Source organism: Pelmatolapia mariae, linkage group LG1 (genome assembly GCF_036321145.2).
Source record: "Pelmatolapia mariae isolate MD_Pm_ZW linkage group LG1, Pm_UMD_F_2, whole genome shotgun sequence".
NCBI lineage: Eukaryota > Metazoa > Chordata > Actinopteri > Cichliformes > Cichlidae > Pelmatolapia > Pelmatolapia mariae.
In genome coordinates this window covers 32,501,220-32,623,115 of record NC_086227.1, presented here as the reverse complement: position 1 = coordinate 32,623,115, position 121,896 = coordinate 32,501,220, and the positions used below count along the sequence as shown (strand labels likewise).

Genomic DNA, 121,896 nt, shown 5'->3' with positions numbered 1-121,896 from the left:
CCAATACTTATTTTCTGCGTTTTGTACATTTTATGCTGCTGTAACAAAGCTAGTTAGGACCAAAACAAGCCTAGGAGTGTTGCTTTAAGTCTTCCAATATTTTGGATAATCTATATATAAACTCCAAATGTTCCCATTAACATGTACACAACCCGTGGTTTTAATAGTAAATGTGTTTTTTTGGGGGTGTTTCATAATTTCAAATGCAGGGAATTTGTTATCTTTTATTTTTCTTTTCAGTGCTTATTTCCATGCTGTGCTTAAAATGCTCTTAAAGAAACTTGTTTTACTACATGGTGCAGTGTTGCAGTGTGTAGCTTCATGTGATTTAACACACTTTTACTCTACTTGCCTCAAAGACCAACTGACACCAAAGAGTCTAGAAATATTCAGAATCCAGGTTATTTCCATTACTTCCACCATGCAGAAAGGCGAACACATGCCAGGCTGTCGTTCCCCCCCTGCAGACCCTTTGCCTGACACATCACACGCTGAGCCACTACAATGGGCTGAGTCACCACCACTGCAGGAATCAACACTGTACTTCAGTCTCGATTGTCTTCTGCCCTTTACAACATCCACGCCCTTTTGTTCCTCAAGATAAAGGCAACAGTCACATGTTTGAGCTTTAAGCGGCCAGCAGCTGCTCTTCTCTCCCTCTATATGCTTCACATCCCCCTCTTCACCACCAGGCAGCATTCCCTCCAGTGTGCTCTCCAGGCATCAGGCCCCTAACATTGTTACAAGGACATAAACACAGACAAACCATTAGATGCCCCTGAATTTAGCTACCTCAATACCCCCCTTTATGCTTGTTTCCTTGGAGAATGCCCAGTTTTATGATGGAATGAGCCAGAGCTGACCACCAAGGTAGGTGCTCCCCTAGGCAAATAAATACTTACATCAATCAGACAGGTGTCTAGAGAATTTAGCTTTGTTCTTATGAAGCATTTTTGCCATAATGGAAAAACGGAACAATAATCAAGAGACTGATTTCAACTCCATTTGACAAATGCCTCAATAGAAGCGAAATATTTACTCCATTTATTCTCTGATTAGATTGTGTGTCAGGCAAAAATAAACTGTACCCCTGATAATGGGGATTGATTGGAGGTTTGGGGTTCACGTTCGGGAGATGGCTCTAAACCCCCCCTCCACCTCCTCCTCTCTCACAGGCATCAAAGGGAAAGCTAGGAAATAGGGCCTGCAAAGCCATCTCTCCGTTGGCCTCTTCAAAGGACAGGAAGTGTGTCAGAGGGACAGGCCTTCTTTTCCACCAAATTCAGACGAGCTGCTATAATAACACGTTCATCTGTGTCTGTGGCAGACTAGTTCAAAGGGGAGTCTGATTCCTCTTAGTACAACACGTGATGATGGAGTCATGATGCGGAAAACATTGTGCATGTGGACCAGCCTAAGGACATGTGTCCACTGTACAGCCACATCCCAAAGGATGTGTCCTTCCTCAAAAAAATCGGGTCTGAGGCAGGATTAGAGTTTTGATATTAACAACTCTCCTCCAGGCAGAGGTGGTTATTACCTGCTTAACTACACAAGTTATAACTTCTTCTGTAGTATTAAACTCCCATGCTGGTTAGACTTCAGTGAAAGTTAAACCTGTGAATGTAGAATATGTGGCTCATATTCGTCTCCGGAATATTTAAACCATACAAAACATCTAGTCTGGTCACGTCTGTATGTTTCAGTGGGAGTGGAGATTGCCACAAAAGTATCAAAACTTTTGTGAAATTTGTGACAGATGGAATTGCAGGTGGCTTTCTAAAACTAAAATCGGCAATGCTGAGCATTTGAAGGTTTCATTACATTTTGCATTTTACATGCAAGTTTTTTGAGGCCCTTTCTCAAAAATGTAACACTATCAACAACTGTGCTTTTTAAATGGGAATAGTCCTCAGGTGAATACAGTGGGATAAAGATCACATAAAATATGCACAAAAAATGAAAATCAGCTTTAAACAAATAAACAACAGTTTGTAGGCTGCCAGCATGTGTGTTTCACATACTGGCAGCCTGTGTGCTGGAGGCACACGGGTAAAGGAAATATGTAAACATAAAAACACAGTGTTGACTTCTTGACAGCAGGACCCAGTGATAGTATAGGAGTGATTAGCAGCACTGTAACAACATGGATTTGCATCCAAGGACATCAAATATTAAAATGATGTCCTAAAATTGAACAAAGACTTCTGTTTTAAGATTTAAAGGGAGAGGAAAAAATTTCCATGACACAGAAACGACAAAAGACGACTAAATTTAGACATCCAGCTCTAGAAAAACCATGCCAGCATTTTGCTGTTTGATTGAAAACGCACATGAAACATTACCTTTTATGCAGTTCTCACGACTTGCGTTCAGGTGACAGTCCTCAGAAAACTTTTATGATTCAAATCCTCCTGTTATTTATAATATGTGTTTAAATGTGATGTGAAGTGTCAGGTGAAACATTTGTTCATAAAACCTAGCTACACCAAATAAAGGACACATGACTGATCGGATTAATTCAGATCAAAAAGCACATAATGGTTTGATTGAATTGAGAAAACTTTGCATTTAGCAATAATAATTAAACTTAATACTTTAATTAGTTTTCTGTACAGTGTGAGTTCTTTTAGATTAAATCATAAAAGAATCTGAGGAAGAAAATGTACAAGTGATAGGAAAAGATTTCTTTTATCTATTTCTTGAACCAAACACTCTAAAAAAATTCCACTTCACATAATGGATCAGGTTGGATTTGATGTGTTTCAGACAAAAAGAACACTGTGATTGAGCACTAATTGTAATGCTGCTAAAATTGGTGCCAAAAAATAAATAAATAAATCTAATATTCAATTCCTGTTCAAGCTCAGTCTTTCACTGGTGATGATTAGAGTATCGACTTTGCAGTGTTTTCTCAAAAGATGATGCCCACTGTGCGTTATATTACTTTCACACTGAGCTACTGGCAGCCTGGCATGAAATGGCACAGTGGCTTCTGTCTTATATCTGAAGACATCAAAAGAATCTTAGCCCGCTTTCATCTGCTGCCTCAGTCCACTAAGACCCTTATTTTCATATTAGAGACCCCAAAAAGACAGGCGGGCACTGACCACGGAGCCCCGTATGAAATGACTTTTACCCCTGGGAAGCCCATCTGAGAGGATAATGTTGATAAAAAGTGAAAAAGTAGTCAGAGGTCAAAAGAGAATACAAAGAGAATTTGTATTTAATGATTGCACGCTTCGTCAAAGGTAATTCAATCAAAATAATGGGGGAAAAAAAAATTGCATGATTTGCGATGTGAGAAATTAATCTGCCCAAGTAAGCAACCCAAACCCCAAACCGATTGAAATGTTCCACAGCTTTCCAGTAAATTTATTTTATGTTTTGCTTATTTGTATTTCATTTTAATATAAAAGCAAGCAAGCAAACAAACAAACAAAAAACCCCACAACAAACAGAAGTTTCATACACGCTTGGATTTGAAATAACAGCTGAGGTCGCTGGCTTGGGATCATTTAGGATGCCACCAGACCCCAACTGGCAAAAATGAAACAGAGAAATGAGTGTTTTGGCGTCACCTCTTGCGCGCTTGAAAGTCAGAGCCGAACGGGATGCGTAAAGGCAGACAGAAAAAGGCACGACGCTCCGGAAAACCTGAGATGTAATTTTCATAATAAAAGCATTGTAAAGCACGAACATGAGTCACTGAGGGGTTCTGTTGTGTGTGTGTGTGTGTGTGTTTTAACCCGTGGTGCACCTGTAACCAGACTAGGTTTGGTTTCTGGCTCTACGTGTTTAAGACTCTAAATATGTGCCGCATTGTAAATATTTGCTATTTTCAAAGTCACAATGACATGCCCTTCTCTCGGTCCATTATTACTTGCGCTATCGCCAGTCGCTTGTGCTTTAATCTGAAATCGGTGTAAGGAAGTCGCACAGCCTATTGTCTATGGTGCGTCTCGTCAGTGGCGGCGCTCTGGATCAAAGCCTCGTTTGGCTCCCTGGTCTTGTGGTCCCGTTCTGAGCGCAGTCTGCTGTCGGTCTCCACGGACGCTCCTCTGTCTGGATATCGTATCGTAAATAGTCTCTATTTTTTTGTTATTCCTTCTTTGGATTATATTCATCTGATGGTTTTCAACTCCAACTCGATGCATAGAAATGGGTAAACTGCACTCGAAACATGGTAAGACGTCTTATTCCCGAGAGAAAAATCACAGCTGTAGTTGCTGGGTGTTGCGATACTTTCGAGTAACACATTCATTGTCTCTTGTCTTTCTTTTTCTTTTTCTATCTCCTTCTCAAAAGCTGCTATTTGTAAACCGCGGGAGAGTCCAGAAGGTAAGCGCACTTATTCCCCCCCTCTCTCCTACATGATGCACTCAAACATTTTCTGAGCATTTCGGTCAGTTTGTGAACAGCGGAGCAGTTTCCAGAGTCCGTATCAGCCTCAGCTTATTGCAGCGCGAAGGCTCCGAGAGTCTTTGAAGGTTAACGCGCTTGTAGTGTGAACACACTAGAGAGAGAGGAAGAAAACGGTTTGTACTCACTGCTAATACTGCTGCTTTTGTGTTTCAGGCGACAGTTTTGTAGTGAATGCCTGTTTGGCGAGGAAGGGAATCGATGACTGGCTCGTGAAGCAGAAATACTACTGCACGAGCTCGCGCCTCGAGCAACAGGACTGTCACCACAAGAATAACTGCGGGTTAACTGCACGGGTGAGTGTGACTGTATACATACACTCGGGTATTCATAATGAAGTTTTGCTCCACGACTTCCTTTATTTGTAAAGTTTGTCTTGTAACTTAAGTATTGCGTGTCTCTTCGTACATGTTTGACACCTTAAGCAGTTTTTAAAAAAAACATTTTATTTCATATTTTTTTAATGTCACTTCTACGATAGCGCGCGAAGCTACATTTACAGTCAAGTGTTGTCAGTCTTTTTTGACTTTTTGGTGGATAAACTTTTAATAGTGGCTGTTCACGGTGAGTTAAATGTCGCTCATGACGGGGGAAAAGGTAATTAAAGCAAACCAATCACAATCGCAATCTTACTTTTGTTTTCCCTGTGACAAAATAAGACCGTTGAGCTCACTGTTGTAGGGAACGAATGCGCAGCCGTATGCACTTGATTGAGGGATTATTTTTCAGGTAACAATAGATCAAGCCTTGAAAGCAGTTCAGTGTGACAGTCCGGTGACAAGTGTGGATCGTAAGGGCTGGAGAGAGAAATGTTGGAGGTCATGCTTGTTTTGTATTTTGGCATTGCCGTAAACACGGTGCTGTTATTGTCAAGCCGGGAAATCCTTTGGAATTGCTTCAGAGGAGCGTTAAGCCTCTTTGGTTAGCCATGCCTTCCTCAAAGGCAGCATGTTTGAGGAATTGGAGCCCATCAAGAATTAAAAAAACAACAACAACCAAAAAAAAGAAAAAAAGAAAAGAAAAGGAAAATCAGTCCCTCCACTCACAATCCAGACAGTTTGAGAAGAAATACATCAATTTATTAAATGCATCCCACAATCCAGGATATATCACACCTAATGTAATGTTCTGTTGTGTTATTGCATGGCATGATTTTCCTTTTTAAAATACTCGACAGATCCTTTAGTGTTCACTGTTCTTAAAGACTAGAATCCTATCATCAGCAACATGCAGTTCCGTGGCATCATTTTCATGCAGCAAGCTGAAACCATGTTATGCCCATGCTTTTAAACTGTAAATAACACAAGTGAGACAGAAATACACATGCAGATTAGAATTCCTTAATGAACCACTAGTATGAGAAGTCATTGGCATACAATCCGAGAAAGTGTAAGGCAACAAAATGGTCTGCTGATTCCCACCGAAGCCAAAGATAAAATCCGCTGTTGTTTTGTCTTCTGCTGCAAGAGGTGTTTGGTAGATTTGGTTAGCGGAGCTGTAGAATAAAGTGTAGGGAGCTTGGCATCTACAGGAAAAATTGTTCATCCTGACATGTGCCCAGAGCTTCTTCATATGGTAACAGGATCACACTCACAGCAGGCACTGGGGTGTATTTTGAAGAGGGGTTTTATGGAGGAAAAACAATCTGAATCCCATGTTTCTTTTTCAGAGCATGTAGCTGCTGCTGCAGCAAAAATCCATTCCATTTATTTAGCTGTTTATATGTTCAGCAGGGTTCATATGCTTTGGGCAATTTAAGCATTTAAAACCACATTATTATCATGCAATTACCATAAATTATTTCTGCAAAAACAAACATTCGTTACTTTTTTCCTCGACATATTCACATGCTGCTTTTCCCAGCAACAGTCATGTGTGAAGTTTTGGCTCAGGATGGATGAGGCCCCCGCCAAAAGGGTTGGATGTTTTTGAACAATTTAGAGTTCAGCTTGTATAAATAATTCAAGTCTCGGTGTCTAATAGCTTATTTTATAACTCAGAAGGAAAATGAATAAAAGAAGAAAAGTTGTTTCCACATCAATATTTATTTGAGCACTTTTCTCTTTTGTTTTGTGATTATAAAGTGGATTCTAAATCTGTAATGATTATTAAAGTTTAAAGCATTTATGTTTTTTTCCCCATTCTGTGCCAGGGCATGAAGCATATTTTACATTTTTATAAAGACAAGACTTTGCAATCCCTCATGCTCTGTAGTGTACTGAGTTACACATTTGCCTAATAAGCAAAAGATACTCAGTTTGATCCCGGGAGGAAACACAAATCCCGCGGGAGTTGCGTCAGGAAGGGCATTTGGCGTAAAAATATGCCAAGCTACCCGCATGCGGAAACCCCTTGTGAATAAGGGAGCGGTCGAATGTAGCCTTTGAATAAACATTCACATTAACCTAATCATTAATCAGAAGCAACGTGGTTTACAAGCTGTGTCGTGATGTGAAATAGCTTTCGGTAATTTCCCTACAGTCTTATATAACTGCATAGTCATACGTTTTATGTTTGGGTTGTGTGGCATAAGCACACAACTTTTCTTCACAGTAGTTGTTAAGAAGAGTTACACAAACCATACCAAGTCTCAACCTTTCCAGTGGATTTACGGAATAATTCCATAAGTGGAGGTCATTCCAAACCTGTTTCATTGACTCCATAAATAATGCTTTATCTCAGTGATCATGAATTTTTGTTAAAATGAAGTAGGTTTGCCTCTATTAAAGAAAATGCTTACCATATCATTAGTTTTAACTAAATTGAAAAACTTAATGATGTGTGAGAAGAAGTTTAAGAGCCTGGCCCTGCGGTGCTTTAAGCTTAAAATACAATAAAACAAAAATGGGAGCTAATCTTTTATGCGAGAATACAAGTCTACTCTCTTTGCTTTAAAAGTTGTCCATATTGCGTAGAATACCTGGTGAGATAGTTATTTATACCCATTATTCTTTAAGCCCCCTCTCCATGCTGAAACAGGGTCCGGCAGAATGTGGGTCGGGTGTCAACAGTGGGGAGTCCACGCTTGGAATTCTTTTGAAACACTTTTTTATTTTTTCAAACCATATTCCACATCAGAACACTGCGGATTTTAAAGTGGTCATTGTTGAGTAGAGTGCCTCACATTAGCAGTTTTTCTTCATTTAATGGTTTTAGATTGAAATTGTGTTCGAGCACACACGGACAGACTAAGGCTTGTACTTGAAAGCACTTGAAGACTTAATGATGATTTCATGCAGGCTCTACACCCATTCATGATTTGTGTTGTCAGATGTAAGGTTGCGGGAGCTTGGCAGACAGTGAGTGAGTGGTGTGGGCAGGTGGACCTGTTGGTCCTCAACACACGAGATCCAGGTCATGTGAGCCTTGGCACACTTTAGCCCGAGTGCACAGCATGGTGTCTGCACCCACCAATAAATCTGATGTGTTATGTGCAGCCTGTAAAATTCTTTTGCTGACAGAGACATTGATAGGGACTGAAGATTTTCACGACTTTTGGACTTGGAAGTTCAAGTTTTTGGTGACTACTTTATGAGCTTACCTCATTTGGAACTGAGTGCCACTTGTCACTTGCCTTCTTCATAAGTTCTCCCTTTCGATTCTGAAATCCCCTTCCCCCTCTTTTGCTTCTCCCTTCTCCTCCTTTCTCCCCTCCTATCCTCCATCTGTTTGTTGCGCTCAACCTGTGGCCTTGTGTCAGTTGCGGCTGATGAAATGAGGCTGCATTTGAAGTGGGCCACGCTGGGGGGTGTTTTTAGTGACACTGATGGCCACTCCGCCCTAAAGCCCTACCCTCTGTATAGAAAAAAACCCCTCCATGTCCAGTCTTGCCAAGCTACCACTCTCCAAAGCCTGGATTAGTTTTTTTCTTCAGCTGAACTTCCATCAGTTTGTGAGGAGCGTAGACAAAAAGCAAAGGTACATCAGTCGACAAATGCAACTCAGAAGTGAATCACAGTGGAACTTCTGCCCCCAACTCCTCCTGTCTCACAGTTGGTTGCTAGGTCTTTGATTTGTTTTTGTTTTGTTTTTTTGAAAGTAGAAAGGTTTTTTTGGAAATAGGCCTAAAGCTTTTAAACGCATTCCCTCAGCCTCCAAGACTGATAAAAGACATGGCAGGTTTTGCGCCCCCTTCATTTTTCGTTTTTCGCTTCTGCTGTTGTGCTTTTTCTTTCCTTGTCGTTTTCACAAAGCAAGGGCCCTTGTCTAGAAGCTGAAAGCACCTTTCAAATGCAGACTCCTCTTCCTCTTTCTCTCCTTCTTTCTGTTTTCTCCCTGTGCGTTTTCTTTTCCCACCGGCTGCCCTCTTGTGCGTGCTGTGTGACGTATGCCCCTCTCCCACTGGGCTCTACCCCCTCTGTGCTCCCAAGGGACCAAGGGCCTGTTGTTGCTCTTTGAAGAGGCTGGGAGAAAAGTTTGGAGCCACACTCTAAAGAGAAGAAAAGCCCTGGCCTTTGGGAGGAGGGGTACCACCTGGCCATGGAGGGGCTCGGCGATTTTCTTCTTATTTTCCCATGAGAAGATGCTGTGGAAGTCTTGGGCTGACATCAGCGTAGCTGGGGGACTGGGAGGTTCAAGGAAGTGGACGTGGCTTTAATGTCACATCAGGCATCACATGTCAAAAAGATTCCTGAAAGCTGGAAGAGTTTCTCCTGTGTGACAAAGCAGAGTGGATAACTCTCAGCTGTTGTGAATGGTGTCTTCTGTAAAGGGTTTATGTCAAAGAATGTTGTGGTTTTGTGTAAGATTGAGCTCTAGTAGCATTTAGACACTTGATCAGGGTTACTTGTGTTTCTTTTTTGTTAAATCTAATGAATCAATTTCCGTATATTTCACCATATTATACCTACGACTGAATTTATTAAGACGTAGACGTCTTTAACATATTCTTTGTGAAGGAACTGTCACTATAGGTTTCAGGAGACATAAAATTCTTAACATGTTTTTAGCCAGAGTGAAATGCTCATGTATGTGCATATCTGTTCAAGCGTGTGCATGTAAGTGTGCAGCGTGTCTGGAGTCAGCTGTCCGGATGCACTTCAGAGATCAAAGGCTTCCACGGGAATGTGCTCTGAATCTCAGGGGATTAGCAGCTGAGATTGTGCTTTGTTTTCCCAAATATATGCTCAGTATGGAGCAACGGATAGCTGTTGATCAAAGTGTCTTTCTGGCTGGAGAGTTTTGTTCCGCACTTGAGGGTGGCATTTATTTCATGACTCGAAAGAATGGATAGAGGATGTTCTCCTCTTTAGTCTCCCTGTGGATTGAAATGGCTGATAAGTAGTAAACAGTATGGATGGTGCGACTCTAATTACAGAGTTTCTTTAACTGACGTCATTATCTTTTTTGATGTGTTTATGCATGGGACATGCTAAACTTATAAGCGTTTTGCTTTTTACATTTTTGACAAGAAACATGAAGTTATAAATAAGAGTAATAAAATGTAAAACATGTAGATAATAGATAACTAGAAGTTTCTCGGAGCGAATTGCAAAATTTTGAAGATTGAGAGGATGAGAAAGCTGTGGTCTGATATGTTGTAGTTATTTTTCATTGTTTTTCTTGCGTAAAGCGAATGTAAAAATAGTCTCTCATACTTCCGGGATAGGCGGCGTTGTGTGCATGGGTCTGGGAGAAAACTCTAGGTGACTGGGGACCCTGCGGTGGTCCTGGGGTTTCTGTGGGAGCTCAGTGCTCAATTTAATCACCCACTTAAAAGGCTCAGCTGAAGTGGGTGTTTAAGTGTTTAAACCCTGAATAATTCTCTGTTGTTTGTTTATCGGGTTCCCCTGCGGGTTGCGCTGTGGCCCATGCAGTAAGTGCTGAATAATTTGACTGAGCACTCAAAGTGACTCTCATATAAGACAAGATCAACATCTGCATAAAACTGCGATCAAGCTCTCATGAGTGTGTAGTGAACATGCACACTTGTGGGCCATGAAATGCAGAAGCACTCACTGATATACATACACACACTATCCATGTGTTTATCCTACTTTGTGAATCTCACAGCTAATAGTCTCAGTGTGATTCTCTTCCGCATCTTTGTCTTACAAACTGGACCTAGGGAAATGCCACTGATGGAGTTCACAGCTTCCATGAACCCTGCTGGTGTATTTATCCTCCTTGTGTTTGTGCTCTTTGGTGACCAGGGCTCTAAGGCCACCTGAGGTGGAGGGAATGGAGGAAGTCGGTTTAGGTAAACAGAGGTGGGAGAGCATTGTGCCTCTTACTGACAGAGGTTCCAGGGCTCTTCAGCTTTTCCTGTGGCGCCAGGGATGGAGGAGGCCTGGATTGTCTGTTAGGGGATGTTTTTAGTGGAAGGAAAGTTAAACAGAAGATCAACCCTGCTGAAAGGAAAGCTGTCCACCCCCGGTGTGTTTATTCTCCACAGGTGCCACAATCCAAGGAGGACCTCACCCTGTAGGCACTGAATGGAGAAGATCAGCCCTCTGCTCCCCAAAAAGCCATTTACGCTGTCTTTCAAACTCACAACTTCTTTGCTTAACTTTTTCATAGCAACAGAAATGTCCTACTCACATGTAAAAAAATTCTTAAATGTAGGATTTTTATGTCTTTAGGGACTGTAGTCTAATTTTAAAGCTCTTTAGACTTACAACATGGTCTGAAATGTAAATATAGGTTTGGCTGTGGGTTTATGAGAGATGATGTGCAAGTCTTATTACCATAGGCGTGTATTTAGAGTGTTAAAGTGTCCTATTTTTTTACCATCAAATATTTCCTCTTCATTTAGACAACTTTATATTTGGAACCCAATTCAAACAACATTAAATTAAATCCCCTTCTATCTAAATTGAAACCTACATTTGTGTATATTACTCTGATCTTCTCATTGCCATTATTCATAAAGGATGTTAATGCTTCCTGTATGCTATTTATGGCAGTTACGATTCTGACACAATGCAGCTGGTCTATTAAACCATTAGGAATTTTATTTTTAATTTTATCTATGTGTTAATATGAACAATGTTAGTAGAATTTGGAAGCAGTTTGCAATTGTGTAACTACTCCGCTGCAAGTTGATTATGGTGAGCAGTGACACAAGCCACTAATTCCAGTCAGCTATGAATAGAAACGTGCCTCTGGCACCAGCGCGCTTTTATATAGTAGTTGAAGTGTCTATTTCTGCTGCTATGTTTACTTGCTAAGTTGAAACACTCTCTGTAATTACAGAGATTATAAGTCCACAGTTAAAAGGTCAGATGTGAGGGATGTTTTGAGGTGGTGGCTTGTGGCTGGCAAGATGGCTGCTCCAAACATGTGTGTTCATGTGTGTGTGAGTGCATGGGCATGAGTGTGCACAGGCAGAAAGGAAGAATTTGGCCACCTTGGTGTTGAGGTCAGTCCCATCTGGTCAGCATGCACACGTTAGAGGTTTTCATAACTGCCACCTACCACGTGGAGTCCCACTGTTTATTACAGTGACAAGGTTTAGTATTTGGCTTTGAATAAATGCACCAGCAACTGTCATTTGGAGGGATTTGATTACAAAGATCAGATTTTATGGCATTTAATCTACAGGTTGTTTTCTTGTGTATGGTGGCTGGAATGAGCCCAGAATGCAGACCTAAAAGAGATCTTACAAAACTAGCTTAGTAGATGAGATATTTGGTGTGTGCCAGCTTTTAATCTGACACGTAGTATATCCAATAATGAAAGATTGCTCAAAAAGAGTCCTTTCTTAAAACATTACAAACTTACATACAAATTATGATTTTATTCAGAAAATGTAAGATTTTAAAACATCGTGGAAACATCATCATCATGCATTTTATGCTATTTCGGAGCAAAAACTGTAGCCACTAGCATGTGAAGTTACTGGGGTGGATCTTCTCATTTGTCTTTGGTAAAAGGCTGAAGTGCCTGTCACTGTCTTGCTGCCCTCGAGGTAGACTTCTTGACTAAAACCCTTTTCCTCCCACACTTTGCAGTACTTGAGACTGGCGTCTGAAGCCACCCAGACGACTGAAGGACTGTCTCTCCTCAAAGAGAGCTTTGACTAATTACTAAGACCCTCTAGACACAATGTAACAAATTGAGTCTTGCACTCAGACACGGAAGCAAGAGTGTTTAAAAGCATTTGTCTTAAATATATAATCCATCCTATTTTGCAGTAATGACTGACACATGGCTGTTCATTTGGCAAATACCATATTCTGTTAAAATGCACAACCTGGTTCTCCTGGAGAGCTACTAAAAGTAAACTAGCTAACCTAGAATGGTCTCTGAAATAACGTGTTAGTTAAAAATTTGATGGACACAGAAAGACCTTCACATTGGTGCTTTCCTCCACCGTACTTAACCTCGATCATACAGATCTTTACATCTAGATTTGCCAGTCTTACATGATGAGAATCTCTGTCAGTGTACAACTCTTAGCTCTAGTGCAACACAATAACTATTGAGATATTTACACGTCAGTAGGTAAGCTCTTAAGTCAGATCAGTAAATAAAACAAAATAAAATAAAACAAGAAAAACCTCTACCTCCACCAGATGATGACCTATGCCAATGCCCATATACTCAGAAGCTGCTTCAGCCTAGCAATGAAGTGTTCTTTATACAAATGCTGCTGAAGTTTTGACCTCTTCTTTACACCTTGGAAGTAGTTGTGCCAATATATTTGGCAAATTACCCAACCATAGTGCATGCATGCACTCTGTAACCCCAGAAGAACTGCTCTGCCCTTTTTGCCAAGAAAGGTTCAAAATGGAACAGATTTCATGAGATATCTAACCACATAAGCTTTTGGAGATGAGGTGTGTCATTTTGTGTAAGACACCCTCTCTTCTCTTTTAATCTGCTCCTATTCTCTTTTCCCTATTCTTCGGAACTGGGCTTGGCTCTGAATTCAGAGGGCCATAATGTTGTGATTTGTTACTTTTGGCAGACGGGAACCACCTGTAAATCAAGGCCAAGCGACAGGCCGTCTCCATTCTCTTCCAAACTGTAGCTTTCACTTGAGAATTGAAGTTCCTAAAATGCAGTTCACTGGCTGGTTGAGAACATGTTATAAGGATTAACCTCTTGCTCAGATTCCCATTTAACTCTCTTGACTCCCAAAGAAAAAGTTAAAATAAAAACCTTGCTTTCTGTTCACATGTAATCTTTATGTCTGTCTGTGACTGTTTTCTATGAACTCTGTTAACTAGAAGTTCAACTGTAGACAGCTCAGTAAAAGAAGACGCAGAATGACTACGGTTAACATGTTGGAGTGGTAACTGCTGTAAAGCATGCGTGGTAATAGTTTTGTTTACAGCTTTGGCAAAGTATATCTAATCCTGGCAGAGCTGGCTCTGTTATTTTTTTTAATACTATTTTGTCTTCAATATCTCAAATAGAGTTTGAACAAAGTAAGAAAAGTTTCCTAGATGAAGCCCAATAATTCTCCCGTTGTAGGAAACGAAACAAACGTGATGAGTTGTCTAAATTGCTGTAGGGGCGATCATGCCGTTAGACTCTTGATCTTGACACCATGCTTCCCCCCTCTCCTCCTCTCTGGCAAGAGGTGGCTTTGATAAACACTGTGATAAATGTTAATCGCAGTGGTTACATATTTTTCAAAAGCTAATAAAGGTTGTTACCTCAAGTAACACGCAGGGTTTACTGCCCGAGGGGCTGGCTGAGTTGTAAAAGCTTATCTTTGCAGGTGTAAAAGTTTTGTAAATGGGTCATTAAAGTGTTGGCCAACTTCACACATAGAACACAAAAAAAGCGAGAAGGGGAGGGAGATTACTTTGGATCAGCATGTTTCTGAAGCATAGAGATGAGGGCTGTAAATCTCTGCTAATATTCCACTGAGCCTTTCAGGAGGCAGCCTTTGATGTGGGTGAGGTAATGTGACCAGCAGTGTTTGCAATGTTAATCTGACGTGGAGAAATGACTGGTGGCTGTGCGCTATCGCTCCACAAAGGAAAGGCATCCAATCGCTGCCCTTGATGGTGGTGTAAAGAAACAAAAACAAAAAAGCAATAACAACAAATGAATTTGAAGAGAAAGCCAACACGTGTGCAAAATTTGCACTTTCACCACACGGACACGTGTCGTTTAATTTAACATACAACACACAGGGCAAGGTCTGCTGAGCCACACCATATGCAAGGATTTTTTTTTTTAGCCTGGTGTGTGTGGGTGTATGTTTGTGTGTGGAGAATCTCTCCATGACCAGTGTTGTGAACTGGAGTTAACACGGTAAGCCCTCTGGCATGTGCAGCCTCCTCAAACCCTTCCAGCTTTGTGTATTGCTGACCATGCACACTTTAATCATAGAGCTGCTTCCTCCAACCTGCCTGGTGATGGATCCAAACTCTGTGGCTATAATTTCCTTCCTGGGGTGCAGGAAGAGAGGTGGGTGTGCCGTGACTGAGGGGGTGTCAGGCATGGGGCCGCCGAGTCTGCAGAGAGTGTGTATGTCTTTGAAGCTCCCTCTGAGACGTCAAATTACACGTTTAGCCCTCTTTAGTCGACAAAGTTTAAGGAGTTGCAATTGCTCAATTATTCTTTAGGTTTGTTATCCACTCAACTTAAGTGTTGCACTTTCTGTAGAGGGGGTGAAAAATCAACGCAGACAAAGTGGTTGAGATGAAGAAGAGGAAACACTTTTTCACATTTCCTAATCTGATTATAAGCCTTCTGTTGTGTTTTTGTTTCTCATTAAACCGGTAACAGTGTTGGTCAGCTGTGTAGTATGTTTACTATACAGTACGTCTAGCATACGCTAGATGTACCGTAAGGTGCTTCAGATTAAAAGCATCCACCAGATAGCAGTAATTTTGTGAAAGGGTGCATGTGAAAGGCTCAGCATCAAAAGATTTTCTTACTGTGACCCCTTGGAAAGGCATTGAGTTTCTTATCAAAGGCATAAAATTGCATTGTAAAACAGAGCAGATATGACTTCCTTTTGGCATTGCAGACTACTCATGAAATGTGTTTTACGCATTTGTTCAGAATGCTGCAGTGCTCTGAAATTTTAGACAGCCTAAGCATCTGTTCTACTGGAGTGATTTCAGTAAACTACTTCATCATATCACGATAAGCCTGGTAGTCTCTTTGTAAAAACAAAAAAACAGATTTATCATGTTTGGCTGGAGAGAAATGCAGAGACATTAATTTGCCATGGCTCTCAGGCTGTAGGTGGTTTAAAAATTGGCCCCATCTTCCTACCCTCCATAAATGGGACCGTCTCACGTCAGCTTTGCTATGCTATATGATTATCTGAGATCTTTATTTCATGTGTGAAAACTGATCCCCTTTGAAGCCTCACTCAGAGGCAGTGCATTGCTTCACTACCTCACATCAACACCCTGTATCTTGGCTCCATCTCAGAGCGTCATGTTTTACTGCTATGTGGTGTTTTGAATGAGGCTGTTTAATGTTGCTGGAAGGTGAGGAGCACTCCAGCATAAAGAGCTGAAAAAGAAGCTTGAATCCAGGTCTTAACTGTTTTTTGATGATGATTGGTGGTCCATTTTTTTCCCTTCAGCGGCACCACCGTGACGCTTAGCATACATTGCAGGATAGGTACTGCTCCAGATTCCAAGAGGTGTTCAGCTCAGTCCTTTGAAATTGCCTCACTTTACTTTTTAGGATGTGAGGGGGGTGGGATGGGTATTTCCTCTCTTGAGGTAACACTACACCTATAAGCTAATTTGCAGCTCTAAAACTAATAAGATTTTTTGTGGTTGTTTTACTCTTGGTTTTCAGCACTGGGGCTGTGTGTGTGTGCTTTGGAGCTTTGGAAAAATCCCCATGCTATACAGCTGTTTTCTCCATTAGTAATTCATGAACTTTCCTAATGGCTTCAGTCCAGGTTAGTCGGAATCAGTCAAAATCATTCCGGTTGCCAAGTGGACTAGAGTTATGGAAATATGTATAAATATATGGTGACAACTTCAGTGTGTCTTCACATACCTGGTATGAGGACGCGCAAGTCATATGTTTGTATTCTGTGATATGGCCTGTGAATTAACATATATAAATGCAAATATTGAACATGTTGTGATTATAACGAATCTTTTACAAGTGAGAGTAATCACTTCTCACTTTCTGCAGTACTCTTTTTCACCCCCTCCAGTGCCTGGTGGCTTTTATGTAAGTGTCAGTGACCTCAGCCCTCCCGTGTTTGAAAGACTCAGGGAAGCAGCCATACTTGGAGAAGCATCGCTGCTATTTCCACTTTCTGCCTGTCTTGCCTGTTTGGCTAAATGGCTGTCTGTGTGCATTGCTCGCCACTTCAAGTCCGCACCGCTGCTCAGAACTGTGCAGCTCTGAAGGTGTTTTCTTGCAACGGAGGGAGGGCCGCAGTTCTAATGAGATTTTTCCTGGGTTTTGATGGAGTGCCAGTAGTGCTGCCATTGCTCTCGAGGCCTGACTCCACTGAGCCCTGGCGCGCGATCAGGGAGAGCTGTCGTCAGCCGCATAAATTGTCAGCCTGTGTGGTGGGTCATGAAGGCAGACAGCATAGAGACCAAGAAGCCTTGTGGGACTTTCCCCACAATCACATACAAGTACATATTACTTGCACTTTAATGTACCCCTTTCCTTCAAACACAGACTTGCAGAAAAAGTGGCCCAGTGGGGTCCATGTCTGCAGTGCCTGTGTAAGAATGACACTAGAGGCAACTTTCTAACTTAACTCTGCACGTTGGTTCTGTGCTGACATGTGCTCACTTTTTCACTTTTGCTGTCTCCTTGCTCTATCCAGGGAGGCAAGACCAAAACCATTCAGTTACTGCAAAAACAGTATATGAGGCAAAAACAGAGTTTGTATGATTGTAACAAGCTAGAATGTCAATATTTGATATGACCACCGTTGTTATTATTTTGAACTCCCTTAGACAAGCTTTCTTCTAAATTCTTTAAGTTGTCTTCTGGAATATGTTTACAGGCTTCTTGAAAGACATTCAAAGCTCTTCTCTGGATGTGGCTGCCTTTTGCTTCATTTTCTGTCAAGATGATTGCGCACTACATCAATAATGTTGAGGCCCAGGCTCTGGGGAGGCCAATCCATGAGTGATAGTGTTCCACTGTGTGTTTCTCTATCCAGGTATGCTTTTACTGCCAGTGCAGTAAAAGCATATCTGGATATGCCTTTACTGCCTTGATATATGTTTGGGATTAGTGTCATGCTGAAAAATAAAACTGTTGCCAGTCAGACTTCCAGATGATTTTGCATGGTGGATATGAATCTGGTGGTACAGAGCCTCCAGTAGGTATTTTAGTAAGACCTTTTATCCAGGTTAGGCTGGATAAAAGGTCTGACCAGACATCACGCGTGCATCAGGGACTTATCTGATTATTTCAGGATTCAAATAAGGGATCCTTTGAGTCATTTATTTTTTTAAATTTTCAGGTAGTAGTCAGGTGACCATGGGGATGGCTTCAAAAGGAAGATCCCTCACCTGCTTTCTACTCAGATATCGTTCCTTTCACGTTAGGAGCTCGGATACTTTCTGGTCGTCAGCCTTCGTTTGCCTCCATTGGTTCCATCAGTGCTGTCTCTCGTTTCACTCTGACATCCTGGTCTGTTCGTAACACCGATTCCTTTCCAAATCCGCCTTTAGCGCTCCGGGTGTTACTAAAGTAAACTGTCTGCCCCTTCCTACCCATTGTCAGGTCTTTGCCACATTTGGATCTAGCCAAAACACAATCCATGTGTCTCACCCCGCACTGACATTAATCTCAGAAAATATTATTTTAACTGCCAACAAGGCCAACGTTTTAGTACCGTGAGGTTGTCTACCCGAAGCAAGATGAAAATAATTTGTAAAATGTGTTAATAGGACTGTGGCATTTTAATTTAATTTCCTTCAGAATGTGCTACAACAAATTATTTAGAATTAAATTGGCTTCGTATCAGGTTGGGCTATGACAAATATATCCATATTAGCTTTGATTCTGTCTCATGCACACTGCTATAAAAACTTTAAACAGTCTTTAGCCTGCCAGCTCCATTGTACAAAGATGTCTGATTGCATCTGTGTGGGAACTGTCTAGTGAACTCACAGGGAGCTAGTGGTTTCATGTGTGTTGCCTCCTGCGAAGGCTACCCAGGCAGCTTTGTTTAGACGTAAGCACTGTTTGCAGTATATGAAGCCGAGTACACATCCCAGCTGAACAGAAGGTGCTGCTGAATCAAGTGCTGTCTTCATGGTAAGTTGAAAGGTAGTTGAAGTACATTGCTATGAAGTTAATAAACAGTGACCTCATCATTTTCCCTTTAGTTAACAAATAAATATTGGAAATTTGTATCAGTCATCCTTTTTTTGTAGCTTGCTACCTTTGGACTTGGACTTTGCTATCTTACATATATTGCCAATTTAAATAAAATAGTGTGACGTTAACCTGTTTTTACCATTGACCCACCCATTTTACGAGCACTCTCTTATTTTGTAATTTAACAGCCAAAATCACAAAATAAGTAGTAAAATATAAAACATCTTTGATAAAGAGTTAAACATGAACAAAGAGGTGTGTAAACCTGCCATCTATGTCTAGACTATCCAAACACACATTTTCTGACTAATGGGTTTTGGAAGGATGAAATCTTTTCAACACAGTTTTAGCACCAGATAGTATTTTATTTTTTAGTTTGCTTTATACTAATGTAACCTTAATCAATGAAACAGCTGATGTTAATTTGGCATTCTTTATTATAACATCTAACAGCTGACAGTTTTGTTAATGAATAAAACATATAAAAGACATTTAAAGTAGTAACACTGTATATGATGTTAGCACAGTAAATATTATTAAACATTTCATCCGTCTTTGGCACTTCCAAATCCATATTTATAAAGTGTACCGTTGATGAGGTTTCCAAAACAGTTCCAATGGCCAAACTAAACAGGCCTTCAGACCAGCGAGCAATGTAGATGGGATGTTGTAATGGGACCAGCACACTGTGTTCTGTGTTACAGTCCAGTAATAAATCACTTTCTGGTGAAGGGGATTGAACAACTTTAAAGCACACAGGATTCACACGTGTACGCTTATACTAAAACGCTCGAAGAAGCTCTGAAAGAACGGGCTGCTATTGAAAGCGAAATGCTTTATGCTCTGGTTTCCACAGAACATTTAACATCATGTCAGGAAATTGTTTTAGCTGGTCCCAAGTCGAGAAGAAAAATGCTTGTTTGTGCCCTGGAGGCTGCAGTTTGGGCTGAATCCCGCAGAGACACTGGGAAGTAACTCCATGATTGAGTTTTCATAAAACCGTCTCAATGAGAAACAGGAGTGCAAACACCTAACGCTGTAACACCTATTGTATAAAAGAGTCAGATCAACAGTGCGTCAGTGTGGATTTTATGTCACTATGGAGGTTTAAATTTTGTCTAAGCTGAGGTTGTGCTACTGTAGATGAGAGGGGTGAAAGGGCGTCTTCTCTTTGAAGCGCTCTGTCATAGTGACCTCTGCCCTCTGAATTTACAAGAGTCCCATAGAAGCCCATTACTGCCTCATTTCTTGTCCAAATAAGATTGATGGCTCTGTTGTGGCTACTGTTTTACACGCATTTTCAAGATTATTGCGGACACGCACTGTGTGTGAATTTAATGAGACACGGTCTTCTCGTTTGATAGCCCTGAGCATTCAGACTCATTACGTGTTTGTAAATGTTGCATCAGTCGAGCCTCGTCTCCACTCATTAGTTCAGAAATACATTTCAAGAGGATGACCAGCATCGCAGTTTAGGGCAAATCCATGTTGAGCTTTTTCATTTCAAATCCAACCAGCACGAATGAGTTCAAACTTTTATTTTTGTGGTTTTGAAAAATGTGACTTTTATATTTAAGATCAACTATAGCTGCTAGTATGTGATTTTAATTGTATTTTTTTATGTATTCATTATGTGCAAATGAGTATTTGTTGTTTCTATTTCAGGTGTTTTTTGGTGGAGTTTTTGACTCGTATTGCATCTAGAACTGGGTGACAAAGTAACAAAAAAGGACATTTGTCTAGCTGAAAAGAAAAGATAACTAGAAACAATCATCTTTTATTTGGAATGACATAACAGTTGTGTTGAGGACGTTAAACAGAGACCTGTAATTCTTATTTCCAGCTCCACCTTTTTTTCTTCAATTATTCAGAATAATCTTGGCTATCTCATATTGGCCGTTTGTGGATTCCCTCAGCTCACTCTCTCCCTTTTAAGGCCATCCTCTCATAAAGCCAACTTTCTTCTAATTGGCCGCCTGTTGCAAACAGAAGGTTTAAACAGCAGGTGGGTGGGGCTTTGGTTGTTACATCCATAGCAGTATGTTTGAGATGACCTTATAAAGACTGAAGAGCAGAGTCTACTGAGGTTTTGGCTTGTGAGAATTACTTGTACATATGCTGACCTCATTATTTGGAAACTTTGACTGCATATTATATAAATAGTCCACATAAAACGCACAGATAATCCAAGAATCTTAGTTTTGCAGTGAAAATCTTCCCGTTTCTGTTGCTAAACAAAAAAAATTGCTTTATTGTTCTTGTGACCAATTGAGTGGTGGGAAACCTTGAAGCAAACAATGCTTATTTTTAGAACTAAATGGCATTTTGGTGATTTGATCCATCATTGCCAAAGACAGAAGTTATGCTTCAAGGCAAAGTACTTTTGTAAGTCAGATTTAACCTTTATATCTTTATACTTGACAGCTTTACAACATGAAGTTTTTAATTAGGCTGTCAAAAATAATCATTGACATGCTACATGGAAAAGGGAAATGCACTTTAGAGGAGAAATAAGGTTGTTCTGTTCCAGTTTTAGAATTATTTCTGTTTGGTCTTTTCACATCTATTTGTGGTTAGAGAGTTTTGATCAGAGGAGAAGGCGAATGTGTTTGGATCTGCTTGTGTGTGGGTGTGTGTATGTGAAATTACAAAAAAAAGAAAAAAAATCCTGGGATATTTTCTTCTTAACACTGACCAGAGCAAATCCCAGAGAGTAACCCCAGCATGCTAATAATATAGCTCCCATCCATCACCACAGACAACAACCAATTAGTACATTCCTCTTCCCCCTTTTTCTCATGTTCTTGGCTAACCCCTCAATAATTCTGGATCATTCATCAAAAAACTGAAACACATTCAAGATGCTGTTTGTGTGCGTGCGTGAGGGTCTGTTTTTTGGTGCGTAAGGAATTAAAGGAATGTTTGTTGTGGACTGATTTTGTTTTTCTGGGGTTAAGTGACTGTGACAGTGTCTGTAAACCATCTGAATAGGTTCGCACACATCAACAGGCTCACTCCTTTGTGGCTTTTTCACTATCTGAGTTTAAAAATGAGGTGGAATTATGTATACTGATATAAAAAGAGAAGTCAATACTTTATCTAGTAATCATGCAGTGTTATTCTGTATTATTTTAGCACTTTAGTAGTGAGATATGTGTACTGTGGAAGGGAGTCTCTGTGACGGGGGCAAGTAGTGATTAACCTAACTCAGGCTGAATAATTTTCTTTAAAACAAGAGACTTTGTATAAGAAATTAAAACTTCCACTAGTAAACACTAGTATTATCAGACCTATAATGATACTTTATTTAAGATAAATGCAGCTTACTAGAACATTTACTGGAAATCCCAGGGATAAGTAACCTCAAAATCAAATTCGTATAATTTTCCTCTGGCTGATTCTCCTGTGAATCAGCCAGGTGTGAGTTGCCCAGATTTGCAGACATCTTCTGTAGAGCAGGGTCGTGAAGCCAAGTTGGAATCTGTGTTGACCTACTCATACCAATAACAAACAGATTTTTCCCAGGTCTCTGCTTTGGGGTATTAGTCTATCAGCCCTAGTCCTGTGGTTAGTTGTATTCTCTTCCTCAGGCCACCCACAGTGTTGTAACCTAGCCAGTAGTAGACTGAGGAGAGTAGGATCAGCCAATTTGACCCTTTACCACACTGGAGTACTCAGAAATCTGCTCTCACACTGTAACACACCTGTCTTTCTCACATTTATGATCACAGAAGGCACAATAAACATGCACGTTGTTTTATAAAGTTCGTTAACAGTTGTCTGGGTTAATCATCGCCAGTGATAAGTCTGCTTTTTAACACATTTTGTGCAGTTTTAACAATGGAGCAGCTTTTCTTTTGCAGGGGTTTATGTGCAATGAAAAACATTCATGCATTTATATGCATTTGTCAGCCTGTGAGTAATGGTTTTCAGCTGAATGAATGTGTTGCCACATGGATACCTGAGCCAGACTTTTCCATAGTAAAATCTAAGGATCACATGTCCCTCCAGCCTCTGTGGTATGCACTAACAGTCTGAGCTTCCAGAAGAGGGGTCCCAGGTGAAAATGTCCCAGGATAAAAAGAAATCCCCAAGCCTACTGCTGTAGTGAGAGTCTGACACTGAAATAGTCAACCCTCTTTCTCAGAACCCGCTGCAGGGCCAGTGGTAGTAATTTAAAAATTTCTTTCATAGTCTCAAATCTGACTGCCAGTCTTTTGCTTAGTTTGTTTCTGTCCTGCAATTACCAACCTCTTAAACTTTCCGCTGCTGTTTAAGCTCAGCGCGCACTTGTCAAACTTTGTTCATATATAGATATATAAAAGCTGTAATTTCGATTCGGCCATGTCACTCTGCGTTGAAAAGCAGTGGTGTGGATTTGCATCGTTAAAGATGTTTGTTTTTATGTGACAAAAATATGACGACTTTTGCTTTATGTGACTTAAAACAATGATATATGCGTCTTTTTCTTTCTCTGCTCAGGACTCCATGGGTGAAGCATGTGCTGAGGGGATTGGTAATGAACACTATCGTTTAGAAGGTAGGTCTCTCCCAATCTTTTTCCTCTCTGTGGTGAAATTAGTTGGAGTACTGTTTCAGTTGAATGGAAAAAAAAAACCCTATCCCAAAAACACTATTTGGAATTGAACTTCAGGTATTTGTGTGGCTCTTTGATCCAGTGCTTCATCCCTTCCTCCTCTGCTCCACACCCATTCTCTAAGCCCCAGCAATGCGCTGATGAAGTCCCTTTTACTTTCCCTCCTGCCTTTTCACCTCCTCCATCTCTCATCCGCCCCTCCCCAGCGGTGCACTGCAAAGTGCCTCCATTCCCCCATGTTTTTTCCCTGATGTGATGTGATCCTGGATTAAGAGCTCTGGGAGGAGAAAGTCTCTCCCTCCCATTTAAAGACACGATTGGACGTGAGGTGCAGGCAAAAATGTAGGGTCGAATGAGACCAAGCCAGAATCTGGAGGCATGTCAGAAAATTCCGTTTTACTTCAGTTTCACTTCAGTGGATAATAGCAGAGAGACAAGAGATAATGTGACTGATAAATGGAGTTTGAAATGATTTTTAGCGACTGGGCTAAACTGTGTATGGGCCAAGCCTGTCCTCCCTTCAAGACAGATGTTGCTAATTAGAGTATGCTGCTCTCTTCATTCACTTTGATTAATAGCCACAGTTCAAGACAGCTTAATAAAAGATTTCATAGTTTATGTGTGAATATCTAAATAGTACTGACCTCTAAAAAATGTTGTTTTTGTTTGAGAAACAGAGTAGTTACAGATCTTACTTAGATCTCAGGTTGGGCAAAGCTGATTATAGCTTGAATTGTTAAAATATTTCTATAGGCATTTGTTGTTCATGTTGTCTGTTTTCAGTCTGGAATAAATTGACCTTTTGTACACATAAAAAGGGACTACTAGGTCCCTAATACAAGTAGCTGTGGAGGTTTTATAGCATTAACTCCATTTAGTTTGATCAGATCCAGTATCTATAGATTTCATAGAGATGAGTACAGATAAAATGGGAAGAGAGAGAGAAGAAATGACAGCACGAACAACAAAGAGAAAGGGCTTCTTTTGCCTTAAGGAAGTAAGTTAAAGAAAACATGCAGCAAAAATTGAGAAGAGGAAAAAAAGCTCAGTGATGAAATTAGCTTAAAGTTTATTTACATCTGTACTGCTAGGATTCAAGAAAACCTACCGTTGCAAACTTTTTAATATACTCTTTAACTTTTTGTTGAAAAAGAGAAACAATCCTTTCCATCATCACCTCCTTTCACATCTGGCTCACGTGTTGGATACACAGCGATTACAGCTGGTCACAAAACTGCTGGATTATTACACGCCTTTTTTTATCAGTAGGTGAGTGTTTGAGTCAAAGCAGGAGAAAAAGTTACCTTTCAATACAAGAAGCAGCCCATCCAGGCCTTCCTGAAATCATGCTGGTTCTGCCTGTACATATAGGGGAGGGAGTGGGGGGCTGCTATGTGCAATATAGTATTTTAGCTAAGCTGACTGAATGTGATTGCTCACAGTGTGTGGCAGCTTTCCCAACCTGCCTGTGATGCTCTCTGCGCGTGTGTGTGTTTGCGTAACGCGTATGCATGCACAAGTGTAGTGCAGTCACTGGAACGGCCTTGGCATGGAGGGTGCCAGACTTGACTGCCCTCATCTTGCCCCTCAGATCTGATGTGCAGCCAATCCCGTAGCGGCAGCTTCACTCATAAAGAGTGGGCTTATGTCTGTGATTGGGAGGGGGTCAGAGGGGGGAGGAGGGTGATAGCAGATTACTGTTACTCCTCCCGGCATTTCATTAGCCGTGAGATAAGCATCTCACCACCATATTGAGCCTGCTTCGGAACAGATTTGCCTTCGCACACAATGTTCCCTTTGAGCACCTCAGATGATCAAACAGCAGGACCCCAAATGCTGCTTCTCTCCAAAAAGTTGGTAAAAGCTCCCTGGGATGATGCCTTTCATTTCTGGCATTTTCCCCTACCCAGGGATGAGACAGGTCTGCTTTGATCTGCTTTGGATCAGGAGGAAAGAAATTGGGCTGTTGTGTCTGCTCTGTTGGCGAGCAAACAAACAGTGTTTCAGATTTGACTTGGCTTAATTAATTAGTGATTCTGTTTTACAGCCGGTCTGATCCTCTTCCAGAAGGTTTGAGAATGGAACTTCAAAGTGTTGTGGGAGGGGTTTGGGGAGGGTGGTGGTGAGGGGTGTGGCTTTATGGGTGGATACAGCCTTCGTGGCTGTGATTGGGTGATGGGGATGGTGGGGGACGAAACCTAAATGACCAGAGGTGAAACATACTAGGGGCTACGGCTGAATACATCTGTGAGAATAAGGTAATGATGTGTCTGGGTACTTCATAGAGTTGTAAAGGTCCTGACTGGTACACCTCCTGATTCTCAGTTACATACTGTTTGTGTCTGTGGCCTTGTGTTCTAAACAATCGCTTGATTTCAAAGCATAGAAGACAATTTTGGTTGCATTAGATCTGGGCTAACACCCAACACTGAAAGTTAGACTTTGAACTGAACAGCGACAGTTGAACCTTGTAATAGAGTGAAAAAAAACAACAACTCCTTCCTCAACTTTGACCTCATGTTTAAAGGCACTTCCACTTCACTCATTTCAAAGTCAAGGTTTATGACTTTGTGTTTCTTTAGATGCCAAAACATACAAAGAGTGGTTAACACAACTCTTTGATCATTTAAATACTCCACTGGTGAATTTCAGAGCTTTTATGTATCCCAGAAAAGGCGCTTGCTAATACAAGGTTAAACGAAACTAAACACGTTGTTGGAGACATTTAACATCATCACACCAAATGAGATTAGAGATTAGTGGTGGTGGTGATGCTGAAGTTGTCATGTTGTTTGTTCATAACCTAATAATGCATTGTGACTTTTGGTAATTGCATATAATGTCACAACTGTCACAGCTGAATTAGCTTGAGGAGAATATGTTTAAGATCATAAACAAATTTTCTTCAGTAAACCAAAAATCTTTGAAAAATCTCAATGGATTTTTTTCCCAGGTAACCATGGCGATGCTTTCTTCCTGGTTGGCCTACAAAAACACATCATCCCTGAAGCACCCTATACAGACATTTGTGCCAACTGATTCATCAAAAGGCAGAGTCATGGAGCCAGTGCAGATGCATTCACATCAGTGGTAGATTTGCTTTCACACACAGTGTTCACTTTGAGCACCTCTGATCAAACAGCGGGACATAGCCTTACCTATGCTCACTGATTTGGGGTTGAAAGAACGCTTAGGTCTCGTGGTTTGTATTAGCACAACACTGTTACTTTGAACCCTGTCCAGGTGACTCTGTGTTCAGTAAAGAATAGTACAGTGAAGAGGTGAATAACGATGTCATATTAATTGGTAAAATGTATGCGACACATTTTCCACAGACTGTCTAACTGTGAGCCTGGATGGTGATGTACGGTATATATCTTTCCAATAAAATGGTGAGCTCTGCTGCACTGGGCTGGGCTCGGGGGCCTCTTGGAGACCTTCAGCTCTTTCACTTCCACCATTTATATTCAAATGCTGGTTGCCATATTCTGTCATGTTTTAGGCATGTTATGCCATTCAGTTTCATGTTTAACATCCCCTCTCAGGGTGAACCCACTGAGATGATATGCAATATATTGTAGCTAACGGCTTAAAACTATTACTATGTGTGTGGATGATGGAAGAGCTTTTGCCACTAGAGAATTAGGGCTGTCACAGTTTCAACGTTTCATCTCCCAGCCTTGATTTTATTGTTTTGATTCTGTAGTACTTCTGCTCAATGGAATGATGAAGTAATGAACTCTTCGCCTAACTTCATGCAGAAAAATACAAAAGTGTTTTTTCAGTTTCTGGTAGAGGCTCCTTTAAATGTCTTTTAGAAAACAAGAATCACATCCTTGTTTTTTATCGCTGTAGGGACTTGACCCCACACTGTCATGGATCAGTTTGCTCTGATTGCTAACATGAAATGTTCCAAAAAGCATTTTTGAACTGTGAGAACCAAACTGTGCTTTGATTTTCTGCAGCCTTTGAGCATGATCACAAACAGTGTAAATAAAACCTACAAGTTCAGTGCACCTCAGCAGCCCAGTGAAAAAACAAAACAAACAAACAAAAAAACCCAACCTAATTTGCAAGTTGTTCCTAAGCTCATCAAAGTGCTGTTCTGCTTGCAAAATATATAACTGGGATCAAATAAATAAAAATACAATTTAATGATAAAAACTGTAAGGCAAAAACGGTTAAGAGTTTGGCTGTGTTTTTACATCCAGGAGCGCTGGAATGGGTGACATGTCTTAATTGTGGCTGCCAAACTCGGAAGTCAGAGCTTACAAGGCGCACTTGATTGCGACGACATATCCTCAGGTTGTGGCTGCACCCAATGCTGCCATCCTCAGGCTCTCTCTTTTATCTTTGTGTGTGTCTGTGTGTGTGCCATTGCAGTGGCTTTACCCCCGGAGAAGACAGACAGCTGCTGTGTGGAGGAGAAGATGCAGGAGAGGGACAGCCAATCTCCCGCAGGGCCACAGAAACAGCTCCAGTTTGAAGTGAGTGTCAACACAAAACAGGACGTTTATTACTTCCCCCTCTGGATGAAACTAGGGCAATAGCAGGACACACAAATACACACTCACACACTGTATGGTACTGATTCAATGTTGGGCTGTTTCAGGAGTTGGAGTGCGCTGTGTCTGTGGAGGAGGATAACAGGCAGGAGTGGACCTTCACCCTCTACGACTTTGACAACAGCGGCAAAGTTACGCGAGAGGTAATCGTCTGCTTCAGTGGAAAAGCCTTTAATTGCCTAATGAATAAATAAAAGAAGACGTGATAATAAGACAGTGAATACATCCAAATAACTGCCAAAAACATGCACTAAATTTAGATTGAAATCCTTGAAACGTGAAATCCGTATTTGTTTATTCTCCTTCATGTAAAGAGATTTGCACAGAAAAAGCCTGGCCGGCAGTTTGCTTATCCTGAATCATGTCCCACCTTAGGTTGGAATAAAAATCAATAACTTCCCTGTTCACTTCTTTTTGGTATCACCACACCCGAAAGGGAAGCATGGATAGAAAAAGCCTCTAACCCAGTCTTACTTGTAAGAACTGAATCCAGCAAAGGTATGTGTTTCCGCTCCTGTGAGGCACCTTGTGGCTTGCGTCTGCCTGGTACAGATCTGAGAGAACATCCAGAAAGGCCCGTGTTTTTTGAGAACAACTTGAAACAGCGCAAAGAGACTGGAGCTGTCCTCTGTGTGGTTGGCTGTGCAGCTTTTTTGGCATTGCCTGTGGCTCCACGGCTCATGAGACAGCGGCTTGGAGGGGGGAAAGAAAAGCTTTCTTCTCCAGCTCTCTCTCTCTCTCTCTTTTTTTGTAATCCATTCACACAAATAAAAAGAAAAGGAAACCCAAAAATGACACGGGAAGCTTTTATTTTATTTTAATTGAAATTTTTTACATTTTGTCTGTGTCTGAAACCAGTATGTGGAACTGATCCCTGTAGAATTTATAATAGTCCTTTTTATGAGTCATAGTGGTATAGTGAGTAAAAATCATGCTTTTGCAGTCTTGTGTGGTTCTGTCTTGATTCTTAGCAGTTATAGTGAAACTCTCTTACTTCCTAAAGACATCTGAGATGCAGCACATGATACGAGTCTGGACATTTTACTTCTGTACCTAGGAAAGAATCCATCATAGTTCCCGATACTTAAGCGGGAGTCATTAGTTCAGTGCAAAATATACAACCCGTTCTCACTCCCAAATCGTAACATTTTACGCTAGGTGACAAATCGTCAACATATTACGTTTTCGGGCACCCAAGGCGTTCCTACGTCACGACATCGGAAAACTGCGGACACATGAGAACCGTTTGGACTCAATCTACACATCTTCGCTTTTTCCCTTAAAATCGCTTAAAAAACACTATTTCACCTCATTAATGTGCTGGTTAAGGTTAGGAATAAGGTTATGGTTAGGTTTAGCGATAAGGTTAGGTTTAGGCTTAGGTATACGGTTATGGTTAGGTTTAGGCATAAGGTTATGGTTAGGTTTAGGGATAAGGTTAGGTTTAGGCGTAGGGATACGGTTATGGTTAAGGTTAGGAATAAGGTTATGGTTAGGCATAAGGTTATGGTTAAGGTTAGGCATAAGGTTATGGTTAGGCTTAGTGATAAGGTTAAGTTTAGGGCTGCAGTACAGGGCTGGAAACCGCCGCGTACCATAACAACGTGGAAGGTCACCTTTCGCGTTTCTCAGGAACGCCGCAGGACGTGACAAAACGTCGGGATGTTACGCCTAACGAGCCACAAGAGCTAGCACTATGTTACAATGTGTGGTCACTCAGCATACTGCTATGTGAACATTTTTCATTTTACAGCATTGACAACAAAAGTTATTAGTTTGTATAAACAGTTTTAGCTTTTCCACTTTTCAGCATAGTATTTATCTGATCCTTGTTTGTATGTGTTACTATGCCTAGACGTTGCCGCTACTGTAGATGTATCTTCAACAAATTTAACAAATATAGAAAGTGCAGCGCTCACAGCTTAATACAACTCATATCAGGCCTGACAGGCTTCCGTGCCACTGACAAGACATTTGTTTTTGTGAATTTATAACTTGTCTTTACACCCAACTTGATCGCTTCACTTGGAAAGCAGAAGTAACTGATGTCAGTTTCTCTGTTCACTGTTGTCTAAGACACTTCTGTAAATTCTTCGCTAGCATGATATTTATTATGCATGGTCTAAATGCTTAAAGCTTAAGATTCTTGGATTCAGAGTGTCGGCATAAGAATACTCTCCCATGTTCCATTTCTCTTGAAAATCTGTATTTGTACCAGTGTGACTAACAATCTGCAAGATTGAACATTTAATTAATGAAAGATTTAAAAACCCCTCTCTAATTTAACAAATTCTCATCTTCTGTTTCCTGCAGGATATCACCAGCCTGCTGCACACCATCTACGAGGTTGTAGACGCTTCAGTCAACCATTCTCCTGGCAGCAGCAAGACATTACGTGTCAAGCTCTCTGTGGCTCCTGACTCCAGCCAGCGGTGGAGGAGCTGCACGCAGGGTGCCACAGGTAAAGCTCGCATTAACGCAGTGGGTGGGAGCAGCGGAGAAGAGAGGGCATTTCGGGGTCCCCCTTGTGTTGCATGCTGTCAGCTCATCCAGACATGTGTTTGTTGTCATGCAGAAAGGCGGCTTCTTCAGGCCTGTCAGCGCTTTGTTCCTTGCAGTTTCGGCGTCGCTCCATCTCTCCCACTCAATGGGGTTCATTTTTAATGATGGGGGGGGAGTGACAGAGCCAAGAGAGAGCCCCCTCCCTCAGCGCCTTCAAATACTCTGAAAGAAACCTTAAGAGATGTGCTGAGTCCTTTTGATAACCACAGCCATTTTTCTTTTCTCCAAAGTTCCCTTTTTTCCCCCCCTGCTCCCCCTCTCTTCGTCCCCCCTTCTCAGAGCTGCTGGGAAAATATAGCTGCGTTCAACTTAACTTTTCTCACTGACGACTTGGTAAACAAGTCGTCAGGGAGAAATATCTCAAAAAGTATATATTCCTGTGTGTTTGCGTCCTATTGTTTCAGCTATAAATATCTGTCAAGAGATTGAGGCAGAGCATGCTTTGAAAAGATTGCTGGTTGACTTCATGCTAATTTCAAACCGCATCAGATCTCACGTCCTTAATAAACTATTTCTGAAGTCTGCATGTTTTTTTTTTTATTCCACGCCTTATAAAAGACTGGGAGTTGAAAATAGAATAAATGAAGCACTGTTGTTTTTCCTTTTCTATAGAGCTTCAAAGTAAAACCCCAAAACAAAGGTTGCTTTCTTCTGAGGCTTGTGTGACTGTTGTCGTTCGTGCTTGGGTGCGTGTGTGTGTGTGTGGCAGCTCTGTGTTGCTCTCTTTGATAATAGCCTCCTGTCTTTCACACATACTCAGACTTACCCCACCCAAGAGAGAAAAATGACAAGTGCATTGAAGACCCCAAGAGTGCAGAGAAGAAGTCTCGAGCACTCCTAAGGTAAACCAATCTCTCTTGTACGTGTCTCAGTGTCTGCTGGTTGTAGTGTATACAGTTGTATATGAAGAAGTAGCATGTTAAGGCTTGTGCCACTGATTTTTCAATCTAAAAGTAGAAACATTCCTACAAAACACGTCTAGGGGCAGAGTTTGTTTTAGGAGGACTTCTTACATGGGTTCTGTAATATTCCTTTACTCTCTAATTAGCTGTGCCCAGTGCATTGCAGTGAGGAAGAATAAACAGCAGAGACACTTCACTCTCTGTGCTGTTCAAGTACTCCCAGTTGACATTCAAACCAGTGATTTTCCTATCACAATCTCACTTCTCTAACAATTACCGTGCCACAGGCTGATCATAAGGAACACTTGTTTTACTTTCTCCAAACATTACCATAGTGAACCTCAGTGGCCCAAACTGCTACCTAATGAGCGGTGCCGCTTGTGTCCACAGGCGCCACCACAGTGACCACCACACCCAGCCTGGCTGCCAGCGCCACTGTGTGGATGAGAACCTGGAACGCAGGAACCACTACTTGGACCTGGCAGGCATCGAAAACTACACGTCCCGCTTCGGAGCCGGTGAGTGGACAGGGGCCAGTGGAAGGGGAGGGGAGGGAGAAATGCAGACCGTGGCCCTTTGAAGCTGCATCCAGGGGCCCTCATTACTGCGGCACCTGCTTGGAGCCATTAGATGGAACTAGCAGCCCACTGCGCTCCTCGCCAGTACAAACATCTGGGCTCAGGCAAGCACAATACATCAAGTGTTCAAGGCTAAAGCCCATCAACAGAGTGGGCTGTTGTTAAGTGAAGTATTAGGTGTAATGAGCAACAGCCTTGATCTGATGGTTAGTGATGACATGTGATTATTTTAATGTTAGCTCTGTCAGGAAAGTGCTAACAGAGATCTGCTCTCTGTCAAGTTGTTTCAGGGTTATCTGCATGGAGAAAGAACCTGACACGTGGCTGCCAGAATCCTACTGTCAAACCTTAAGTCAAAATTTATTAGAAAGCTGGTCACACAGCATTTTTTACACTGTGGTTCACTTTACTTTTATCAAATTCTTCTTTTGCCATTTGCCATTGTTAAGATAGCAGAGTTGGAATAGATGGGAAATTTGGGTAAAGAGAGCAGGGGAATGAGATGCCACAGACTGGGAGGTTATACCATTCTCTGCCACACAATATGCTTTCTAACCACTCGGTCATTGAGTTGCGCCATTTTCTCTGATTTTATTACTGAATTTAAAGAGCCCATTTCACTTTGAATGTCAGTTCTGTGACCCTATCATAGTTTTTAGTTGTTTGCAGTTGTTTAAAATAAACATTTTTGTCTCTCGTTCACAGCCCCTGCTGCAGAGATGACTAAAGCAGAGCCTCAGGCCAGGTCATCTAACCAGACTCGTTCTCGCTCCCATGAACCAGAAAATGGTCACTCCCATCCCCATCACCGCCGCTTACAGACTGTTGTGGACACCGTTGCTCCAGACAACCTCCACTCTGCCCGGCTGCGAGGCCAAGACTCAGGGAAACATGCCCTCCGTTCTCCAAAGACACACAGCCGTACACCTCCTGCGCAGATCAATGGCAGAGTGATGAGGAGCCGAGGTATTCCCCCTCCTCCAGCTCTACCCAGTCAGACTCCTCCTCATCAGTCTACAGCTCCGTACCGCAAACACAAGCAACGGTCCAAAGAGAGCCAGGGCTACCGAGCCTTAGGCCCTCTACCAGCACCTGGGCCAGTGGTGGAGAAGGAGCAGGTGAGGGACCTACCTAGCGTGCTGCTCTATGAGGGGGGCCTGGCACAAGTTGTGCAGCGGCATGAGCATCACCATCACCATGAACACCATCACCACTACCACCATTTTTACCAGTCCTGAATTTCCATCCTGCCTGGAACAGCTCAGCACTCCTGTAAGGCCACAAAACCCATCACAGAGTGCAGGCTGCTCCCTCCTAAAACTCTGGGCAGTTACCCATGCAGTGGCATGCTGATAGACATTGAGGTGGAGAGGAGGATCATGGGACGGGTGCACATGCTGACATGTTGTTAATCAGTATTATTAAAGAGGTTGCCAAACATGGAGAAGGTGGGGTATGCAGCAGGAGGCCACAGTACAGTAATATAAGACTAAGGAGCTTGAGGGTGGGGGGTTGAGAGGAAGCAAAGAGGAGCTACTCACTTGTTCCTCTTGCCCTGGTTCTCTGATCCTCTACTGGATGAACTGTACAACTCCAAACCAGCACCACAATCCTTCCAGACCACTAAGCCAAAAGGTTTTCAAGGAAAAGAGGGACAAGAGGAAGAGTGACATTAAGATGAAAACATATGAAGGAATTTTAAGTGATTGCAGAGCAGGGTGCAGTGTGTGTGTGTGTGTGTGAGAGCGAAATTTTGTGTGAATGCATGGGTAAACAAGGGTCTGCGTGTGCGTGTCTGAGTGTCACAACACTGCTGTCTGCTGAAAACCACTTGAAGTGCACTCGTTTGTGTGTGAGTATTTAATGTAGGCTGTAGAGATGATTATGAAGATTCTGATTTAAGCATACAACGCCCCGTCAGCAAAAATGGGAAGGAAAATGTTGAAATGTTCTAAAGTGAAAAAGAAGAGCGATCCTAAATCCGCTGCTACCTCTAATTTTATCCTAATTGTTGTTGTAAAGGTGACTTTGACTAAGTATTCAGAGGTTATTTTCAATGTACTTAAACATTTTTGTCACAATCTGCAGTACTGAAATGTCGAATAGCTCCTTACATTTATTAACTAACATTTGCTGTACATAAAGTAAATATTGTTGTCAATTTTATAAGCTTTATTGATAATGTGATATCTTTGTATTCACTATCTAAAGCTCTGTGTTTTCCTTCACAACTGCATTTTTATTAAGACCACTAGCAGCCTCATTTTTTCTATTAAACTCTGTTAGTGATCCAGCGTCACACACTCCTTCACACTGACTTTCAACTCTCACCCAAATGTAACCTGTAATTATGGCAAGTGACTAAAATCCCAACCCTCAACAGTGCTGTTCAGAAGCTCGAACTCATGACACAAGCAAAACTGAGTTGCCAGTGTTTTTAAAATGTTATGTTATTTTATGTTATGTCTTGTGATTTTTTCAGACAGCAGTTAGCTTTTAGAATATATGTGGTGTAAAGATCTCGATGCACTCCAAGAAGCTCTTTCTTTATATTCAAAATGTTAGAGATAAATCACATAGTTTTAGTGGCATGTTTGCATAAATTGAAACCTTGTTACTAGCATGAGGCGGGTGTGTTCATTCATCACTGTGCAGTGTGGCCTTTAACAAGACTTATTTACAGTTTATTATTTATGCAGCAAAAATGCTTTGCTGAGCATGCATGCAATATTTCCGAAGTGTTGTGTTTCGGCTATTAGCAGAGACACATATTCACACTCCCAGAATTTGTTCACAGTTTTGCGCACTCTGGTTTTCTGTCTCTTTCTTTCCCCAATTGGTAGCAGCTTTGTCATCCTTGCCCAGGGTCACGCGGCTTCTCCCTCTGTTTCCATGGCATCTTCCTGTCCCTCAGCTGTCAGCAGGTCTTTCACCGTGCCGCCATGTGGCCTCAGCGCTCAGCCAACAAGGCTCTGTTTGTGGTGCTCTTTCAGCTGTCTCATTCCTCTGGTGCTGGATAACATGGGGCCCTGCAGTCTCCACTGCAGCCATATTTCACCGCTCACTGCTGCTGTCCTGCCAGCACCGGGGACTGTCTATTCATATTGTCCCCTGATGCCCAAGGGAACTAGCATCACCATACCTGTGCCATCTCAGCTCTGACAGAAGCAGTAACCTACTAGCTGCTGGTATGAGGGTGTTGATTTCCTTAATTCTAGGTAAGCACTTTTCAGTGTCACACTGAAAAGAACTTGCCCCTGTGCAGCTGTAGTTTTCTGTGTTTAAGTGCCTTGTGCAATGGAAATCTACCCCATTCAGAGGAAGGGCGTTTTCACCATATGGCTTTTGCAAATCAGGCCCCAGGGCTCATAATTGTCCACAATGCATCCACTTGAAGTACACTGAAAGGATTGTGTTTGATTGTCTTAGTTTGTTGTAAGGGTGTGTGTGTGTGATTGTAATACACAGGAATGCAGCGTATGCCAGTCTTGCCCTTAGCCCTGTGGTGTTGTCTCACAGCTGTAGCCTGTCTTCAGCAGAAGCACCGGTCAGACGGGCCATCTCGTGGGACCTGGTGGCAATGACGGCCTCATTTTCAGGCGGGGGTCACAGCTGTGCTCCATGCCTTAGCTTTCTCACCTCTTACTGTTTTTCCTAGATAAAAAGTCATTTCTACTGGAGCCCTCTCAGCGCTGTAGGTTTGTAGATACTAGTTTCCAAATATGAGTGTGAAAATGGTTCTCCTGTGGTAATGGACAGTGAGCAGGCGACTGTAGGGTGGTCTCATTTGTCATGGTGGACGAGGGCTTCTGAAGGAATTTGAGTGAGTCAGACCCAAAGCCAGGTTGGAATTTTTAAAATTTCTTTTAAAGTGTTTGACTGAACACACAGAGCTCTCTCTTCATTTGAATTTTTTAATGCCCTGCTTCACATTCATAGACTAACCTTCACTAAAAACCTCAAATGTTCTTGATAGCGTGTGCCTCAACAGCATTTGTTAAGGGTTGGGAAAGCAATTGCGTTTCTGGTTTGTCGAGTAGACTTTCTTAGAGGGAGCGTACCTCAACCTCTAAGAAAACCTTGTGTTCTTACAACCTCCCTCTCTAACCAGCACTGTTGCTATCCCTGTTGTTTCTTTTATCACACCAAGGTAACGGAGTTATATTTTGTGAGGAAGAAAACTCAGATTTTTTGTTGTTGTTTCTTTTTTTAGCAGCCAAGTCCTCAGCTGTCCCTCAAAATCTAACAAAATGTATTTTTTATTACTCTTTTTGGCAGATTGTTATGTGGGCATGAGTGTAACATGAATTTCAATGTATGAATGCCGCTTTTCAGACATAACATTTTAATCTGTGTCACACAAACTGCTTTTGATGCACCTACTTTGGTCCTGTTGAACTGTCAGTATTCTGAGTCACAGTAGTATCTAATGCACCAGTAATTTGCTTTATAAGATTTATGTATCATCATTGTTTTTAACCTGATGTATATAATGGACTGCAGAAAGGTTAAACCAGCATCATATAGAAAGATAGGGTTTATTTATAGTTAAATAGCGGTCAAGTTTTTTCATTTTCCTGCTGTCCCATAGTATCCACAGTGACCGTCCCACTTATCTGGAAGGAAATCTGTCTGTTCACCCACAGAGATATACACTTTCACTTGCTGTTTGCTATAAACCTGTTTAGCTCTAGCTGTCTTCTCGCATCTTCCATGGTCATCTAATGTTTTTTTTCTATTTCCATGACATTTAGTTTATATTAGATTGTATTTGATTAATTGCTTTATTTATTTGATAGCAGATCTGTGCCAAGGGAAAATACCCTTTTATTAAAGTATGAACCTGTTCCTATTAAACTGCATGACTTCTGGAGTTACTTAAGAATATTTTCTGTTTAATGTTTTTCAAATTATGCACAGGACATACAATATCAGAGATCAATATGGAAAGCTGTGTCAATTTCCTCTTTTTTTGACTACATGTCAGATTCCGATGAAACTATAGCAATGTCTTCATTAAGTAGTCATTAAGCACTCATAAAAACTTTACACTTTATCTTATGTACACTTTGTGCATTGAAATATAAGAAACCAGTTGGGATGTATAGATATGTTATCATGGATTTTCTTTGTTCTTTTTCTCACTACTCTTCCTCCTCCATAGTGATACACAATTTCTGTAGACTGTAAGAACTGTAGACTGTATCAGTATCCCTATGGATACAATCTACATGACTGTGTACCTCCTAGGGGAAATTACTGGACCTCAAGGTAACTGCATGTCAAAATATCTATTGTCAGAATACTAAACCCTGAGTTACCCCCAGTACATCCATCAAAGTGTGTCTGAAGTAGTGTGAATGCTAGATTTTAAAGAAGAGCTTGTATGAGAGTGTGTGCGTGTAATTGGGTGAATGAGGGTTGGACTAATAGTGTGTTGAATGGTCAATCAGAATGAAAAAGCACAATATAATCACCAGCCCTTCATCCATGTTCAGAAAAGGTAAAATGTATATATTACCAAGGCGCCATAATGAGCATGTACAAAAACAAAATAGTCGAATGATTTAATGTTACTCTAATTTTAGGTTCTACAGTTTCCTTACTTCTAGTGAGAACCCACACAAACACAGGGATAACCTGAAAACTCCACACAGAAAGGCCACAGCCAGAGCTGAACTCAGGATCTTCTGTGGTGTGGTGGTTAGCACAACCACACCACCATGCAGCCCTGTTAAATTCAGAATTGAATTTTAAATCCCCCTGCTCACATTCAAAGTCTTGAATAATCAGGCCCCATCACATCTTAAAGTGCTCAGTTCCATATTGTCTCAATAGACTGCTTCTAATTAATTAAATATCTCGTGTAATTTGCTCTTCTTTTTGGTGGATTGACTTTTTTTTATTTTCCAAGAATTAAACTGGACTGATGAAAAAGGGTGTGGGTGAAATGTATACAGTAAATCCTCCACTCCACTGTATCTTAACTGGTGGTGTCACAGAGGGCTCCTAAATCAGGCTGACCACAGACAGCTGCTCACCATGCCACACTCTCGACATGTACACGCACTTTCATCTGAAGCTTAGCAGCTTATCTCTGGTCGTGGCAACTGCAGAGAGTCTGCCTCTTGGCAATGTGATACGGCTTCCTCTCACGAACATGGCTATTTGTGTGAGCGAGCCAGTGTAACCCACAGAACTTGTATGTATCATCATTACAAATGGTTTCTATCCTAAAACAGCTTACCAGGTTACTGTTACTACTGCTTTAAAGATTGGCTATTAAAAGCATCAGACATCCAATAAGAGGTAAGTAGTACGTGGTTACAGTTGTTACAGTGTGATCACTTAAATGTTTTCAGTAAAGCATGAGCTATGTCTAGCTTTAACTACATAAAACATACCACAGAAATACTTTGTTTTTAGATGGAAACACATATATATTTAGTATTATGAAGCTAATTTTCGGCTAATGTTTAACATGTTTCCTGCATAAGGTTAAGGAGGAAAAACATACATAGGAAGATATACATAACAGCATTTGTTTGAACTCAGATGTTTGCAGAAATCAACAGATCAGACGAAAAGTTTTAACCTTCCAAGTGTTAAGATTTTGAGAAATCTCCACATGGTCATCCATTTATATCAGATGCACTTTTAAAGTCACCACCTGAGATAAGACAGGCTTACTTGCACTTATCCTAGTGATTTTTAAATTTCAAAGATGGAAGGGAAAGTATAGTCCCGGCCTGAGGTGTATCATTAAGTGCATACAAACTAAAGTAACTCTCTCGAACTGAAAGCAGTCATCCTCTGAAAGCAATTCTGAAGTATAATAAAGAGCATAATAGTTCCTGCAGAGCTGCAGTTTGTTAGCCACAAGCTTTTAATCACATTGTATACAGATAAAAAATTCTGAAGTGATTTAAAGATTACGCAAGTGAGCATCACGGACAGCATCGCTCATCTTAAACAGAAATCTTTTGTAAGATCCTGGCAAAGCTAATAAATGCCATAATTGCCCTGTGTAAAGCTGTATTGTCCATAACTAATGAAAACCAAGAGAGCAGAGCAATCAGCAAAAGAAACACCAGCTGACCATTTTTGACTGAAGCTTTCAGGCCCTTTATTAAAATTCGCAAACCACCAACTGCAATTTATTCTAAACATGTGAATTTCAGACCGGGTTCATAGATGGATGTTTTGTTACATGAACCCTGAAATTCTTTTCGCCCTTTTTGCTCAAAAGAAGAAGAAGAAGTGTTCAAAAACTTACAGTCCGTACATCTACATTGCGAGTCTCAGATGCCATATAGCTGAAAGTGCCATTTCTTACTGTATCCTACTGCATCATCTTTTCTCTGTAGCCTGGCATGAGGCTGCTTCTTTTTTTCTGACATTTTCTTCTTCTTCTTTTTTTTTTTTTACTGACTTTGATCTCCACTCCTTTCAACTCTTCACATATGTTGGTAATAGCCTTGGTGTTCATGGAGATTTTCTCCTCCAGTGCAGAGTAACGGTTGGATAATGCATTCACGCCTTTTGAAATGACGGCACTGGAGACAGTGCCTTCTTCCCATCTGTAAGCCTGTCTCTGCTGCTCAATCTCTTTGGTTCAGGACACTTCATAAGTGTGGCAGGTAAAAGTGTTAAGGATGTAGAGCATGCTTTACAAGTTCCAAATAAAGTTTGCTTTGGAGGTCTTAAGAAAGGTGATCTACTACTGACTGTTCATTTCAACTTTGTTAACCTCTACAGATCTGAACATCCACGGTTTTTTGTCACTTCATAAAGAATTGTAACTGAAATGACCTCTGTGTATAAGCCTTATAAGCCTATAACTTGAAGTTGTACCATTTCTCAGCTCTTGGAGTTATAGTCAACAAGCAGATCTAGATATGGTTTTCCACATGCAATGACTTCCCCTTTTTATTACGCTCTCATTGTTCTTCTTCTACTGATTTATAATCCAGCCAAGCAAAATAAATATGTGGTCTTACATTTGCCACCTTTGTTCTTTTGCAGTTCTTTTTCTTTTTCTTTCTTTCTTTCTTTATAAGCTCGTTAGTACAAACGGACATTTTTTTTTTCATTTTACAATGCTGCCCACTGTGCTTTTTTATGAAACTCTTGCTTCTTCTGTTGAGCGCAATAATTGCCCTGCTGTTAAAAAAAGGCTTTGGATTCACTCACATGGGCTGGGGACTACTATCATGTGACTTCCAAAAAAGCCAAACTTGAAACAGATATCATTATATCATTATTCTTAGCTTAGCTGATATGGGCTTTGTGTCATATGACAATTGGAAATCTAAAATTTTTTTCATTGTGAGACGCAATCCAGATGTCTAGTTTACCAACAGTTTTTTGGGTTTTTTTTTAACAACTAGCAACTTGTTATTGTCTACAAGCAGTCATAGCAAGAATTATTCAAGGTGTCAGGAGATATCAGTATTGATTTCCATTACTACTAATTGGCAAGTTGTAATAGACTTTAATTGTCCTTTTTGAGGATGATAATGAGTCACTGCTGAGCTTATGAGGTTCTTTAAAAACTCTGGCTGTTGGGCAAATTAAGATAAATTACAATAAATAGGAAGGTCTACCAACCAGATTCATTACATTTTCATCCACCTGAAAAGTTGTTTTGTGTGCTGTTAAACCATAATGTTATAACTCAGTTGTTATTACTATTATTGTTTATAGCAATAGTAGTCGCATTTTATTAATTGCTAGAGTTGCAATCAGGTCTTCTCTATCCTTGAATGCTATATGCTGTGCAAACTCGAGTGCCGATATGAGTTTAAAGTCTAGTTAATAAAAATAGTCAATATAAATACGTGCAAATGATCTAGAGGTACTGATGGATGGAAGGTCAACTTCTGGCTTACACCATAGATTGAAAGTCTGAGCATATGGTACAGAGTCAGTTATACATAAACTCTACTTTTTTTTTTTTTGGCCTGTCCCGTTTGGTTCTTTTGCCATCAGAATTATTGTCTAAAGGCCAAGAAAGATGCCCAATGGATTTACTTTACCAAATGGACCATCCCAGCCTTGCCGTATTGGTCCATTTGATTGACCTTTGTTTTTATTGTTTATTTTATTTTATTTTCACTTGCTACACACGGGACAGACATGACTGGGGGAAAGAAAAGGGAGAAAGAAAGAGAGTTATAACATTATGGTTTAACAGCACACAAAACAACTTTTCAGGTGGATGAAAATGTAATGAATCTGGTTGGTAGACCTTCCTATTTATTGTAATTTATCTTAATTTGCCCAACAGCCAGTGTGCTTTGAGGTAGGAGCCAAAAAGGGTGTAGTTTGTGTCTGTGAACACCCGTGTGTACACCTGTGAGCATGAGCGCGCTTGTATTTAAAAGGTTCCTTCATGTAATGATCTGCTAGAGGGTGTGGGGGGCCACAGCCCAGTCCTCCAGGGCATGAAGCAGGTATGGAGGAGATCCAGGCTCCAGACATCCAGAGGCCCTCAGAGCACAGGAGACCAAGGAAGACCAATGGAGGGACAACCGTGCCACTCTCCCGGAAAGAGCTGAGGAGAGCCCCAGATGAGGGGTCACTCAGCAGCCGCGGAGCAGAAGCCGGGGGGGTTGCAGTGACGTGGCCGTGAGCTCCGCCGGCAGCCAGCTGTGCCAGAGTGACCGAGCCCCAGGCCCAGAGGCCGAGGGCACCCCACCCCCCGAAGCGGACCGAGCGAGCCCCAGGCTCCAGGCCCCGACAAGCAGCCACCAGGAGTGAGCCGGTGCGTACCTGAACACCAAGAACCACCAATACACCGATGTCTGAGGGTGTCTGCCACTGGCAGGGGGAGTGGTGGGGGGAGATAGGCCTCCATACCTAACCTCTACTAACAGCAATTACAGTGAACAATTACCAAGAAAAGCAGCTTACAGAACGAAATAAAGAGCTGCACTCTCTCAGCACTGCACATCATAAAGGTATTTAAGTGTGCTGTTGGCTAAGAGGATATTATTAAAAGTGACAGTTGCTTAGTGTAATTAAAGGTGAGGAGCTCAGCACAGTAGAGTTTACTTCCTAATAATGACACAGTGATTTTTCTAAACCTTGATTATTTTTTATGTTTAGTTTAATGTCATTACTGAGATAATAACCATGTGTGTGGTTATTCCATATTTCAGGCTATGAAGAGTCTGGTGACTGTCATGGAAAAAATCCACATTAGCTGGGACTATAATAGGATAAACAGCTGCTGTGAATGTGTACTGTGTTATATCTGAGTTGTTGGGAGACATGGGTTACAAGGAATGGTCTTTTTGGATAGAAATAAACCCCATCTCTGTGATACCACTGGCAAGACGCAATGATATTGACTTAAATATGGGGAAATGAGAGGCTGCCATAATTTGTCCTCTGTGCTTTGTTTCCAGCAGATAGGCAAAAAGCTTTGAAGTGTGGATTGGCACAGCAGGGTGCTAGCTTCTGTAAAGGGAAGATGCTAAACGCTAAAGGATGAGAAGGACATGAGGTAGTCTATTACCAATAAAGGAGCAAAGAGGGGGGGAAAGGCAAATCCAATGATAATGTACATCTGTTCCAGTGAATTTATGAGCTTTGAACATTTTTTCATGTGGGATAAGTGGATCCTTTTTCTTACAGAATCTCAGAACTTCAAAGCAGATTTGCTTTGGATAATGCAAATGATCGGAATATGCCGGTCCCAGCCTCCTCAAGAGCATGAAAAGAAAAAGGGAAAATAGAGAATTAAAGCTAATTGCCATGGCAGTCTTTTATGTGTCTAAAGAAGGGCAAAAATAAAACACTTCAATTATTGTCAAGTTCATTCAATTAGGAAACAAGCTGACAAAGTGTTAAAGTTCAGTGTGACTGACCCAGAACTCATTTTCATTAAATGCCACTTTTCATTTTGGACAATTCCTTTGTTATAGCTGATGAAATCATAATTAGAAGGATTTAATTCATCCTGTAATTACTAAGATGGCAATGACTTTGTTTAGCTCTGGTGCTGTGGTGGCTCGTGCATAGGACTGAAAGTTATTTTTCCACTAGTCCAATATTTCTTATATATCATACCTCCAGAACAATGTGAACATTTTAAGCAAACACAATCTGTTTATTAAGTTATTATTATGTTATTTAGTATTGGGTATAAAAAAATAAAAAAACAACAAACAAGGATCACAGTTTAATTTTGTCTTGTATATTCTGATCCCTATGTTTTTGAAGAACTTGGTCAAATGAATGGTAGAAGTAAAGAACAATGTTCTATACATCCTTTATTTTACCTTTGCAAAGTAAAAGAGATTGTGAGGCTCTACGGTGAGTCTATTTTTAAAAAGTTAAAATAGATTGTTTTGCGTCTACAGCAGTCTATAATATGCATGAGAGGTTTAAGAGGATCCATGATATTGACATGTAGCCTGATCTTTGCAGTTTTATTGCATGAACTGATGTAATAACACAGAGAGCAAAGTTTGGCGTTGTTTTGCCATTTTACATACATTTATATCTAAACTCAGTCTTAATCAGCTTTAACTTATGAATTAAATAGCTCACCATAAGATATAAACCCTGCCACAACAACACAAAAGGCAGCAGACTGTTCCTTTTCACTCCATTCTGCAAATTGCACTGTCCAACTTTTTCAAAGTCCAAATCTGCTGTCTGGACTTCCAGAGGCTGACTCCAGACTTCTCGAGATAGCAAATGAATAAAACAAGGCTCCAGAAAGTTGCATTGGTTTTTAGTAGATCATTGGAGCTCTTTCTTTTTGCAACATCAAAGGCAGCCGCAGCTCTTTGATGTGGCAGCATGCTGTTTAAGGTACAGACTGAATGGAGAGGTGTCAAGCTGCAAGGTGCCTCTGTAGTTTACGTTGAGTGCTGCAGAGAGCTGCAGATGAAAGGCGCAAACAGAGTTTGATAATGAATGTCCAACAAGTAGGACCCATCTCAGACAGCGCACACTCAGCAGGGTGCTTGCGCTAACCTTGAGCACAGCACCCTAAACCTCGGGCAGATGCCGGAGACCAGACTCCTTCAACTTGGCTGCTCCTGCAAAAAGGGAGCTCTCAGATGTGAGCTTTAATCTTCCTGTCAATTAAATCCTGATTGACACACACACCCATACACGCATCATCATGGACACATGCTCCTCTTAACCAGTCAGCTCTGAAAGTGACGCCATCCACTTCCTCTGTTGAATACTTTTCTTTCTGGCTTGAAGAGGCTATTTCTAATTATACATAAATCCTTCCAATATAAAAGGCATTTTATGGCTTATATTCATGCATGCTGCACTAGTTGTCCTCCAACTTTAACTTTATAAATTGAATGAGGTAATTCACTCAGCCATTCTCTCAGTGGAAAGCAATATTACAGCATGTCAATATACCACATACTCAGCTTTTTAACCTGCAATACCACAGATAATATGGCTGTTAAAGAACCTGTTAAAATAAAAGTTTTACTGCTTGTGTAAACAAGCACACTGGGAAGAATGCTTTTTTTGCATCACTGGTTTGGAGTTCTCTGTATTTTGATTAAAACATCTCTAATATTCCATCTTATTTATGTTTCCTAGAGAATTATGTTTAGGAGTTATGGGAACTGATCTCTGAAACAAATATTAAACTTTTAATTATAAAAAGATATGACTGTTTTCCAAAGTCTTTTTGACAAAGTGCCACCATAATTTCAGTAACCTGCTAAGGAAGCACTATCCGATACAAAAAAATAAACTGTTAGCTGACTGATTTTAAGTCAATACATTTTAACAATAATGCAAATCGGTGTGCTCATGTTTGTGGTGTTATTGTACCGAATTTCCCTGACAGTGATCAATTACAGCTTCTGATTATTTGACTGTTTGATTTTGTCATATTATGTTATGTTATTTTTTTTGCAATATAGTTCTTTCAAAGTTCACTGCATATGTTTTAAAAACAAGCAAACTTTGTGTAACTGTAAGACTACACTAAAATGAGACATGCCGGCTTGCTTCTGGGAGTTCTGAATCTCTGGTAAAGCAATCAGTACACAAACAGCCCATCAGTGCACCTGGCTTAACACTGAGCTCACAACATGTGCTTTTGATATCTGCACAGAAAGAATGCACAGTGATAAAATGGCTGCAGCCAAAGTATTCCATCTGTGTTACGGGAGTGAGAAGGATCCAGCCCTGAGCTGCACTCTTACTCATAGACATACAGTTTAAAGCTGATTTAGTGGATGAGGTTATTTAGTGCTGGGTGGGTCAAGCCTTAACACTCATGTCCAATAAAGTCCAAGATAGGGATTAGATCCTGTGGTTCAAGCGTAATTTGATGTAATTTGCGATTTCAGGCTTGTCATGAAAAATAAATAAATAAATAACATACACAAACACACACACACATACCGAGGAAGACAGCCATAGTGATAGATGTAGCTATACTGAATGATAGTGACATCAGGAAGAAAGAACATGTGAAGCTGAAGAAGTACCAAGGGCTCAGAGAAGAACTCGAGAAGATGTGGAGGATGAAGGCAACAGTAGTCTTAGTGGTAATCCCAGCATTTGGTGGCGTGACCACCAAGCTAGGTGAGTGGCTCCAGCAGATCCCAAGAGCAACATCTCTGTCCAGAAGAGCGCAGTCCCAGGAACAGCTAAGATACTGCGCTGGACCATCAAGCTCCCAGGCCTCTGGTAGAGGCCTGTGCTTGAAGGATAAAGACTGCCCAGAGGAGATTTCTTTTTAAGTATATAGTTGTCTTTAAAGTGATTGAACAACAAAACAGCTCCTAACAATATAAAAATAATATTAATAATGAAGAATATTATATAGTCCAAACAAATGAAGTGGAGTTACATATTTTTCCTGCAATAAAAAAAGTGTTTGGAACTGTCTCTAAACAGAGCACAGAAATATACAGCTATGTCTTTTGGGACCGTGTGTGTATTTTATTTTTTTATTTTCGACATTTTTTTTTACCCCTTTTCTTATGTGTTGAAACTTCTCTCGACCCCCTGCTGTGATTTGGATAACAGAACTCCACCTTAAAGCTTCAAGTAAGATGCCTGACAGAGAGCACTCTGCATTACACTCCCCTTGGTGGAGTTGCCTGTTTTCAGACAAGAAGAACAAGAAAAAGAAGAAGAGAAACTCCCGTTTGAAAGTTTTACTCCAGTTTGTCTTTGATTACTCCTGCCCTTGAGTGTTTGAGGATTTTCTCGAACAGGGCACAGCGAACACACACAATAAGCTAATCATGTTACTCAGGAGGGAGCTGTAATAATGAAAATGATAAATATATGACTGCCCGAAAAGTCACTCTCGCACCTATTTTATCTCAGCTTCAAAGAGTGCAGAGGGAGTAAGGAGCATTATGTGCGGTTTTAGGGTTGGTTTTTTTTGAAGTTTAGATCAGATGCACAGCATGCCGCCTAGACTGCAGGTTCTCAGTTTCTGTTCTAACATTGTAAAACTGATACCGTAGCAAGATGATTTCCTACAACCTCTTTATGAATCTGCTGGGGTTTTCTGCTTGATTTCTAATTAAACCGCAGTATCTTGTGCCCACAGACACAGTTTGAGCTCTGATTGAATTGATTCGAAGAAGACAGCTTTAGTGATACTTAAAGAAACTGTTAAAAGTGGAAAATCTTTGCCGACACCATGTTGTTTTCTTATGCAATAGTTCCATCAAGTGGTTGCAACACCAAACTGCGACGAGGATGGAAATACCTAGGACCCGTAAAAGTTTCCGCCACTTTCTTTAAAAGAAGAAAGAAAAAACCCCCACCCAAAATTACCCTTTCTATTCAACCTTCTGCTTTTTTAAAAGCTGCAGTTCTTCTTTGTGGTCTGAAGTATGCAGTATCTTGCAAACAAGACAAGAGGATGTGGAAGTCTCAGTGAAATGTAAGCGCTTGAGTGTGGCAAACTATATTTAACCACCCTTAAATATCAAGTCACCATTGTTTGCTCTGTTTGGAAAACACCAGGGAAGTTGAGCATTGCGTCTATGCCACATCTCCACCTGTATTTAGTTTCCATATTATGGGAGGGACTTGGAATCAGAGCAAGTTTCACTTTCAGCTGCAGAATAGGGAAGAGGTAGGACCCTGTAACTCTACAGCGGCTGTGTTCGTATGACAGAGGGAGGAAAGAAAGCCATGTTCCCATTAAATGTAAGTGTTCTTTTTTGTGGTTTTATTTTGTGTTACTTGCGTCGGCAATTGAGGTCGCTTAGTCGGCTATTCTGTACTTGTACATGTTTTAAAGGGACCTGCAACACATTTGATGTGTATGTAATGGTAGCCATATATTCTTTTCATTCTGTTTTAACTTTTTGTTATGGCTTAACAGAAAGACGCACAAAATGACATGTACTGCTGTATGGTATTCAAAACAGAGTTAGAAAAGAAAGAAGGAAGCTCTAGTTGGCCCATAGTAACATGATGACATTTGGCCATTTGCTGTGACAGGTTTTCACACCACAAGAAGCAGAAGTAACCACAAACTGAATGTCCCTGAGCATGGGCACTGATATGGAGAAAGAATGCTTGCCGAGGAACTAGTGCTTAAACAAAGGACGAAGATACTGCATGCACTGTGCAGCAGTGGGTCAGCTGAGCATCTGGAGAGGGTTCTGGATATACTGCTTGCCCAGGGGGCGCTCATATGGGAGGACTACCAGAACATACAGGTACCAGGAAGAACACTGTATACCAATGCCAGACAGCTGCTTGATCTGGTCTATACAAAGGGTGTGGACACATGTGAGCTCTTTCTACATGCTCTCAAACTGGTCTTGCCTGAAGCACAGGCTGTGGGGCTCTCCTTCTCTGAATCCTGCTCAAATCTAGAAGAAAACGATGAATGTCAGAGCACTTCTAATCAAACTCTTCTGGCTCAACGACCAAGCCTTGTCCACAAGCTTCAGGGCTGTGTTGATGGTGTTCTAGAAGCTCTGCTGGATTCGGGTCACTTTTCTTCAGCTGATTGTGATGAAGTGCGGTTACCTATATATACTCCCACCCAACAGGTACTGTAAGCACCTGAATGTCACATTGTTAAAATGTGGTTTGACAACTTTATGCTATTGTTCTTTACCTTTAAACTGTCTTGTAATGAAGCTTGTCATTATTTCTGCATTCCTGATACTTAGATGTCATACAGACAGACATGCTGGAGTATTTTTGTTACTTTTTATGTTACTTTATCAGTCAATACTATTACTTTAAATAGATCTGATACTATTCTGATATTCCTGAGTAATTATACAAGTAATATAAAATAATATAAAGAAAACTGGTAAACATATCTTGCTGCGTTTGTATAGATCCAGGCAAGGTTTTTACCACTTGCTGCCTGTCTTTGTGCTAAGCTAAGCAAGGTAAAACTCTTTCTGCTGTTGGATTATTAAATTATGAATATGTAAGTTGGTCTTTTATCTAACTCTGCAACAATCCAAATAACTGTCAAAAATAAACTTTTTATTATTTTCATCCATGTCCATGTGATCAATCAGGCAAGGCGTATGCTTGACCATGTCAGATCCAGAGGTGATTTAGCAGCATCGGTTCTCCTGCAGTACATTCACCAGAAACAAGAACCTGGATTGCCACTTAACCAGAGGGAACTGACTCCTCCCAAAGGTCTGTTACTGTCAAAAGCAATGTTTAAAATTGCAGCAATATATATTGTTTTTATGAGTAAAGCTATCCTTGATCACCCTCATGGGAATAATGCCCGAAATACAGAAGGTTTCTGGTTATGCTTTGAAATACAAAATTGGCAGATTATATGACAAGATCAGTTATGCATGTTCCAGATTTTACCAAAGATATACAGGATGTATGAAATGATGACTCGTTCACTCATTCCATCTGTTCTTCACAAATTTTTCTTTCACAGAGTTTTTAAAGTACCAGAAGAAGCTGAGCAGTTCTGTGTCTGCTCAGGCCTGCTTTCTCAGTACTTATGCGGGAACTAGCCATATGTCTCTCGATGACATTTACACTGATGGCCAGCTGGAACTAGCTGAAGTTAATGCCCATGGACCTTTGGGATTGGAAGACATCGTTGGTTTGGCGGGTATAGTGAATGAGGAGGCCGACACAGTGCTAGTATCCGGGGAGGCAGGCAGTGGAAAAAGCACCCTTCTCCAGAGGCTGCACTTGCTTTGGGCTCGAGGGGTAGCCCTTCAAGACTTTCTCCTTCTATTTCCATTCAGCTGTCGTAGGTTGAATTCAGAGCACAATGAACTGTCAGCCCAGGAGTTGTTGTTTCAGCACTGCTGCTGGCCAGACCGGAACCAAGAAGAAATTTTCCAGTTCATCTTGGACCACCCGCATCAAATCCTGTTCACTTTTGATGGCCTGGATGAGCTCAAGCAGAGCTTTACAGATGAACACAGAGTTTGCTGCCCCACCCAGCGTGCACCTGTTCATGTATTGTTGTTCAACTTAATCCAGGGTTCCCTCATGAAGGGGGTGCAGAAAGTGGTCACTAGCCGTTCAGAAGCAGTGAGCCCATTGTTAAAGAAGCACCTACGCAAAGAGGTTGTCCTGAAAGGGTTTTCCCCAGCTGGGATTGACTGTTTTGTACGGAAACATCACAGGGACCCCACTGTAGCTGCTAAGGTTTTAGAGTCAATGCAGGCGAACACAGCTTTACTTGGACTATGTCACAGTCCAGTTCTCTGCTGGATAGTTTCACAGTGCCATAAGGAGCTGCTGGGCTGTGGAGAAGGCAGCCCCAAAACAATTACAGATGTTTACCTGATGATCTTACAGCACTTTCTCCAGCACCAAAGTCCTCTGAAGAGCACCATGGGTTTAGGCTGGCTACAGGAGCACCTAAAAACAGTCCTTCTTCTTGGACGGCTTGCTTTTGAGGGGATAACATCCACCTGTTATATTTTTTCAGGTACAGACCTTGAAGCATGCGGTGTAACTGAAAAGGATATCTGCATGGTTTTTCTCATAAAAAGCAAAGATATGTCTTCTACCCACTCCAAGTGCTATGAATTCAGTCATGTGACATTGCAATGTTTCTTTGCTGCTCTCTTCATTGTTTTGTCATGTAACACTAACCGTTCAGTTATCCCAAAACTCTTTGAGCTAGAGAACATGAGGGAGACAGGTCTGACCCGTGTCTGCTTTGGAGCCTGCTTGCCTTCCAGTGATCAACAACAGCAAGCTTCAGAGAAGGAAAGTAAAGCAGCAGAGACACCAAATCTGCAAATCACAGCCATGTTTGTGTCTGGACTATTGTCCCAGCGCCATCAAAATCTGTGGCTCCACTGCTGCCCCAGTGCTGCGGTGGAGAAAAAGGCCAGACAGGTGGCAAAATGCCTTTCCAAAGGCATGCAGAAACACTTTAGGTCCATTCCCCAACCTGTACAAGGGGAAAAGAAGAGCATGCATGCAATGCCAGACTTTGTGTGGCTTATAAAATGCCTCTATGAGATGCAGGAGAGTCAGATAGCTAAAGATGCTATGAGCAAGTTGGAGGTGGACCATCTGAAATTGACATACTGTAATATCGGACCTGTAGAGTGCACTGCGCTTGCTTATGTGCTCCAGCACTTAAGAAATGCTGTAGGCCTCCAGCTGGACAACAACTCTGTGGGTGATGTTGGAGTGGAACAGCTTCTTCCCTGCATGCACATTTGCAATTCCCTTTAGTAAGTGGAAATTATACATTTTTCTTTTGTTAAATTTCCTTGGTTAATAGATTGAACGCCAATTCATTAGAGTGAACAAACTCTCCCTAACTGCTTTCACTGTAAGAGAGGAACAATTTTTATTCTGAAATGCCTATTGTTCCTTCCTTAGCCTCAGAAATAACAACATTACAGATGAGGGCATCCGCAAACTGATTGCTAAAGTCATCCAGTGTGACAGCTTCCAGAAAATTGCGTATGTATTATCAAGATGATTAATACTGCAAGTTAAATTAAATTTTATCAGTTAACTTTCAAAATCTTTTTGTTTCTTTCTAGGCTCTTCAACAACAAATTAACTGATGCTTGCATGCAGGATTTTTCTTATTTATTGAAGACCAAGCAGGTCTTCATTTCTTTAAGGTCAGCGTTTGTCATCAAATGTGACTCTACTGTTGGCCCAATGACCAAAAGATTAACAAATAACCTTCTTCTCTTCAAGGCTAGGCAACAATAACATAACAGCAGAAGGAGCAAAGCAGCTGGCAGAGGGACTGAAAGCCAATCAAACCTTGGCGTACTTAGGGTAAGTATTTCCCATAAAATATCATGTTTCATTTTTGATTAATTTTCATTTACAGTATTTCTTTGCATTTTCAGGTTATGGGGCAATAGGATAGGTGATGCAGGAACCGAGGCCCTTGCTAGTAGTCTTGAGAAAAGCAACTCTCTGGTGTGGCTAAGGTAAGATTTGCAATAATTCTGGAACATGTTTGCTTAACTTTCACATTATGAAAACCATGAAAGTGCTATTTACATGATATGTTAGGATGTTTTATCAGTTGTTTTTGAAAGTGCATCTCAGTACATTTTGCTTACAGCCTGGTAGGCAATGGTGTAGGGAGTGCAGGAGCATGTGCCCTCGCTAATCTCATCAGGAAGAGCACATCACTGCAGGAACTTTGGTAAGTGTTAGACACAAGTTGTATGCAGATTACCAATAGCTGGCTGGTTTGATGGTAACCACTGCTTGCACAGCAGTGCTTAAAATGCTCCACCCTCTTATTTCCTGTTAAAGGTTGACAGAAAACTGCATAACCAGAACGGGGGTGGAATGTCTGATTCAAGCCCTTAAACACAATACACATGTGACATCAGTATGGTATGTAATGCTCAGCAAGCCTGACACTCATGAATACAAAGTTCCCTACATTCTTTAGAGCAGGCACCTTTGGACTGTTTGCATCCAGACAAGTTGTTTGTCAGTTTCAGTGCCAAGAAAAATGCTAAAAAAATGCATCAGTTTGGTGTAAGCTAGAATATTCTTTTTCTTTGTTTTTGTTCCCATGTCTCCTGTTCATTTATTTACTACTACTGTCTCTTCTTTTTGCATTATAGGTTAAGAAACAATGATCTCAGTTTGGAGGATGCAGAAGAAATGAAGCAACTGGAATCAAGACTGATCTTCTGATTTGTATTACAGTGGCAAAGGACTTTACTTTGCAAGAAAATGTATTTTATTTATTACAGGAATAGTTTCTATTTTTATTTGAGATTTAAAATATGTGTAATAGGGTTTAAAAAAAAATTTGGTTGCAAAATACATACACCTCTTTATTGGGCTTTTATAGGTGGAAGTGGTGTGGCATTGCTTTATACCATAACAAATACTACCTTTTACATCACCAACACAACTTCTACTACTCATAGTAACAGCAGAAGTGTTATTTTCATTTTTTGTTTCTTTATTTTATTTTGTAGTTGTTAATGGAAAGAGGTGTGAAATTTTACTACAGAATGTAAGACTGTATAGTCTGTGGTTACCGTTATGGAAGAGTTGTAACACCTTCATATCCTTCAGTCAGAAACAACTACACGTGTACAGTTACATTGTCTTAAGGGTTACAAAAAAGGGTTACATTTGAAGTTTGCATAGAAGGGCAGAGGCAAATATGCTGTTTTGGAGTGGAAAAAAAAGAAAAACAATTTTCTGTATCAGATCAGACGTATGTTTTTACGTATGTTTTACTACTGATACAGAAAACTGTCTGGGACATTTACAAAGAGTATTCTTACAGTACAAATCAGTATTCTTACAGTCCTTGTTGTGCAAGTTAAAAGTAGAAATTACTGACATGACAAGTTTCAATTTTTGTTTATTAAAACTTATCACAGCAGAAAAGTTTATAGAGCACATTTGTTGGATGTTTTTTTTCTGGTTGTTTGTTGTAGGAATGAGTTTACAACTCTGTGGAATGTTTGATGGAAATTGGGTGTATTCTGTTTTACACTATATACTATATTTATGCTGTCTATTTTACCTGTTTTTGTCATGTGTGTAAACTGGTTTCTATTTTCTGTCTTTTAATATATTGCTCATTAACAGTGTTGGGGAGTAACGGAATACATGTACCGCCGTTACGTATTTAAAATATAAAATATGAGTAACTGTATTCCGTTACAGTTACCGTTTAAAAAGGTGGTATTTAGAATACAGTTACTTTGTTGAAATAAATGGATTACACGGCGGTATTTTCCTGTTTCATATTGTCGCGGGTCAGGACTGTTTGGGTTTTGTTTGACAGCTATGTTCTGTTGTTCCAGGCTGCACGTTACGGTTGCCATGGTTACAGGGTGACGCTCTCTCTCTGCGTGTTTCCTGGGTGAGAGAGCGCCTTTTTGTTGTTGTTGTTGTGCTAAGCTAATAGGCAGAATGCTACAGGCATAGCCCTAAAGAATATAGCCTCATGGGCAGTGTAGTCCGTGCTGCAGGGAGAATGGACTGCCATATCCGTTATGTGTCTGTGAGAGCGAGGAGGGAGAAAAAGGAGAGTGGAAAACTACGAGTTGTCATCGAGCAGAAGAAACGGGACTTGGAAGCATGTAAATATAATAATAACCACGTACTGCAGCCAAGAAGAGTGCCTGAGGAGCCCAGTTGTAAGTAAGCTATCAAGACTCGACTGTACACCGTGTTCATGTTTTCCAACGAAACAATAAGTTCCGTTGGAGCAGCCTTTCAACGCCTCTCTTTGTCTCTCGCTAGCAAACTTGACCCAGACAACAAAGTAAAGCTATTTTTCGGCTAGGAGCCCGACACGGAACCGACTTATTAGCCAGAGGTCCCTTTACTATGGTTCGGAGCCGCGGACCTTCAGTAATAGTAATAAATCACATTCATGTAGTTGTAAACAGCATGATAATATATTAAGTAATCCAAAGTATTTCAGAATACGTTACTCTCATTGAGTAACGTAACGGAATACGTTACAAAATACATTTTGGGGCACGTATTCTGTAATCTGTAGTGGAATACATTATAAAAGTAGCCTTCCCAACACTGCTCATTAAGCAGATGTGTAATTAAAAAAAAACATCCTATATAAAGAAAATTCCCATTCTGCAGTTAATCCTGATTGAATAAATGCAGCTAAAGTACTTGATTCAGATTCATATAAGGTGAGAACATTCTGGCATAGTAGGGTGGTTGACTTGTTATATGGTCTCAGTCAAAGAAGGGAAACAGAGAGAAAGAACTGAGTTATGCCAGAATATAAAAGCCTGGACTAAAAATGTGTAAAACAGATCTTATGGACTGGTCAAACCAAATGTATATATTTTTTAAGTTCAAATCAGCAACAGTATATATGCATGAAGAGAGATAGGGAGGGAAAGAGGTATAACAGTGAATCTCTACAGCCATCTGTAAACCTTTGCGAAAGCTGTGTTTCAGAGACAGCTGCATTTGAACCAGTGATGTTGCAGAATGGAACACCATCAGTCATGGATTGGCCTTCCCAGAGCCCTACTGAAGCATTGAGGGATCAACTTGACACAGAATTGAACAAAAGGGAGCCAACATCCAAAGAAGAGCTTTGAATGTCCTTCAAGAAGCCTGGAGAATTATTCCAAAAGACTGCTTAAAAAAACTACAAGAAAGCTGCCTCAGAGAGTTCAGCTTGTACTAACTGTAAAACAAAAGTAGTCATGCTGTGTAGGTTAGTCATTTTCTTTAAAAATGAATGGTCACAATACTGTGAATAGGAATAGTTGAAACTGTTTGAGTAATTCTATATTTTAGAAATATAGTAACAAGTAGCAAGTCCAAAAAGCAATGAATACAAAAAAAGCCATAACTGGAGCTCAAACTACTGATCTTGCAACTGAGACATGCTTTTCACCCCAAGATGACATGACAAGCAAAATATCTTTAATGGTATGATCTAAGAGTTGTATCTTATTTTGGTTACTGTTTCATGAACAGTCCCCAGACAGTAGTGCAAACACTTGAAATTGCAGCAGCACATAATTCCCCCTTTGTCTTATAGAAGATGCTGAAGAACGAAATATAGATTTAGGTCACATACTGAACAAACTTGATAAGAGAAAGCATATGATAGGGTGCCAAGAGGGAACTGTGGTACTGTATGAGAAAGTCAGCAGTGGCCAAGAAGTATGTATGAGGACAGTAAGACACTAATGAGGTGTGCGGTAGGAGAGACAGATGTGTTTAAGGTTGGGGTGGGAATCAATCAATCAATCAATCAATCAATCAATTTATTCATAAGCACATTTAAAAACAACACAGGTTGACCAAATGGTTGTAAGTTGACAGAAGAGTTCATGCAGGAGTCTGATCTGCACTGTAAAATCTAATTAGTTCCCAGAACTCAAAAAAATTATGGAAACTCGTTGCCTCAAAAAAATTGAGTAAAGCTTAGCTAAAAATGACTAAGTTAGGACAACTTATTTACTTTGAGTACTCTGTACAAGCTCATTTGTTCCCAGAACTCAAAAACATTGGATCAAGTTTACTTAAGATGACCAAGTTAGGGCAACTTACTCATTTTGAGTACACTGTACAGCCTTGTTAGTTCCCAGAACTCAAAAAAATTATGGAAACTCGTTGCCTCAAAAAAACTGAGTAAAGCTTACTTAAGATGACTGTTAGGACAACTTATACATTGCAAGTCTGCAGTATTAAGAATAACTTGATATTTCTGACTGTACAATACTAATTGTTTACTTACTGACAAACATTTCAAGTTCAACTAAATGAAAAAACAATTTGTGTTAACCTGAATATGATTAAAAATAATTAACAACAATTTTTGTAATGATGTTAAAATGAACCCAACTTTTATTTTCAAACACAACAAAGTACAACAGCCAACATACTGGACACTGTTCTGCTGAACAACAAACAATTATATTGCCATCACTGTTATAATCTTACAATGAAACAAAGTCTCAGATTTAATTATTCTGAAAATAAGTTTAGGTCTACCACAAGTTTGTTTTGTACTTACATTACTTATATAGTCAAAATAAAATATTTGTTGTTCTGTCACAACTGCAGTCTCTAATTTAAACAATACATTTGTTTTGCATTCCAACACATGAGCTGGAATGTTGTAATATTTTAAGGATGGCTTGTTTCCAGTCCAGGCATTACTGCCTGAATGACTATCACGGAACGAGGTGATCCAAATGTAGGTGCAGAAGAAAGTCTTAACTTCCCTTAAGTACAGTGGCAGTGGATGTGGGTTGGAGATGCAATGAGCTTGAACCTGCAGGCGACCATCTTCACTGACCACACCATCTGTGACGGCGGACTCATCTCTCCTGTTGTCCTGCAACCAAACAATCATATTTTTTGGAACATGAACTTAATTGCTTTCTTAAAACATTTTTTTCTGCATTTGGTATAGAACAGACTCCAATTTAGACAATCTCAGGCTCCCTCCCCACCGGAGAGGTGACATTCAATGTCCCACTTGTCAGTCTGGATAGCTGTGACCACCACCTGACACACAATAATGTCATGAAAGCATCATTTTAAAAAAGGGCTATGCAAACATGGCCAATAACTTTCATTCTAATGATGTGCAAAATGATTTTGGGCACAAAACAGATTTTGCTGTTAGAAAACTTGCAGACTTCACTATATACAGTGTAGACCCTCTAAACTAAGTTTGGGGGATGTGATCTTTCAAGAAATGCAGACCAAACTGTTGTTGTTTGTTTATTTACACAGCATGTCTTGTAGAATTAACTGGAGTCACCAGCAACAGCATAGTGCAGTCATATCTCAAGTCTAATAACAGAAGACAGGAAAAGATCAGTAAAGAAACAACTTCCCCAAACCAAAGCACAAATAAAACAATAAGTAAAACAGGCTGATCTAAAGTATGATTAAAGTTCAGCCTGATTAATATAAATGTCACTGACAGTTGCTAATATATTGGAAAACCAAAATCCTTACCACTCCTGGCTCGGGACCGAGCCTCAAAGACAGTAAGAAGCAAGCAGAGGGAGAAAAAACAGAACATTTTTCAGAAACTGATTTGATCCTTAATGGCTGTGCAATCATTGTAACATAGAGTTTGCTTATGTTGTTAAATAAAGGCTAGATTTGACATTAATAGATGCCACAGATGTTCTAAAGCTGCCACAAAGCATAAAAAAAATGGACGTCTCCGAAAACGTCGGAGCATTTTTGCAAATATGTGATGTCTTGATAAATCGAGCAGATATTTGAAATTTACACAGCTACATTAAGCTGTGTAAATTTATCTTTTAAGAAAATATCTTAAAAGTTTATTTTGTGACCCAGAAAAAGTAATGTTTTTCAGCGGCGCTCCTCCGCCATTGCCACGCTTACAAGTACACACAGGCTCCGACAACCGTGGCCGACAAATGTGATCCTCCTTTTCCCCAGACTACCCTTTCTGGGTCACAAAATAACCTTTTAAGATATTTTCAGGCGACAATGTAGCTGTGTAATACTCAAATATCTACTTAATTTATCAAAATATCACATATTTGCAAAAGTGCTTCCACGTTTTCGGAGAGCTCTGTTATCCACCCCCCACATCCCACACCCTACCCCACCCCTAACGGCTGCACCTCCCAAAGAATTTTGTCTGGGCTCTTATCTCACTTATTTATTTCAAACAATCAACAGAAAATTTCACCACATAGTTTTATGTAAGGTTTTTAAGGCTGTGGTGTTAATTTTTAAGTAACATGAGCCCAGCGGCAGCAGCAACGCTAGGCTAACACTAACTAGCTAGCAAGATTTTAAACCTGGTGCTAAACTAAGAGAAGCCACAAAATCAGTTTGAATAAGAGTAAACATTTACTCACCAAGTCAGTAAAGATCCACAGCAATGACAACAATAATATCTTGAGCTGACGCTTCTCCAGGTTTGCTCAAGTTATTCCATAAAAAATGCACCGTGAACACGCGGACTGATCCGGGAGGGAGGAGGACCTGTAGTCACGTGGCATTTTCAAAACACATCTTTCATCCTTCCGCACTGAGAAGCAAAACTTCCAGCTTACTTAGTTTTTCTAAGTTAAGACAACTCAAATAAATGGAGTTTATCAGCGTTTTTGCATAAAAAGTACTGGTAACTTATTAAAATTGAGTTCTAAAAACAAATTGATAAAAATTGAGTTCAGCCTATTTAATATTTTTAATTAAACACAATATTACATTTTACAGTGTGTACTGATCTGTAATGCAAGTACAGAGCAGGTGGAAGAGCCTGGAGAGGTGTAGGTGAAGAGAAATGAAAGTCAGTAGAAGTAAGATGGAATTTGTGTGTGAATGAGAGAGAGACGAATTAGACAACTTCTAAATATGAAGGTGCTAGGAGCAGAGATAGTGAAGGTAGATGAGTTTAAATATCTGTTGTCCACCATTCAAAGAAATGCACAGTGCACAAGAGAAATGGAGAAAAAAAGCGTATGCAGGCTGGAGTGGGTCGAGGTGAGAGTTGGTGTGAACAATAGTAGCAAGAATGAAAGGGACGATTTACGAAGTGATAGTGAGACCTGCTATTATGTATGGTTTGGAGATGGTGGCAATGACAAAAAGGCAGAGGGCAGAGCTGAAGATGTTAAGATTTTCATTGGGGGAGAACAGAATGGACAAGATTAGAAATTAGTAGATCAGAGGGACAGCACATGGTTGACCAGTTTAGATAAAAAGTTAAAGAGCAAAGGTTTGAAAATGTGCAAAGGATGTCAAAGATGGAGCTGTCAAGCAGGAATAAAAAAGAAGACTAAGGAGAAGATTCATGGATGTATAGAAGGAGGACATGCAGAGAGTTGGTGTGACAGAGCAAGATGCAAGGGATAAGGTAAGATGGAGCCAGATGATCCACTGTGAGAACCCCTAAAGGGAGCAGCCCAAAGAAGAAGAAGACATCTCACTGGACCACTTGGAGAGTCTGTATTGTCTTGGAAAACTTTGACACTTTAAAATTTAGAACATATAACAAACCCGTTTGGTTATACTGAGAAAATTACAAATGATCTCCAACATTTGAGACTGAGAACCTTCACAGACAGATCTCCAGCAATTTTATACTTAAGTACATGTTACTATTAATAATGTCAATCTTCTTACTCTTAGGCCATATTTTATTTTATACCCATTTTTTAATTTCATAATTATAGTGTAAAATTGCTTCTATTTAAATAAATATTTCTGAACTGCCTGCAGCTGATGAGCATCATCTGCCTTGGAAGCCACACTCCAACCTAACTACACTTTCTGCCGTCCGTGGGAAAACCCCAGAAAGTGGGACTTGGTTATTGACAAAACAAACAGCGAATCAGCGTTTTAGAAAGAAACGACTAACCAATGTCTGCCAGCGAACACGAGGACGTCATACATTAGGTTTAGTGTGGTCGCCTCCTGTAAATAATATATCTCATAGATGTAGCGATACACTGTATTATTTCACACATTTCTCGTGGAGAATAGGTGTATTTAAATGTTTTTAGTACACTTAGGAAGGTGGCAGTCTTCTGCCAGCCTTCTTGCTGTTGACCGGCTCGCTAGGCTAACTTTAGCGTGATACTTAGCTGGTTAGGATAGTAGCATTAGCTGTCCATTTAGCTAATCAGAGGTTATTACGGGAGCAGTCTAACCTGTTTTCAGAAGCATTTGTCTAACTGGAATGGACTTCGAAATGACAGCCATTTGTAGCCACTAACCGAATTCACGCATATCAAAGGTAAGGTGTCCGTGTTGTTGGCACTGGACGTAAATGACTGTCTGGTGCATTTTAGCTCACTGTACGTTAGCCACTTTCCTCTCTTAAAGGGCCTTTGACTGACAGCTTCTGCCCGGCGACACGCTGCTGATGTTGTCAAAGGAAAATGATGATTAAAGCAAGTCATAGTATCGCTTTGTAGGTGTCACCTGAAAGACCCCGCTAACTCAATGTCACAGCAGGTCAGCGCGTGTCAGTTTGAAATTACTTTCATTTTCAATCTGTGTTGGGTTTTAGCCATGTATGGCGTTAGCCTTAAAAAATCTTGTAAAAATGGTCTAACGTTACTCAGGCTCTTAAAAACAACAGCGTATTGACGGAGTAAATGTCGCAGTTCAGCAGCTGCTGTCATGCTTGAAACAATTGACGGATGTAGAAGTATTGTGTGCTCTTGACGCTGTCGGGTGGTTGAAAAATCATATCTGAGGTGTGATCAGGGGAAATCCACACGACTAGTATCTGTCTTACCCAGAGTGTCAGAATAAGTCAAGTGTCTGCTCACTCTCTATTTTTAGAAAATTGAAATAAGTAGTAATGAGTAATGCTACACAAAGTGCTGATTTTTAAATAGAAATCACTGGTCTACTGAATGTAGATGAGGGAGAATACACAAGAGCACAACAATCTCTCAGAAGAAACCAAAACAAGCGAACTGGATCACAGATTTTCTGAACTGTCAGTGCAGTTAAGACTGTTTTACCAGAGTTTTGCCGTGGTTAATTTCAGTATGGCTCATCACACATCTATTTGCACCTAATTAATGAAACTGTTCCAATGTGTGTTTTTTGTTTGTTTGTTTTTTGCTCAAGTGTACTTTAGACAGAATGAGCAGTTGTGCTTGTTAGTTGAGTTCTGATTTGTGCTTTGGAATATTTCTAGAGTAGAAATATTGTTAATGTTATGAATTATATTAATGCTTAACTTATTGTGGTATCAAAGCACATAACCGTAGCTGTCTAACCACATTAATTTACATTGCAGAAATGTAAGCTCATCACTTTCACTTATTAGGTCAAACCTTAAGTGTTCTGGGCGGGGGTTTTGTGGGGGGTTTTTCCTCATTTTTCTCGTTTCTTCTTAGACCACAGGTCAAGGTTGCCTTGACATTGGAGCTTCTGCCTAGCATGCAGACATGAGCTCTGCCCTGTGGAGCCAGGAGAAGCCCAGTGGGGGCTTCAGGGAGGACTGGCGGTTCTACATGGTTGTGAAGGAGTGTACAGTGGAGAAGCCTCCCCAGAAGACCCTGAGGATTCCCCGTGGCAGTCTTGGCCAGGCCTGTCAGGAGCGCAACAGCCTAGGAAGAACGCTGCCCCCATGCAAGGGGAAGAAAAGTCTCCGTATTCTGGACCAAACCAACGTGGTTTTGAGCCTGGATGAGCGGGACGTCTTGGAGCTGGATGAGAAGCTGGCTGAATTGCTCTTCCCCATTACTAACTGTGAGGAACGGTATGCGCTACTCTGCAACAAGTCACGGCTAGAGCGTGTCCGTGATATTGACTGTGGTTCCAAGGTGCGCGTCCAGCTGCGCTCAGGGGATGAACCTCTGCCTGGTGTGGTCCGCTTCAAAGGCTCACTGCTTCCTGATAGAGCTCTTTCTGGAATCTGGTTTGGAGTGGAACTTCTGGTGAGATCTCTTTCAGTTTTATTCTCATTTTTGCAAAAACAGGGTATCCATGTAGATTCTTAATTTGATTTTTGATCTGTTCATGAAAAATGAGATGACCACTATAGTTTAAATAAAATTTAAAGGACTGGCAAAATTGTTTAAATGTAAAAAAAATTAACAATTTAAATAAGAACATTTCAGGCTTAAAAAAGGTTTAATTTCAGCTTCATTCATGTATCTAATTAATATGAGACAAATGCTTGCAAAAGTAAAATAATCACTAAAACCAATGTATTACTTTTTAGCATGACCTTAAAAAAAACTTGAAAACCAGTTATTATGTCTATGTCTGTGTAAAGAACTGAAAACTAAATAGGAATAACAAAAAAACAGGAACTGTTTCTTGAGTGCTGTTTGAAACCAGGTGATTTTTGCTTGACTCATGCAACTTTTTTTGACATAATGGCTAACTGGAAACTGTTGCAAATGATTCCAGCAAATAAAACACTTATTCTTCACAATAACTTACTTAATAAGTTACGGAAGTACCACTATTTCCGCTTACATCTCATGGCACTGATTAGTGAAAGTGGTCAAGAATTTTTTTTAGTTGTGTTACAAACTGAGTATAGATAAGAATGTAGGTTGTCAGTCTAAGTATGTAAGTGTCATTTATATGCTATTTTAAGCCCAGTAGTCTTACCTACGTACTGGGAGGGAAAAAGATCCCCAGATCTTCTCCTTACACAAAAGCACTGTTGAATTCTTGAACTGTTGCTATTTTTGGAAATAATGTATAACAAAAATAGCATAGCTAACAATAAAAAAGCTTTTTTGAAGACTTTTTAAACTGTATTGATGACTGTTGAGGGTGCACAGCAGTGCTGCAGAAGCTGAATGAAAAGCAAAATATTCACATTTGTATTGCATTTACAGCGATGATGCCACACATTGACAACTTCTGTTTCAATTCACTTGGTTTAAAAGCGGTGCGATAATGACAGTTTGTGTAAATATAACACTGAAAAAACAAACTGTAAAGCTTCAATCTTGTGAATCATGCATCTAATGGCTTTGAGAAAAAATGTGGGATTAAATAATGTATATTGCTTGTTTTATTTTCAGATATTTTAGGTTTTATTTAACAGATGTGAAGTTATTAGCTAGTACTTAAACTTCTAAAGGAAGTGGCTATAACTGTTTACCGTTTACACAAGGCTAAAACAGAGATGCAGTGTTTAAACTGGTTCGATTGTAAGAAGATAAGGTCAACATTTTAATTCTGTTCCTTTTAATCTCATCACAAAATCTGAGTTTTTGAACTAGGCTATTCATTCTGGACTGTACATGCAGTACAATAATTAAATACAGTACAAAGGCTTGTCTTTTGCAGTACAATGTTGTTTGTATTCTTCAGAGTCCAGCTGTTGTCTTCTTGAGTGGGCTGATGGAGCTAAAGCATTCAAACTGCGCCTCAGTATAGCTGCCTCAGTTAGCATATAAGCTTATGATAAAATTCTGATTTATACTCCTAACTACATAGAGTTCAGTATGTTCGCTTTGCCAGCAGTAATGGTAATTCAGCAGTTTTTCTATCCAAAGAACCTGCCTGTGGATAAAGATGCACAATATCTTATATCATCCAGTGTCTGTACTAGAAATGTTTGCATTTATCATCACAGTAAGTCAAGTCATATTCCTGCTGCAGTAATCGATCAGATGCTCTCACAGCTCTAGGATGTTGACTCACCTTTATTCAAGAACGCTGAGAAAGCAGTTTTGCAAACTGGCCACCTAATTATAAGAATAAGTTGCTCATCTCTGTTGCTCCTGTTTTGACTTGCTCTCTAAATTTGACTCATTGTCTTTCCTCTATTTTCCCATCCCAGGAGGAAGGTCGGGGTCAAGGCTTCACGGAAGGCACCTACCAGGGCCGCCAGCTTTTCCGCTGTGAGGATGAATGTGGTGTGTTTGTAGCCTTGGACAAGCTTGAACTGTGGGAGGATGATGATGACGAACCTTTGGGTGAGCTGGAGGTAGACAATATTGGTCTGGTGGAAGAGGATCAAGACTTTCCTCCACTGGAGATCAACTCAAGGGTCCTGGTGCAGACCAGGGAGGGACCAGAGAGAGGCACCATCATTTTTTGTGACCTGCTACCCGGCAATGAGAGCTTGGGGTACTATGTAGGAGTTGACATGGTAAGAATGGTTCCCTTTAAAAGGTTAATCTATTCGCAAATGTACACCTGGACAGATGCAGAAACAAGCAATAAAAACTTTTAATGCTCTGAACTGCTGGTTAGAATAAAGGATCAGTTTGTTCACCTTCCAGTCTGGGGAAAACGCTAAACATTCAACATAATATTCTAAGATCATACAGAAAAACATTCTCTTTTTCTTTTAAGAAATAAATAATAACACTAAATCTGGAAGCCCACTGTTATCAGTCAGGTAATAGTAAGTTGAGTTACAATTTTAGTAAAAAAAAAAATATATATATATAATTTTGTCTTTGTCTTTGAGCTTTAGAAGTAGACAGAAAATTATGATGATTTCAAAATATAGTGTATTTCCTTTGAATACAGTTCATTCGTGTTTGCTGACATTCAGACCATCTATTATCTGTGGTTGCACTACATCTGCCAGCTATGTCAAACACATTTCAATTCAGTCTCAAGTGGATGTTGCAGTAAACCACTGAATAATAACCAATTAAAATACCTCCAAATTTGTCTTAAGAAAAATCAGTGCAGTTTCAAGTGTCTCATTGTTTTTTTTCACATTCAGTCAACTGTTATAAAGAAATGTGTCAGTATTGCTATTTTGATGCAGACTATGGGTAAAGTCTCTGTCAGTAAGAAGTCTGTAAAACTCAGTGATTTAAACTGCTGGCTCAGATAAAATTACCAGTTTAGACATCCTCTCTCATGATGGAATTCTTACTTTTTTTTCATGCTTTATGTTTTTTAAATGTTTTAAATGTTCTACCATTTGTCATCATTTTTATCCATAAACAATTTCATGTGGAATTTGCATGCAATTCCATGAAATTATCACAGTTAATGCCTCATGTTTGCTGTACAACTTGCCTGTGTTTATTATTTTCTTTTCTCTGACAGTTACTGTGTAGGAACGCGTCTTGTTGCCTTGGATTGTAGTAGCTGGTATCTATGACTACTGTTGTCAGGCGGGAGTGGTGTTGTAGTGATAGAGAGATTGAAATACATAACTAAGGCGTTTGACTGCTGATCGTTATCAGCACCACCAGCAGCTGCAGCAGCAGCAGCCCACTCGGTGCATCTGAGCCTCCCACACAAAGGCAAGACAGTCACGCGGGGAGTGAGGTAAAGACTTAGTGCTGTATGACCCAACAGCATGGCAAAGGGCCAGCAGGCAGCTGAGGAGAGCCCACTGCTCTGCCTCACTCTGCGTCCAGCCTCGCCCTGCCTTCTCTAGCTAGTGGCACTGGCTTCAAGCTTATCTTAGGTTATCCCTCTGAAGCATATTACTGGATTCCAAACTCGAGAAGAAGAAAAATACCGTGGTTGTACTTGCAGAGACAGTGGAGCTTTCAGGTGGAGGAGGACCTAAGGTGGAAGATATGGTTAATGTTGAAAAAGATGAGATGAGCATGGTTTATGGTTTATCATAACACAGAGGATCGAGTTTAAGCAAAATCTTTAGATAGAGTGGGATACAGCACACCTTGCTGAACATCAAAAAAATACGAGGAGAAGTACCACGTGTGGCACCACTTTAATCAGTGTTCCAGTGCTGAGGAGCATCTAAGAGGGTTACAAGGTTGTCATGTCTCCAACTCTTTCAGGACAATCCTATCGGGGACTGGGATGGTGTGTTTGATGGAAAGCTGCTGTGTAATTTTGCCAGTTTGGAACACACTCGACTTGTCCCCATCTGTGACGTAATGCCAGGTGAGTTATATAGTATTTGTTCCTGGTTTTTACTGTTTTTGTACTGTCTAGCATTAGCATTTCTTTTCCTGATAACATTCAGCTGTGCCTCACTTGGACCAGCACTAAGCTGCTTCCTAGCATTCTGAGTTTGTGTTTTGCTTGCAGCGGGAACAGAGAGCCTTTTGTGTTGATGGCTCACTTGTTTTTGAAAGTCAAGTGAGATACTCTGGCTCTTTGTTCCCCACAGTGGAATATTGATTTGCTTATCTGTGCTGCTGTCTGACTGTTCAAAGTTGTATTCAAGTTTGAATAGTCAGGTGACTATTCAAGACTAATTGACATTGAAGAATTTGCAAATTTGCCACCTTTCTTTAAAACCATTCATTTAGCAGTATCTGACCATGGAGATATGTGTTATCTCAAAGTAGAACTACTTTAAATTGTCTCCCTAAACCAAACGTGTTATTTATTGGTTCCCAATTCCTCGTGTTTTGATACTTGACAGTGAAAATGTTACTTTATAACTTACAGCTTGCGGGACAAGTGAGGGGCAAGATAACTTGCAGTTAATTAGAATGCCTTAAGCAGCAGTTAGACGCTCTAGTTGACTGTTTATGCAGTTAACAAATTGCACTGGTCATTAATGTGAATTTTCTCTAATATGGATGTATTTTTGGAATTCACAGAATATTCCATGCAGGACCAAAGGCTCCAAAAGCACAGTTTTGCCCCCAGAGGCCCGGCCAGTGACAAGTCGTCCTCTAGCCAAAGCAAACCAAAGAGCAAAGGTAGTGCACTAAGTTATGATGCACAGCTACCTACATATATAACCACAGCTTGATGTGCTGATAAATCTTAAAGAGGACTTATGGTTATTTCCAGCTTTGTATTTTTATTCTTGGACTCTCTTAGAGTAGCTGTCTGGTCTAAAATTTGAAATAATCCTTTTTTAAAATCTTATCTGAGTCATGATGCAACTCTTCTGTTCATCCACTGAAAAAATGCTTTTAGCTTCTCCTCCCTTTAATCTGTCGTTCTTTTGACTGGCTGTCTTTTCCAAAGAGAAGTTTTGATTAACAGGTGGGAGTGACTTGCTCATAGCCAGCACTTTTTGCCTGAGATGACCATATTAGTGCTCAATAGCGCTCATAAGAATTGAAAATGCTGCCTTAAAATTAATGTTTAAAGTAGTTGAAGCCCTGAGCTTAACTGTAGTAACACAATAAAGAAATTAGGGAAACAGTGGTGGAAATAATTATTTCATCCCATGCTGAATTTGTAAGTTTCCTTACTTACAAAGAATTGAACAGTCTCAAATTGTTTGGGGGTTTCATTTTAGTATTTAATTGCCAAGCAAAGCAAGACCATACTTGATAGAGAAACCATTCCTGGCAAGGACAGCAGTTAGTTGTTTAGTGTAGTTGGCCACTAGGTTTGTACACATCTTAGGAGGACATCTTAGGAGGGATTTTGGCTCACTCCTCTTTACAGAAACTCTCTAAATACCTTAGGTTTCTAGGGTGCTGCTTGGCAACTCAAAGCTTCAGCTTCCTCCACAGTTTTTCTATTGGACTAAGGCCTGGAAACTGACTAGAAAACTCAATGACTTTAATGTGCTTCTTCTTTAGAAGAATATAATACAGTATGATTTGGTGATTGTCATTCTAGAAGACCCATCAACGACCCATCTTCAGTGTTCTTTTTTTGGGAAGGAGATTCTCGTCCTAGATTTTACAAAACATGGCCCCTCAATACTGTGAAGTTGTCCTGTACTCACTGTTCTGTCAAAACAGTCCCAAAATATAATGTTTCTAACCCTGCGCTTGACTGTGGGGATGTTGTTCTGTGGGTCTTACTATTCCTCCAAACAAAAAGGGCTCAATTTTGGTTTCATCTGACCATGGCACTTTCTTCTGAATCATTTAGATCACATTTAGAAAGCCATACAGGCATGTAGATATGCCCTCTTGAGCATTAGGACCTTGAAGGCGTTTCAAGATTTCAATCCATTATGGTTTAGTGTGTTATAAATGCTGTTCTTGGTGACTGTGGTCTTAACAGCTTTTTGATCATTAAGGACTTTGTAGGACTTGCTCTCTCTGTAAATGAAAGCTTTAAATGAGTAAGGAAGAAAGTAAACAGATGACAGGTGTGTTTACCAGAGCTGCTCTACAGTATTTTGATGCAAAGAAAGTCTCAGTCTTAAATGTTGAAGGATTTTAGTCTTTTAGACACAAAGTCTTTTGAGAAACATCCATAGTGTAAATATGTCAGAAAAGATCTTAGATAGACCAGATGTCATTGCTCATGACATCTGGTTTCAAAACCCCAAAAACCCAAAATCCTAACAATGCTCATCTTAAACAGGAGTTCACAAGCCAATGGATGAGGTTTTACTTTTATTCTATGGAAATATCACAGTGGGTTTACTTTAAAGGGGCATTCCATCAAATTTGCCAGGTTGTAAAGCCAAAAATATAAAAAGTTACAAATCTCCTCTTTGTCCTACACATTTCCACTTTTCATACACTATATAAGTCAGTTATGGCTGGTTTTTATTTGTTGCAGATAATTCTTGTTGAAGCTTGTAATATTTTAGATGAGTAAAATCAGGGATGATACATTTGTTTTGGCGGGAAGTCCCACATAAAAGAAAATAATACAGATTGCTTAAGTTGACTTGATGTGAATGCAGTGCCTCTCACCCTGCTCTTTAACTTTTTGTTGCCGTTCATGATGGATCTTTTCCTTAGAGTTGTAGATGTCTGTTTCCTTTGTTCAGTGTCGAAACATGGTGAGAGAAGTTAAAGCACATACACTGGTACAGTGTGCACACGTGCACATTATGCTTATCTCTCTGTACTTTCTCTTTTCATGTACTTGCTGTATTTACAGGATTAGGTCATCAGTGTGGCAGTAGAAGCAAGTCTGAGTTTTACTATACTTTAAATGGCAGCTCTCTTGATCCCCCAGCCCAGCCCAAATCCAAAAGCACATGGTACATTGATGAAGGTAAAAAGAAAAAAAAAAAGTACTCATGGGATGTCACCATCTTAAAGGCAAGCTACTGTTTACAAACTACATATTAATCTGAGGTACTGCAGAGCTTTAATACATTTACAGTGGCAAAATAAGGGTTTCCATTCCCACATTCCCTCTATAGTAAAAGACATCCACACTCTGGTACTGTGAGTTGCCATAAATAAACAGGTCCACCAAATGTATGCCGTGAAGTATGGGTAATATAAAGAGAATGTTGTAGAATTTGGTGAACGACGTTTCAAAGCTGCTAAATGAGTACCTCGAGGTACCGTAAGCCTTGAGCACTGGATACTCATTTGATTTATTGATTTAATTCAATTGCATTTTATTCATACAGTGCCTAATCAAAACAACAGTTGCCTCAATTTGCTCCAATGTATTGCTGGCCAGAGCCTGTGCTGCATGTAATTTCCCCGCTCTGTCCTGGTTATCTGCAGCTACCCAAGAAAGACTAAAAATGTAAACGAAAGAAAAACAGGCAAAAAAGCTTTAGAAAACAGTTCCAGAGTGGATTTGTTCAAGTGTCTTTGAGTTCCGAGTCATAAATTTTGGGACAAAAAAAAGGTTATGTGATTGATTTTGCAAAAGAAGGATAACTCTGAGGTTTTTTTTCCCCCCAAGGTTCTGGTAACAAAAAGTAATTGCAACCAGATTTAAGTAAACAGTATTTATACAGAGGAATACCATCAAGTAGTTTGCTGCAGTAGCTTGCTGTAAGGACTTTTCCAGTAGTCTTGTCCCTATTCACAATTTCAGTGTTTCTTTGTGGTATTCTACCTGCATGAGCTATTTGGTGTTTCTAAAGGCTTTTATTGATGCTTTGTGCTGCAAATGACTCCTTACCTTTCTGATATTTTTGTTTTTTGCTACTGATGGTGGTTCAGCACATTTGCCAGCAAAAGCATTAGTAAAAGATTAGGTTTGTGGAGTCAGGCTTGGCTAATTTTTGTCAGCTTGTTGTCTTGTTTATGTGTTTCTCATGGTGTAGGAAAACAAGTTGATTGTTTTTGTTCTTCTTCCACTGCTCGTTTCATCACCAATCATCACTAGCAGTTGTGAATAAATTCTTTAAGAAAATTTATTGTCCTTGGATCCAGTGACAGAATCACCAAGTAAAAGAAAATATAAATAAGATTAAAAGACATGCAGGAAAAGGTGATAATGTGCCTAAATATCATGGCAAATTTGGACTAATCATAAGTAGAACTAGCTGTTTGTGATGTTGCCGTGTCCTGGCAAAATAATATTTGAAAACCTTCTGTATTATTTCAGTAATGCATTTAGTTCAGGTAATTTCACATGCTGTTTGAAATTAGGACAGTCACAAATAGCTGATGTGCCATTTTCACAACTGCTTACTCATCCTGTGAATGTGTAATCATTTTCATCTTCCTCAGGGTTACCCTGCATATTTTGGGCCTTTTATGCACTGGTGCTCTCATTTGTATCAAAGTCAGCAGACAAGGTTACACATTTCTGTGGTTCTTTCAGTACAGGAAGAGTTCATTTGGAGATGCACAAGCTTGAAGGTGCATTCTGTCATGACAATTCAGTCAGCACTGGTTATATCGCACTTTCTTTTTTATCACTGGTACATTTAAAATTCAGAGAGACACAATGAATAAACATGTATTTGTTGTTTATTCTCTCTCTGGATAAGCTATGTTACCACAGTGTAATGGTGTCTGTTTATTACAGAGAAACAAATGTTACAATTTAGAGGATAACAATTTTGTAAAAAAATTCAGAGAGGGGCAATGAAACTGTGAGATTGGTTTATGAAGTCACATTATTAGAGATTGTTTGAGGTTGTTGTGTAGCATACACCCTAGGTGGCAAAAGCAATAAAATCCATAGATAATAAATACTGAACTAAATTTTTATAACTAAAATAGCTAAAAACTAAGTGGCTTTCTATTATGTTATGCTCTTTATATTACTCAGTTTTCCATATTGAATTTCAAGAAGAAAACAAATGTCAAAGTCCTCTAACAGGGCTGTGTATATTGAACATTGTAAAGGGTAGTGGGGCATAAATTCAGTAACTTCCCACTTCTGTAAAAAGATGGTGTGTAAAGTTCCAGTTTTCAGCTTTTCAGGCATTCAAGTCATTCACTGTTCAAGGATTTGCATGAAACATTATATTTACAGCAGAGGAAATGCAAATGTAAATTGCGGTGGCTTTACCAGAATCTCCAGCTTGCATCAGATATTACATGGTGACTGAGCTGTCCTGAACATAGGGAATTCATCTGAAAAGTCCCATTTCACAAACACATGGTTTGAATTAATGGTACAGTATTTCATTGTGTACTTCATTTCATGAAATATTTGTTCACAACTTGATTTTTTTTTTCAAAATTATCAAATGAAGCTGACTCACTGTGACATATGGAAAATCTGTAACTTGATTCTGCCGGGTAAATTGTTTGAATTATATCCAATTACTTAACCTCATACCACAGCTGAGGGCATTTTCACACCAAATATAGAATATTGCTCAGCAATGGACAATTGTTTTACATAATATCTAAAAGACATAGATAATTATTTTTGCTTGCCAGTATCTACTCAACAGTATACCCTTTCACAGATGCCTCTTATTTTGGTATTTTCTTCTCATTTAAATAACATATCTGGTCCATCTCAGCTTTTGTTGTTCATTTTCATGTTTTCTTCAGCTTGATCAGTGGGTCCAATATTTGAGAATTACTTCTATTATTTTCTTTTTTACAGATTGTCAGCAAAATAAATGAATACATGGCACTACTTTGGCACTCATGTGTGTCAAAGTTCCCCAAACCTACATTTTCAGAAAAAGATGCCATTTACTGCATTTTTACTACAAATTTCTTCGTTTTTGATCAGTAAATAACAGTAAAAATCAGTCCTGGTCATGAAAAGACTCTTAATGGTTGAGCTCTACTGTTTCCACGTGTTACTGATGTGTGATAGCTTTGGCGTCACTTGTGTGAAAATGCCCAAAGATTCTGTAAAAATGGTGTTTACCATGTAGTAATTCATCACCATCTGAAACCATCTGCTTATCTGCTGCATGTGGTAAAAATTCAATAAAACAAGCATTTACAATTTTCCTCCCTAAAGACCTCTCTACAGTCTCTGCCCTACACACAGCCTACAGAATATATTTTTAAAAAACATATAAAGTTTTGGGTTTTGTTTTCTCTCATGCAGTTGGGGAGGACCCCGCCAAGTCACTTACTGACACACCCCCTGACTTCAACCAGTCCTCTCCACCATCCAGGGCCCCACCCTCTGCCTCATTGTCCAGTGACAACAAATTTCACTCGCTGCCCTTCAGTCTCAATCGTAAGCCTGGGCCTATTGACAGCATGAGCCATGGACCCCTGTCACTCTCTGTTCAGTCAGTGATGGGAGAGCAATCAGAGTCCCCTTCATCTGCTGCTCCTCCCTCACCACGGCCTTCAACACCTCCTCGAGGACAACCAGGTTTGGAGGTGGGGTCTCTGGTAGAGGTGAAAGAGAACCCTCCTCTGTGTGGTGTCATCCGTTGGGTGGGTCTGCCTCCTGGCCTACTGGAGCCTCTGGCTGGTCTGGAGCTGGTGAGACGACACAAAGATGTAAAATTAGGGACAGGAATTAGAGATACTGCTTGTCTTGCCAGTATTATGCAGTATATTAATTTGTTGATGTTTTTGTCCTACCCTTCCCCCATTATTATTGCATTTCCTGTCTGTCGTGAGCCCGAGCTCAACTCGTCATATTATTGCAATTTTGCACATAGTGTAAATATATGGTGCTATCATTGCAAACAATTTGAACAAACACTTCCTTGGTAAATAATATATTGGTAGACAGACAGTATGCATATGTTTAACACATACTAACTGACTTCTATATAGACTAGGTATATGAAATTCAGTATATCAGATACTGAACAGCCACATTATTGTCCAGAAGTACACGATCAGGCAGTCCTTGGTTCCCAGACGTTTGGAGTTAAAGAAAATTTTACTTTTTTAGAGTACATGTTTGTAGGACCTTGCAACAATTTAATCACATGACCTTGTAATTCCAGGAAGAAGAGTGCCCTGGTTGCACTGATGGCACATTCAAAGGCACACGTTATTTCACCTGTCCCCCTAAAAAAGCCCTGTTTGTGAAGCTGAAGTGCTGCCGGCCCGATTCCCGTTTCCCGTCCCTTCACCATTCCTCCAACCCCATAGAGCGCTGCAACTCCATTGGTGAGTCATTCGGAGGTATATCAATAATTAAAATGATTCGTTTAACTAACGGTCTCACAAATTTTGTGCTTACACTTGTACTATGTGTATTTTCTGCAGCATTTGGGGGTTACCTGAGTGAGGTGGTACATGAGAACACACCTCCACGCACAGAAAATGATGGCCTGGATGTCATGGTGGGAAAGAAGAAAGGCATTCAGGGTCACTACAACTCCTGCTACCTGGATTCAACCCTCTTTTGGTCAGTACTCTTTAGGTGTAAGGGGAAAATACTTTTTCATCTACAGTATATGAAATTTGTTTTATTGCCCTATGTGCACTTTAATTATCGATTGACTGCACAGAGCCTCATCAGCCCTTGCCTTAAAGCAGTAACTTAATAGATTTTTTTTATTTTAAAGCTTTGACCAGGATGAGCTCCAGCTGTGAGCTGACTGGGAGATAGTTGTATAGCAGTTTCTGTCAACAGTCATTTTAGGTAAAGCAGTCAATCCAGAATAGTAGAAATTCCTGTAATAGTGCTTGAACTATTGTTGTAGTTATTAAATTCAGTCTGAGGGCTTTGTACAGTAAGGAAGTTTCAAGATTCACATGTGATGCTTAATTAACAAAATGGACACGAATGTAACTGAACAAATTGTGTTATGTGCATCATATGAAGTTTTACAACTAGGTATCCATGATTTAATACAAATGTTGAAAATGGATATTTGACCAGTAGCTTTTAGTGAATTATTTGTTCAGTTTTTTGATTTATTTTTCTTTTTGTTCCAGGTTTAGATTAAAATTTAAATGAAACATCTGAACATCTTACTATCAGAAAATATCTTCTTGTTTGCGGATAAACAGCCATCAAGCTAGTTATATTTCCAACTGTGATACTTTTGGGTCTGTCTTTTTTAGTAAACAAAGACAACCACTGTATGGCAATTAGCTAACAGGCAACATTCATTTAAATTCCTTTGGTGCATGCTTTTCTTTGCAGTTTGTTTTCCTTCAGTTCTGTACTGGACACGGTTCTGCTGAGGCCACGATCAAAGACAGACGTAGAATATTACAGAGAGACTCAAGAGCTGCTGCGTACAGAGATAGTCAACCCTCTTCGCATGTAAGTCTTAAAAGATACTCAGATCCATGTATTTAACTCTTGCAGTATTGTAAGTCTGTGTTGGAACAGTGCTGAACAATTTTAAATTAGAGCTCATACATTTAAATAAAATAATACTTTTTTATTCCATCCATCAAAACCTGAATTTAGATTTGAAGCAAACTGCTTCTGAAAGCTAAACTGTAGTTGTATTTGCTAAACTGTATTGGAGTATTTAGACCACTTTGTTTTCTAGACATGGATATGTTTGTGCCACTAAAGTTATGAAGCTAAGAAGGATCTTGGAGAAAGTAGAAGCTGCTTCTGGATTTACATCTGAAGAAAAAGGTATGAGACTTTTTTTTTTATTTTTCCTTGTGCTCATTATCATGGGTCTGGAAATTGATATTGGAAGTTGTCTCAATTACTAGTATTCTACTAGTATTGCTTTTGTTTCTGGCTAAGGATGTAGATTTTATGTGACAAATTTCAAAATAAATGCTATAAAAAAGAAGACACTTACTCATTAATATACTATATACGTACACTCATAGTTTGAACAGTTTATGGTGGCATTTGTGCAGAAATATTGCCTCAAAACTCATTTCAGTTAATTTTGCATTGCAGATCCTGAGGAGTTCCTCAATATCCTTTTCCATCACATACTGAGGGTGGATCCGTTGCTCAAGCTAAGGTAAAGGCCAAGTAACTTACAACTAAATGTGAAAATCTGTAAATTCCAAGGAAATACAGGTTTATGTAATTTACTTTTTTTTTCAAGATTAAAAAAACAAATACCAAAAGAAAATACCCAAACTGATAGGTTTTGTAAAATTAAAATAGTTTACTACTCCAAAAGTGACTGTCTCAGACACCAAGAAGAAAACTGATTAAGCCATGGAGAGAATGTATGCTCACTGGCCACTTCATTAGATACACCTTGATAGTACTTGGTTAATGTACTATATACATTTTTGAAAAATTCTTCCAAAATGTTGACTTGTTTTTGACATGATATCAACAATGTTCATGCATTTTTTGTCAGCTAGACATCTATGTGAATCTTGTAAACTGAAAAAAAAAAAACTTATCAGATGAGGCAATATTCTTTTACCCAGTTTTGATGAACCTTTGTGGATAGCAGCATTGGTTTCACATTCTTAGTGACAAAAGTATTACCTCTAGTGTGGTCTAGAACTCTAGGCTTTGACCAAGGTACGCTCTTCTGCATACACTGGTTTAAACAAGTGGTTATTTGAGTTACTGGGTCCTTGCTATCAGCTTGAAGCAGTTTCATCTGACCTCTGACATAAGTTATTAGTCCTTTATTTAACCAGGTAAAAAATCTCATTGAGATTACAAATCTCATTTCCAAGAGAGACCTGGCAGTGAGGTATTTTTATCCAGAGAACTGATTCTCACTGAATATTTTCTTTTTTTCAAAGAATTCTCTGTAAATTCTAGACATTGTTGTGTGGGTAAATCCCAATAGAGCCACCCACAACCATGCTATGCTCAAAGTCATTTAAATGACATTTCTTAAACAAAAAACATCCAGAAAGCACCATCCCTCCATCTAAACAGTCTTTAATTGCTAAAAGATGTTATTACTTTGCTTTTCGTAAAGAATTAGTTAGGGATGGTAATAAAAAATTGTCTGAAACAATTCAATACTTTTCACACAAAAATAATATTAAAGGTTAGGGTTATGATGTGCCATAAAGAACTTCCCCCTGATTATCAGTGCATTACCAGACAGTGGAAATATAGTCACAACAGCACTAAACCAGGTGTCTAAATCTGTAATATGTAAATTTATACCACAGTTCTTGACACTGGAACCTTTATGGGTTACGACATGGGCAAAGTGGTTGGACTGTGGGAATTTTTTTGACAGGCTGAAAACTAATGTTGCGGTTTTATTTACAAATCTTTGAAATTCTGATGAGCAGACTATATGACTTAAAGAGTTGGATGTCATCATTTATGACTGTTGTTTTGCTGTACATGAGTTGTTAAGCTGTGTCATTACAAGTTGCCCAACTTGGAATGAATGCTACTGACAATCTTTAATCTGATTTTACAGTCTATCAGAGACATGCAGATATAGTGAAACAAATGTTAGATTTTGAGCTGTTAAATATCAAACAGCCTGATTTTAAAAACATGTTAAAAATTTCTGTTTATGTTGATCTTTCACCTCCTGCTCATATTTCACAAATTCTGAGACTATTTTTACTTCTTTTATAAATTGTTACAAATATTGGTACTGGTATTTTTCAGCTAATATAAGTAAAAATTGCTCTTTGCTGTATCATTTTTTTAAAGAAAAAGCGCACAGTTCATAAAGAGCTTCCAAGAGCTGTACACAATTAGTTTTTCCTTGAGGAAGGAAGATCATTGAACAAAGACTTTGCTGTTGTTTTCTAGGTCAGCAGGTCAAAAGGTCCAAGACTGTTATTTTTACCAGATCTTCATGGATAAGAAGGACAAGGTTGGAGTTCCCACCATCCAGCAGCTCCTGGAATGGTCTTTCATCAACAGCGACCTAAAGTTTGCAGAGGTTTATTTGAATTATTTTCAAAAGTTTGATATTATTGTGCATTGACTGGTCTGGTGGGTGCCAATTGGGTAGAGTCTTTGACCAAATGTGAGCAGATACCAAAAATGTACCCAAAATCTGGACTCTAACCAGCTGTTTGTTTGAAAACTTTTTTTGCAAGTCTAAAAACATTTTATATACTAATTAATCTTTTTTTTTCCTTTTTTTTTTTAAAGATTCAAAGAAAAAAAGAGTTTGAATTAAGAGGTTGTAACTGAAATATTACATTGACATGTACTTATTTATAAATGTTTTTGGAGTGTTTAATTTACTTGACCAGAAACGTTTTTCAGTTTTACTCCAGCATGTGCTATAGAAGTTGCACCTTTCCTTTAAAATAAGACATATATTTCGAGATATTAACGATTACACAGTTTGAACCGTATATTATGTATTTAATATCCTCTTTTTCTTTCATGTTGTTGGAAAGACTTCCTCTTATTTGTCTGTAGCACGATAGTCTTGGTTCCTGTTTTATGACTTGGACATTTATAGACGACCACCTATGGGTTCTCTTTCTCTGTTAGGCTCCTTCCTGCCTAATTATCCAGATGCCCCGCTTTGGCAAAGACTTCAAAATGTTCAACAAAATTTTCCCCTCCTTGGAACTGGACATCACAGATCTTCTTGAAGACAGTGAGTAGCTAATATTTATTTCCAGTCTAGATCTGTAATGTGCTGGTCAGTGGTGATTCAAAGCTGTATGTGGCATTTGGTAATGAATTTCCACTCAGTTGTCACTTCAGCTCAGCTGAGATAAAGGAACCAATTTTTCTTGCTTTCCAGCCTGCTCTCAACTTTTTGAAGAATTTAACTTTGGTACAGTGTGTCGGCAGCGATAAAGGTTTGTGTTTTCTTATCCAGCTCCCAGGGAATGTCGTATCTGCGGAGGCCTGGCTCTCTACGAGTGCCGAGACTGTTATGAGGATGGGGACATCACTGCTGGCAAGATTAAACAGTTCTGTGAAAAGTGCAATACACAGGTAAATAGCTCAAGGCATTGTTGCAGCATTACTTCAACCAGAAACAAGTTTTAAAGTCTAATGCCAGAATCAGCCATTTGGTGGCGCCAAATTCAAAGAAATCCTAGTGGTTCAGTGTTAAGTTTAACAAACTCTTTGCATTTTTTTTTCCAAATAATTTGTATGGCAGTAGGATTCCTGGAAGACTTTGGTTTCCTCTAATCTCCTTTATATATTTCTTAAATAACTGTGGAATATTTCTAATAACATGTTTAACATCTTTTGTTTGTCACTAAAAGGCCACTGTAACAAATGGTGTATGACGCAGGGCATATGTGCTTATAATGATTTAGGTTCACCTCCATCCGAGGAGAAAAGCCCATCGACACGGCAAACTGTCCGTTCCCAAGGAGTTACAAGAAAGTACAGGCCGTCAGGGCAGTTTTCCCCGCCAGAGGATGGAGCTGTTCGCCGTGCTGTGCATTGAAACCAGTCACTACGTGGCCTTCGTCAAGTATGGCAGCGCAGATTCAGCGTGGCTCTTCTTCGACAGCATGGCCGACCGTGATGGTGCGTGTGATGGCCTGTTGATGTCGTTTTTGTAAATTTTGACTGAAGTTACTACCATTTAAAAGAAACAAAAAACCTATTCTTTGTTTAATGTCAAAACTACGATCCACAATAATTTAAAATCTATTTATACAAATAAGCAAACAATTGTTTGTTAAGATGCCAAGAAATATTTAATTAACCTCTAGTGCATAAGTTGCTATGTAGCATTTTTGTTGCTTTCTTATGAGATTGTGCTACTGTCCACTGGTAACTTGATAACAGCTTTATAGTTTCACCTTTTTTAAGGACGTTGTTGTAAAATTTATATCAACTAATAGTGATTGCATTTAATTAAAATTGAAGAGGCATTTTAGTCATGACCTAGCTTTGTTGTGTCCATTCTGCTGTCTCTAATGACCTTGCTTGCGACTTTTCAGGAGGGCAGAATGGTTTCAACATCCCGCAAGTTTCTCCCTGTCCAGAAGTGGAAGCCTACCTGAAAATGACCCCAGAGGAGCTACACACCCTTGATCCCAAAAGCATCCAGGGCCAGGCCCGACGCCTCCTGTGTGATGCTTATATGTGCATGTACCAGAGCCCGACGATGAGCCTGTACAAGTAGAGCCCTCTCCCAAGACCCCTACCCTCCTGCTCCTGCTCCTTAGTCACTCCACCTCCTCCCTCCCCAAGGCAGAAAAGTTCCAGGAAGACCAAAAATTAAACTAAAAGAAGAACGGCTGCCTGCCAGTAGGGGCACTGTCCAGAATTAATCCTTTCCCCTCTTACTCTCCTCAATGCCTGTTTGGTTCTGGAGGCTGGAGAGATGGAAGAAAGGGGGAGAAGCCTATTTGCACTGTGCATTAGTTGAAGTGTTGTGTTCTTCATGTAGTCCTATGTAGCTTCCCTATGTCTCACAGCTGAGCATTGGTAGTGGATGATGAAGCAAATGTAGGCATTATGAGGAATCACTCCCTGTTGAGGGAGGAAAGAGATGATGGGCGGGAGGGCATGTTGCGTTGCAGTGACTGACAAAACATGTGCAACAAAAACACAATGAACTAGTGGGAAGACCTTGCTCACCTCATTTACCTTAAGAAAAGAGGAGTCTTGCTATTCTTAATCACTGAAAATGATGGGAGCTTTCCATAAAGCACATTAAGGAAGTAATGCAGTGTGCAAATCCTCATCCAACCTGTACGCTTCTGTGTAAAATACCTAAGTAGCATAGTCTTGGTAGTAACATCAACAGTATAGATGTCAACCTACTGTGCAGCTGCATCAAAACCAGACTCTTTGCTCTTTGTGAACAGGTTTTCATAATTTCCCATCAAACTGTGTAAGTGTCTTTACAGTATGTTTTGCAGAAACAGATGTAGCCATTGTAAAAGTCTCATGTTTTACTGCATACTTGCATAACTAATGCTGCACCTTTTACTTCATCCCCAAGTGAACCTATCAGGAAACATTTAGGTTTTGTTTTTTATTTTATTTTCCTCCCCATTTGAAGTCACAGTGAGTGCTAATTTGTCGGTCGGGAGACATCGGTTTTGTGTTACAGAATACAAATTTGCTCCTCTGCTCTAGTTGTAAAGAATGGTCTGCATTGCTAATGCAGGGTAGATGCCAGATACATTCATGAAGGGGGACTTGTACAATGGCTGCTGTTGTAAAGCTGATTGGTGGAGCACTCCATGCATTCATAGGGTCAATGAGGTGAAATACTGGAAAAGTCTGACTGTTTTCTTTAAGGTAAGTGTGTGTGATGTGAAGAATTTCATATGCAGTGTTTTTAAGTCTGTCACTCATTGTGTTGATGAGTAAAACTAAATTATGTTTTATGTTTACAAAACCTTTTCTCTGCCCATCATGGCGCATTGGATATCCTATGATTTAGGTGAAGCAGGTATTGACTCTCGCTGCCTTTAATGAAAGTGTAACTTGCAATATTTCCATCCAGGCACAAGATAACAAAACAATTGTGATCAAAATATTATTATTTATTGTACTTTAAACATATTACAAACTATTCTCCCTTTCTAAGAAAATGAAACAGGGTTCATGAAAGTGTACGTTTTGGGTACTTCTTGTCCTCTTACTCTATATGAAGTAAGTTTTTGTCAACAGCAGCTACTACTGAATGTTCATACTGACACATGGAACAGTTAACAGATGATGGGAAATGAAGAGGCACAAGGCTGGTAACCTTGACGCATCAATGTATGTAAAGAAAAAAGTAAATAAAAAGATGATCCTTGATTCCATTATATTCCCCAAAACCAAAAGCTTACCAATCTAAATACAAAGTGATTGTTTTTTTGTTTTTTTATATAATCCAAAAATGGGAAATAACAAACTACAAAATACAGATGTTGGCATCAGCATTATAAATATACACACACATATATATATATATATATATATTTTACTTAATCACACCTTAATAATCATGGATTAGGTTGTGATTATTAGGTGACCGTATAAGGACAAATTTTAAAGTACCTCTCACCTGACAACTTCCATTTTTGGTCTGTGGTCGTTTCCACTGTTGCAGGTATTCTGACACCTGTGCAAACTTTTTCTGCACTGCTGGAGCTTATCACTGATTGGAGCCTTGTTCTCTATGAGAGAAGTCTCAGAGCAGCGATTAGGATTGAGATTTTTTTTTCCTCTTTCATCTGTACAGTGTAGACATATGTAACAGGTGGAAAATTAATGTCAGTGATGTTCCTGTAAATGTTAAAAATAAAGCCCATTTTGAAGGGTGAAATGTCAAGTCTTGTGTGTTTTGTGCCAGTGTAGGAATTTTTCTGCAGATGCTGTGCGGTGTTGGAGCGAATTTGCAAGTTTTCTGGTTGGTATTTCAGCCATGTAGTCACTAAGGGTTTTTAACTTGGCACATGAATAAGACTATAATAAAGTGGGACATGGTGGATTTAAAAAGAAAAGTTTCAAAATGAAACTCAAGTAGATCTTTATTTTTTTAAATGTGTCAAACTACATTAATAAGAATAAATGAGGCTTACGTGTTTTTTGGTCTTCATTTGCAGCAGTGATGCTGAAGCACATGGCAAGTTATAGCATGATATATACTTTTTATTTTATATTTGCTTTATGTTTGCCTAATAATTTGGGAAGAAATATGTATTTTTAAAATTAATTTTCATGCTAAACAGTACTTCCAGCTAGATTTTCAGTCCTTTTTTTATTAAAGTGTATATAAAGCAACTCAGAGATGCAGCTAGCTGGCTTCATTATAGACTTTATCATACCCAGTCTTTTTTTGGGCTGGGTAGGAAATCATGGTGCTAGGTTTAAACTGACTGCTATCATTCCATGGCACAGATGTGATACTGAAAAATGTGAGACTGGTTCTACTACAAAACACTACTTTCTGAATCAGATGAAAACATTCATTTATCTCAGGCTAGTGTAGTGCAAATGCACAAAGACTGATTTTAGTACCAGTAGCTTGCATCTCATCTGCCATTAACAAACATGAATGTCAATATGTATTTTCTTGTTCAGTGTTATTACTTTTAATTAATTAATTTTTATTTTTGTATTTATTTTTTTTTTTAAAGGTATATAGGATCCCTTGGTGTATTCATGACTGTTTAAAGTGTGTATTATCCCCGCATAGAAAGATCAGTTTCTTTACTGACAGGATTACTACCATCATCCACTGACATATAAACATTTAACAACAGTATGATTACAGCCTGTTATTGTTACGGGAGAATGTGAAAGATTAGTTATAGTCTGTTTTGAACACTCGGTTGGTTGCAGTCTTCTAGCTGCCCTAATATGCTCAGCTTAAGTCTACATCGGTGACCTAATTCCCCAGACGACCTCTGACAAAATGATATGCCTGGATAAATCAGCATGCATTATACATGCATCTCCACCCCGGACGGGAGGCCTATTCCACACCTTACCCTGTTTAGTTTTTAGTCAAACTTGAAACCAGCTTAGCAAGCTGACTTCAGAAGTGCCAGATAAGTATTTGTCAACAGAACAGCTGGCGCACAATGCCCTCTTGTAGCTTTATGCCACAGCATATGCCAGCCGCTCGTAGCGTGTGGTAATTTAGCCGGGGCTGGTTCTACGGGAACAGATGGGCTCAAGTATTGTTATTCTCTCTCCAGCTCAGGGCCCCTGGGGGGAATCACTAAATAAAATCAAAGCAGATGGACCTCTCTGGGCTAGGCTGTGTTTATGATAAACAGTCAGTAGAACCAGTGTCCATCTAACACCTTAACCCCACCCTCCACACAAACTAACAGCAAACAGGATTACAGTAGTTTAACCTCACCTGCTTTGGTCTTAAACTTTTGATTCACCGAAAAACAGCAGTCAAACCCAAACAAATAGAAGCGTTAGGAAAGAGCTAAATTAGGACTTACCCCATCCTGTGGAGAGTTTCAACAATTTCCATAAACCACAAGTCATTCTTTACTCACTTGACCTTAAACTTTAAAATTCTCTCAAAACAGAAACTCTTATTTTGGTGCTGGATTAGAAATGTCTCACTAGCCTGTTCTTTCTCACTGACAGAGGACTGTTTTGTTCTTTTATAACCTTGCCAAGATTTCATTGCTGTGGTTCTCACATCCACGCCATGGACACAGGCCTTGGTGGCAGCATGGGCATGTTAAACACCATCTCATAAGGTAATCTGGTGTCCCCTGTTGTTATATGGTGCACAGAAATGCAGAAGAGTTCTCACTTAGCATTGAAGTTCAAATCTACTTTCATTCCCATGGGAAAAAACAGCTATAAACAAAGGAATCCTATCAGTGCACAAGGAAGGTAAATGTTTGCGGCCATTCAGACAACAGGAAAGCAGTGATTTCCGGCACTAAAGATGAAAAAGAGTGGAGCATGAATGGTTTTAAGCCAATCAGTCCTAACTCAATATACCACTTCAGTGTTGTTTTAACTCCATCACGGTAACCGGTTTTATTTAGTGTCTTCAAAGGTCAGTTTCTGATGAAGTCAAAGTAGTGTAATCAACCTAAATGTTTATTGCCAGAAGTATTAACTCAGCAGTTACTCAGTCACTTTAAGCTATCTTAAAATCTTTTCTTTAGTTTTTTTTTTCCCTAAACTTTTCTTCAGGCGTCCAAAGACAGTTATTTTTCACCATTACCCAGATTGTTTTTTCTTTTCCGTGGACACGTGCCTCTCTAAAATTACACTCGGACATTTAGCAGATCTATCAAGTCAATTCATCAGCAGATAGACGCAAGTCCCTCTGGCTTGATTGTTGTCAGGACACAAAATTAGCATTTCTGTCTTTTTTTTAAAGCATCGATTGCAGCCTTCCATGTTTCATCAGTCCCCAAACAACATTCTTTAAAAAAAAACACCATTTCTTTAAAATACCATTTGTGGTTTAAAGAAATGTGAAACTAACATTTTCATTAATCACTTTTTGAATCAGCAACGGCATTCTTACATACAGCACATTAGATACGATAGCTGTCTTTTGTAAAAAGATAAAACTGCACTTATAGCCAAATACTCCATTTCACCTTTTGATGTCTTTCCAGTAAAACGTGTATCATTGCTTCTTCTAAACTGCTTTTGTGTTCTGTATTGTAATTTTAACATTTATTCTCATCTAAGTAAGACGTAAGTTGTTCTCTCTCATTTTCAGAAAGGACCTGGTCGCTTGGATGAAGAATTAATTGCCTCTAAAGCAACAGCTACCAGATGTTGTTGGTCCTAAGAGCCAGGTGTGGATAAATTGCATATGCAGAATGTGTGTAAAATATTTAAAGTCGTATCTTTCACTTAAGGTGTGAAGTGTTTTTATTGCCCATCACTGCTTTGAGTATGGCGAGAGGAAAGGCCGGCGGCCCCCCTGGGCCCACCACACTGGAGCGAAGCACGTGTGGTGTTAAGAATATGGCTGGTGAAGCTGAGAGTGAGACTTGGCATGGCTTTGTGTTGTGGTGGAGTTGGTGCATAGAAGGGTGTGTAGGTGGAGGTTGTGGGGGTGGGGATCCTTCCACCTGTTCACCCTGTAATTCGCTCCTGGCTGCCACCTTTAACACTGCATTATTTACAGGTGCTCTCTTGATGGAGACACAAGCTGCTGCCTGCTTTAAATATGGATATGTGTATGTGTGTGTGTGTGTGTGTGTGTGTGTGTGTGTGTGTGTGTGTGTGTGTGTGTGTGCAAACAATGAATGTGTGCACACTATGTGTGTATGCGCGCTTGCAAAAGAGTGAAATGAATTCATTTCACTAGTAGATTTACTTGTAATGCTAATATAATATAATACATGACAACATGTCAAGTGCCAGTATGAAAAAATGAGACACTAAGTACTGGACAACAGTCACAGTAATAACACCTGGTGATGGCAGTGGAGCATTTTTGGAACAATCCTTAATAATGCTCACATTTTTGTGATATTCTTATCAACAAAAAAGACAAACTTTAAAATGGGATTAGTCTATTATAATGCTAAAAACACTGTTTTTGACTCATGCAAAGTTGAAGATGCACGGTTTTCAGAGAGCACACGTGCGCATGCTCTTTCCCCATCGTCTCTGCAGGTTGCACATTGTGGAAATTGAAACCTGTGACCTTTTTGCTATCAGCTCTGCCTACTGTTTGCTGTTCTTAATGTTAACCTTGACCCACGTGATAGCATTTAGTTACTGGCCATGATTTCATATGAATTACCCCTTAATTATATAAGAGCAGTGCATATGGAGACTGACACCAGACACACACACAAGGCATACTGCTTCATTGTGAACTACGTATTGTCATCCACTTTGTGTAAAAACGTGAATATTAAGGTCTTTTTTATGTCACAAACCACATTATGGTTTGTGTCAGTAAACCACATCCTGCTTCCTTTTGTACTCTTATTAACCCTTTCCTCTCACAACCATAGCAACAATTAGGTAAATTTATTTAAAGAGACAAATGATAATCTGAAGGCCCATCCATCCATCCATCCATCCATCCATCCATCCATCATGCTTATTCAAGGGTTGCAAAGGGGCTGGAGACCATCCAGACATTACTGTCTGTGCAGGAAAACTTCTTATGAGCTCTTGACAGGGTTTATGAAACATACAAAACCTCACTATGAATGGAGCAGCTTCATGGATTAGACGTGGATTCTATTATTGTATTATAATATCTTTATTTATGTAAATGCTGATCTTTATTATAAATACACAGCACTGCAATTCATATTGAAATAAAACTTCAACTTTATTCTTTTGCTCTTTTCATCTTTATAAAGGATTTTGAATCATCGGTTTAATCAATTTTTTTTGTATCAGTTACATAAAATGGTTTCCAGAAGTTTGTACAGAATCTCTCTCCTCCTTAAAAATGACTCTCTGGTGCCTGCAGGATGGACGAGGTGCACTCTGTACAGATAAACGCATAAACACTTCTTGTACCCAAACAAAGGCATCAAGCAAGCATTTCATTAGACCATTGTGTGATATGGCAGGCTGCTGCTGTGAATGTATTTATTAGTTTGCGATACATGCCTTTTCCTGTTGTTCCCGGGGCAGTGGATAATGCCGGTTTTGTTCACGGCCCAGTGTGAACGGCGCCTCGGCTGCCAGCTGTCAGGGCTGATACCGTCTCATTTGGATTCCCAGCCTGCTTGCTGAATGGCTAATTAGATTTGCCATTTTCAATCCACTGATTGCTATACATAGCAGGACAAAGGGGCTGACAGCATGTAGCATTCAAGTCCAACTGTAACAATTAATAACTACGGTAATTAACATGTGTGTTGGGCACCATTGATTATGACATTACCTGCAGAACGGATGGCCTGGCCCCTGCCATTTCATTAAGGAGCACAGATATAGATTGTTATTAATAAACTGCTCTCTGCAGCTGAAGGGAGGTTATTAATTACACAAATTAGCGAGTGCAAAGGTAATCAAGTTAAAGCGGTTTCGTTCACAATAATTGATCTAATTTTTACTGACCACTCCTGTTCTATCGTGTCACACGGCCCCGTGTGAAGAGAAATCACCTCATTAACAAAAGTTTAATCCTAATCATAGTTCTTGGACTGCCTGGCTTTAAGGTCATATCTGAAATGTCAGAACAATTTGAAATTGATTGGTGGTAAATTGAATCAATGTCATGTTTAGAAAAAACAATAACAACTAATGGATGAGGCAAGCTCGCCCAAAACAAACAGGTTTGGTGGAAGGTGTGGCATGATGTTTGCTGAGTGAGTTTGGTCTGGGTCTGTCACTTTCATAATTCATTATGTCCATAGTTAGAGAAATGTCAGTATGTGGGTAATTAGCAGCAGCTGCAACGACCTGTTGGTGATGGTGGAGGAGGGAGGATGTGGTATGTCGAGGGGCAGTTTACTGGAGAATAGACAGACAGCAATAGATTGAAGTATGGCTTTAAAGGAAGTCACACTTTTTTTGTTGCAAATGAACTCTTCACTTGTCACCTCTGTTGCCTCACAGCAAGGTCCTGGGTTTGAATCCAGTGACCAGCTGAGGCCTTTCTGTGTAGAGCTTGTATGTTCTTCCTGCGCCTGTAAAGCTTCTCTCTCTGTACTCTGGCTTCCTGCCAGCGACTTGTATGTTAGGTTAATCAGTGATTCTAAATTGACCCAAGGTGTGAATATGAGAATGAATGGTTTTCTGTCCCTCTGTAATAGTCCTCTGACAGACTGGTGACGGTGTGCTCCCCCCCAGTCCATGACAGCTAGGCTCCAGCCCTCCTTCAAACTTGAATGGGATAGCCAAAGAATAGATGGATCATACATTATAGTCTGAGAATTTCAATGTTCAGTTCAGCTGAATGATGTTCTTATGACTGCTAAGAATTTTTGTTTTCTTGTCTATCTTGGAAGATCTTAAGCATCAGTTACTGTGGTTTAAACATTGTACATGGTTTCATCAGTTTTTAGGTCAGATTGGGCTGGTTACATGGTTAACCAATAGTTTCGGCCAGATGCAGTGGTTCATCATTGTTGCAACACGTACTGAAAACAGAAATGAAATACACAGCTGTCTTTTAGAATGGCATTTGCTTTCTTTTTAAACAGTTTGACATGCATATTTGATTTGTACTTCACATCTTGTCTTAGGGAGGCTGAAAACCACATCATTATTAAGGCCTTTCTGTGTTTTCACAGTTAAATGAAAACACGAGGACAGCCATGTGATCCCTTTGCATTTTTAACTGCATACAACAAGCAACAGCTGAAGCATTCATTTGATGGTCATCACCACTGGCAGTAACTAAAAGTAAAACTATTTTAGAATTCATGCTTGGTATCAAGCTGCGGAGCTATATAAAGCTCATATTTTTTTATTACTATGGTAGAAATCAGAAGAACTACACATTATTGAATATTAAAGACAAAGTACCAAAATAAATAAATGAATTTGCATGCAATAAAAGTAAATTTTATTTAACCATACAGCAAAGAGAAGTCTCTAATTCTAGCAGTGAATTTACTGTCTGGCTTTGTTCCCCAATCAATCCCCTTGGCATAGAAGGCGCAATTTGGCATGCAAGGGGAAAAGTTAGGGGCAGCAAGTCTGCAGGAGAGCTGGCAATGCGAGTGAAGTCCTGTACACAGGTGTGTAGAGAAGTATTAAAGGTGCAATTTGTAATGTTGGTAGTTCAAAATATTCCAAATTTTGAAAGTTGTCATCAGATTGAAAAATAATTTTGAAATCTATATGTTGGACTTTAGAGATATCTACAGAAGCTGGAGCTGATAACCAGCTAACCCCGCCCTAGTGGCTGTTGTAACAACACTTTGTACCGTTAGTCTGATTATAATTTCTAAACAGTTCTACTGAATGAATGGATCTGGATAGGCTTTTTAATGCAATACAGATCAGCTTTCTCCATGATTCAGATATCTTGTGGTTTATTCCATTGAATGCATGTGAGATATTTTCCCTGAAATGTCTTAGCCTGTCATTGTTTTTAACCATATTTGTGTTTTACTATTTTGTACTCTTGCCAAAAAATATTTGTGGTTTGCCAGATTTGCAGGTCCCTCCCCACCCCTAACCATGGAGAGGGCAGCTTTTTTGCTATGGTTTGTTTTTAGCTTAGCGAACCTCTACCCTTATGATGTGAAACCTTATCTGTGAATATATATGCTTACATTTTAAATTTCGATTAAAAGCTAAGCTTTAAAATGTGAGCATTTCCTAAAGGCAGTGTGCAAGACTTTAAGATCAATGCAGGCAGAACTGTCAAAATATTCTTCAATTTCTTATGCGCTTATGAAAAAAAGGATGGCTAAACCATATGCTCTGTATGTTTATAAGCCAGTCATAATTTAAAAATATGTGCAGTTTACAAAGATTTTGTTTGGGAACAGGGAGCCTTGCTGGTCCCTCTCATTGTTTTAGACTCAGCCATTTGACATACGTTTTAGCTTCCTAGTCCACAACACAACCCAGAAGTCCCTTTCCTTCTGTTTCAGGTGTTGGGAAAACTGCCAGCAAAAACAAATCCTCTTGATCCCTACAAAGCTACAAAGCATGAAGGGAAACGGACAGTTTTTCTGATAGGTTCACAGAGTAGTTTATGATAACTGCACCTCCCATCGCCACAACACATTGCCTCTACCTCTTTGCACAAGAACAAAATACACACAGATTTCTGTTTCCCCTCCACCTGACAAAAAAACAGCAGCCTTTTCCATCATCCGGAGTGTGTGAAAATTCACACTCATTTTTCACAACACATCTTAATATGCGCTGCTCCTTTTTTTTTTCTTCCTCTCCAATCCCGCATATGAAATCCTTCCATTCCTGGCTGCCAACACCAAAAGATGCAGCCAATCATCTCCAAGCAATGGCAGTTACAATTTTCTGTGAACAATTTGCTCCCTTAAGAGGAAAATTGCTTTCAATATAAGCTCCCTTTGAAAGACAACAACAATAAAAAGATACAACTGTAATACCGCTGCCTCTGTCAGCACTTGGCTGGGACAGCTTCAGCGGGAACATATGACTGGGGGATGAGGTGCTTACAAGTCAGCCTTGTAATATCAGCATCTGTGTGAGACAGTCCTGGCAAATGAATCCCACTTTGAACATAACAGCTTGGCATCACATGAAAATGACTGCCATGAGCAGCAGTTGTCAGATATGCTCTTGCCTTTGTGTTGGTGAATTGTCATTTATTATATGTTGCGCCTGCTTCTGTCAGCTCCTGTTGACTGCGTGTATTGATTTGCAGGAGCAGAGGGGTGCAGAGGTCACTTTGATCAACACTTTGCAGCACACGGGAATCACACTGAGCTGACATTCCATTACCTGAGACAAAAAGGACTCAAAACAAAGAATATGTTAAAGAACACTGGACTTCAATACAGCAATATGACTATAATTAACAGAGAAATGAATGTCTCGTGCTGAAATGGCTACAGGGTGTCTTTTCCTGGAAGCTATTGTGCAGTGGAGACAGTTGTGCGATCTCCTTGATATTACATGCTTGACCTTTGGCTCAGCCATTCTCCTTGTGGCCTTGTTGCTTCTTTAAAGCAATTATGGTCCTTCCGGGTGCTTTAAATTACCTGGAAGACCAAGCAAGGCATTTGACTAAACTGGTATATGTAAAGAGTAAAAAAAATACTGTTCATTCATTTACTTGAATTTCACTTTTAGACGCATTTTAATGTTATCAAGCCATTGTGCCGCTGTCATTGGTACCATAGATGTGGCTAATAGGTGCCCTCGTGCACCTAGTCTGGAAGTTGTGTAATCATGTATTGTGATCAGTGGAGGAGTACAAGTTTGTGCTATGGATACAGACGTTTGAGATGCATTTTTGTTATATCAGAATTATGGTGGGTAGGTTCAAAGACATTGCTGTGCAATTATGAGAGTCTTCTGTTGCAGCCAGTTAAACTACCTTTATCAGGTTTAAGACTTGTGCTTATAACCACGCACTTATGACCACAAATTTAGATTTAGAAACCAGAAAACTTCCTCTGATTCTTAGGAAATGACAGCAAAAAACAATGTTTTTGTGTTTACTTGCATTGTTTCTGTCATTACAGGTCACCACATAGAGAAATCGTTTCAGAGCAACAGGAAACTAAAACTATTTACCATGCTTTGTGTTTACACATCTCAAACTTGGGCCAATAAACACATTCATTCTCATAACATTAATATATTTTTCCAAGATTTAGTGTGAATAGAATCAATAAACTAATATGTTTGTATACTGTATTAAAAATAACCCTCCTGCTCCTGACAAAAGAGAATTTTTGTCATCTAGAAATTCTAATAACTAAATTAAAGACTGTGAGACTGTTCTGACAGCAGCAATATTCTTTATTTAGTAGTAAGTGGTTTGCAATAATTAGGGACCTGGCTGTGAGGGTAGGTGTTCGCTTTGACTGCTCAGCTGCAGATGAAACGCGTGTCTCATTGCTCTTCTTTGAGTCTGGCTGACTGGCGTTATTGCGTGAGCCAAACCTGCCGCTGTCTGTCGGGCCTGTCAAAGTCATGAGAGGATCACTTTATCATCGTTTGTCTGCCGTGTCTGACGCTATTGAGTAGGAGGGAGCCCTTAGGGAAATGGGGGCAGGCTGCTGTATTTGCTGTATGCTGAGTTTTTACTTAGTTGCTAGCTTGGCTTTATCAGGACTGTTGTTTCAGCCTGTCAGATTGCCTGGTAAGGTTGGTTACACGGCCTGCAAAACGCCAGCGGCCTTGCCAAATGTGGTATTACTCAGTATGATGACAGTGATGCTAGAACAAAGCTAGAGCATAAACTAGAAAATCTGATTGTACTGCACTGGTCAAATGTGCCATGCAACTGTGATGATTTTCACAGATTTTGCACAGATACATTACTCTACAGTAGATTACTTTGCAAGCTTTATTTCTTCCCCATATTACTGTACAATGTTTTTACAACTTTCAAGGAAAACCATTGGATTATAACATGTTACTCTCAGGTTTTTAGTTATGAGCTAAAGTGTGACTGATATTTGAGGACTATGGAATGCATCTACTATACTTCATGGCTCTCTTATTGATAGCTGATACATTTCATTCAAGACCACATTCTCATATTGCTAGAGAAAAAACAAATCACCAAAAACATTTGAAATAATTTGCCTGGAAAACATGACTAACTGAATATAACCACATTTTACAAGTTTTTAGACAACAGAAAGACCCGAAACAGACTCATATTTTCCTGCTAAGGCAGCCGTGAAGAGAGGAGCTCTGGGCATGTGAGCAGATGGATAAACATGACATGAATCCATCATGGCTTATAAAGCTCTGTAACAAGGCCAAAGACTCTCACCATCACCAGCAGACAATATAAGGAGTGCCATATGAAAACATGACACAACACTGAGAGCTCATTAGTACAACATCATGATGCCGACAACCAAATTACATGGGCCATGAGTCTGAGTACAGGAAATCACAGTATTATTCCAATCCATTACACTAAAGTGAAACTGCTGTAGCTTCCTGTGAAACTGAATAGTCATGCTGCTGAACAGTGGAATGAGCTTAACAAGTTCTGAAGGGTATCAACATTAACAGACCGCGTCAGCTGAAATACAGCAGTTTGCATGACTCAGACAAACTTCAGCCTGAAAGATTATCGTAGGTGGCTCACTAGGTATTATCAACTGAACAATATGGAAGATTCAGCGTCAGTTAACACATGTGCCATCACCAGTAAGCCGACAACAAGCCATCTGGCTTTAATTTTTTTTTAAAATAATTATCCATTAGACAACTTATATCTACACCTTTGTACCAAGTTGGTATTTTTGTCTTGCATGTCCAAAGCACGCAAGGAAATTTCTCTGTTAGCTCAGAAACGTCTGTCAAAGAAATACAGCCTGAATACAGTAGCTGCGTTTGGGTGTATCTAGATGGGATAAAGGAAATTAGCATTATATTCAAGGTTGTTTTATCTGTAAACAAAGCTATTTTAAAAAGGTCCAGAGTTGGGAATGGTGGAGCATGTGTGCACCTCATATGATAAAGCTTAGTGATAGCACTTAATGGTGCAGCCTCTTCACAGTTATCAGAAGTTTGAATGGGGAACCGTTTGCGTGCATCCATCCCAGCTGAGACACTGCATGTATTACACACCGCTCCGGGGCAATCCACAATGCAAAATTGATTAATATTTGCTTTCAAAATGACACGGCTTGATGCATGGGGGCTCTCCACATGTAAATGAACACTTTAAAGGAGATGAATAGCCTCAACTGAGGATTGTAAAGTTCAAGCAGCAGATTTGCATATTTATATTACAACTTACTGATAATAAGCAGAGCAGAAAGAAGTAAATGCAATCCGTTTGTCAATGTACAATTCCTACATTACAAAGCTAGCTCTTATTAGCTTCTGTGAACTGATATGTTCAATTACTTGCCACAATAGCTGCGCTGAAGATGTATTGTGCTGCATTTTGACTTTATAATACAATTTAGATGATGACAGAGACAGGAGACAATTGATGATTCATTTAGAAGGACACACCGTATAAGCAGAAAGAAAATACGCTTGATCTCAGCAACATTATTATTTTGTTTTTATATTTATTGTTTGCAAAAATGTATTTAAAAGAATTTATCTATGATCATTTATCAAAATATTTAAATTTGCACCTGTGTTGTCTGCAAAAATCACTATACCCATAGACGTGATCTATGCTTACAATGATTTTTCTGCAGTTACTGCTTGCTTTTGGAGTGTCATAATTTGGCTTCAGCATAGATTTTCTGTTTCTAAGGAATAATCCAAAACCATGCACTTTGAAATTGAAAAAAACAAACAAAAAAAACACTTTATTGTGCTATAATTTTTGATTCAATCATTTTTCTAGAACCATCTGGAAGGTTTAATTTTTTCTGTTTAGTAAAGCTGTGATTGCAGTGAGATTTCATTTTCAGGTCAAAACCTAGTTTGGTTCACTTTGGTTTATGAGCAAATACCTGCAGAATGACTATCCGCCTCAGATGTGCCTTGAAATTAGGGCTAATTAAAAAAGCGTGCAGAAATTATGGTAGTTTCGAAAAATGTAAACAATAAGAAAAGAAAAATCTTTAAGAACAAAATGACAACTTCACGTGGTTTGAGTATTCAGTTTAGACATAAAAAATATGTCTAAATACATGCAGAACAAAATGTAGCATTTGTTCTTAAACAAATGATGCAATTTGCTGTTTTGCATGATTAATACCCTGAATAATTAGAGGCTAGTGTTGCTCCAAAAAAAAAAAACAGGTTTTCACAACAGGTAAATGCATTTGGAGCCATGTTTGCCACAAGTTTACAGTTAATTTTTTGAGGGGAATAAAAAAGTTACCTGGAGCTTAGCGGCCGTTTATGAACATATAACATACTGCTGGTATCAGATACCAGATAAACTTCAATAGCTTCTGTGATATGAGTAATGGCAGAGAACATATGCTGCATGAAGCCAGTGGATGAGAAAGAGGATACTGCAGAAACAAAACAATATATGAGTAATCTAATATGTGCCATATGTTCACCATACATATAGTACCTCCTCTCTTTGCTGAAGTAAAAAATGAAATCAAATATCACAAACCATTAAATTAGGCTGATAAAGATTAGCAGGAGTGTAATGCTACACCATCTTTTGAATGGGAATTCTTTTGTTTTCTTTGTTTGGTTGACACTCAATAACCCCCACCCACATCAGTTGAATCACCTTTTTTTGGGGCTCTTAATAACTCCTAGTGTAGTGCTTGGAGAGGACCTTGCCAGGACTCCAGGTGTTAAAATGCACTTGGCCAGAGAGACACGAGAGTCAGCCAACCAGTCTGTTCTTGGTCCCCTCCTTCACTTCATCTCACTGTTACAGGGATCTTACAGCTCACTGTGCTGTGCACACTTCACAGACTGTAAGTCACATGTACATACCGATTTTCAAAAATACATTTTATTTACTGTACTACAGTTTCCCATCAGGAAAGGATGCTCACTTTTGAATACCTTAAATACGAACACTCTCCAGTTCCAACCCTAAAATCTATCACAGCTACTTAAAGTAGTAATATATAAAATGGGAGACCAGCACCTACTGGAAGTCATTATGTATCTCATTCTAAAGCATTATGCAGACATGTAGTCTGCACACTACTGTGCCATAAAACCACCATCAGTATCTAGTAAGAATCTTAGTTTTTCTAACTAATTGGGCATACAAATCTAACAGGAGAAAGATGTACATTTAATTTAATCTGGGGCAATTACTGTGACCATTCAAGACATTTTTGTTGGTGTATTTATGAAGCTGATGTTGGCAGGGAGAGGCAAACGGCCGAGACCTTGTGCTACTGTCGAGCTATAAATCTCCATCATTTTAACAAGAAGAGACTGGAACCAATTTGGGAGATTTATGTTTTTCTTCCCTCAAATATGAATGAAGAACGGACATATCTGTGAAGTCATGATGATCACACTAAATCTAATCAGAGTGGAAAATGAATTTTAACAGACTTGTCGTTAGAATTTAAGTCTCATAAGGATCTACTCCTTCTGTCATGTTAATTCAATTCCCCATCACGATGAGCTCCAAAGAATGCAGAAACTTCTTAGTTATAAAGAGGGGCTTTACAAGCAAGCGTTGCATGTTTGAGAGAGAGATATGTCCTGTAATTTAATAATAAACAATGTCTGAATCACATTATAGTCATTCAGAATAATTGGATTAGAGGGGAAAAAAATGCAAGTAAACCTCATAATAATACTACATAAAGAAATGGATTGAGAGCAGTATGCTGGTCATTGATGGGACAGGAAGAGTCTGTGCTGCATGCTCCTGTAGCTCTGTGAATACACCACTTTCAGCCAGCCTCATCTACAATAGCGGTTTCATAACCAAGTGAGTGAGCATGGAGAAGCTTTCTCACACTGTAGATAAAAACATACAAAATCAAGAATTGTCAAGTTTTGGATCTACAAGCAAAAACTGCTTGAAAACTGATTTTTTAACACTCTGACTCCTTTTCAAGCTAATGTTTTCACAGTAGAATTTATCCACAGGAAATCAGGAAAACATTTGAAAATTATTTTTAGGAAATTCTAGGCTAATTATTTAAATACATCTATCAAGACAAAGGAAATCCTTTAAAAGAAAAAAGAAAGGGAGACCCACAAAACCATTAAACAATGTTAATGAACTGAGGTGGAAGAAAATGTGAAGATCTCAATCCAATCATTCTGCTTGGGGAGTCTTATGAAAGTGGCGGAAATAAATCAATGAGGCAATGTGGCAACTTCAACTTTGGAAAATGTATTAATTAACTTGAGTCAACTGCAAGGATAGTTTCACCCTACCTGTAGGAGAGTTGTAATTGTCATCTCAAACCAGGTGGAAGCTCTAATATGCACGAGTACACACAGGCTGCAACATGCGTGTTTTATATCTGATTCTTAGATAAGACGATACTGGATATTCTAGGATCGCTAGCCTCACCGGGACCTCTGCATGCGCTGACTCAGTTACATTCACACACGCACCTTCACCACAGGCTCACCATTTTTCCCACCGGAGGAATAAAGCCAGACATCCTCTAACAGTGCATGCCCCAGTTCTGCTCACCCAGCATGCCTTGCCGTGCGTGGCGTAATCTGATAATATCAATCATAATTGTGTTAGATGTAATCCATCTGACTTTCAGTTTGTCGGGGTCAGGGTAGGAAGCAAGGCCCCACTTGCCATCAATTATCAGACATAAGAGAGTAGTGGATGGAGCTCTCCTCTATAAATAATATGGTGGGGCCCCGGCGCTGCCGATCGATGCCGTACAGTTCCACTGTCATGGCTTTAATGGCAGCTGGCTTTCTTGGCTGTGCAGATCAATAGCGTGTCTCCTCAGGGCTCAGTCTGGGTCCAGGTCACGCTTCGTGACGGGGACATAAATGACACCTCTGTTGTGATTGGAAAAATGCAAACCTTTTGGGTTATTTAGTCCCACTACTGTGGCCTTTGCCTTTTTTTCCCAGCACCTAGAGGGAACACCTGTTGAGGTGAGTCAAACCTTCCTCTGATAATCTGCACTTCTTATCCCCCATCACTAAAGAGTACCTTCACAGCAGTAATCATATTCACTCTTAATTAAAGGTCAAAGTTTTGCCCATCACAGGCAACACACACACAAAAAATTCCTCATACAGATGTATATTTTTTCCAGAAAAAAAGTCCCTACAATTGGATTTGTTTTTTATGTCCAGTGTTTCCAGGGTGTTTAAACAAGGAAAGGGAGCCTTTTAAATTCCAAACAGGCTGGTTTGAAGTGATGTCTAATTGAAAAACATGAAGAGGCACAGCTGCTCAGTCTGAATGTCAATGGAAGCAAGAAAGACAGGCAGCACAGCAGGCAACCAGGCCAAGATTACTTGGCCAAGACTTACGAGACACATAAACAAACACACACAAACAGAGTTAACATGGAGACACACAGACACAAAACCAAACTAGGTGGTATCAACTACAAAAAAGGGAGCAACAGACAAATAAAAACAAGAAAATAGGAGAGATGGCTAAAGCGTTTTTCCTTTAAAGAAACAAAAGAACAGAGGTTAAAAAACCTGACCCTTGAAAACCGAGATGCTTATCACGAGGACATAATGAACAAACATGTGTAAAACACTGAAACAATTAATCCGTTTCCGTTGGTAGCTTGCAGACTTTTAACGTGTTCCTCCTAAAACAACAGAAATAAATCAGCTTCAGACTAAAAGAGATCAAGTCAAAATTTCGAATTTACCGTGAAGAAAATGTGTTTCTCAGTTGTTTGTGTCTCATGCAGAAATTCTGCAACACTGTCTATCGGGGTGAATAGATTAGCAGGAGATAAGAGTTGTTAACTTCACAGAAATCACAGAGCTGACACAAATTTGTGACCTTGTCCTTTTTTAATGAGGAAAGTGGCCGGCCTGTAACAACCAGGGTGTAAGAAATAAACAGTTTGAAATTAACAGAGATATGGGTCATTAAGCAGCTGACGTTTAGACTCCTGACTGGTCCTTTCTGGTGTTTTTCGTCCTCACTTGTTCTAAGAGGGGAGAAAATGAGTAGTGAATGTGTCATCTTTCAGAATACAGACATTTCTGCTTCGTTTTGGCTAAAGAAACACTGATGTGAATGAATCACTCAGGGTGGGGAGGAGTGCCTTAGAGCATGTCTGACTTTGATGTTAACACAATCCTTTTCTATAAAAGTGTGCCAGACCACTTTTGTACTTCAGCAAGTCAAATCTTCAGACAAAATAGTATGATAAAGTGGCTTCACAGTTAATACATTTCTATAGAGACTGGATCTGATCATTAAACGGTTGTTGGGCTATAGAAAACTGAGCCTTTCACTCAGACTTGTCCTTGTCTTGTAGACATGATGCATGGTGGAGATTTCTTTGACTGATTGGTCCAAGTATTTTATCGCTGAAAAAGTACAAGCCTGACACTATTCAAAAAAAAAAAAAAAGTGCAGTAAATGCTGAGAAGGCCTTTGCCACATAATAAGCCAGACTAAGGTACAGCTCTTGCGCACCTCTTCTCAATTTTCACACTGAACAAGAAAAAAAACTTCTGTGAATGAAGCATAAATCAGTGCTCCAGAGGATGTGTTCATTGTCTGTAGGCTCCTTTCTTAGAGAAGTAATTGAGAGTGGAGGGTCACTGAGGCTGGAGAAGAGGGAGAGCGCGTTTCTGCTCTGCTGCCACTCCTATCAGGCACTCAGGCCCTGGGCTGGCCCAGGAACTAATGGAGCTTCCTCTGGGCTGCTTTTCCCCTCAAATGGGCACAGCTGGGGGAGCTCTGCCAGCCAGTACCGGGTTGCACCACCACCCTCCCCCTTCCCACACCCATCTGGCACCTCCTCCACCCTGGTCCTGCCTCCCAGTCCTGCTGAGCCACTTATGTGCTTGCCCGGCACAGATCGGGCTCCTGACACAGAGGGGATGTGTGCATGGGAGACCCACACATTGATCAGTACAGTTTTCTGTAGGTCCCCCTCCCACTGGGAGAAAAGCATGCTTAAATAACACGGCCAGCTAACAAAGGTAATCAAGTCGGCTCTATGTGCTGGACTGGAGGGTGGTTGGTGTTTTGATATGCCTCCGAAGGGGCCCTGCGGACTTGCTTAGCTCTCCACATCAGTGACGTTTTACACGGCCTGGGAGACAAGGCCGAGAAAAAGAACCTCTGTCATAAAACATTACAACTGTGCTCAGAAGGAGGCACACACAACTGTCTGATGCCTTCCCTCTGCGCTTTTGTCAACCCAGAAGAAAAAAGGAAAATGCTCTTTTAACTGAAAGTGTACTGGACTGCTACTTTATCAAACTCAGGTATATCAAAGGATTCGGGATAAATTATGTGTAGCGATATCAAATTATAATTCCAAATACAAATTTTATCCAAGTACGTATATCTGTTTAAGTGTCTTTAATGTTACACAACTGATAGACAAAGTTTGTCTTCAGCAATAATCATTTGTTAACAATACAAGGGCCTCCTTCCCACTTTATGTGACGGATGGCGCATATGTGTGAGCATGTTATTAAAAAAAAAAAAAGTGTACTTCCACACCGTGGAACTTGTAAAACATTGCAAGGGCTACACCCTCTGCAGCCACACAGCAGGATCCAATTAGGACTCTTATCTACTAATTATGTCCCTTACACATCTGCATTCCAGAATTTAAAAAAGCCTGCTGTCCTCTCTCAGTAACAAGCTCTCGAATTAATGAGATTGCTCTGTAATTGAACCTCTTCATGGGTCCCTTGGCAGGGAAAATACGCTAACTTAAATTTGTATTAACAGAGCATCAATCATAGCTGATCAAACGATAAACAGTGTTGATTATCACAGGCGCAAAGTGGTTGCACCTTTATGTAAATGTGCTGTCCACCTTGAAGCGGACACACATGCAGTTGGGAGCTGCGAGAGAGGACACCTGTCCCAGACTGAGCCACTGTGGGGCGCTGTGCTCCAGATCACAGTGATCAGAGAGTGCTCCAGAACCAATGTGTTTGTGTGTTTAAATTACACACATGTGCACACACATTAAGCAACAAAAGTTTAACCAGTTCTCTTTTCTTTTTCTTTGGAAATTGTGCTTCCAGACTGTGCTGGAAAATATCCTATTCTGGTCAAAAGCATGTTGGATACGCAGAAAGTTTGTAAATCCACCTCCTTTTATGTGTAAAACATCACACTAGACCACAACAACCCCCCCCCCCCCCCCCCACCCCCCCAAAACGTTTTCTTTTTTTCATGCACATACAATTGCTTTGAAAGGAAGAGTGAATTTAGATTGTTCAATAATTTGATTAAAATATATATTTTTAGAATTTCCCTTAAACGCCATATGCACTGGATTCAAGTAATTAGATTAAAAATATCATCTTAATTCACCAACACCGAACAAGGTTCACACACTAAGGCGTGTTTGTGGCTTTTAACATGATTTCGATGTCAGGTTAAACAAAGTCACAAGTTTCAGTGTGATTAAAAAAAAGAGAGTTCATTCAAATTCTATGAACATTAATTCCATGAATGAAGATTAAATCAAACAAGCCTTGGGTAACTTGACCTCTGTGTGCAGATCCTGTATTATACATGGGTGAAGCAGATACAGAAGATTACATAAGTCCTTTAATATTTCAGGGAACACTGAAAAGATAAGCATTTTTTCAAAGGAAAGGTATATAGGCTAGTTCTACATTTCTTCATAACAGACTACCATATGACTAACATTTAAAAAACAAACAAACTAGATTTCATAAATTTGCTGTTAATAGCACACTTATACATGATTAAACACAGCATTTTCTTTAATAGGAGGGAGGGCATCAATTTTCACATTAATATTATAAGTCTGTGTTGTATTTATTGATAAAATTAATTTTCTGTAGATAAAGACTTTGTGCTTTAGCTGACGGACTATGATTCTTTTTGAGAACGCAGTCATGCAGTCGAGTGTTCTCACAGTTTAACAGGTGCTTGAGACTCAAGAGAGGGAGACTCTCATACAGTGAGGAGGTTAGCTAAGGTATGTAGAGTGGCGTCCTGGTGTTTCACATTTAAAACAAGCAGATGGAATATAATTCATTACTGGACATTGCATTTATTTATAGACTTTTCTCCAAACACTGTGCAAGACTAGGTAAAGATTCTGACTGGTGAGAAGTGTTTTTTCCTTTTGAACTGTTGTCAAATTCTTGCTCAAAGTGAATGATTGGGTCTCTATAATATTGCAAGGCCTTGACTTACCTGTGTCAGGTACCCTGAGATATCATATTTGATGATTTCTTGTTACATAGATGAAATTCAACTTAATTCAGGGTATGGAAAAATGTTTATTACACACTAAACTTATCAAGTTTATCTGACAAAACTTAGTATTTGCTGTGTTATGTTAAGCTTCATGTGTGGAAATGAATTTTTCTTTTTAGTTTTACTGCTTCTTTCCGATTTTGAAATACAACTTGGCTTGCTGCTTTGCTAGAAACTGAAGGTTAATAATCATTACTTCCACCAGATAGTGGTAACAAATGTCTTTCTGTCTGATTATGCAAAACCTACCTTCCCAATTTTCATAAAAGGTGGTTGAAAGGTCAGAGCTTGGACCAACAAAGAACCTGTTCATTCTGACCAGGTCAGTTTTAAAAACATATTACATGGATTGTTGCCATAGTAAAGTTTGTTTGTAAAAACAGATTTACTACTACTAATAAAAAGTTTTAAATGCCAATCCTCTACCAGCTTCTTGCTCAATATTTTTTTAACCAATGTTTTAAAAAATAATATTTGGATTTTTCAATAGTACTATTCCGTAGCCAATCAAAAACGAAGCTGCCTAACAGCAAATAAGTTCATATCTCAGCATCACTTTTACCATTAAAAGTCTAACTGCATGCACTTGGAATACCATTTTGAGGAGATACAAGAAACAAAAACATGTATGCATTACTGTAATATCATTTGATGTCCTGATATTCATGTTTTTACATAAGACTGGACTGATGGCCTTAGTGTAACTAGATGCAATCCCTGACCTGGACTCTGTGTCACATATAGTCAGCCATGTCTCACACAGAAGTAGACAAGGAAGACAACCAATCTGGAGGTGAATGGAAATGGCAGAGGCTTTCTTGTGAGGCTGAGCTCACTTTATTAGCATTGATTCCCTTTTTATGTATTTTGTCCCAGCTAATGCTATTGATCAGATCAGGGCTGCCACTTTCCGTGGACCCTTTAAAACTTTAACAAATTCTGTTTTTATGTGCTCTTTAGCTTCAAAAGTGTCTGATGGTCTTTTAGAAATAAAGCTACTGTTTATTTCAAAAATGTACTTTTTTGTAAGCAAAAGAATACCGTTGTTTAGTTTTTTTTATAAGAGCGTGACGTCTAAAAAACTGTCATTGCAGGTGCTGGTGTGCCAATCAGGCTACTAACGCTATTCACGATGCATAATAAAACTCAGTTGGATGTGGATTCCAATTTCTGTTCAAATATATTGCACGTTTAGGATTGTAAATTTACTTTTATTTTAGTGCACTGCTAAGAACTCGCAAACATAACCTGACAACAAATGAAAGAAGCAGAATTTTAAAAAGTCCTGCAAGTGTTGATGCCAGCTCTACTGTGCTCCCCATGGCCCGCCATGTTGACAGGACAGCCGGGAACAACAGCTAGGAATCGAACAAAGTTCACATGTCCCTTCCATCTCAAACAGGTCCCCGCTGAGGAGGAGAATAGCAATTACCATGCTAAAAAGGTGAAAGAAATGTGAGACAAACTTTGAATTCACATCTAAACCAATCAAATAATTTATTTGAATTTAGTAATAGGAGGTCTTGGTTAGTATTTGTCGAAGATTATCATAATTCAGGTAGCAGATTCTAGAGGTTAATATGTGCTAGCCAAAAAACATTTTTTTATTTTTTAGTGTAGATTACTTACATGCACACTGTAAATATGATCAAATAAAATTAATTTCCTCTAAAAACAACATGAGTAGATCAGGGTGCTTTACAATGTGGAACAGAGATTGTCAGAAGCATTTAAAAACACAAAGAATCTGTATCAAAATATGATAACATAACAGTGAGAAATGCATGTTAAGTTATTAGAAATTTATTGTTATTGAGATAAATATCTGTTAGAGATAACTTACGACTAAGCAACGCTAATCAGATCATTTATGTCCAGTTGCCCTGACCAAATTAACATTAGAAATTCTCACTGTGGTCTGTAAAAATACAAACAAATAAAACAGATAATGTAGCAGTAAAAAGCGTTTTTTGTTTCCTATAACTGTATTGTACTGTATAAGAGTTTGCAGCTAAAGAAACTCCTCATAAAAGTATTGCTAAGCTTGGAACCATCGCAATCAGGCTTTTCAAAAAAACAACTTTTAGATTTTCATACAACAACAATTCAAGTTCATTTACTTTTCATGCAGTAGAAAATGCTGGTTTAGACTAATCAAAACCCAAAATGAGTTTAAAAAATCATAACAAAAGGAGGCTGTTAAGATTTAGGTGCTTTAGCACTGACATTGTCCGGGTCTCCTATATGACATCAGAGCTGCAGCTTAGAGCGTGAGACGGCCCAAGCCTTGCTCATCAGCTTATGGTAATGTTGTGAACAGTGTGACTGCTCCAATAGAAAGCCAGCTGACAGCCAGTGACATGGCCTGCCTGTCACCTGACACCTGCCAATAGAAGGGGGAGGGCCACACACACGCACATATATAAACACACGCACACATACACACACCTGATAATCATTGAATTATACACAGTGCGCCTCTTTGACTAACCTCTCCTCTCCCGGGACCCAGCTGTTCATGAAATACCTCCCAGTAAGACAGTGGGGATGGAGGAGAGGGGCAGCTGGGGGAGGCTGGAGGGAGGGGTGCAGGGGAGGTGGAGAAAAGGCATTAAAAAAAAAAAATCACGCCTCACTGGCTCCCAATACCATGCACATTTTTAAGAGAGCCAAAGTGAAAAGATACAATTTCACTCAATGAGGCGGGCTGCAAAGGCAGGCACAAAGGAGACAAGATAGTGCAATCTAGAGGTCACTGACACTGCCTCTGCTGTAATTACTACACTTCCTTACTTCTGCAATGCTCCCACCCACATCTCCTTCTGTTCCCCCACCACCACCCCAACACACACACACACACATACACACACCTCTTCCAGACCAGCATGAACATGTTGGTCGGTAAGAGAACAAGTGCATTGTCTGAGTTAAATGCTATCTTCATTTTCTCTGGGACAGGATTTTGAAGGTGCTGATCCTGTTGATATAATAAAAAGGCAGATTTGTAACTTGGCAAGAAACCACACGACCCATCCTCGCTTTTCGCTCCACTCACAAGCAGCTCTTTGGTTTCTGGTAACACGGCTGTAGCATTAAACTTCAGCTCACAGAGATGATCAAGAGTATCACAGCCCAAATAGGTCAATCAAACCTGAACACACTCTAACTCAAACATCTAACTGGACATAAAGGTATTGCAGACCTATGGGTCTGGTCTGGCCTCTACTGAAACTTAAAAGTCTATTATTTGGCCTTATTGTGTGTTTGGTCAAAGTATAGGTCTGCTGCAACTTTCCTTTAAAGTACAGGGTTACTGCAAGATTAATCCAAACCGTTTTCTATTTGTGATTCAGGTTCAAATTTGCAATTTTCAAACAGGAAAGTCAGAGTAAAGATCCGAAGAGACTGAAAGAGCATCTTCTTTTTGTACACTACTCAACACTTTAGCATTTTTCAAATCAAAGTTCTGTCCCACAAGAGAAATTCAAGGGGTGAGCGGGAATGAATCACATCAAAAGTGATGCCGTGTATTTGTCTTGGGTTAAGTTTTGATGTGTGTGCTTGTGTTGCCGTTTTAAAGGATTGCAAGCTGGGTAAAAAGAAAGGGCTGCAGTCAACAAAAGGCATTATATACCGTGCCCAGCCAACCACTTAAGATATCTTTGAAGATGAATCAATCACTATATTATAGCGAAAGTCCACAAGGTGCCTGGCTCATGATCGAACACTCTGCACTTCATAGCAGTCTACAGGGCATTGATGCTCTGATTGATTGCAGAATGGAAGTGACTGGAAAGAAGAAAAGGATTACGCTTGTCAAATGCAGTCAATACACCAGGCTGGTGGTCAAATGTTTGCAGTAAATCTCAAATAGTGTCTGCAAAGCTAAAAAGGAAAAATAGAAAAAAAAATATTCATTTCCTCAGAGGACCATCCTCTTGCATCCACACTCAAACTGACAACCCTGCAAATATGCAGTGGGATGAGTAGCCTAAAGCTTTAGGAGATTAGCAATGCTTTAAACATCAAAACAAGTCTTTCTATTATCTCAAGACGGACCTGCCATCTGAAACCGAACAGATTTTAAGTCAGACCAAAGAACATACTGCTTCATACACAATGTGCATTATTGTTTCACCATCCCAGGATTGTATTAGGAAACTTTTTTTTCCTCTCCATCATTCTTACCATTGGTTTAGTGCATCTCTTGACAGTAGCGGTATTAAGTGTTGCCCCTATTGAAGAAATTATACACGCAAGTCAAAGCATCAAATCCCTGCGTTGGCACGAGGATATTGGAAACAGGTAACGATATCTGTGCATCAACCAGAGCTCAGCAGGGCTGCTATTGAGCTTAGTGTATTCAGTGCGCCAATAGCTCGAGTGTTATTTACAGAGGGTTTTTCTTTTATGGAAAAATCAAGACGTGATTGATTCAGGTTAATGTCACTGCAAGCCAGCACCAAGCAGCATTTCAGTGCTCAGGTTAACAGAAAACACTAACTTCCATAAAGTGCTATGGAGATAAATCACTGTTATCCTGACAGCGCTGACAGCAGTTTAAGCAGCGGCAATCATCAGAAGCACCTCGGGAGCCCCTGTGCTGCATTCTGCAAAATGTCATGGGGGGGTTGATGGAAGGGAAAGAGACGGGTGGTCTGGTAGACAGAATGGGGATGGAGTGGGGGACTGGGGGGGGTCACTAGGAGAGATGGTCATATCAACCACCTATCAGATTGCAGGGGCTTTACATAAACATCCCAGAGCAGTAAGCAAATTCTGTTGACGAATAAAGGTAATAAAACAGACAGAGGTTGGCAGGACGACCGGCCCCCCGTGCATTCCCCTAGCACCGCACGCTCACTCACTCACCAGCTCACCCGAGTGAGATTATGGTGTTTGCTTTTATCTGTCAGAGATCAATATTTCAAACGTCCGATAAAAGAGGAAATTGAACTGGGAATAGACTGAAGTGCTGTAAAAGTACAAAGCACAATTATCAAAAAGCACTTAAACTGCCTAATAGGATACACATATTAAAAATGCTCAAATGGATGTTCCGCAGCCATAATGAGAGCCGATTCTCGTCCTCCATCCCCACTAGCTCCACCGTGTCTTTGATCACAACACAGTGCCCTTCTGCATGTAGTCACTGTGGTCAATGCACTCTGGGTAGTATATGGAGCCCTGGAGGCTATGTACACTGTGTTTTAACACACCGCCATTAGGTGTGATTGGGCACTTTTGGCCTTTTATGGGAAGTGCATTACAGATTTAAACTTTGCATAAGAGTGCTAAGTCTGGGGATACAAGAACACGTGAGAGGCCCACAGAAACAAACAGAAAAGAAGGAGAGTCCATAACCCTCTTTTGTTAGAGGCACGTCACTCAGTTTACTCTGTAATGGTCACCCTGTTGCCAAGAACTCTACTTCATGGCATAAGCATATCACTGTTAATGGCTTTGAGTAGCTCAGCGGATAAATCTGGCTGCAAAGTTGAAAGTTCACCTCCCAGTGCGCAGCAGGCAAAGTTTAGCACTGGCCCATGTTCCTTGACCACCTCACTATTGATACATTAGATATAAGGAGCTTTAGGTTAATATCACTGCATGATATGCCTTTAAGTATTTTTCTATTTGTGCAAAATATATATAAAAAAACAAATAAAAAGAGGAAAGAGAGTAATAAAATGAGTTTGAGAACATATACACTGCTTTGGCTAATGAGGAGAATTGAATCAGGTAAGCAGAGGGGCTGGAAATATCAGGTGATGTAGGAGGAGTGGCTGCAAGAGACCTATGAGAATTACTTCTGGGAGCACAGATAGTCACTACTTAAAATCACTGACAGGTGAATAACATTGATAATCCCATTACATTGATGCTGGCACTCAAGCAGATGTTGATTTATCATGTAACAACTGTCTAAACTTTGTTTCAGAACAAGCACATCCCACTTAAGGAGTCCCTGGTGGGAGTTGTGAGGTTCTGCGGGGCAGTGCGCACATAACAGATATCAGTGCTTACTTGCCCTCCAAACTCAGATTATTCCAGTTAATTATTTCAGCTGAGCATCCGTGAGACTTTAAAGTTAAATTGTATTGCGCTGAGACCCCATTTAACATAAATTAGCATAAAAACATTTTCAGTGTACAGGGTAGTCCAATAGAGTCGGTCTAGTCTTTGTTCAATATTTCTGAGAAAGATATAATTTCACACACAGGAACTAAAGACGCCCTGTGCACATCGAAGGCTAGGTCTGATCACTGGACCCATATCCAATGGTATTTCGCCCAGTAGCCACTTACTTCTAAGCAGTATGAGTAGTCTGGGAATTTGTATACATATATTGCCTTTCATTTGTTCAAAAGGCCAATTACAATACTGTGTGGTCTAAAAAGAGAAAATGAGCTGCAGCTCTCTGGGTGAAAAAGCCATGTTGATGCCAGAAGTGAGAGGAGAATGAGCAGACTGCTTTGAGCTTACAGGAAGGCGACAGCAACTTGATAATCAATGTTACAACCAAGGTATGCAGAAGAGCATCTCTGAACACACAATATGTGAAACTCATAAGCAGATGGGCAGCAGAAGACCACAAGAAATTGAGGAATTAATTTGCACAGGCTCACCAAAATGGGACAACAAAAGATTGGAAACATTGTTATCTCATCTTGTATCTCTGGCATAAACAAGGTGAAAGCATGGATCCATCCTGCATTTTCCCAGCATTTCAGGCTCCTGCTGGTGGTGTATAGGGAATATTTTGGCACACTTTGAGCTCCTTAGTACCACTTAAACATGGGTTAAATGCCACAGCCTACCTGAGTGCTGTAGATGACCATATTCATCGCTTCGTGACCACAGTGTATTTGTCTTCTGATGGCTGCTTCCAGCAGGATAACATGGCATACTACAAAGCTCCACATCACTTCAAACAGGTTTCTTGAACATGACAATGAGTTCAGTATACTCAAATGGCCTCCACTGTCACCAGATTATCATCCACCTTTGGGACGGATGATGACCACCTTTCACAGAATCACATCAACATGGTGTAATATCATAATTGAACAAAATCCATGAGAAATGTTTCAAGCAGCTTATTTAATCTTTGCCACAAAAAATTAAGGTGGTTCTGAAGACAACAGAAAGTCCAACCTGGTATTAGCAGAGTGTACTAAATAAAGTGACCACTTTGTGCATGCTGTTACTTCATGATAATAATAATAATAATGGATTGCATTTATATAGCGCTTTTTGAGACCCTCAAAGCGCTTTACAATTCCACTATTCATTCACTCTCACATTCACACACTGGTGGAGGCAAGCTACAGATGAGAGACTTCTAGTTTTACTTAATAATGCAACATTTAAAGTGAGAGTTAACTGATACTGAATTTGAAAAGGTCACTTTGCTATTGTCTCGCATCATTCTAGAGAAAATAGGAAATATTAGTAGTTACAGTATATTATAGTTGGAATATCCCTTTAAACAGAGAACATTAGAAGATGAGAAAGTGATGCAGGTTTCCATTATGATGATATGGAAGGCTTGCTTTTACTGATATCCGGGAATCTTCAGATAAAGACATCCTATTACTCCTTGACATAATATGATATGCCAGCCTATTCTTCTCCACCCTATCTAAATGATCCTTCATTAGAAACCTGATCAATATGCTTTCGTGATTAAGTGGGATGAGACACACTCATTTTATTTTAAAGCATTTTTACAAATCAATGGCAAGATTATCTTCCAACAAATGAGAGAGATGCAAGGCCGGCATTTTGAACGTTGGCCAATAACATCATCTCTCACCATCTTGTTTTCTTCAACACCCACCCACCCACCCACCCACACACACACACACACACACACACACACACATGTCTGGTTTGCTATCCTCGTGGGGACATCCCATTGACATAATGCTTTCCCTAGCCCCTTACCCTAACCCTAACCATTAAAAATGAATGCCTAACCCTAACCCTTACCCTAAACCTAACCATAACCTAATTGTAACCCTGACAGTAAAACCGCATTTTGAGTGTGAAAATTGCTTTCAACCCCGAGGGGACCTGGATTTTGGTCCCCACGGTGCAGAAAGTCCCCACCAGGATAGTAAAAGTCAGATTTTGGTCCCCACCAGGATAGTACGAACCCGTACACACACACACACACACACACACACACACACACTTGCATATATATTCTTATATAATGACTCACCATTTTAGGTTGAGTAAACATCCAAAAAGTGACACATAAACACAGAGATGCAGACAGAAGGAAGTTGCAGAGTGCATCATGGAACCTGGTAATCACTGCAATATAATTGCAGACAAAGCTTTTAATCAGGAATTGTAATGCATTAGGTAAATTAGTTTTTAAAGATTTAAGATGTTTAAAGATTTCATTTGGAGATACCTCTGATTCAAGTAGAGGAATCACTCGACTGATAGATGTGGAGTAGCTGTAAAATGTGTCAACAATGCAAAGCAGGCATCATTATAGAACAGTATTTGCCTTCTATTTTCTCTGGGCATGTTCTTAACTGATCACACTGATGGGGCTGATGTTGTATTCCTGTAACATATCACATTATTTCTGTGCCCTTTTGTAGCTTGTAGTTGCACAGTAGTTGTACTCTTTAAAGAGAGTTCCACTGCTGCAGTATCAGTGCCCTGCTCATGGGCACCTTGATTGTACTTTTTTATAATATCTTTTAAGAGCTACATCTGAAGATCCATACTAGCTTCATATTTGTGCCAATGAATAAAGGAGTAAAATGGTAATTAACTTTGGTTAGAACTACTTGAAGAGCTATATTGCATTGTGTGTGTTCCACCTACATTAAAGCACCACTGACCAGTTTTCCAATGTAATCGGCAGCCATTAATGATTGTTAGAGGTGTGAGAAACTGAGACTTCCTTCCACAACAGTCAAATATTGACAGCTATTTATGTAGAGCGTTGAACACGTCTGCAGTGTCTCATAAAATGTTTCACAAAAAAATATATAAAATCAAGTTAACTTAAGTAACTTAACTAGCTCATTTTAGCTTGTTAACACTATGGATAATTTTGTATGCCAATTATTATTGGGGTTTTTTTGTAACCCGATATCAGCGGTGGGGAAATAATGAGTAAGTAGGACTATATGACAACTCTGAAAACATAAATGGTAACTCAGGACTGAAACAGAAGAAGCCTTGACCAACTCTATTCCATGTACATCAGTTCAATTCATAAATCATTTTTACTTATATAGTACCAGGTAACAGCGACATTCACTTTATTTTGCAAGAAAAAGACCTCAAAATATTAGAGAGAGCAAGGACCAACGATCTCTTATAAATATGCACTTGCCCGCTGTTGGAATGAAGAACTGTCTTTTAACAGGATGAGACCTTTGGCAGTACCAGGCACTGTGAAGGGCAGCTGTTTGCTGTGACTGGCTGGGGAGTGAGGGGACAGAATATAGTTAAGCATAGAGGAAAGACACATGAAACAAACAAGAAGATGACCAAACCAGAAATCCTCAAATTGGAAAGAGAACAAAAGAAAGAAAGAAATGCAACTCCCCATTAGGTCAATTATTACATAGTCTCTCACTGTGATGACAGTGCACCTGTTATTCATTAATGAAAAACAGGAACAGTGAAAACCACCTCAAACCACTTGTATTTAGGTGCATACTCAAATAGCCAAACGCTATATATATAAAAAGAGTCTTGATCAAGACGGGCTATCATTTACATGTGCTACCAGGTCTTACAAGCAGTTGGTGCTTAGCAGAATCTACTTAAATATATAACCTACAATAAATATAATAAATAACAAAGTTGCAGGAAATCAGAGAGAGACATGTTATTATTAGACTAACCCTGTCCAAGATGTTCCAGAAGTTAAGTGCTTTTAGGCACAGTCACATCCGAGATCCCTTGTTAAGAAGGGGAACGATAAGAAAGAAAAGCCCATGACAGGAAATATTTTTTTTTCCCCATTGTTCTGAGATCCAGTATTTTATGGGCTGAGCAATTAAAGTGAGACCACTTGCGTCACTTGAGAGACTTCAATTAACCCCTGGGGCAGTTTGGTCAGTCGCTCAGTGACTCTGGGCACAGTATCTAAGATGTTGTAGTAGCCAGCTGACAGTAAGCTAAACAGACTCAATCAATGCCTGTAAAAGAGAGCTCAAGCGAGAGGGTGTGTTGTCACCCACTGCACTACACTGGTCCACCTTCTGGCGCCCTTCAACTTTAATTTTTTCCAAGATTCAAATCACATTTTTGATATTTGCTTTATATGATAGAAAACTGAAGAGAAAACTCTTCAGGGAAGAATTAGAGCGTTTGTGCTAGCCTCGAGGGCACCGATCTGGGGTTCAACCTAATTTGGAAAAATAGAAAGGTCTTGCTGTGTTATTATCATTTGTGCTGGTGCATTTGATACTGGGCTGCCTCTGGGAGTTGAGCAAACAGACGCCAATGGCAAAAGGCGACATCTTAAAGAGATATTTCAGTTTTGTGGACTGTTTTCACTTAAAAGTTTGGGAGCATATAATCTCCAGCATTAGCTGCCCAAAGGGATCCAGCAAGCACACACACAGACACACACTTGATTTGATCACAGAAATTGTTGTAGATACATACCTAGCTTCTTGTAGAATAGTACTGTGAGCATTGCACTACAGACAACCCTGGTTAGGTTTAACAATGTTTCTGATTTATAAAGGTACTTTTTCATACTGTCATCCTGCTTATAGAGAAAAGTGACTGTGTATAATGAATTGGGACAGATCAGTGTGGGAAAATTCAGCCCTCAGTTCAATAAATTCAAACAGCTCCATGTTATGAGACGTGGGATAGTGCAGCTTACACACACTGTCTTGCCCCTGCGAGGATAATTCATTAACTTTCCTAATCCTCTCATGTGGTGTTGCAGCAGAAAAAAAAGATGAAAAGCTCACTGAATATCAAAAACAACGATTTCTGAGCCCCTCACCATGGTCCTCACACTCTTTCACAAGTGTCTCTGAAAAGGGATGCTACATGTTCGACGCATGCCTGTCCTGTGTTAATGAGCTTCGAAATACATTTTCGGCAGCTTATTGCTGCCGCGCACCGCTGTGGGATGAGAACAGCTCAATAAAATATACACAGGAGGTCGAAACGGTAGGGAAATAAAAACCCCTTTTTGACAATGTTAAGCCTCGCAGCTGCTTTGAGGCAACTGAAGGGTTTTTATCAGCTCTTCAGATGTTGGATCATAGGGCGCAGAAAGCTTTCCAAGGGTAAGCAAAGTCAGGGGAGTCAGTACTGTACCAACATATGCCTTTGCACACATGATTAAAACACATGTTGTGGTGTCTTCTGTCCATCTGCACTATGTAACCCCAATTTTTTCTTGCACAATATATTTGTTGACCATGGAAACTAATGTCTTATAATTAGCCAAGAATTAAACTGAGCTAAATGTCGCCATTCTATTTTATATACACACAGGAGAACTGAAATGGTTTTCAAATATGTGTGCTACACACTCATATGGTAAAGTATAAAGACACAATATCTTTAAGAGTATTAGTATTTATTTCTTTTTCACTGAACACTGCCAGTGTTTGGCAGTTCTGCTTTAGTGTATTTTGAGAACCAGCCCGCATTTTTGCAGGTTTTTAGATAAAAACAATTGTGGAACAGAAACTGGAACATTATTCGTGCTAAGACAGAATCTGTGAAATACATCTACAAATAGTCAGTGATTTTATTTTTTGCAATAGCTGTGATATATATCTATGCTGATCTATAGTCAGGGGTGAGCTACTCAGGTGAGTACCAGATGTTTGGTACTAACCCAATACACAGCGTTGGTGAAGATGCTGCAGATGCACCCTGTACTTGGTTGGCTGTCTCCAGCCACGGGTCAACAGCTGGCTTTGGGTCAAATGTCTCTGCGGTCTGCTTTGACAGATGAATGTGCATCAGGGCAGAGAGATGAGCATGTGTCAGACGAGATCTGTACTTGGTTTTTATCAAGTTGAGATGAGAATCCCCTCTCACAAGCTTCAATGCTTAAAGGCAGTGTAAGAGACAGATTAACCACCTTGTTGATGTTGGAGTAAGCACCGGGGTTACTTGTATTTACTATCTGGACCAAGTCATACACAGAAGAGGCTCCCAGGCATTTTCCTGCCTGCTTTAATTGCATCCATTCTGTTACCGTGGTGTCTTTGTCAAGTTGCAAAGTGACCTCATATTTCTTGAGAATGCTGCAAACTGTTGTGTTTCCAGAACTGTGGAGGACTTGCATTTCCTGAGGTCATGTTGAAAGATCAAATACTAAGAAATGATCACATGACTTGAGGGAGTCATATCTAATTTCAAACTCTTCGATTAACCCCCTGAGTAAGTTTGTCTTATCTCTGTCAGCATCAGCATTAGAAACAGTGTGTGCCCTATAGTGGCCTTCACTATCAAGCAGAAGGGAAAACTGTCCAATGGTCACCATGAGTTCATCCTTACATTCTCCATTGATCAGCTTTTCCTTCTAGAACCTAATGAATGTTGTCTTTAAAATGGTGCCAATGTCAACCATGTTTGACAGAAAGCATTGAAAACGCTCTGTGCACATATGCTGCAAGTCACTGTTATCTCTCGTAGCCAGTTGCATTTTAATGGCTGGCGATAGTCTTGATATTTTTAACAGTGTTTTTTGCCTCCATGCAGACCACCTGATATTATGAAATTTACCCAGTTTCACAACGGGTTTTCTTCACACAGCTTCTTCAGTGCAGCATTTTTTTTGCTCCACCTTTTGCAGATAAAACTGCAATAGCTTGACCCTAGATCGATTAAATGTCTCACAGTTAGTAAAGTTGCGATCAGCTGATTTTAGGCAATTCTTCAGTGTGTGTGCCGTGCATAGAATGTGCACAAGGGAGTCTCCAACTGCAGCAAGTTGTCTGAGTTTCGGCACAATGCCGTTGTACATACCCACGTTGACAGCAGCCCCGTCTGTGCACACAGCGACCAACTTTGTTGTCCAGTCATCCAAGCTTGTGTCCTGAAAAAGTCTCACAAGTCCCTCTGTTAGACTGTTATGTCTGTTCAATCAGTCCAAGAAATGCAAACGATTTCCTGCTCAGTTTTTGTGATGTCCTCAGATCGATCAAAAAACAGCCCCCAAAATTCGGCAGACTGGAATTTGTTTCGTAACTCCCCACTGATGGTGTGAGCGATACTCTACACGATCCCAACATTTACTCCTAGCCGCTTCAATAAAGGAATATCCTCAGAATATGAAGACATGGGATGTGCATGTTTAGCTTTATGGAAGCTGAGGAGAAAAATATTAAACAGAGCTAGACGCTGTTCTTCATTTTGCTTGTCTTGCCATCTGTTAAGTGAGCGACTCGTAATTTTTTCTCGGCTAGCTTGTTTATTAGCAGTGACTTGCACCACATTCATGTGCTCCCTGCTCTTTTCATGTTTGTCAAATAAAGGATGGTTCAAATTCTTTGAGCCTTTAAAAATGCACCTGATTTGTCTGCTAGATGTGAATGGGAATGAATCTTGCACCACATTTCAGTGTGCTCATTGTTAGCTTAAAGCCACGGCACATCTTGGAGCCAGTTTTCCGAGAAAAGTCTTTTCTTCGGCTCTGGCTCCGGTTGGCGTTTCTTAGCTGGTGCTGAAACACCGAAGTAGCTCCCTAATGCTTGTTGTTTTTTGGATATTTAGATGGTGACAAACAACACGTGTAAGGTGAAATGAGATGGTCAAGTACGCAAAGGCGCTTGGTAACACAAGTGTCACTATGCATTCCTAATTTTTGTCGCCCATGCGTACCTACGTACCAGCTATGTGCATCCCTGTCTATAGCACCCTTGCGTCATTGGTTCTGATTTCAAATCCCACTATTTTATGGATTACTCTTCTTTCAGTGGAAATATGTGGGACTGGTTCTAGACTGAACTAGTGAATCTCCTATTGTGATTTGTAACTCTACAAAACATAATAGGTTAATGATGCTCTTTGGTCTAGAAAGTAATTCTGGGTTAGATTGCTTCTATGACTTGAAATCTAGTAAGTGACCAGTGCTAACATTTCCATCTTACATTAGAGCCTATAAATAATTTCTGGTCTCCGAAAGGCTACAAAGAGATCCTCATAAGATATCATGTGTTGGTCTTACCTCAAGTGTACTGTAACACCTTGCAGAAAAATGCAAAACCTGATTACCTTTATCTAGTAAGTGCTTCTAGGCCAGGGAGGGTATTCTATTTTCTGTATCTCAAATCACATGTTTTTAATGAGTTAATAATTCCTGAAGACACTGAGAAAACAGGTTTGATGTGACAGAAACATAATGCACATCAGGTAAGGAAACTCTGGTATAATTGCAGGTTATTGTTGAATATAGTTACGTAGTTGAAAACACATCCCCAGACCTTTTGTAGTTACCCAGAGGAGGAGGAAATGAGTTTATTGATGCATGCTTCTGTCTGTGTAGATAGTGTTATAAAGGAGTGGTCAAGTAACAAAAGAAGCTCTCAGACAAATGTTAAAGGAGTGTTCTATAATGACCTTGCTCTCAATCCATGGCGTAGGTTAATGACTTTGTACCTGGCCCAGGCTCTTAACAGTGATTTTTCAGAGGCCGCTGTGTGATGTATGATTGTATGATTCTTTGGGGTGTGTATAAATTAAAAGAATGGCATCTTGTTGACATTGTGGATGATAAAATAAGAGGCACTTTAGGTAATTCCTCTGATAAACCGCATAGTGGATGATAGAATCAAAACCACTTGTGCAGGTCGCTGTCAGAATCATCTGTCTAGTTGGTCCATTAAGGCGGAGCGTGTGGGTTTCAACTCCCTGCCAAGACAGTGTGACTCTCCCCTATCCTAAACATGCACTATGAAGATGAGGGTTCAGAACCAGAGTACCCTATGGATAGAATCAAATTGGAGTCAGTGTCTTTATGTTTATATGTGTTCTGCAGATGACAATCATTATAAGACCTGTTGGTTCTGTGACACTTAATTCAAGTCATCCAGTTTTATGTGGTATTACTCTTTATTTATGAAGGTGCAGTTACAGAGTTTAAGTTGCTTTTCAAATGTAAAATAATATTAACTTAGTGAGGGCGATATCCTGTCAGTACTCATATTGGGTCCTCTGCAGAAGGACTCTGTTTTTGTTGGGAGTGTAGCGTCTCTAACATTAAAAATGATGACATTGCATCAGTGGCGATAAATAAGTGGGTAAATATGTGGACAGGAAGCAGGATAACGGATATCAGCACTTGCTGCACCCCATTAGTTGTTGACAGCTTCTGCAAGAGAAGCAGGCCGGAATATGTGGCCTGTAATTCCGTCTCATTACTACGCTAGTCGGCACTTCCTCCCCCAGACCTTTAACTCATCTCTTATAGTTTGCCTGTCGCTGGCCTTTGTTTTATTGCAAACTAAGTTGCGTGCTATGATGCCTGATTTATGCTGGTCATTGAGCGCCTACAAATCAGAGAATATTTTCATTGATTACCTCAAATTGTCTAATCTTTTCAATGTTCTTGGCCTCTGATTGGGTAGTATTTACTGATTGCCTCCTCCTAACTTAAAAATCAATCAGTGGCTACAGTCAGAGTGGCTGGATGAATTCGGGCCAAGGCAGCTGCTCCTCTTCCATCAATAATGTTGGAGGCATCAAATGAATTCTAATTTTTGATGATGTTTATATTTGCAGCACTCATCTCTCATACAACAGCCAATAAGTTACTGAATGCATTGGGTCTTTATTGTGAAATTAACTGTATTCAAATCAATTCATTCTTTAGAGTCCATTAATGCATGTCCTTGGTTTTTCAACTGTCCCAGGAATGCTTTCCACCAGCGTGTTTCTAATCACTACCACATATTGCAGTATCATTTTGATTTTCATAACAAACAGCTTCAAAAATCATCAGATGGATTTCCATAAAGTTGTATATCTTCTTCGGAGAATCAATGTGTTTCTGGATTTTTTTAAATGTATCTTCACACAGATGATGTTTGCTGTTTTGAGTTAAATAGCTCAGCATTAATTTTATTCTTCATGAAACATGCTATGTAAACCAAAATTATTTGGTAAGTATTGTCATTATGAGGATTTTGGCAAGATAACATTAACATTTAATCCAAAGCAATCAATTGCAGACTCATGGAAGGCTAGCTTGCTGGAGCTTTGTTATTTAGTAATCATGTTACTAAATAACCATGTATCTTGTTAGTCAGTGTCAGTGTTTAATGTTTGAAGATCACCTTTCAATTAAATAGCAAGCTTAATCCAGTGCTAGCAGGTAACACAAACAAGAAATATTGCCTCAGGTACATTTACAGTAAATAGTTAACAATCGATATCTGAAACTGCAACAAAGAAGTCACTGCTGCCATCAGACTACATGTTTTCAGCATCACTATCTAAATCTTATTTCACTCCCGTGCAGCTGCCTTGGCCCTTTGTCACTATCAGACTTATTTTCCTGACAGTGACCCCAGCTTTCACTTGCACTTTTGACATGAGCTGACTTCCTGATACAAGGTGTGGTGGATAATTATAGAATGCATTCAGGGCAGCAGAGGTGTGCTGCTGTCCTGGCTGAATCTAATGCAGTCACATCTGTTTAACTTCACCATGCGGGAGCAGCTTCAGGTCTAGGAGGGAGAAAACACAGCGACACAGAGAGGGAGACACTGCCGGTAAGACTGGACAGGTTTAATACTCTGGCCACTGGCATCTCGGATGGTATCGAACAACAAGGAGGAATCTGTAGAGGGGATGTGGGATCAGAGTGTGTGATATGAGTCTGTGATGACAAGTGCTGATTTATATTGAGTCAGACATGGATGTACAGAGCCCCGAGGGTGGCTCACCTACTCACGCATTACCGTCACTGTCAGGAAGGGACAATGAGAGAGCGATAGAGGGAGACACACACACACACACACACACACACACACACACACACACACACACACACACACACACACATGTCTGGTTTGCTATCCTCGTGGGGACATCCCATTGACATAATGCTTTCCCTAGCCCCTTACCCTAACCCTAACCATTAAAAATGACTGCCTAACCCTAACCCTTACCCTAAACCTAACCATAACCTAATTGTAACCCTGACAGTAAAACCGCATTTTGAGTGTGAAAATTGCTTTCAACCCCGAGGGGACCTGGATTTTGGTCCCCACGGTGCAGAAAGTCCCCACCAGGATAGTAAAAGTCAGATTTTGGTCCCCACCAGGATAGTACGAACCCGTACACACATACACACACACACACACACACACACACACACACACACTTTTCTTTAACCAAGGTAACTACAAGGAGCGACATAAAACACCTTGAAACGGCGCAGTTTTCTTATATTATACGACTTATATGACTTTAAAGAAATAATTTGTAAAAAAAATCTAACAAACCTGTTTGTTACATTTTTTAAGAGGCCTCAAAGAGCAGTTGAAATAAGTGCATATCAAATGTGGGCTGGATTCCCATCTGTAGTTGTGGCAGACGTCAGTAACTAGGTAATCCAGAAACTAGACCTTTACACATGTTTACTTTTATGAGGGTAAACACGTGTAATTTAAGCAGAGCCATATATTTTAAGGTTTCAATCTGACCATATTGACCAACACGTGAAAACAACGGTGAAGGATGATTGAAACTTCAAAGTAGATTGAAACTTGAATTGCAGTCTCTTGGATGTTCTGAGTTTGTGCTGTCTTTTCCCAAAGTCCCTCAGACTATGCTTATACTCCACCTTCATAGACTGTGTTAGCTTCTGTAAGTGGAAATACTGCCTGTCAGTTGGAACACATAGCACATATGGCTGTATAGTTGGAGGACCTTTGGCTATAATGCTAATGATTTATTATACAACCTTGAATATTCCAAGTCCAAATGTAACACAAGATACATAATAGCGTCACGAGCTCTAAGTAAAGAAAGGGGGCTTGTAAATTAATAAAATAAAGTCCCTAACGCTGGACACACTGGAAACTTTGCAAGTATAAATGTATTTTCATGTGGGATGTTGTCTAAGCACCGAAAATGCAGCAACAGTAAAACACTTATTTAACTTGCCCCTCAAGTCAGACTTTCAACTCAAAAAGTCAGAGGAGCTCCAACCACCCTGACTTAACACTCCAAGGTGGTGGCAATGCATGTTAAACTCTAAAACTTGCAGTCTGCACTATTACCATTGTGCAATTGGACAGCTACAGGCACTTGGGCATTTACCTAATTGACAGATTGGATGGAGGACCAACAGCGATGTTGCGGACAAGAAAGGGATGAGCAGACTCTACTTCCTAAAGAAGCTCACATCTTTTAATGTGTGCAGCAAGATGTTGGAGATCTTTTACCAGTCTGTGGTATCGAATGCCATCTGTTTTGTTGCTGTCTGCTAGTGGGGGGGAAGCATTAGTGTCAGAGATGCCAACAGGATCTACAAACTAATCAGCAAGGTTGGAAACATCATTGGTCAGAATTTGGAGGCATTTGAGTCAATGAGGAACGGGAGGTCACTGAACAAACTGCTCTCCATCATGGATAACCCATCGCACCATCTCCGGTCTACACTTCTGAGGCAGCAGAGCTTCTTCTCCCTCAGACTGATTCAATCTTGCTGCCATAAAGATCGTTTCAGGAAATCATTCCTATTGTTTTCTATCAAGGTGTGTAATAACTCTTTATACTGTGACAGGTGAACACACCTGTCAGGCATAAGATCCCAAACATATTCTTGTATTATACCTTCATGCAGCAGTTTTTATTAGATTTATAGTGTACTTCATTTTTACTTTTGTTTTCATCACTGTGTGTATTGTATACACATAAATTCCTGTACTATCTCATAGTATAAGACCCTTAGCAGGCGCCTCTGGCACTTTTATTTTAATTTTGTTGTTTATTGTAGAATGTACTATTTTTATTCTTTCTCATGCTGCTGTAACACCGATCCCTTGTGGGATTAATAAAGTATCCATCTATCCATCTATCTATCTATTTAATACAGAGCACTGAGCAGGCTCTATCCATGACTGTACTGCAGCTGTGTTTTTAAGACTCCCAACTCCAACATCCAACTTCTGAAGCAAATGGAATCCATCATTACTTCAGTTCTACTCAAAGGACAAAACTTATTTTGAGATCAGGAAGTTATCTCCAAGTGTACTATTATTAAGTACACATATATATGGCCCTTTATCAAAAGCTCCCTTTGAAGCAGTCTGTGAGTAAAATGTAAAAAACTACAATTACAATTACAATTGCTGCTAGTCTGTCTCTCCTACATTTCTGTGCCAATATTATCAGTCTTTATTTCTATATAGAGTGCTGGGGCTGTTACTCAAAATGTTTTAACACTATTCCTTACATTACTTTTGAATTACTTTGTAACATGTCGTGAAATGCACTGTGTCAAATCCCCATCCTTAACAAGAATATACACACACATATATATATATATATATATATATAAAATCTTTTTTAGCATTTACATTTAAACTCAAAACCAACATCACAAAGAAAAGTAAAAAAAAATGAAAAGAGACTTGAAAGTGATCACTACAACGGGTTTACTGTAGAAACATGTAGAAATGGAGGCAACAATACTAATTGCCTCCATTTCTTGTGTTAGGCCTTGTGCTAGCCTTGTGTTAGGATGCTATCTGTGAAGATGTTTGCAAAGTTAGCAATATAATGCAGCTGTTTCTGACCTAGGTGCAGTTTGCAGGTTTTTTTAAAATCACATTCTTGTCCTTTAGTACAATAAAAGTAACATTAATTTCCAATTCTCCACTCCTCAAAAGTTGTTGGCTTTTCGTCACACTCATTCACGGCGTTGTTTTTTGTAGCCGTTTCGTTGCCAGGTTTCAAATGGTGGTTTTAATTTTCGTGAACGAGACGCTCTCGTGACTCATCAAGTAACGCTACTGACCAGCCAATCGGTGGGATGCAGTCTGATGACATCACATTTTAGTACCTGCTTGGATTACTTGAGAGAGCAGGTACTAAAAACGTACTTGGTACCAGGTACTATGACCTAACGCAAAACCCTGAAAACTGTGGCAAACCCTGCCGAGTCAGTCCGAGCAGGTATTAATGGAAAAGGGGCTTTTATGTTAGCTGTGGTGCACATAACGAAGAATCACTGTAACACAAGTAATGACATAATTGTAACTGTATTTAGTATAGTGAAACAAAAATATAATGTGATTACACTAATGCTCTGCAATTAAAAAAAGAAGAAAAAGAAACCACAGAAGTTTCACATACAGTTTGAAGTATTGAATGAAACACAATTAAAAAACAATACAAATATGAAAAAAAGTAAATAAACAATTTTTTGTGTCAAAATGATTTTTGAGCTCATGAAAAATAGTTTTTTTTGTAAGATGCCAGAGATACAAGCATATACAAAATAGCATAAAGCCAAATTTAACAAATCTGAAGTAAATCCTGATTAAAAAAGGAGTATGTGTGTGGATACAGTAAGTGTGTGACAGAAAGAGACAGAGAAAAGGAGAGGAGACGAGAATGGCATGAGAGCAATTTTCCTCAGTAATTTCATCTGCTGACATACACACTGGAGGTTCATTTTAAAACTACAGGTCTGAAATGGGAATTTTTAAGCCCCACCATTAAAATCTAAGAATTCAAATAACTTTCTTCATTGAGAAGTTTATGGATTCCACATTACAGATGACCTTGAAGAGAGGGAGAAAAAAGGAGATGCTAATGAAAAAGTTCCTGCTGGGATAGAGTTACAGTGTAGGTTAAGGTGGTTTAAAATGACTAACAAATGTACAACGTGAGAAATGGGAGGGCCCGGAACAACTCCTGGTAAATTACTGACGTTGAATGTCTTTTAAAGCAGCAGTTTGTGGTGTACATTAGACAGCATTATTAAGTAAAAGGTGCTTACTTGGGAATCAGGCTCATCACATGGCAGTGATAACGCTGTGGTTATGGAGGACTGCAATTACAACAATCAAGAGATCAGTTTTCTCTATCATGTTATCAGCCAAATTACATTATTAGAATTTTTCTTTGATGATATCACAGCCTGTGATCTTTCAAAGGAAAAAACATTATGAACCAAAACTGTTCCGTTGCAATCAACCCTTGATGAGAAAGCCATCTTTGACTGATTAAAAACTCCAGCATACATTTTTGAGGGACTTCCTGTTTGGTCTGTCTCACATCCCCGCCTAAGAACAGCGCTCTTTCTGTTGAGTGTTTTTCTATTTGCTACATTAAAGTCCTCTCAAATATTTACAGAGCTCCTTTTAATAACTGCATTTCCCTCACAGTTTTTTTGACTTTCTGCTTATAAGCATCTCTTCAGCTGCAGCCTGATTTTGCTCAGTGGAAGATCACTGTGATAAGAAAATCTAAACATCCGCCAGGTTTATCCTTCATACCCTTTTTTTCTGCAGTGTGCATTGTCTTTGACAATTAGCCCGGAGAAATGGAGTCCTCGGTCGCAGGCCTTGCTTTTATTGTATGCTGACAGACAATTCCCTCTGGGGTCACAACTCTGCAGCCACACTGAGACAATAGAAAGACAATACAAATCCACAGAAATGAGCTATGAGAAACAGTATGGCTTTTAACTCCTTTGGGGGAATAACTCCTCGCCAACAAGTAAAGACGGCAGGTAACATCAAACTCATCCACTGTCCACCTCGCCTGAGTAGCTATCTACTGTTTTCTCCTCATATCACCTAACCAGCAAGCACCCCCATGCCTCTTTTCCCACCAACTCAACCCCCATCCTTAGCCGTCCACCCTCGTCAATAAATCCATCTAGGAGATCAATGCTGCAGCGAATCACTAAAAGTTATCAGCTGAAGCGCTGCCAAATCAGCACACACAATCACTATGTAAATCCATC

General features: G+C 39.8%; 3 protein-coding genes across 4 annotated transcripts; all 3 read left to right on the top strand.

The window, feature by feature from the left end:
- The first annotated feature begins 4,001 nt into the window (after nucleotides 1–4,001).
- nkd1 (NKD inhibitor of WNT signaling pathway 1) lies at nucleotides 4,002–36,699 on the top strand. The gene is made up of 10 exons (XM_063479089.1): nucleotides 4,002–4,186; nucleotides 4,309–4,341; nucleotides 4,579–4,718; nucleotides 23,140–23,197; nucleotides 27,638–27,741; nucleotides 27,867–27,962; nucleotides 30,133–30,280; nucleotides 31,142–31,223; nucleotides 31,674–31,801; nucleotides 32,567–36,699. The coding sequence occupies exons 1-10, from the start codon at nucleotides 4,162–4,164 to the stop codon at nucleotides 33,097–33,099; spliced, it is 1,347 nt and encodes a 448-aa protein (XP_063335159.1). The 5' UTR covers nucleotides 4,002–4,161; the 3' UTR covers nucleotides 33,100–36,699.
- A 10,299-nt stretch (nucleotides 36,700–46,998) lies between these two features.
- nod2 (nucleotide-binding oligomerization domain containing 2) lies at nucleotides 46,999–52,000 on the top strand. The gene is made up of 11 exons (XM_063467015.1): nucleotides 46,999–47,035; nucleotides 47,333–47,892; nucleotides 48,379–48,505; nucleotides 48,765–50,538; nucleotides 50,690–50,773; nucleotides 50,857–50,940; nucleotides 51,020–51,103; nucleotides 51,178–51,261; nucleotides 51,399–51,482; nucleotides 51,596–51,679; nucleotides 51,916–52,000. The coding sequence occupies exons 2-11, from the start codon at nucleotides 47,407–47,409 to the stop codon at nucleotides 51,986–51,988; spliced, it is 2,964 nt and encodes a 987-aa protein (XP_063323085.1). The 5' UTR covers nucleotides 46,999–47,035; nucleotides 47,333–47,406; the 3' UTR covers nucleotides 51,989–52,000.
- Nucleotides 52,001–59,222: 7,222 nt separating this feature from the next.
- On the top strand, nucleotides 59,223–80,337 carry cyld (cylindromatosis (turban tumor syndrome)). 2 transcript variants are annotated; one of them, XM_063479067.1, is made up of 17 exons: nucleotides 59,223–59,549; nucleotides 60,670–61,212; nucleotides 63,084–63,395; nucleotides 65,023–65,128; nucleotides 65,797–65,898; nucleotides 68,006–68,122; nucleotides 71,348–71,736; nucleotides 72,213–72,378; nucleotides 72,478–72,619; nucleotides 73,364–73,486; nucleotides 73,722–73,813; nucleotides 74,093–74,159; nucleotides 75,896–76,028; nucleotides 76,595–76,703; nucleotides 76,932–77,050; nucleotides 77,383–77,599; nucleotides 78,019–80,337. In XM_063479067.1, exons 2-17 carry the CDS (start codon nucleotides 60,721–60,723, stop codon nucleotides 78,201–78,203), a joined length of 2,871 nt encoding a protein of 956 aa, XP_063335137.1. In that variant the 5' UTR covers nucleotides 59,223–59,549; nucleotides 60,670–60,720; the 3' UTR covers nucleotides 78,204–80,337. The 2 variants fall into 2 exon arrangements, with proteins under 2 accessions (XP_063335137.1, XP_063335146.1); XM_063479076.1 differs by lacking the exon at nucleotides 68,006–68,122.
- Nucleotides 80,338–121,896: the final 41,559 nt, after the last annotated feature.

Bases quoted from the DNA above. Each gene is read 5' to 3' on its own strand.
- cyld (XM_063479067.1), top strand. From the start codon at position 60,721: ATGAGCTCTGCCCTGTGGAGCCAGGAGAAGCCCAGTGGGGGCTTCAGG. The intron at 61,213-63,083 runs GTGAGATCTCTT...TTCCCATCCCAG, and splicing joins GGTTTGGAGTGGAACTTCTG to GAGGAAGGTCGGGGTCAAGG. The intron at 72,620-73,363 runs GTCAGTACTCTT...TTTTCTTTGCAG, and splicing joins CTGGATTCAACCCTCTTTTG to TTTGTTTTCCTTCAGTTCTG.
- nod2 (XM_063467015.1), top strand. From the start codon at position 47,407: ATGCTTGCCGAGGAACTAGTGCTTAAACAAAGGACGAAGATACTGCAT. The intron at 48,506-48,764 runs GTCTGTTACTGT...TTTCTTTCACAG, and splicing joins GGAACTGACTCCTCCCAAAG to AGTTTTTAAAGTACCAGAAG. The intron at 51,680-51,915 runs GTATGTAATGCT...TTTGCATTATAG, and splicing joins ACACATGTGACATCAGTATG to GTTAAGAAACAATGATCTCA.
- nkd1 (XM_063479089.1), top strand. From the start codon at position 4,162: ATGGGTAAACTGCACTCGAAACATG. The intron at 31,224-31,673 runs GTAAACCAATCT...TTGTGTCCACAG, and splicing joins AAGTCTCGAGCACTCCTAAG to GCGCCACCACAGTGACCACC. The intron at 31,802-32,566 runs GTGAGTGGACAG...TCTCGTTCACAG, and splicing joins CACGTCCCGCTTCGGAGCCG to CCCCTGCTGCAGAGATGACT.